Source organism: Centroberyx affinis, unplaced genomic scaffold, assembly GCF_046629955.1.
Source record: "Centroberyx affinis isolate AG114_WGS23_722 - 3 ecotype Tasmania unplaced genomic scaffold, CSIRO-AGI_Caff_v1 ptg003508l_1, whole genome shotgun sequence".
NCBI lineage: Eukaryota > Metazoa > Chordata > Actinopteri > Beryciformes > Berycidae > Centroberyx > Centroberyx affinis.
The window spans coordinates 32,265-167,326 of record NW_027281457.1 but is presented as its reverse complement, the minus strand read 5'-3'; the positions used below and the strand labels follow the sequence as shown (position 1 = coordinate 167,326).

At 41.5% G+C, this 135,062-nt stretch overlaps 2 protein-coding genes and 1 long non-coding RNA gene across 3 annotated transcripts; 2 read left to right on the top strand and 1 right to left on the bottom strand.

Annotated features, from left to right (window-relative positions):
- Positions 1–16,235: 16,235 nt before the first annotated feature.
- Positions 16,236–18,111, bottom strand: LOC139661309 (uncharacterized). The gene is made up of 3 exons (XR_011696587.1): positions 18,000–18,111; positions 17,095–17,188; positions 16,236–16,296 (listed from the first exon to the last, which is right to left on the bottom strand). It is a non-coding gene; the product is annotated as an uncharacterized lncRNA (long non-coding RNA).
- A 5,411-nt stretch (positions 18,112–23,522) lies between these two features.
- LOC139661314 (rho guanine nucleotide exchange factor TIAM1-like) lies at positions 23,523–89,213 on the top strand. Its single transcript, XM_071539749.1, has 30 exons — positions 23,523–23,692; positions 41,512–41,617; positions 43,308–43,987; positions 45,575–45,861; positions 47,359–47,631; positions 47,747–47,969; positions 49,351–49,523; positions 50,906–51,130; positions 53,044–53,229; positions 56,252–56,398; positions 56,812–56,886; positions 60,948–61,118; positions 62,691–62,795; positions 63,843–63,924; positions 64,253–64,339; positions 66,438–66,650; positions 68,286–68,419; positions 78,950–79,174; positions 79,596–79,664; positions 79,781–79,906; positions 80,520–80,628; positions 81,481–81,660; positions 81,878–81,996; positions 82,176–82,284; positions 83,598–83,656; positions 84,054–84,158; positions 85,439–85,524; positions 85,730–85,902; positions 86,088–86,227; positions 86,285–89,213. Exons 3-30 carry the CDS (start codon positions 43,315–43,317, stop codon positions 86,777–86,779), a joined length of 5,049 nt encoding a protein of 1,682 aa, XP_071395850.1. The 5' UTR covers positions 23,523–23,692; positions 41,512–41,617; positions 43,308–43,314; the 3' UTR covers positions 86,780–89,213.
- Positions 89,214–105,386: 16,173 nt separating this feature from the next.
- Positions 105,387–133,218, top strand: grik1a (glutamate receptor, ionotropic, kainate 1a). Its single transcript, XM_071539746.1, is given in 18 exon segments — positions 105,387–105,396; positions 105,927–106,094; positions 107,575–107,832; positions 109,574–109,755; positions 110,951–111,004; positions 111,229–111,399; positions 111,946–112,089; positions 114,799–114,906; positions 115,202–115,246; positions 118,153–118,269; positions 118,644–118,847; positions 119,860–120,083; positions 120,928–121,046; positions 123,005–123,027; positions 123,030–123,230; positions 125,406–125,631; positions 127,224–127,474; positions 133,051–133,218. Coding segments are annotated over 18 exon segments (2,673 nt in total).
- Positions 133,219–135,062: the final 1,844 nt, after the last annotated feature.

Below are 135,062 nucleotides of genomic sequence, written 5' to 3'. Positions count from 1 at the left end.
TCAAGTTTATTACAACTAAGTGGGGTAATTCTGTTAACCTGTTTCCATATGGAGCAATATAATTAAAAGACAAAAGGAGAAAATATGGCCTACAAAAATAATTATACGATGCAAAGTTACTGATGGTACTAGTGTAAAGGGCTTTTCAATTTCAGATTTTGATGCTCAGTGTATGGTTTCTTCACTGATCTTTGGCTGGATCCTGTTCTTCAAGCACACCGTACAGCTCTCTCAAACTTATTGTTAATGCACATATTGCAAAACACACACCAGGAAGAAGGAGGTAACACTGCTGAGAGACATCAGAGCCTTGTCAACATCAAGGTTTCATCAGCCTGAGGAAATTATTTAATTGTTGGATTTTGCTCAGTGACATGCTGCACAAATTTTATTAGATCTTCAAACACTTAGATATTCAAATCAGACATTCAACAAAAATCAGCTTCCCAATAAACCAGATATAGCATTTTATAATGGAGCCTGATCATTTTTGATCACAGTAATTGGTGCTCTGTGTCATGGAATAGCCATTGAAATTCAAAAATATAGAACCTTGCATATTGATTAATATCAATGTGGATAATTTGCTGGAATGAGTCACATTTTGAAATGCTGCTGAGCTGCAGGGCCCCCAGGAGGATCGGTGTTCATATATATATGGATGGTGTGTTAAACTGTATCTTCCTCTAGAGGGCATTGCAACTCTTTATAACTCAAACTGTAACAATTGCGTGGCTCTGATGGTCTGTATGGATGGATCTAATCAGATTTTTGTCATTCACCTTCACATATCAAAACAGAAATGCTCTCCAGGTTTTTAAACCATTTTGCTATTTTTAACACTGTAGGTGTATCACAGTGCAAGCCTGTGGCAGGGGATACAGTGTCCTCAAGTTAATGCTGTTAACATGATTTCCTTGTGGAAAGCGTGCAGCAGGATGTGGATCTGGAAGTGTTGGACATATAAATCTTATGATACTACATTTGTAGGGAATTATTTCCTTTTAAATATTCATTACAACTGAGCATACATAAAAACATGAAATTTCATGAATACTGAAAAATAAATAGCGTTTTATGATTGGAAAATTTTGGATTGAAATTGGAATCATGGTCTCTGCTCTTCATCCATGATATTAGACTAAACAGCTGTGGCCTGCACTGGCCAACACAAACACACACACACACTTACTGATACACACTCAAATACACACCCTTGCACACAGATGGCCAGCGCATGGCTGCTGAAATTACATGCTCCAAAAGCCCTCTCCTTTTCATGGGAATGGCGGATGCTCCCATGTCTAGTGACTTGGCACTCCCCGCTCTTCTCCAGGGGAAATGAGAGATTGGAGGCTCTTCAATGGAGACAGAGCCTCAGGGAGCGATGCAGAGGAGAGAGTGTGTGCAGTCGCAATGCATAGATGAAATGTTGAGCATTGAAGATGTGCACTGGAATAATTATAATGGCAAGATACATGGGAATCTGTTAATAAAAGTGCAAGCACAATATCTGTTCTTGTGTTTTATATTTGATACCCTATGGGTAAGTTTTGCATGAAGTCATCACAGTGGTTAGCTATTACCAGTAAACTTTGAAGGCTTTGAATGCAGTCAGGCAGCAGAATGTCAACGTTGATTTAAAAAAAAATTATAGCAAAACTGATTTGCTGTTTTGGTCTTATTTGGAGAATTCATATCTGTAGATGCTCTTTGAAAAAATCAGGTAAGATCAACCTCAATTGAAGAAAAAGGAGTGGCTCTACTTTGTAAAAGGTTATACTGTCCACTGTAAAATAGAGAAATTCAAAAGACACAGCCATTAAAACAAGATCTAAAAGCCTTTATTAGGACATGAAAGATTGATGACTGATGGCCCTGATGAATCATAGTGGTCATAATGCATTGGTTTTAATCTTGCCATATCTTAATAAAGGCTTTTGGATATTTAAGTATAACCTTTTTACAAGGTAGAGCCACTCCTTTTTCTTCAACTGAAGCAGCAGAATATGTCGGCCTTTATGCATGGAAGTTGGTGCATATGTTGCAGGCCAGGGAGTCATAAGCAGCCCAAAAGTGAGTATTGGAGTTGAAGTAGCTGTATTAGTGTGGACAGACGCAGCCAGTGGAGCGTAAAGACAGACTGACTGTAAAAGCTGGTATAAATAGTCTGGGAGTGGAGGTGATGAATAATAGAGATTACCAATGGTGCTGCCATAGAGGAGAGACCAACAAAACTGCTTCTACTGATTGGGAGCCAGTAGAAGCTTAGAATAGAATAGAATGATCATCAGCTCTCCATTTTTTGACATTACAGGAAAAAAAAGACTGTAAAGGTACACAGTGATAGATGGTAAACACGGTTTTAAACTAGCAACACTAGTTTGGCTTTAACTAGTTATTTATATGAACTAGGTTTTGTGCAATTTATCAGTTTGCTGATATATCGGATCAATATTGTCCTTTTATTAAAAATCAGCCAGTCAGTGTCATTAACCTCAGATATGATGGATATGATGCAGTTTGATTGATTACATATTTATCAGAATTTGTCAATACTATCTTAACCTGAACTGATTTTAATTCTGGCAGAAATACTGAAGAATAAATGGAATATTTTGGAATTTTTAGTCATGTAAATGGTCAAATTTAAAGATTTACGAATATCGACAAAAACATTGGTATAAGTATTGTAGATCTTCAAAATCGGTCAAACCCACACAAAACAAATAAGCTATGATATGATGCCTTGGAGCATACATGATCAGCTGATGTCCAAGCTTTCGGTGAAAGGCAATGCTCAAGGCGTATTCTTCCTGTAGCAGCCGTTGCTTTGAGATTTACACTGCACAATTGCTGTGTGTGTAAGGTAAACGTGTGTTCCTCCCAAAAGTGCTGGTGAACCAGTCCTACAGGGTTCAGTCCTTTTGTTACTGACACAAAGTCACATTGCGTGTGTGTGCGGATGCGTGTGCATGTGTATGTTAGAAAGAAAGGGAATAAGAGACCTGCTATTAACAGAAATCCAACACACACACACACACACACACATAATGGGAGGTAGAACAGTTCTCTGGTATTGCAGTGATAGATGACTCAGCGGTGGAGGTTCTTGTTTTCGACCAAGTTACATAAGTGGGGAAGAGTGCACTTTATTGCCATAGTGTATGAATGTGTGTGTGTGTGTGTGTGTGTGTGTGCATGTGTGTGTCAGTGTGTGTAGGCGTACGTTCGTCTGTGGACACTCATGGACGTTGTGTTTGTCTATATGCTCCCAGCTTTGCGCTCCACAACACTGCTGACAAGAACCAGTGTGGTCACATTTCTGCAGGTGGCTTCCTACCGTTTTACCCCCAAGGGGCTGCAGAAGAAGACGTGTAGCCCAGCCTCAGCTGATCATTCTGGACAGGCTTTTACTTGTCTGACAGCTGCATGATATACGCACCACACACCCACCCATCTTGTATCTATATAGGTGATTTATTTTGAGATGTAAAAATTTCTCTTTCCCGGGGATCAAACATTGGGGGAAAAAAAAATGGAAAACACGTTTAGGTAGCTGTTGAACAGATGTGATCGGGGGAATGTGACTGTCACTTCACAGCTGGAATTAGATTGCAGTCATAACAGTGGTTGGCCCAGGAAGATTGTATGGGCATAGGATGTTTGTTTGATTCAGGGTACGACTGTCATTTTGTTGGGGATTGGGCAGCTTACAGTATATGTCAGTAACTGCATGCACACACACACACACACATTTCTAAATGAATACAGATTCTACACTCTAGACTGAATGCTCCTATTGAGGTGTTGGTTCTTATTCCCCCTGCCACCCTTCTCTATTCTCTGGGGTGAAAGTTCACCTTCCGCTGCACCGTCCACCACTGACATTGTGGGGATATTTTAGAGACTAGGAGCCATAGGTCAGGGGTGAGATGCCATAAATGGTGCCCGTCCTGTGAGACATGCGTGGTTGGTAGACACACTAATTACAAGGCCCCTGTGACCTAACCTCTGACCCCTCAGCGCCGAGTCATGTGATCTTGTGAGCGGAGCCCCCGGATATCCAGTTCCCCTTAAAATTGACTGCTAGTTTCTCTTTTTCTTCTGTTCATTTCCTCTCTCATGTTTATGCCACTGAATTCACCCTCTCCCACTGAGCACTAGATGTTATTTCAACATCGTGTCTATGCTTTAGCTCTCATATTTATTTTATTTTATTTATTCAGATCCCCATTAGCTGTTACAAATTGTAACAGCTACTCCTGCTGCGGTCCACAGATAAAAACGCCACACAATACATGGTACAAACACATTACACAAATAAAAACACAACCTGCGACAATAGTACAAAAAACAATACAGACACAATACAAGGTCTGTAATCAACAATCAACACCCACTCCCATCATATTGCATAACCCAGTTTTAGACCAAGCATTAAATAATTGATTACATATTTAAACAATGCATAAACAGCTGTAAATATATCAAAAATGTGCACCAGAGAAGTCCAGAGAAGTCCATTATGTGCAAGATAATTTGTAATTTACCCCAGAAGATGTAGTCTAAGATGTAGTCTACTAAACCTTCCCTTTCGACCCTATGTAGCCTCATTTTAGCCTAGATGTCTATAACCATTTAGACATCTTTTAAATGGCTAATCGATGTAAATCAATCAATTTGTTCAGAATTCAAAACACTCTCCCTTCTATTTGCTCTGAACAGTTACGTGTAGCTATAGGATGGGGCTACACTGTGTGCAGAAATAACCCCAGAGGGACTCACAGGCCTATTTAACCCATTACAATTTCCCTCATATCCGTTGTCAAACAGCAGTCTGGGGGTCTGACCTTTGAACTCAGCGAAACTGCCAAACCTGCACGACCCATAACTCTCCCACTTTTACACACCAACGCACTTATGTGTTTTTTTTTCTGGGTTGAATGGCTGTGGGATTTACCCAAGCTGTTGTGTAGATTTCTGAATGAAGGAAGGCAGAGAGACAGAGATGAGTGGATATTTGGAAATCGAGTCTCTTGCCCAGACGCTGACCTTGTGCAGCATTCCAGAGACGTAGCACAAGCTGCTATGTCTAATTTCTGAATGGTCACCGGGAGACATATCGCATATGGTGATCACAAGTGAGTGAAGGCATAGCATGGAACTGCCTCATCACCCCTCTGTGTTTTGAATTGCCCCCCCCTCCTCCCTTCCCTCTACTCTCCAGAGTGTGTTCATGCAGATTTTGCCCTGCAGACAGATATGTAAATTCATTCCCCATTCAAATGTTATCAAAGCAAATATTTAGCAGGGAGTTGCAGAAAGAGGAAGTAGTGTGAAAGATAGCGAGATATATCTATGGAGAGAGAGAGAGATGGAGAGTGTGATGTCCGGTGACTGTTTGCATGTTTTATTTATTCCCTCCCCTTTTCCCCAGAATCTGACCTCTTGCCAGTTCGTCCGTGTATATACGAATTTGCTCATAAGTGACCTGCCTGGTAAAATGAGAGAGAGAGAGGGAGAGACAGAGAGAGAGAGAGAGAGAGGAGAGAGGAGAGAGAGAGAGAGAGAGAGAGAGAGAGAGAGAAAGAGAGCGAGAGAGCCTGTTAAGCTTACAAAACAGAATCACAAATGGTTCATAAATCGGGATACGCAACATTTTATTTTCAAGCAAAAACACCAAAACATCAAAGATTCAAGCCAGAGAAAAAGGAGAGAGAGAGAGAGAGAGAGAGAGAGAGAAGAGAGAGAACTGGTTTTGCCAAACAACTCAAATGCAAGGAAGGAAAGAGGTGTGTCACAGTCCAGAGATATTGTTCATTCTATAGTGGGTGTGTTTGCATAATATTTTTGCGTGCAAGGTCAATTTCTTGTATAGCCACACCATGCAATCTCACGCATTTGTGATGTTTTTTTTTTCGAGAGCCGATTGTGTGTGTGTGTCTGAGTGTGCGTGTGTGTGTGTGTGTGTGTGTGTATGTTTTGTGTGTTTTCCATTAAGACTCTCTCTTGTGTGTGCGAGATGTGCCGTTCAGGTGCGAAGTGTTCTGCGGTTCCCAGCAGACTGAATGATACCGCCAAACACTCTCTCCTGTCGGGGAGGGAGAGGGAAGACTGGGGAAGGGAGGAGGAGAGAAGGGAGGAGTGGAAGAGGAGAGAGGGTCACTTTTATCTCGGAGACAATGGAAATTCTACAGTGTCCATGGCCAGACTAGAAAGAATGTTATTACTGCCTGCCCTTCTCCTTCTCTCTCTCTCTCTCTCTCTCTCTCTCTCTCACTCCTTACATCACTCTTTCACTCACTGCTCTGATTTTTCTTCTGCTCTCCTTTTCTTTCCTTTCTTTCCCTGCCTGCCTCTGTCTCGGCTCTGACCCCCACGCTGTTTGATGAGATGAAGGAGGAAATTACTGGACTAATATGCGCATATTTTGCATTCTTTTGAATTGGCCAACCCGAATTATACAATTCACCCCACATTTTGCTTAATTATTCATCCACTTGTGAGAAGAGATTCGGGAAGTAAAGTGTGTTCAGGGATTCTATCTGAAAGAAGAAGGCACAGCTTGATGTGGTCAAACATAGTTAAAAACTGGCATTTATTCAGAAAAAAGGCAAGTTTTCTTGCTCCTCTGCCACCTGTATTTCCTTTCCTTCCCCATACCCCAAAATTGGTCATTAGGCCGACATTTTAGTTTTACTTTTTACTCTTCTGTTTTATGACATTTTTTTACTCTGTTGGTGAATTTATCTTGTTTTGTAAAGCACTTTGTAACCTTGTTTTGAAAAGTGCTATATAAATAAAGTTTATTATCTATCCGTGTAAGAACAAACCATAAATACACATCTTAAACATGGAGTCTGTCTGTACAGATGTTGTATACTGTGTCTATGTTTCCTCCCAAGCCTCTCCTTTGTTCTCCAGCTGATGTTCACCAGTAATCCAGGACTTCGTATTCACAGTTGGTGCTACCTGTGTATGTGTGTGTGAGTGCGTGTGCATGGGCGTGAGCGTGCTCTTGCTGGTGTTTAAAGTTATTATAATAATTACTTGTGGCGCCCCAAGTCTTGTTAGTCCTGGACAGCAATTAGCCTGTTTTAATTAGACCAGTGTTGCCCTGAAGAGGCGAGACAACAGCACCTTCAGGTACAGAGAGAAGGTTGGATAGATGGTGATGAAATGATAGTGAGGCATTGAGCTGTGTGTGTATTTGTGTGTGAGTGTGTGTGTTTTCTTCTATTTATATGTGTCTATGTTAGCAAATATCCTCACAAGGAGAGAAAGATGAGGAAAATCCTCCAAGTGAGGACATTTTCCCAGTCCTCACGTCTTTAAAGAGCTAGTTTAGAGTTAGATCTTGGGTTTAGGATTAGGATTAGCATCAGGTTATTACTTGGGTTTAGGGATAAGGTTAGAATTAGGTTTAGTTAGGGTAAAGCTTAGGCATGTGGTGGAGAGGGTTAAGGTTAGGGATAGGGTTAGGAAAATAATGTAGTCAACGAAGGTCCTCAGTAGTATGGTAATGTGTGTGTATATGTGCGTTGAAGATTGGATAGACAATAATGAAATGAAAGTGAAGCACTGAGCTGTGTGCATGTGTGTGTGTGCACACATGTGTGTTTGTGTTTGTGTTTGTGTGTGTTTTTATCCAGTCTTGAACCATATTGTACCTGCTCTGATGTTGTATTGACACTCATTAGCAGGATCAATAGCTGCTCATCGACTGTGACCGTAAAACAGTTTCACGCTTGGTCTGTGGTTTAGATCTTCACTCATTTGAACAGTTAAAGAAAAAGGTCATCAGGTGGGCAGTTCCTCAACCATTCAGAAAACACACACACACACACACACACACACGCACACACACACACACACACACACACACACGAACACACAGTCTCAAGCCCCTTATCTTCCACTTCCACAGACATACTTCTCCTAACCTTCATGCACCAAAACCCTCACAGTGGATTTCACACACTAAACAACCACATCTACAGATGTCACACAGGCAGCAGCTCCACAGGGAATCTCCTCTCAGCAGCGTTATGTAAAGGGGAGCGCATGTTCAGTTTGTGTTTAGTGAGATGGAGGAAAACTGTCTTCTGCTTGACCTAACCCACCTAAAGATCGCCGTCACTTAAGAGATTCTTCCCACATGACTGAGACAGTACGTGTATGAGAGAGCTATATGTGTGTGTGTGTGGTGTGTGTGTGTGTGTGTGTATGTGTGTGCATGTGGGAATGAAGACATAGATTCTCTATTTATGATGGTAAATAATTCAGACATGTGTCAGGCATTCATTCTCCATGTAAAATTCCTAACTGAAAATCAATTCACTAATTCAGTATCAAATGGGCTTTGAAATGCCAAAGTAATTATTGACAAAGCAAATTTGACACACAAACAATTCTTGTGATATACCTCACCAAAACCTATAACCAATCATACTATTGACAACACATAATGAGACAACAAAAAAACACTCAGTCAATTAACTGACAAATGAATGAATCTAAGAGAATACTAATAAACCAATATCATGTATTTTTCTTTGTTTTTAGGGAAGATTTACAGAGTGGCTGAATTTTATAAAAAAATGTATTTCAAGATGAGATATCCACCTACTCTTACAAAATGGACAACTATAACTTTTCAAAGGATAATAGGTAACTCAAGTCATTGGTTGACAGAATAACACTTTGATGTATGTATGTACCTATATGCAACTATGTGTTCATTAAAATAAAAAAATTGGTGATAGAAAAGCTCTAACTTGGTAATAGCAGCTACTGCTCAGAGAAAGTGAAGCTGTCTTGACCTCACCTCTGTACAGCCAAGTCTGCCGGATCATATATGGATCAAATAGTCTAATTTATGTTGGGATTCTATTATGTCTTGTCTTGTTTAGCTATAATTTGATTTGGCCAGATTAACTGTGGGTTGTCCTGAGGCTTTGTGGGATTCACTGAACTAGCAGCATCTCTCTCTCTACAGCATCTTCTCTCTGCAGTCGCTCTCTTTCCCCTGCTGTCTGTCTCTGTCTCTCTGTTTGTATATGTGCGTCTAATTGTTTGTGTGCCAGCGAACACAGCAGAATCCTCACCAAAGCGGTGATGTGTTTGCAGGGTCAGACGAGTTCACGGACAAATCTGCTGCAGACGCAGGAGACTAGCAGCCACTGCGTCATGTAATCTCAGACTGGGACGGGACAGCCCCGGGTTTTGCTGATGTGCATAGAAAGCCTCAGAGTCGGAGTGGTCAGATGGGGACACCTGACACCCCACAGCATAATGTCTTCCCCTGCTGCAGTCTGAGGGGTTTTACCACGCAGTGTGTGTGTGTGTGTGTGTGTGTGTGTCTGTGTATGTGTCTGGAATGCATCTATGCATTTGATTTGTCTGCAGCATGACACAATGCTCAAGGATCAGAATTACATGTGTGTGTGTGTGTGTGTGTGTGTGTGTGTGCATGTGCGTGTGTGAAATTGTGCATTTTCTAGATTTAGTCCACAGACATATTGTCTTTTGTGATCGACAATGCATGAGGACTTCACTAAAATTAATGTTTCTCCTGCACAAAATATCAGTTTATGCAACTTCTGTTTTATTTATTTTGTAATTTTTTCAGTAGTTTTCAGTTGCTCAGTAATGTCAACTGATTTGTTTGTTATTTCTCAGTATACATCTGCTTAGGTCTCTGTAAGAAGAAATGGTTTGTGTGTTTGTACGTGTGGATGTGTGTGCGTATGTTAGTGTGACTGTGTGTGTATTTGTCTCTCTGTGTGTATCCCTCTCAGTGGGTGGTAACTGTTAGACTCTTCCATTTGGTGGGATTACTCCTCCAGCCCGCCATCTTTCAGAGGAACACTGTGAGTAACTGCAAGTTTGGAAATGTAAAATTCCATCTGCATTCAGAGTAGTTACACTCTCGGAAAACAAGGTGCAGACTTGTACCTTTGGTCACTGGGGCTGCTTGTTTTCTGACAGTGTTTGAGATATTAAGCTTTTAGTTTGTCACATCCAGTAACCTATTGCAAAGTTAATATACCCAATATAAATATAATAGCAGAAGTATAAATTACCCTTTACTCAAAACTCAACATCCGTCCTGTGGCTGTGTTGCATTCTGTTCTATTGAGGCCACTGTTGGTGGAGAAATTGGTCTCTCTGCCTCTTCTACGATGGATTTGTCCCTGTGTGGTTGTTGAGCATCGGTGCAAAATGGTGGCTCTAGAAAGAAGCCCTTGCGAATCAGAAAAAATACACCACCAAACAACAAAATGGTCCAAGTTTAAGCGATTAAACATGAAACCTGCTTGCCATAGGGAGAGACTTGATTAGCCCAGAGGTGATCCTGTCTCAAACCAAAGAATATTGGTCTCTTCCCTCGCAATCCCACTGAACAAAAATAAGTGACCATTGGTTACTTTGTCAGAATCAAGAGTGTGTTTTTGAATCACCAAAACTCAAACTGTGAGATCTCCTTAGTTGGAGAACAGATCACCCGCATAGTTCTTGATACCATGAGTGACACATGCCACCAACATTGAAAGAAATTGTAGTTATTAATGTGTTCAGAGTGACTTTAGGTCAGTGTGGGAGTTTAGTTAAATTCACTGTTCTGAAAACCACCCTTCATTTATTGAATGTTGCACTGTATAATATAGCCTACCTTCTGATGCCTTTATCCCTCCTTCCCTCTCTCCCTCTCTCACATCTCCCTCTCCCCTCCATTTACACCCCCCCCCCCCTCCTTTTTCCACACTCAACCTCTTAACCTCATCTCCCGTTTTCTCCTCCCTCCCTCCCTCTTCCTCCCTCTCTGCTGGTTCTGTCAACTTTCAGCTGAAGTGGCAAAAACTGAGTAGATACAGCAGTGGTTATGTTAAAAGCTGTGATGTTGTAGTACCATCCATATGGAAAGCCACTGTTTGCTGAGTACTTTAAATATTACAAGTGATTAAATCCTCTAAACTGATACTATTATGTAAGCAAAGGGTACTTATGTAATAGTATCGGTTTAGAGGATTTAATCACTAGTAATATTCTCTCTCTCAAGAAAGATAACAAATAACTTCAATAGTATTTAACAATGAAGTTTTCTTTCATGGCAACAATCATTTTGTCGCAGTAGGTGTCACATTTTTCAGTCACCATTCATATCTGCTGTGTTGTGGATGGTGAAGAATTTCAATTTAATTCAACACAACTTTATCCCACATGTGGCAGTTTAAAAATGTGGCAACATGTAAGGAAGAGTTAAACTAGCTGAGACTATATTAAATCTTCTCAGAATCAATGAGATTGCTTGTGTTGTTTACTGTTTTTTTATTTACAGTATATTGACCATTCATGTTATAACATCTGTAACGTCTGGCCTATCTTTTACTGCATGTCTATACAGTGGGAACCCGAGAGCTACTGAATGGGGTTGGATGACATGAATTTGAGAAGTGTGTGTGTGTGTCACAGACAGTGAGTGATGTCATGAGACAAGCACAACTGGAGGACAAGAGATAGTCTGATTCTGTCTCTGCTGCTTGACCTGGAAACTACCCAGATACACAGATTTCTCAAATGAGTCAGGAGCCCATGAGAATGAGTGTGTATGAGTATGTGTGAGTGTGTTTGTGTGTGTGTGAGTGAGTGAGTGAGTGAGTGAGTGTGTTCAACTATTGTTCAATCGCTGTTTCAACCATCATATTTAATCAGGTTGTGTTGAATTGTGTTGCTGTATTTTAAATCAGTCTAAATCAACTCATGCTTATTTCAGTGAAGCTAACATTCTATTGTTTTACTATGGCACATGCTGATGTGTCAGATCAACCCATTTTATTGCATTTGAGAGCGATGTGCTCAGTGCTGTTATAGCTCGGTGGTTACTTTATATCTTAACAGTTTAGCCAAAATCATCACTGAGATAGACCACTGACTGTGCAACACTCATTTTAGACTTATTTTATTGAGCTAATTCCTCTTTATGATGTGAGGAACAGGAAAATACAATGTGTGTGCATAATTCACCAGTCCAAACATGGTGAAAAGACATTTATTTTGATGAAATACAGGAGATTAATGGGAGAAATAAAATAGAGGAACAGAGGAAGAGGGCATTGAAATGGAAGAAACATGGGGAAAATGGGAGTGCTGGCAGGTATGACTTGCTGGTGTAATTTGAATAGAAAGTGAACCAGGCAAAAGTGGATTTCAACATTTGCTTTTTACTGTGAATGGAAAGAGGGGAATGATTGTGAAACTGTCATATTATGTGGAGGGAATCTGTTTGTATTTGTGGCTGTGCACGCCAGAAAACTCGACTTTCCTTATTGGTACAACAGAACAAAGACTTTCTTCTTGATTTCTTACATGCACAAGAGTGTTTGTTGTCTGCGGAGGTTATTTGTGATACCAAGGCTCAAGGCCAGCGGTCTCTCCAGGATGGCATGTCAGCTAACATTTGCATCGTCCATGAGTCTCTGATGAGCAGTGAAATCTTTTGATGTGTGTAGCAGTGGGGATGTATGTGTCTGATGCGTCTGGAGCATGCTGTAATAACCCAAGAGCGGAATGGTGTGTGTGTGTGTGTGTGTGTGTGTGTCCAGAGAAGCAGGGTTACTGGGCCGTGTGAGTAATGGTAATGAGATGGGTTGTGTGTGCTCATGAGTTTGTGACAAGGTCAGGAGGTTATGTGGTAGTGTGCCGCCGTCTGAGCACAGCTACAACGCTATCTGTCTTTGATTCTTCCTCCCTCACATCCTCTATCCTACACACACACAGACACACACACACACACACACACTGGCATCATTCCATCGCTCCCATTCCTTGTTCTTTCATTTCTTCACATCTGAGAGGCACAGAGAGAGAAAGATGGTAATCCAGCATGAAGACAAAAGAGACATAAACACTGTTCCCACCCCTCCCATGTGCTTGTATCTACAATCATCATCCTTAAATGCAGCACCCTAATTAACGCTGCTCCCCTGTTTACATTGATGGGGGATTACGATCGATGGATACGATATGACAAATTTATTCTGTAGTTCTTGAGGGTAACTTCATGTATGGAGGACAGATTCATCTTTATATCTGTGATGTTGATTGTGCTTGATGAACACAACTTTTTTAATTATTAGGTTATAGAAGGGGTAAACGATAAATGTGTATGAGAGAAAGAAAGAAACAGAACAAGTCTATGCGAATATTCCTCTCATTAGTCTGTGGTACCTGACTTTTGGTCTTCAGTCTGGTTTTGAGATCATGTTTCTGTTGTCTTGGACCACAATTTAAGTGATTACGCCTGTGTATAGTGTGTAGTGGTCTTCAAACTTCTATGCATTGATTATTCAAAATCCTCTGCATGTTTAAGGGTTTAGTCCAGAGCTCCTGCAGACAGATCTCTACTGATCCATCAGAAACCCCTTAAGCTTTTTTTTTTTTTTTACATTGGGAAAGACATGTCCACTGTTTATAGCTTGTCTTCGTCCTGGTTTTGAATAGGACTCGATTCGCTCTGGCCTCGGCCTTGACTTGGTCTCGACCCCCTTTGGACCTGGTCTTGACTTGAACTTGACTGGACCTGGTTTTGGAATTGACTTCTGCTGCTTCTCCCAGCAGAAGCCAGAAACCGAGGTTTACTTGAGTTGTGCTGAAGTGTCTTAATGTGCGCTTGAATGTGTATCTGTAGTGTTTGTCTGTGTGGTGTGTGATGGTGAGAGGCCAACCTCAATACTCTCTTATCATTGGCTGAACACTGTTTCTTCTCTGTGTTTGTGTGCTTGTTTGTGTGTGTACTGAGTGCCTTATTAATATGGATTGGGCTAGCTGTGTGAGCTCTGTCCATCAGATTGAGTGTAATACAGCCCATTCATTTACTCAGGGAATGAAGGATTTACCTACTGATTCAGATATTCACACCACAGCTGAACATTGATGCCTCCATGTTTGTATGTGTATGTTTGTCCTGAACTGATCATACGAACTGTTTCCAGAATGTAAAATGGTGCAAAGTCATGCCTTTTATATTAAAGTGGTAAAATCTTTGTTTTTGTTTTGTTGATTTTGGTCACATCTTTGGTGCGGTCATGTGGTGTAAAATAGTGTAACCAGTATTGTGACATCTTTTTTCCTTGGATTTTCTGTTGATAAAGTTTATGTTTCTGTAGGTTTCCGATGGTTAGAACAGCAGATGTAAAAGCTTTCATGAACTGTATACAGGTTGATTCACTATTGTATTGTATCAAATGTGATAGAGAGACGCAAAACAGGCGTTAATTTATATGAAAATGTCAGATTATTACTTGAATTATTACAAATTAATGACAAAAAATCAATAATTAATCACTTTGCAATACTTTGTCACAGGCATTATGAGAGACTGGTAGAGTTGCTAGCGAGTTAGCTGTAGCCTATACGTATCGATGTCACGTTCTCTCTGTAACTCTAATAACGAGACTCATTTACATCTCTGCTGTGGCCTGCTGATCTCACTCCTCTGTGACAATGCTTAATCTGTGGTGGTCAGTGGGGAAAACTCAGAAGCCGGTGTATTTACGATGTAAATGATCAACTCCCGTTTTGTCTTTCCATGAAGCACAAGTGGCTGAAGGTCATGTTGCTCTGTAAGAACGTATTAAACCACATGAATGTGGTAATGCTTTCAGATTAGCAATGTAACAGTGACCAAAATAAACACTACAATGTAAAGTGTCTCTATATTCCTGTTGTAGCTGCTATAACCGCAGGTAATGAGCTAACCTCTCCCACATGAATATTCATTAGGCTGATAGCTTTGGGCCAATGTTGCGCTGCTGTGTGCTGTGTGACCTTGCAGTCTAAGGACAAGAATCTACTAGCCCATTAGCAAATGTTATCATTAACTTGACTGTTAACTTCAGTTTCAATGTGTGTGTTAACAGTCAGTGTGTATTTTGAGTGTGTGTGTGTGTGTGTGTGTGTGTGTGTGTGTGTGTGTGTGTGAGAGAGAGAGTGTGTTAGTGATGGTTTTGGTGGCTGGATTCCATGTTTACTTTACCCCATTTGATAAAAAAGCAGTTAAATAAGAATGTCAAATCCTGTGTGTTTGCGTAAGTAGTGTGTGTGTGTGTGTGTGTGTGTGTGTGTGTGTAGGAGTCGTGTGTGTATGCAGGGCTGTAGTCATGACCAAATTTGTTGAGCCCAAGTCAATTCCAAGACCAGATCCAAAGGGTGATGGAATGTAAAAATAATGATAAAGGAATTTCTTAAAGATGAACAGAAATGTAAATCTAACTGCAAAGGAGTACCGTACTAATCCCTTCAACATCCCACTAATCACTGCATACACTCTAAAAAGTAATGCCTTTCTTTAACTTATAAAAAGTGAGGTAAGTGGTTGCATTGGACTTTTTGAGTTGAGTCAACTTCAAGGCTTTTTTAAGTAGAATGAACACTGTAACATTACTTAACATGAACCCAGTAAAATCAGGTTGAGTTAACTAATACTACTGATATTACTTAGTTAGATAAACTTAATTTTCTTGGTAAAGGTAACTCACTTGCACATGATATTGAACTTAATTAAAATGAGTACAGGTTACTTGTAGATAAAATGTAAAATAGTAAAATTAACCTAATCACACATGTGAATGAACTCCATTAAATTGAGTCCAGGCTACAACCTCTGGTGAATAAATTATGCTACATTCATTTCTCTAAAGGTTTTGTTGTTATAATTTCTATATCCCAAGCACTACGTTTTGATTAACTTTACATAAATAGACTTTCCTGTCAATAACAATTTCAAATTAAGAAGAACAAGATGGAAAGACAGATTTAAGATTATAACATTTATTTAACTCTTCACAACCCACTGTTTCAAAGGTTTCACTTCTAACAGTGCCATAGATTGCAAAACAGGCCATAACTGCTGAATTGCGCACACAATACTGTTGAATATCTACCTCATGAGGTAATGACAATGATGGTACAGAACACAGTTAAGTCCATTTTCATTTAAGGCACATTAGAATGAACACAAAAGGAAAATGCCAAATGAAATTCTATTACATGAGTAACTTGCCAAAAGACAATTTTTTTTCAACACATGTAACACGCCAGTTTTGGTAGATACTTAAGTTCCAGGGCATAGGTAAGTCCAAAGAGAAGGCAGCATGCTTTTGACAGGTTGGTCAGACCTCTGACCACTGGATGACCTTCTTTGATGATGCCAATGGCATCAGGCTGATGGCACGCGTAAATTTTCATCGGGCAACTGCTGAGCTCGGCGTGCTCCTCGGTTTCATCACGACTCTATTGGTGGAGACAAAGAAGAATAAAGAGTTTGGTCAGAGAAACAGGTAATGAGATAAACAGATCAGACAGGTAATAAGATAGATCAGACACAAAGTCAAAATTGTACCATTGTTGCTAAAGGTGACGGATACTTCATTGCAGTTATACTAGTTGACAGCATATGTCAAAATCAATCTCATATAGCACTTACTGTCAGTGTAATGTTAACAACACCAAATTGCAGTTATGTTCTTGGATCACTGGATATTAAGTTTATTTAGCTTAAATTCCTTTGCTTTCAAGTCTGAGTCACCAAAATTGAAGACCACATTACCAGTGTCCCAGTCACCTGTAAGCTACACATCCAAGTCAGTTTTCAAGTTGGTTTCCAGTGCTCCAATCTGGAATTCCAAGCCATGGACCTAAGTACTATAGCATTGGCAAACAGCATCTGTAAGTATGCCTGCTGTCTTGGCCAATCTTACTTTGCCATGACAATGGCATGGAGTGTGGGTATTGTACTATCGTGATCTGGCATAAGTGTTGTCTTTTCCTGGTTTTAAAGGCTGCATTACAGTAAAGGGATGCAATTTTCTGTTCTTTGCCTCTACCTGCTTGGTCATCACATTACTAATGACTGTTCATCACTAATCTACAGTGTGTAAATATCTTTTGAGAGCAATGATAATCATCCCTATAATATCATCACAATATCAACACATTAAGACATTCACTTAAAAATACTGATCAAAAACAGGTGACCAGTTAGACTGTTGATCAGACAGATAGATACATAGCTTTAAGCCTAACACATACATGGTGGTCTCTGATGAGTTCTTCTTTCTCTCCCCCACTCGACCAGGCATCTCAGGAGCACTTCTCTCCTTTTCTCCACAGAGGCAGATGGATCCTATCAAAAAGTAAAACCTGTTCAAAATTCACTGCCTGATGACACCAGCACAAACTATACACCCTCTGTATTTCAACTATTCATTCAATTGCAGTATAATAGACCAAGCATTCTTTAAAGCTGTGGTTCTCAACTCGTCGTGCTACCACAGGCATGTGGAGAGGAAAAAAAAAAACTTACTTTGTCCATATTTGGATTAGATTTTTGAGAAAAAAAACAACTAGGCTACTGCCTGCCCAAAACCCACAACACTCGATATCAGACAGTCAGCTACAGCTAGCTTACAATAAGTTGACATTAGCTAGCGTTAGCATTAGCGTCTTTTGTCTAGGGGTTTTATCTAACCGTTTATGGTTCTAATTTCGTGTACGGCCACACACCAAGTTTCCTGTTTGGAGGCAAAACAAGGGAAGCGAGATGGCAGACATAATGAACAGCACAAGTGCATAAAATTCACTCTGACTGAAACGTGATAGCTAACTTAGCTAATAAGGCATACTTTAGCTAGCATGTCTGTATTGAAACTTAAATCGGCTTGGCTTAGCCTACATTAAATTTTACAGGCTTCGCTTCAGGTTTCTGTTTTCCCCAAGTGTAACGTTAGGTTGCGGTAAATACGGTGACAGAACCGTGGTCGACAGGATCACGTTAGTTAGCACCGGGCAGCTAACTTAGCTTGCCATGTGTGCAGGGCAGCTACGTTAGCTACAGATTTGCTTAGCTAACGTTAGCTGCCGAACGGGACCTCTCAAGTCATCGGTTTAGCGCGACTTTACATCACCAATCATTCAGCTAAAATTGCTCAACTTACCGCTTTATCCAGGATCCATAAAATTCTGCAGCGGCGAACAGAGTGAGTAGGCTGTAGTGCCAAGCAAGCTGCTGATACCTTCCCGGGTAAAGTGACCTGTCCCGCCCAGACCAGACAGACACGTTGCAGCACAAAGCATCAGGGGAAAAGTGATAATGTCAACTTTTTTTTATTACGTTACATGAACACAGCAACCACATCGACATAACTACTCTAATAAATTGTGTATGTCAACTCACTTTTATAACATTTAATGTAGCCTACACAACAATCACATAGACATAACTACTCAAATAAATTGTGTATATCAACTCACTTTTATAACATTTCATGTACACAACAATCACATAGACATAACTACTCAAATAAATTGTGTATATCAACTCACTTTTATAACATTTAATGTACACAACAATCACATAGACATAACTACTCAAATAAATTGTGTATATCAACTCACTTTTATAACATTTCATGTACACAACAATCACATAGACATAACTACTCAAATAAATTGTGTATATCAACTCACTTTTATAACATTTCATGTACACAACAATCACATAGACATAACTACTCAAATAAATTGTGTATGTCAACTCACTTTTATAACATTTCATGTACACAACAATCACATAGACATAACTACTCAAATAAATTGTGATAGTTTTATTTAAAATATATTGTTGTATATATACTGACACATTTTAAGTAAAGGGAAAGTATATTGATACTTTTTAGGATAAAACAAATAAAATAAACTAGATCACAACTATTTAAAGTATATTAAACCTACATGATGGATGTAGCACTTATTACAGTGTAGGAATTTACTAATCACTGCTTAGAAGGACCATTACATACATTTGTAGTGCTGGGGAGAAGTTACCGTTTTTTTTTTACATATATAGATAGGAGTGACAAAGTCAATTCAACATCTAATAGTGGCTGAGACCAAGACAACTGACCAAGAGTCAAAATAGGCAGGAGACTGAGACAAGTCGCTGTTCATCCCCCTGGCTTGGTTATTTCCTGTTTCAGTTGGCTCTCAGCAGGACGCGACCTTCTGCATCCAGCTACATTGTTAGAGAACACAGAGAAGGATGGAGAGACTGAGACAAGGCCAAGACGTCATAAAAGTCAAGACCAAGGTTGGACTCAAGTACTAGAAAACTAGCCCTGTGTGTGTGTGTGTGTGTAGTCGTGTGTTTCTGTCTGTGTGCATGAGAATGGGCGGGTGTGGTGGAGGAGGTTGGGCTGCATGTGTGGTTTGCCGCACTCGATGAGGAGTCAACTAATTGAGGGAGCCGCGTCTGAACTGCTCATGTCAAACCCGAGCTGCCCATCACGCCGTTACACCTGATGGGTGTCACCGTGTCTTTGTGTTGACGTGAAGGAATGCAGACTAACACCTGCTGCCCGCTTGTTATCCGGTTTGACAGATTCTCATTCTCAGGATACCCGTCCAATTTAGGTGTTTTATCTGTCTGTCTGGTGTGTGTCTGTGTGTGTTTGTGCACATGTTTTGTATGAATACCAGTGAGCATGTATACGTATATGCATATGTGTGTGTGTGTGTGTATGTAGAGGTGTCCCATGCTAATGGAAAATGTAATAGCGCCAGACAGGGATTTGCTGATATGACCTTAAGCAGTGAAAGTAGCAACCGGCAGCTAATGCGAGGCCTAAGAAAGGTAGCAGGCCAGAAGGCTCGTACTATTGTGGCCCAGCAGTAGATGCATTATTCATCAGCTCTACTCGCTTGGCTGGTGATAATGATTTTATCAAATCTGGCAAGGTGGGTGGGTGGGTGTGTGGGGGAAATGGGCATTCTGACGGTGTATGTGCGCTATCTTTTTGTCCTTTCGCCAAATACAGTATGTTCATGAATTTCAATATGATGTGTTTAGCGACAGAGATGGCAGGAGGCAGGAAATGGAAAATCATCCCATAAAACCAATCTGAATAGAAACACGGTCTCATCCCTCTAGCTCTTCTCTGATAACGCCACCCCCCTCCCCCTTTCCCCCCTCACCCCCTCCCCAGCCTCACCCGCCACACACACAACGCGTTGACGTTTGATAAGGATCGAAAGCTGGAGGTCTATTGTCCCGAAAGGCCAGCTCAGGTGCACAGGAAGACAGGAACCCACACAGCCTGCACCTACATGCTGCCAGTTTGCCGAGTCATTCAACAGAAATGTGGTTGAGAATGTGGTTCGATATTAATTTACTCCTCGCTATGATGACTGGCAAATGCACAGCTGACGACAAACATTGAGCAAAACAGCAAGTGTTCACATTACAAAGACAGCAGGCGACATGACAAGCGCAGACAGACCAAAACAAGCAAAACAAACCAAAAAAATAAAAACCCCAGACATCCTGATCTTTCTCCAAGCGACCTCTCTGCTTACATAACATCCTCCACCTGCTATTGTTATTATTCTGTCGTCTGTATTCTGCGTGTGTCAACATGCTGTGTCAGCCATTGCTCTGAGTTGCCGTTAACTACTAACCAGCTCCTCTCCGCTCCCCGGGTAATTGCATTTCAGCCCGGTGACAGCATGTTCGGGTAGGAGTGTGGGAACATGTGTCTAAATCGCTGTTCATCCCCCTGGCTTGGTGATTTCCTGTTTCAGTTGGCTCTCAGCTGGATGCGACCTTCTGCATCCAGCTAGACTGTTAGATAACACAGAGGAGGATGGAGAGACAGTCGGACAGACGAGGAGACGGAGAGGAAGGAGATACTGGGAAGGGAATGAGGACTGATGACTAGACAGGTGCTGAAAGACACACACACACACACACACACACACATATATATACTGTACATGCACAAACACAAACACACATTACACAAAAGAATTATGATCGGCAAGAAGCACTACAGCAGTATTGTCTGTGTTAGGTGTTGAAATGTCATCTTGTGCCTAGGGGTACAAAGCTGTGAGTGTGTGTGCGTGTGTGTGTGTGCGTGTGCGTGTGTGTGTGTGCGCGTGCACGTACGACAGCGTCTTTGTGCGTGTGTGTCTCTCCTCTTTCTCCCCTGTGGAGGCTCTGTCAGGTCCTTTGTTGGGTGGATCTGTTACCTTCCCTGCCCTTTGTCCTGACATGTTTCCCTCTATAAATGTTAAATACTCGCAAACACCGGCTATTTCTGGAGCTTCTCTTCTCGGTGCAGAGGCCGCAGACAGTGGGAATCATCAGTTTGTTATGTAACCCTCCGCCTTTTGTCTCACAGATTTTCCTCCTCTGGTTCTCGATCCAAGCGCTTTTGTTGATGATTTGCCAAGTCCCGAGAAACCTGAGAGTTGTTTTGTCATTTAGGATGCAGAACATTGTGGAATCAGGGGCTAAAGTTAACAGCTGAAGTTAAATAAGTCATTAATTATTGGAGTGTAAATCAAGATATTTTAGTTTTACTGATATGCATATATTGTACAGTACTGTTTAAAAAACCCTACACACCTCCTTATCTAGACTCTGAAAAACCTCCTCCATAGTTTGTTATTACCACTCTTCAAGTGTGGAGAGTGAGCTATATAAAGCTGGATGTATATGCATATAGATGACTAGATATAGATATACAGTACTGTGCAAAAGTCTTAGGCACCTAAGAGTTTTTATATAAATAGTGTCTTAGATGTTTATTCATTTTTTTTCTGCATTAGTGTGTCAGTAGACTGCTCTTTATAGTAAATTTTTTGATATTTAGAAACTTTTCATTTAATTATTTTTGAAAACATCTTCGCTTTACTTTTTTTCTTTTACATGTGCCTAAGACTTTTGCACAGTACTGTATAATATACAGTATATAGATATAGATATATAGATTTCTTGGTTGCCAAAAGCACACTGAGCTGCCACCAGCCGAAAACAATAAAAACTCTCTCATTGCTGGTGTTTTCACTCAACAAACCAGTGAGTGAAAAGTCCCAAATAACAAAGGGGGCAATAGTTCCCAGTAACTGACTGCAATGTTTTTTTTCCAGACATAGTGCTCTTTTTATTGTTTGTCACCTTTTTGACACATTTCACCCTCATGTCGTTGTCGAAGTCTTGCAGCAAAGACTTTGACAAAGTCAAACTGTGTCAAGCTATCATATTGTCTGATGTCCTCCCCGCGTTTTTGACAGTTTTCACATGATTTTTCACTTGAAATTCTTCCCCTGGACAGGCACCCGATACCCAGAGACACCTCACTGGTGGCATCAGCATACAAATCATCTACCTGCTCCTTAGTGAGTAGGTAGACACAGAACCAAACAAAGAAAACTTTCCCAACATGATGCTATCTTTTGGAAAACATATTGAGTGCTATGAAACACTACACAAATTGGTTTAGTTAATAAAAAGCACACACGTCTGTTGGAGAGGCTTACATCAAGGGCAAACTTTATGATCAAACTCACAAACTCTTATCTCCAGGCATATACTTGGGACCAAATAGAGACAGAAATAGCAAAAACTGCTCTTTGGGACTTCATACATTTCATTTGAAGTTTTTGTTGCAGCAAACATGGTTGGGTTTTAAGATAATAAAGGAAAGATGGGAAGGAAAAAAGAGGAAATAAAGCAGCATAACATGCAGCTTTGAACCCATTTGCATGAGCAGTAGGCTACATGTTAGTTTCCAGGAAGAGAGAACTAATCTGCTTGAACATCACTGCACCTTTCTAGTCAAATTACGTCTTTATTCTGGTCTGTTAAGCCTAGCCTGTTACATATTTGAAGATGGCAAATCACTATTAATAATACATTTCAAGTTTTTTTTATTGATTACTTTAAAACAAACCTAGTGCTGTGATATTGCCTTTTAGATACACCATAAAACTCCTAATAGATTTTCCACCAAAACCAGCAAAATTCAAGTGTGTTCAATGTTTCAGAGAACTTGAATGGAGTTTTCTAAATCATACCTTGTGAATCATCAAACTGCCAGCATGAGTTAAGAGTTTGGTTTGACTGCCCACTCACTTCTCACAGTGTGCTTTTTGTCCGACTCTTTTATTATTTTTTTGGGGCATAATGCTCATATTCATCTCTATGTATAGTTTATATGTAGGTGTGTGTGTTTGTGTTCTTATATGCATGTGGGTTTATTTAAGCATGTGCCCCTCTGTGTATCTGTGTGTTTTTGTTTTTGTTTTTGTTTTTGTTTTTGTGTAGAAGTTAAGGCCAGAGAGCCAGCAATTAAAAAGGAGACAGGGACATCTAAGGGCTTAGAGGCACAGACCCAGCACACATGCTGGCAGTCAATTGGCAAGCCAGGGGAGGTGAAATTGGAGAGAGAGAGAGAGAGAGAGACAGAGGGAGAGAGAGAGAGAGAGAGAGAGAGGGAGAGAGAGGCAAAGGGAGAGCCGAGATGAGAGGGGAAAGAGGGAGGAGGGCAGAGTGAGTGCATGTGGGAGAGAAGGGGAGAAACAGAGAAAAGGGGGCGGGCTCAAACGCACACACAGACACACACCCTCTCCTCAGTCTTCAGTCTGGTCTAGGCATGCGAGAGGCAGCATGTGTGAGTATGTGTGTGTGTGTGTATATGCAGTCTAATGCTGCGCTGGAGTCTGGGAGCCGTCTCACTGATGCAAGGATTCCCCTCTGCTTTCTGAACGGATGCCTGCTGACTGTTTTCTGAACCAAAGGGAATTAACTGTTATTCACTCAGGCAACACATTGGGAACACAAGAGAAGGTAAAGAGATAATGTCTGTTTTGGGAGCTTTGTGAGTGACAGAGAGAGAGAGACAGAGAGGGACAGAGAGAGAGAGAGAGAGAGAGAGAGGATTGCTTGGGTGTGAAAGACACCTGGCTTCATGTTGTGTGTGTTAAAATGATTTGTTGGCCAGTTGGATGAATGTTTCTGCATGTGTGAGAGGGGGAGAGAAAGACAGAGGTGTTTGAAGTTAGTTAACATAAGGAGTCTCTATTTGTGCAGCTGGCCTCTTCAAGGGGACACGCTTTTTGTCTCACATGGTGTGTGTGTGTGTATATATACTGTATATGTGTGTAATATCTGTGTATACCTATGTCTTTGTAAGGCGGTGCGCTTTCTCACACATTGTGTCTTTGTGTGTGAGTGTGACTTCTCATCTGCTAGTATATTACTGTTTGGCGGCTGCTTTCTCTCTCTCTCTCTCTGTCTCTCTCTCTCAGACACACACACACACACACACACACACACACACTAACAGACACATATAGGGATATTGTAAAAAAAAAAAAACAGCCTTGCCGCACATTCTGTTCAAATAGCCATGCAGCGGCTTTGCATAGGCCAGTGACCGTGTTGGTGAAAAGAGTTTATGAATCATTAATGTTCTCACTGGGACATTGCCTAGTTTCCGACTCTAGGCAATTTGGCGATAACAAAATACCGTAGCAGCCCTCCGGACTGGCGGCACCTGACATTTCCCTCCATAGAGCAAACTGCACAGCTCAAAGAGCAAACACAGAAATACATACCGGTGCAGTGTGTACGTTTGATTGTGTGCTTCCACATGAGAAGAAGTGATTGAGAAAGAGATGAGATAAAGTAAGATTACTTTCCAGATCAGAGCCAGAGCTCAAGTGCTACTCAATTATGTATTGTCTAAAGCTTGTTAGAGAACTGTGGCAATCTTAACGGATGATGAAACCCGGGGGTCAGCCTTGTCCACATTTCTGTTCATGCTGTCAGAGGTGCACAATAGGAAATGAGGCAAGAACGGAACGATGAGACACTGAATGACTTGGATCTGAGAAAGACATTACAGTGTGTGTGTGCTGTGTGGAAACGTGGACAGAGAGGGAGAGAGAGAGAGAGAGAGAGAGAGAAGAGAAGAGAAGAGAAGAGAAATAGAGATAGAGATAAAGAGCTGAATATCAAAAGAGGGACTTGGAAGAGGAGAATAGTTGACAAAGAGGGTGACTTAAGAGCAACAGAAAGTCTTGAGGGAACAGCAGTTAGAGGCAGCATGGTACTGAGGACTTGGCAGAGAATGACAGTAGCTAACATGAAGAAGTAAGTCTTAAAGCAATAGAGAGAGAGAGAGAGAGAGAGAGAGAGAGAGAGAGAGAGAGAGAGAGAGAGATGCAGAAAAACACCAATGCTGAAAGAGTGCACTTTTGAGTCCTACTGTATGCTTCATTTACAGCTCATATCACTCAAGTATGTGTATTGTGTGTGTGTGTGTGTGTGTGTGTGTGTGTGTGTGTGTGTGTGTGTGGGTGTGTCTGTGTGTGTGTGTGTGTGTAGGTGTGTGGGTGTGGGTGTGTGTGTGTGTGTGGGTGTGTCGAAGCAGTAGGTCTCAGCTGTGCAGGTTGAGGGTCATCTTCAGGCATCCAGACAGCCAGAGAATTATGCGGGATCAAAGGGCGCAGGGGGTTTTTCTCCTCCTTGCTCCTCACTCACTTCTTCTCAAGCAAAGTAAAAAAAAAAAAGTCTTGAAAATAAAAGGTTCTTGATAGAAAGTAAAATACAGATAGAATAAAATTAGAGTAAAAAGAGCATGTTTTTAAACAGCTAAGACTAACATTGACACAAAGATATTCCCAGTACCAAAAATAGTAACATGTTTAACGGCCTGTCTCAGACTTAAATTGAATGATAGAACGCTACAAGATTTCTTTCAGAATATTTACTCTCAGATCCTTCACACAATCTGGACAAGATCTAAACATAACTGTACTGCCATTATAATGACTCATAAAAAAAAAAAAATTGACTCTGTAACACACACTACGTGGCAACTCGTAAAAAGTACTTAGCCTTATCGCTGAGCTTCAAAGTGCTACTCATTCTATTATTTACCTTTACTTTTAGTCTTTGTTTTGGTTTTGAGCAGAATTATAAAGTTGCTCTGTCTCTCTCTCTCTCTCTCTCTCTCTCTCTCTCTCTCTCGTTATCTCTCTCTGCTACAATCCTCTGCTTCAGTTGACTGGTGCCATGAGGAAGTTGAATATTGGCAGGGTGTTTTGAGGAAGTGATCCGTGAACGGATTTATAGTGGCAGATAAGAACTGGTGTGTGTGTGTGCGTGTGTGAGAGAGAGAGAGCGCGTGTTTGTATGTGTGTGTGTGTGTGTGCTTGTGTGTTTGTGTGCACACCTTTTTGAATACTGACAAAGAGTTCGCGAAAGCATGGGGCTATGAAAAGGGAGGAAGAACATTTATGTCTCTTACACATGGCTCATCTAGGTTTATGTGTGTGTGTGTGTGTGTGTGTGTGTGTGCGTGTGTGTGTGTGTGTCCATGTGTGTGTGTGTGTGTGTTCACAGTACAAATATGTGTGTATGCAAGCAGACAGGCGTGAGTTCTATCTGTGTACATTAGGTAAGCTAATATAGTGAGTGAGCGTGAGTGGGGGGATGGAGCTCAGTTAAGTGTGCCCTGCGGGATAAGAGTGTGTGTGTGTATGTGTGTGTGTGTACTGACCCAGATTGATACACTGCTCTCATGCTAAGTCAGCTCACCTATAGGATAGTAGCCCCATCCTCCTTTACACACATCCAATCTTCTGCAGGCACACACACACACACACACACACACACACACACACACACACACACACACACACACACACACAAACACACACTCAGAGAATATACATAGTCTGCAACCCCACTATAATCTATACTAAAAATACCACATCACCAAGTCATACTTATCCCTTTGATCTGTTCATGTTATATAAAGATCTCCAAGCAGCAAACAATACGCTGTAAAAACTGAGTCTATAATAATGATAATAATAATAATGATGATATAGCAGCATAAAACCAGAGCTGACTGCACACACTCTTCACATCTATATCCAACACAGTCCTGCGTTTCTTATGACCTTGTGGCAGAGCAAAACAAATGCCCTCTCCTTATGATTAGAGCAATACTACATAAGATGCAGTTTGATGTGCCTGTAGTGGGCACGATAAAGGGATGATGCAATTAACATGAAAGGGATGATAACGCTCTCTCTCTCTCGCTCTCTGTCTCTGTTTCTCTCTCCATCTCCATCTCCTTCTTTGTCCGTGTGGTATAGTTATTTTCTTCCTCTCCCATTTCCTAACCATTGCCTCGCTAATAATGCTCATCCTTCTTTCTCAGCGGTCCACTTATTTCTCCTCTTAAGCAAATATGGGGCTTATGAAGCTCCCCAGTGCCCACCTCCCCACATGCAATCAAGCTGTTTAAATGTTTGTGTTTGACTGTGTGCCTGTGGGTTCTCTCTCTGTGTGTGTACTCTCTCTCTCTCTCTTGCTCTCTCTCTCTCTCTCTCTCTCTCTGTCTGTCACTGTGTCTCTCTGTCTCTTCCTTTCCTTCTCTGTCTCTTGTTATTTGCAGCCTAGTAGCGGGCAGATATTACGGAAGGCTGTTTTGGGAAAACAAAGACAAAGCTGAGAGTTCGGGTGGGGGAGACACTGAATTGTGTGTCTTCTTCTTTGGTTTTGCTGCGGTGTCTAATTAAAGCGCGTATGTCATGGATGCATATCATATTAAGGGGAATCCCCGCGCAATATACCATAGGAGAAGGCTTGAGAGAGTATATAGGTGTTTTGTGTGTGTGTGTGTGTGTGTGTGAATTTATGAGTGTGTGTATCCTTGACCCGCAGCTCGCCACACGTCCCTTTGAAAGCAAAAGCCTTCTGTGAATTTGTGCAAGGTGACAGAGGGTGAATGTTTACGTCACACAGGCTCGCTTGCGTATGTCCATTTCTGCTGTCTTTAGCAATGTCACCTGTCTGGTTAAGCAGGACTGCGGAGCCGGGGAGTGTGATACACCGGGGCGAGGAATATTGTTTGGCAGACTCCTCAACATCAACCCCCCGATGAGATGAAGAAGAAGAACAAGAAGGAGAGGGGCATGCCTCTAATTTGAGGAGGGGTAGAGACGGGGGAGGGGTGTCTCAGAGCTGACATGAGTGAGTGCATGTGCCCTCATTCATTTCCTCTCTTTTGTCTGTTCTGTGTCTGCTGATGAAGTGGGAGTTTCTTCCCCTCCCTTCCTCTCTGTCTCTCTCTCCGTCTCTCTCTCCCTCCTTCTGTCTCTTGCTCCTTCCACCCCTCTTTCCTTCCTCTCTCGGTGTGACAGTACCGCCGTCCCTGTCATGTCTGCCCATTATCTCTGATCAGTGTTGCGTTCCAGCCCACACATCGGCTCTGGCTGCCAACTGATGTGTGTGTGTGCGTGTGTGTATGTGTGAGTGTGTGTGTGTGCTTGTTGATGTAGATTAGAGCTTCAGATGTTTATATCTGGCCTCAATACTGGAAGATAGGAGAAGAGGAGGCAAAAGGAGAGAAGGGGGAATATGTATGATTTTGTTTACTGTGAGATTAAAGAAGAAAGAGTGTGGTAACAAGCTGATGTGTGTCATTCAGAAGAAGTACAATTTGAAGAGGTGGAGGAGAGAAGCTGAGTGAATATGAGAAGTGTGGAGAGGAAGTGCGTTTTGAGATGAGAGACGTTTTCGAAAATGTTACCTGAGCGGGAAGAGTGAGAGGGGAGAGTGAGAGAGTGCAAGTGCAGTCGAGTGCTTGTGTGAAGTGCTGAGTGGGGATTTAAGGGAGGAATTACTGCGGGAGTGCAAAGTGTGTCTTCAAAGATTGTGTTTATGCCTTGTTTGCACTGGGGAGATTTGGCCTTCCTGGGATCTCTCGTTTTTTGATGTCTGTTTGGAAATCTTCACAACCCCTGCTTTGAGGTTTTTTTTTTTTTTTTTGGAGTGTGCTGGTCTGTCCAAGTTTATGTCCACGTGACTGTGTAATTAAAGCAGGAAAAACAAGCCATTGTGTCTCCTCTCCTCTCCTCTCCTCTCCTCTCCTCTTTCCCCTCTTTCACTCCATCTATTCCTTTTTCTCCGTTACATAAAGAGAGCGCTTCGACCTGGCCAACCACTCAGCGCTCATCAGATAGGCTCACTTCACGTTCCTGATTGCTGACCTGGAAGTGATGCAATGCGATCATACAAGGAGGTCTCAAAAGGCTGTGTGTGTGTGTGTATTTGTGTGTGTGCATGTGCAAACACATATGCCTGCGAATATGTCTGAGCGTGTGTGTGTGTGTGTGTGTGTGCGTGTGTGTGACAAATGCAAGGATAAAGGCCTATGGGCTGAGCTGCATGGATTTTTTTGTTCTCTGGATTGAGTTTCTTTGGGGATAAAAACCCCACGGTGAGTGCTGTATAAGGTTTCTATTGGACTGTGTGTTTTTCTTATTGTCCTGTGGTGCGTTAGCTTTTAGCCACGTGAATGTGTACGTGTGTGTGTGTGTGTGTGTGTGTGTGTTTGTGTGTGTGTGTGTGGTCAGATTGCCTTTGTCCTCTCCCCTCAGGCCTGCACTCAGATGTCAGTGAGTCGTGTGGAGCTTATACAGGTCACTAATGCACCGAGAGGGGAGCTCTATTCACCCGTCCCTCTTACAGCCCAAACAATAACCCCAGCCCGAGTCAACTAGTCAGCACAACAGCTCAACTCCCAGGAAATGGACCCATTGACCTAGATCCAACCCCATCCACTGAAAAGACAACATATTATTGACATCCTTGGCTCAGTGATGGCGTTGTTTTCGTCACTGAGCAAAGACTTCTTTTAAAACAGTAGGAGTCAGTTCAGTCAGTGTGGGCTGAAGCCTTATAGTAGGTAATATGCTAGGACTCCATTTGATGCAGAACAGTTTACCCATCTTTTAAGGCTGATATCAATTTTTATGGTGTAAATTCATAGTATCTGTCAAAGAAATGTATGCTTTACTGAAATTATAATTGATTTTTGTTTAAATTGGTGGTTGTTTGCCTTATGATGACGATAGTTTACCCATCTTTTAATTTACCACTACCTCATAGGATGTTGCTTATTCTGATATAATTTTCTATTCTTTAGTTATACAGCATCTATATATGTTATTAGTATGGTGGAGACGAAAAGCAGAGGCATTATAATATACTGTATATTCATTATAATGTTCAAACATCTATTCACTGCATGAAGAATACAGAAGTGGTTTGCTCTTGTATTTTGTATCACACTGATGAAACATTTTGGGCGTAGGTCCACTTTCACTCTTAGGATGAGTGAACCCGCTGCACTTCTCTATGGGCATGCATGCTTGTATGTGTGTGTGTGTGTGTAGTGTGGTTAAAAAACAGAAGTAGGTAGTAGGAGGGAGGACTTCCTACTGTAATGACCATTTCAAATCATGTGGACAGCATAGTTACTAATGTATTGCAGTTTCATGTGTTTACTTCCTTGCACATTCTTGGTAAAACAGTGGACTTCTTTAAATCTAATAATGTCAAGAGTCAGCGATGCAAATTCACCCATCCTGACCTGCACTCTTGCTCTTTGCCCTGGACTGTACATCTGTAGATCTTCAGAACTGCAGACATCTGTAAATCTGTAAGTCTGTCCAATCGCTATCATAGTTAGATTTGTTTTAGCCAGTTGAAGCCTATTTTTTGCATTATGATGGCACTCTATCTATTATTTATTTTTAAATTGTACTGTATTTTTATTTATATCCTTTATTACTTTTTTATTCATGTCCTTTAGTACTTTTTACTCATTGTTCACCAACCTACCCCTCTTTTCTTTGCTGACACAATTTCCCCTCTGGGATCAATAAAGTTAATCTTATCTTATGTTAACTTATCCCCATAGCGTATCACAGGATTGTGTATACTGCAGCACTATACTGTATTGTCTCAGCGGGCTGTGTCCCCAGGTCTCATGTAGACCTGCTATCTCAGAGAGGCCGAGACAAACCGCAGTGAGCTGCTGTTTGTCTGTCACATTCCTGCTGCATCCATTCCTGACCCCCGTCCCTCACCGTGCTGCATTGTCTCTTGTCTTTTCTTCAAGGGGGCACTTTGTTTGCAAGCACTGCTGTTGACTCAGGTGCAGGGATGTAAGATAACTTCCCCTTCTACCTCCCCCTCACCCCCCCGCCCTCATCTTCCACTTCTCCTATGCCCCTTTTTCTGCCACTGACTTCTGCCTTCTGCTTCTTACCCTTGTCAGTTTTATACAGCCATGATGTGTTTTTCCCTGTCTCTCTCCTACTCTTTCTCCCTCTTAAGCTTTCATTTCCTTTCCTTCCCCCTCTCCATTTTTCCTTCCCCCTTCACCTGTCCCTGTCCGGTCATGTCAGAGCCTATCTCGTGCTTCCTGATAACGATTAGGGAAATCTACAGGTAATTATAGGCAGCTTTGGCAGAACCTCTGTAGTTTTTGTTTTTCATTAAAATACTTCCCACGTATGCATGCATCTCCAACAGTTTGACATCCTTTGTGTTTAATCAACAATGGCTTTTTCTGGAACAAAAAAAAGAGTGAATTACTAAAGATTTATTTTGCTCTACTCCAAAAACATAGTATGAACCACCAGAAATTTCTTTTAACTTGATGTCTATTTAAATTTTGCTGTCAAAATAAAAACAAACAAACCTTTCTCCTTCTGATTTCTGTCTGTAAACCCATCCATCCGTCAACATAACGATCCCTCATGCTAACACACACACACACACACACACATACAAGCACCATAACCTCTTCTATAACCCAAGTCCCTTCTCTCTGCAGAAGGTCTTTGTCCAGTCGTATCATTACTGACAGCCAACCAGGTCTGTTCACATCTCTGTTTCTTTGAACTGACACCGCATCCATCTCCATCAGCCCCTCAGGACCTATCAACACCACTCCACCTCTCTACCTCTCATCTCGCCTTCCACCTCAGCAACACATCATTCATCTATCTACCTGTGGCCAAACACTCGATTCCACCGCCTCCTCTCACCTCCTCCCCGCTCTTACAGCCTCTCATCCCTCTTTCAACAACATCATCTTTTTTTTTTTTGTAGGCTCTCCGCCGCTCTTGTCCCATCCCCCCCTATTTCAACCTCCAACCTCAATCAGTCTACCTTTGCCTAAACCACTCTTATCCCTCTCTCTCAGCCACTCATCCACCCTGTTATTTCACCGTCCCTTCAGCCTGAGCAGAGCGGAATAGGAAGCATTACCCGCCAATTTGGCTCCATTCACACCTGTCTACATTTCTGTGTCTGTGTGTGTCCATGCGTGTCTGTATCTGTGTCTGTGTTGATGCTGTGGTTTAACTGATATGGACTTTTGAAGGTGACACTTGGTGCCAATATTCAATATTTTTTTTTAAATCTGACCATTTCTATGCCCCCAAAAATGTAAAGTATTTGTTGTTTCCCAGAGAATTTTATTCTTGGCGGGATAGAAAATCATCAACACTAAAAGTCAAGTTAAATTAACTTTATTTGCATAGCACTGAATCACAGCTGCAGTCTTACAGGGCTTCCCAACTCCCACATTATGAAACAATAAATGAAAAAAACAGCCCCCTGACCTGAGACCCTCAATAAGAACAAGGAAAAACTCCCACGAAAACCTCAATTTGAAAAAAAAAGGAAAGAACCTTGGGGAGAAACCAATACTAATGAAATTATTTTAGTGTTAGTAGCTTTTTACAGCAGGGTGTCCCACCCACCAAGACTTAATTTACAAAAAAACCCCCCAAAAAACCATCATTGAACTCTCAAACCAAAAAAATAAAATGCAAAGAAAATACAACTTCATTGCAGAATTTAGAGACTGATTTTATGTAGCTGTGGTCAGGGAGGAACCACATTCACATCGGCTGTGGACGACACTGACTGCACGGTATCCGATATTTAACATAAGCCCAACATTGGCAAACTGATATGTCGATCTAACTAGTCCATTCACGTGTGTGTGTGCATGTGTGTGTGTCTGTCTTTCTGCTTGTTGTTACATGGCCCACGTGCCATTTCAATAGCATGAGGCCAAATACAATGCCACGTCCGTCCACATAGTACGCTCTCTCTTTCTTTTTGCAGCGTTTTTATCTTCCTCGTACACTCCCACCCCCGCGCCCCAGGCTGTTTATTGTCCTGCAGGGTTTCTACGGTTACCAGCTGAATCTGGAACACAGTCAACCTCTCGTCCCACTCCTCCTGGATAATTAAACAACACTTGTTTTACTGCCTCTCACATATCTGGATCAGCAAATCACCACATGAATATTCAGTTGATTGGGCGACGATTGTCTGTGCAATCACTATTTCATCAGGAACCTAATGTCATGAGTGAACAGTGACTGGGGAATGGGAAGGGGGAGAGGATGTATTAACATTTAACAAAAAGCAAAGATAGTTCGCCATTTGTCATTGATGAGGCTGTATGGTTCTACCAACAAGGGGATTTCAAGTAGCGCAGACCTACAACAGCAGTCCTGATAGGATTTAATTTAGACTGACATGCCTTGATCTCCTCCTCCCTCAGAGAACAAGTAGGGGAATGGAGCACTCTGATCATTCAGTATGAAAGACTTACATTAAAATATACATCTTGAAACAGGCGGAGAGCTTTATCATACTGGGAGGTTTAAATTTGTGGGGCTTCCTGGGTTAGAAATTATGCAGGGACTCTGATCGCTGACATGGCACTCAGAACCTAGAGTGGAGTGTCAGAAGCTACACACACTCATTGACTCACTTTGGCTTCTCACTCAATGGAGGACTCGTGGTGGAAGGATTTTCTTTAAAATATGGTAATCCCTGACTGCGTTCCGTGCTGCAGAGACAGTCAGCTGAAATCTGAGTTAAGGAGCATACAGTGTAAGCCCCTGGAAACGGCAGAGGAGTGTATTTAATGAGGTTAGTGACACTTGAAGAGTGGAGTGTAGTAAATTGGCTGACGCTGGGTTCCAGTGCCCTATATCTTTTTGACTTGATCCTCAGATGCCACACAGAGACACTGACCCAAAATCTAAAGCTTGCTACTCACATTTTTTATGTGTGTCATTTTGCAGATGATACACTGTACTACATAACTCTCTATATATATCTATCTCTATATTTGGGGGGGACAGGGCTTTACCCTGTATGATTCTCATCCATCTGTGGATGGTGAGGTTTTTGACCAAGAGGAGAATCGATGATTCTCGTCTGCCTTAGGCAGTGAGATCTGATGTAAATATCAGATCAAGAGTAGAATCAGGAAGAAAATTAAAGAAAAACATATGGGTTCACTCACAATGTGCATCTAAAAGTGGGAGTATTTGTTGTGTTCTTTTATCTTTCTATTTTACTTGATTTGATTATTTTAATGCAATGCTTTTTGCTTGTTCTTGTATATGAATTTTATCTTTTTATCTGTCTTTTATCTGCCTTTTATTGATGTAAAGCACTTTGAGCTGCATGTTGTGTATGAAAGGTGCTATACAAATAAAGGTTATTGTTATTATTTTATTTCCCCTTTCGTGAGTTTAGAATTATAAGGTTCTATCTGCCTTCAGGATAGTTCTGAGATATTTTGAGCGTCAAATTTTTCAGCATCCATTGAGTTAAATGGAGATGTGTCCTTTTGTTTTAGAAATTACAGACTCAAAAATAATTATTTAAAAAAAAATAACACCACACATATGTCAACAGGCACTAATAGAATAGGTTCATGAGACTAACTCAGTTTTGACAAAAAGGTCAGATAGAACCTTATAATACCAAGATCACGCTTTTCTCTCACTTTTAAGCTCTCCTAGTCTATCTTGCTTTCTTGACCTCTGTCTATTCCCTGGCACATATTGTTTGACGGGAATTAGCAGTGTTATTGGTTTGCATCCACTATCCGCATGGCCCCAAATCTTATATCTGTTGTCTCTACCTCTCTATTTATGAACATGATGAATATTGGAGCCATAGTAAATTAATAACTTTCATCTGTCTCTATTTGTTCCTTCCACTCGACTTCTGTCTGTCATTCTCATGCTTGTCCTACTCTGTGGCCTCAAAATAAAAGCAGTCTTCAGGAATAAATTATAATTTGTCTTTCACCAGTTAATGTTTGATTTAAGTAGCAGCCGAGCCTCATGCTCTGCAGGCACGCTGTTTGTGTGTGTGTGTGTGTGTGTAAGCTGGGAGAGAGAGGGGGGAGGCGGCGCGTGTCTTGTCAGATCCCAACAGGATGAATAGGAAGCTAATCTCCCTCTTCCAGGGAATTCTGCCACTGATGTCTCAGACATTGCCGTCTCGGAGGGACTGTGGGAGTGCAGTGGAGTGTGCACTCCCATCTCCACAATGGGATGTTTTCAGAGCATATCCAAGCATTATCACTCAGGATTGGATAGATACCTCCTCAAATTTTAACAAAGCACACAGACCTGTGCAACATAAAGGTGTGCACAGACACACACACACACACACACACACACACACACACACACACACACACACACACACACACCCACACATGCACATGTCCCCGATCCTTATTTGTTGGGACTATTGAGCCTTCCTGCACCTATTCCTGATTCCCATGTTATTCACACTGTGTCTGTTATCTTCCATGGCAGGTTTGCCTCAATGTAAACAACAACAAGGAAGCCCAACACTGATAACACCTTCACCTTGTGTGTGTACAGGCATGCTTGTCTCTGTGTGTGTCTGTGTGTGTCTGTGTGTGTCTGTGTGTGCCTGCATGTGTGTATGCAAAATCAAGGGCACAGAGAAGCACTGAATGTCTTCTCCTAGATTCCCGTGGTATTTTATTTTGACTTCTAAGGAATGATGGTTTCCCCATCCAGAAATTCCTTAGTTTACCCCCCAGAGAGACCCTTAACCTCACCCCTTCACTCCCTGCCTTGGGGGGGGGGGGGGGGGGATGGAGGAATGTGGAAGGTGCGGGAAAAGGCCCGGGGGCAGGGTGGGTCCGGCGATTGGTTCATTGATTCATGTTTTGAGGCTTGGGGTGGGGGGTCTTGGTTAGAGGGTGCAGAGAGAGGTCAGAGAGCTCAGTCAATCTGAGAGGTTCTCTGCTTACAGCGGTGTCTAGACTGGTCACTGTTGTCACTACCTCAGCCATCTGTTCTAGGTACAAAATATTTTCTTTTGATATTTCAATTCAATTCAATTCAATTCAATTCAATTCAATTCAATTCAATTCAATTCAATTCAACTCAATAAAACACAAGATCAGACGTACTGTACATTTGTCTTTTTAATAGTTCCTAGTACATTAGCAATAAAGACAAACAACCATCTGATTAGTTACTTCTAGTTAGTCAGTTAGTTACTAATAACTACAAGTCCTTTTTTCTTAACTACTAACAAAGGAATTGAAGCAATTGAATTGAAGTGGCACCTATTCCTACAAAGTGATTGATAACAGTATTAAAACAAATTTCAAAGATCAGTAGGTAACTTAAAAGTCCTTGGTTGACAAAATGCTAACACGTTTTATGGATGGGATACAGTGTATGTTTATGAATTGAATGTGGAATAGGTAATGACCCCCCCCCCCCTAAAATGTAGTGAAATGATAGTGTTTAGGAATAGAATTTCAAACGTTAAAATCCCACAATTGTTGCCTGCAGCCATTTTCATTTCTATGTTCTTATACATAGTGGGTTGGACTGGGTACAGCCTAAAATACAAGACTCTACTCCAAAAATGGGGTTCCACATTGAAACATGTTTTAAAATATATTTATATGTTGTCCTTCAGGGAAAAGGTGATGGACCTGTACAGGTGGTTTTGTATGCTTTTGTAATTTGCAGTCGGTGTCTCATTCCAACAGGCACAGCATGTGGTCTAGACAATGACAGGATTGAAAAACAATCAGACAGTTTTTGTTGGCTTCGTTTACAATGCTGTACAGTACATCTCCGTCATGTGTGGTTTGGATCCAGAGACCCGGGCCGTGTGTCATGTAGGGTGGAGCTGGGAGACAGGTGCAGAGATGAAAAGATTGGCGGGGGAAGAAGGGTGTGTGCCTTCTCTGTGCCTGTTCTGACAGGCCTTTGGTATTTATCCAAGGTGTGTGTGTGTATGTATATGCATGTGTGTGTGTGTATGTGTCAGAAAACCTGCTCAGTTTTCTCATGGGATTTGACGTACTCAGGTGTGTGTGACTGGAAGCATGTCTACCTTTGTGTCATTGTGCTTTACTGGTAGTGTATGCTGTGCAAACTGCCTGCTTGTGTGTGTGTGTGTGTGCGTGTGTGTTTGTGTTCATGTGTTGGGTGATAGACTTGAGAGCCTATAGGTGCTGAGCATCTCTCTAATGCAACAACAGCAACATGGCAGTGTGAGAGAGTTTGACAGTTCCAGTACATTGCTCTTTCTGACAGTACAGTTAAGTGGCACATCCAGTCCCACTACGTTGCATAGCTCAGTCTCTCTCTCTCTCTGTCTCTCTCTTTCTGTGTGATTGTGTGTGTGTGTGTGTTAGGCTATGTGTGTGTGCGCACATCCATTATACTCAGCCAGGAGAGCTTTTTGCTCCGTGTTAGGAAAGCAGTGTGGCTGCACATGCTTTTAAGAAGGTGTTTGTGATAGATTTTGTGTTGAATAAATTAAAAAAAATCTGCTGTAAGCTTAAAAATGAATTGAAGGGACTTGTTGAATTTTTAGAATTGGAAATTGAAGATTTTTTTTAAATTAATACATATAACCAGTCTGGATTTCAGCTTTATCAACATTGTTCTTTGTCCCTCTCAGTGTGTGTGTGTGTGTGTGTGTGTGTGTGTGTGTGAGTGTGTGTGTGAGGCAGTGCATGTCTGCATGGTAATGATGCTTTGGCTGCAGTTACGCGAGTCATTGTGTTAATATACTCTCTACAATGTGTTAATATACTCTGAGAGGGAGCGAGAAAGAGAGCGAATAATTATGTTTCCTCTTTTGTCTCGGCTCCCTCAATTAAGCCCAAAGAGAGGCAGCCAGAGCACATGTCTACTTATCCACTTAAAGCTCTGCAACAATAGGACTCCCCACTCTCTCTATCTCTCTCTCTCTCCCCCTCTCTCTCTCTATCTCGCTCTCTCTCTTCATTCTTTTCCTCTTAGGTTCTCTTACTTTTCCATATCAAACTTCTATTCATAGCAGGACTGCACAATCTGTTTTTCTCCTTTCCCTTCTTCTCTCTTCTCTCTCTCTCCCCTGTCTGCCCCCTCCCCTCCTCCTCCTCCTCCTCCTCCTCCTCCTCCTACTCCTCCTCCTCATGTTTGTCGCCTCCAGCCTTGCCTCACCTCTCGGCTCTACGTGGGTTTTGCAGAGCAGAGCGCTCTCTCTCCCCCTCTCTCCTCGTTACCCCTCTCCTTCTCCCATGCCTTGCTTTAGGGCACGGGGAGAGGAAAAACGAAGAGACTAAACATTTTCGACTGTACGTTGCCAGAGGAAAGGCAATGGTTTGATTTCCCCAGTGTTGTGTCAGAGAGGCTTGTTTTGTTTGTGCGAGTTTGGCCTATGTGTTGTTTCACCTCTGCTGTACTGAACCGGGTCAGACGGACTTATAGATGAACTATGGCTTGGAAATGGCACAGTTAATGTAACCAAGAGTTCTCTTTTATGTGTGAGCATGTGACTTCTGAATAATCTTTGTATTTTATTTGCAGTGGAATTTACTAAACCAACCAAATGTTGTATTTTTAGAACACAGCATGCTTGACAGTGTGTATTTTGACAATAAACCTTTTTTTTCCTGTGGGTACGTACATATTGCTTCAATCTACACACCACCTGATCATCCATGCAGGGCCACAGAGGCACCACAACCTGAAACGGCTTTGTAATATCTGATTCCTATGTCTATTTGTAGTCCTCTAATAGTGATACTGTCTGAGTGTCAAACAGATTGCGCTAAATGTCCCGTACTGGGAGCTGTGAGGATGGAAATAAAGCACGCTTTGGAGACATTGGTGGTGATAGAGGCTAAAAACAATGCATTCAGCGTGAAAGGGGCTGGGAAGTGTGAGAGAATTATTACACATTACACACACATACTGTATATTAAATCCTTTAACAAACCAGAATATAGGGACAATATGCAAAAAACAACAACGTTTAATTGGCTTTTTATAATGTGTAGTGTGCCTCAAGTGTGTGTTGCTGCTGCGAGAACTCAATTTTCCTAATCTATCTATCTATCTATCTATCTATCTATCTATCTATCTATCTATCTATCTATCTATCTATGTATCTATGAAAATAGAAGACTTGGGAGTTTTACAACACTCTATATACATGTATGTTAGAGTTTCATAATAGCTCAAATTGATTTTGGCACTGACACCTATTTTTGCACTTGTGAAAAATCAAGCAAAAAAATGATTAAATAAATTGTCAATGCATGACATTATGTGTGTGTGTGTGTGTGTGTGTGTGTGTACATGTGTGTTTGGGGGAGACCAAAAGCATGTGGGTTGGGAAAGCTCTCCATCAGGCGGGATGGAGGAGGGATGAGAAGTAAAGGGTGGAGTGAGAGGCAGAGAAGAAGAGGAGGAGAGGTATCAGGGTCGAGTCCAGCTTATGTAACCGCTTCCCACAGCTGGGGCGCAATGTGCTGCAGTGGAGAAGTTTCCACACACACACACACACACACACACACACACACACACACAATGCAGAGCATCTGCTGAAAAAATACCATCCAAAAATGTCACTTTCTTTATCGTCAGCAGTTTCTCTTAGCTGTAACTCTCCTTTATGTGGAGTCAGCTTGTTACTCTAACATGGTTGATTGGGTACATTTCAACCCCAAGGAATAAACAAATTGGGAGTGAGATCTGATTTGTGTTTAGAAAAAAACAGCAAGTATAGTCAAAATTAAGGTTTAGGAAAGTCCATGTCAAACTTAGTTACAAATCTTGCAAGCTAGCTAGCTATAGCTAGGCTAGGCAACGCTAGGTAGGATAAATCAGCAGCTGTGTAAATGAATCCTTGATGCTTCTTTTGCATTACGAAGCAATGAAAGCAGTAGATGATGTTGTGTATGCTAGCAATTGTTCAGATATTTCTTTCTCTAAAGTTGAATAAGATTTCATGTTGGCTCTTACTTGGATAGCGAGTCTTATATTTGGAAAGCTATAGCCTACCTAGTTAAAACTACTCACCAGATATGAACTGCAGAGCAGACCCTGTACTGATTGTTGTCTGCTTTGACGATGGATTGAGGCTATCCATAGTTGTCTTCTTTTTTCTGATGATTGTTTTATGTTTTTTTTTCTCCTTGATTTATGGAAATCTACAAAATGATTTCTTCTCCACTGTTCCCTGCTGTATTGGAACAGCTAACCACATAAAAAAACTTGACCATGGTGTTTGCAGTGTTGACAGCAGCCAGTCAGACTTGCGCTGGAACATTTCAGGTTAAGGTTCAGATTCAGGTTCATGTTCATGTTCATGTTCATGTTCATGTTCAGGTTCAGGTTCAGGTCTTTATTGTCCCACAAGGGGAAATTAATTTTGCAGCAAGTCACAATAAAAACAATGAGAACACAATGCCACGTAGTACAGTACAAATACAAACAATCATACAATAAAGAATCCTAGCAAAATAAAGTGCTTAAATGTGCAAAAATGCAGAAGTAGAAAGCATATTTATTGCACGTGGGATAAAGGATATAGAATATATATCTAGAATATCTAGAATATTATATATGTATTATACATATATATATATAATTACATGTTGTTTCTGCAACACCTCTATTGGCTGACTGAGAAGGATCTCTCAAGTAGCGGACTCGATGTGATTGTGGTAATCCACCAATGAGCAGGTATTTGGTTTTGCATACTTTGGTTTGCAGCATCACGCCCATGGTCTCAACACAAATACCTGACCTGTTCTGCATACCATATGAATAACGATCGTGTAGTTCGTCAAGTTGTGAACTTTCAATATGCAACACATGTGCGGACACATGCAAACCTACGTAGAAGCAAGCATGTTTGCACTTGCATGGCTCCATACATAGCACATTATGGAAATGACAGTCTACTCTAAGCAGCTCAGGGCTGGTATTAGAGAAAATTAGGTCATGTTGGCAAGGATCATTTAATTGAGTCTTAAGCAGAAAATCATACTCCATAGCTGCTTTCATCTTCTGTCATCTTACAATGTGCGTGTGTGTGTGTGTGTGTGTGTGTGTGTGCATGTGCATGCAATGTGTGTGTATGTGTGTGTGTCTTTGTTTGTAGGGAGACGATGGGGTGTTTTCCCAAAAATGTTTTGTGCACATGCCTATACATGCCTGTTTGGTTTTGGGTTTGCAGTGTGTTTTAGGGTGCAGTTCAAAGCCATTGTGGTTGTTTGTGAGTTTTATCCCTCAGGCTCAGACAATACCTCTGCACTTTGCTTTTGATGATTCTATGAGTTTGTATATGTGTGCATATGTGTGTGTGTGTTTGTTGATGTTTATCTGCTGTCCTTACTTGCCTCTCTGCATTAGCATAACTCCAGGCATACTGTTCTTTCTTCCCCTTCATACTGTATACTGTCTCTCCTCCTATAGGCTCCATCTCAAGTGTACTTCACACTGTCTCTTTCAAGTTTACTTCACCCACTTTATGTAACACTCTATATCCTCTGCAGTGTTTTGAAAAGCACCTTCCTCTTCCCCTCTTCCTGCTCTTTCTCAGTCTGTGTTTGATACTTGATGTCACTTTGAAGCAGTGAGAGCTCCTGTGAAAGCCTCCTCTCTCTTCCTGTTTCCATCAAGGGCGGTGCAACACTTCAGTAGCAGTCTGTGCGGAGGACCATGCGGTCGGTGAAAGATGACACCGCACTAGCGTGGGGATGCCGGTGATGCAGCTGCTCAGTCACAGGTATTGAACGATCTTATACCTTCATACACTCTTTTCTCTCTCAGTGCTGCAAAAATCTCCACCTTATAAGTGATTTCATCTTGTATTGAGTTGTAAAATCCTGCCAATCGGCTGGAATATTGTTTCAATGCACTTCAGCTAGTTTCAAGATTTTTTTCAAAAGCGTGTGGGAATATCTTGAAGTAAGGCTTGCCAGTTTCAATATATTGCCAATTCTTTCTAGAAAATTCTTGACACAAGCCGAATCATATTGAAACAAGTGATTGAAGCAAAGTCCGATTCTTTCATTTATTTTCACTAAAAAATATACATTTTCACACTCAATACAAGATTAAATTACCTGTTAAAATAGAGGTTTTTCACAGTGTGTCTGTCAGTCTCTCTCTCTGTTTTCTTCATTCCCTCTCTCTCCGTCATCCTTCCCTCTCCAGTCTGAGCCCACACTGTGAACCTGAGGACCAGCATGGTGTGGGTTTGATGATGTGTGACTCACAGAGGCCCAGTGATCTGACAGTAGCTGACTCAGCAGCTCCATGCGCTTATATAACAGAGATCAGGAGGTGAACAGAATGCTTAGATAACTTTACGAACGACAGAATTCAGCGCAAACGGATTGAAATGCATGCTGAGGGAATGTAACTTTAAGAAAGAGTTCACCCTAAGGATTTTAACATCACCTGGGAGAACAAGTCAGGTAGAGCGGCACTAGGGGTGGGCGCTAGTCTACATCCTTTCTGTCAACCATTTGTCATCATCACATATATGGCCGATCCCCAATATATTGATCCATCATATGTGATGACTTGATTTGAAACGTAGCTTTTAAATGTGCAAGGAAGGGGTATTTTTACATTTTCAATTATACCACAACGCCTCACAGTCAAGACAAACTGATACAGAAGTATCAGGTTATGATACATTCCCAATAGGTTTTGTCCCATTTGAGCAAGATACTCAAATGGGACAAAACCAGCACATACTGAAGAAGCCTCTCTGAAATTTTGACTGTGTTTAGGCTGTGTTCAGGTAAATTACCAAAGATTAAGGTAATTTAAATTGGCAAAATATATTGGCAAGGGAATTTGCACCCATTGATCGCCGATACCTGATCCCCAATCCCCAATGTATCCGCCCAATTGCCCAACCCTAAAAGGCACTCAAACAGATCATGGATACCTTTGACCTAGAAGTTAAAGGGCCGACAAAGGTTACTTGCTCATCCAGGGCACAGATTGACCTGGTTTTGAGCAATAAACTTGAGAGAGTAAACAACCTCTTCAACATGGTTACCTGTCTGTCTGATCATCATTTGACTCTCATGGCCAGAAATCTCTGTAAGAACCGGTTTAACCCATCCTGTGATAGAAATCCTTGTTAGTTTAGAATGATTTTGACAATGCAATTAGGAAGCTCCACTGGAATGACTTGCTGTCTGGTAAAGATGTGGAAGCAGAGAGCCATGTGTTTCTATCAACTATTCAAAACACAATCAATAGCTTCCTTAAGAAAACCCAAACCTAATCATGTCATAAGCGCACTCTCCCCTGGTTAAATGGTGTTTGGAAATTAATGAAACAGATTGAGATTGTGCCCTAAAAACATGTCTTAAACCCAAGCTAATGAATGACAGATGTCAGTATACTGCACTAAGAAATAGGAGTTTTTCAACAATCTCTTCCTTCATCTGCAGTTGAATCATGGGAAACGTGGAGAGTCAGAATGGAGACAGTGGTTTCTACGGCGATGTGACGGGACACCTCTCCCGTAAGCACACGTCCCGCTCACTCCGTCTGTCCAACAAGCAGCCGATCACCCGCCGTTCCCGCCACTCCTCTTCGGTCAAACAGGAACACAGAAACTCAGAAGCCTCGACTCGCTCTTCCAGCACCCCTAGTATCCCACAATCCTTAGCAGAGAACGGGCTGGAACCGTTCAACCCGACAGATGCGTTCGGAGAGTTCGGCATCAACCCCCACTGGACACAACGCGTCGCCATGACAATGAGGCCAGAGTCTTATCAGCACGATGACGACCCCTTGGCCACGCCCACTCCGGAGACCTCCGAGGCGGACACTGTGGCTCAGGATGGAGGGGAGGACTCCATGGGGGAAGGGGAGGGAGAGGGGGAGGGAGAGGGGGACGTGGTCGGAGAGGTGAGGTACCTCCAGCGAATGACAGAGGGACCGAGGGAAGGGGGAAGTTTTAAAAAGAAGAGGTCCAAGTCGGCGGACATGTGGAGAGAAGACAGTCTGGAGTTCTCTCTGTCCGACCTGAGCCAGGAGCACCTGACCAGCACCGAGGAGATAATAGACGGAGGAGAAGAAGAGGAGGAGGAGCAGTTCACACGGCCCAGAGGCAGTGCAGGTGAGGGTGGTAAACATACACACACATACACACACACACGTAAACACACACATAGGGCTGCCCCGTGCCAGTATGCCAGCCTATGTAAATGCTGCCCATTACTAGTGGTATTTATTGCCAATAACCTGGATTTATAATGACACTGATGGAATTAATGTATGTATGCTTTTGTTTACACATTTTATAGTCATATAATACCCATGTGTCTCTGTGTGTGTGTGTGTGTGTGTGTGTCCATCCTATTCTGCATGCATTAATAAACATTGGGCTGGTGTCCTGAGAGCTTCAGTCAGATCAATTTGAAGGATTACTAAGGATTACTATTTTCAATGCTGATGAAAGGTCAGATGGTATTATTGATGTCCAATATAACATAAAATGATTTTCAATTATAGTAATGGAATTCGGTCTGGAAAACTAACAAAATGCATAACAGTTTTTTACAGTGGTACAAAATTCACTCGGCCTATCCAAAAACTAGCCTATTACTAGCGGTGTCAGTAGAGGAATGAGCAACTTTTTCTTTTTCTAAATTATGGCCTAAATGAGACGGAAAATATCGACTTTCATGCTACAGCAAAAGCTCTGTCTAGCTGTAAACAAGCTATAGATTTTGCATCCATTTTAACCAATGATTTTGTGTCGGAATTAATATGGCAAATATTGCAATTGTAGTTTCTGAAGTTGAACATCGGCCTAATTGATCTCGTAGCTCGTGCATCAATTCAAAAGATGATCATGAATGCTTCTCACCTTATTCTATTCATAATGTCATTCATCCTGGGCTTCCAGCAAAGGAGTGGTGACTGATAGTGGGAAAATGTGTGTGTGTGTGTGTGTCCATGGAGGGAGTGTTAGGTTGATTTGACCCGCTTGATGAGAGGGAGAGGGGTGCGCAAAAATCACAGTCACTTATCAACTAGAGAAATATGCCCTGAATAGGCCTACTGATTGAAGATTTCCTGGCCTCCATCAGTCCCTGTAGCTGCTGTTAGCTAAACGGACTCTGCTGCAGCTCCTGGAGTCTGTGAGTTCAGAGGGACAGCGGGCGGCAGCAGGTGACTGCCGACGTCTGCTGCCAACGGTCTGAGTGCTGCCCCAGGTGGGCGCCAAGCTCTGCCTAATGGACTGGCCTGCTGGGCACACACACACACACACACACACAGGTGCACACACACAGGCGCACACACACAGGGTTGGGTAGTAACAGAATACTAATAATACGGAATAGTAACTGTATTCTGTTGCATTACTCAAAGAAAATAATGTATTCTGGTTACAGATACTCGTGAAAAAATGTATTCTAAAAAAAAATGTATTCTAAAATAATGTATTCTGGTTATAGATACTCGTGAAAAATTAGATCACTTCTGGGAATACTTCTTCATAAGCAATATATAATATTAGATATATAAATGGTATATCTTGTTTTACATTTGTATCTACCTTGATTTTATTTATTCATTTGTATTTTTCACTTTTTGACATTTTTTCATGCTATAAAGCTTTAAACACACACAGACACACACAGACACACACACACACACACACGCACACACATTGCTCTACATTAACCACCTGTGTATGTTGCAGGCTCTGCTGAAAGGGCATCGTCTCTGGACCATCTGTGCAGCCAGCAGAGTCCCGTCCTGAGGGGGCAGAGGAACCGCTACGCTAAGAGCCGAAGAGAAGGACAGGGGGTCGGAGATGGGGAGGGGGAGGAGGGGCTGATGTCTCCTGCCGAGGAGGACGGCGGCGGGTACGGGGCGTTCACGCTCCCCTGCCGGCGCTCCCACTGCCTGTCCGAAGGCTTGGCGGGGCTCGGCATCCCGGCCGCACCGCGTCCCGCCTTCCAGGGACGACGCGCACAAACCACTCAGGTAATGTGAAAAAGTATAAAAAGTCTATTCTAGGCTGCACTAAGCCTCCAAACCTCCAAGCTTTCTTCCATTTTACTTCCCCCACTCTCTCTGAAGGGCATCCCCATAGCCCCTAAACTGATGGAGAACTTTGTTTACCAGTGGAGTCCAGGAAGTTCAGAGGGTTCACTGACATGACAGAGGACACCAGTCACTGCAGCAATTAACATTTTGTTGACAACCAGAGCCACTTCCTGTGTGTGTTAATACTGTACGGTTGTGTGTGTGTGTGTGTGTGTGTGTGTGTGTGTGTGTGTGTGTGCATGTGTGTGTGTGTGTTTGCATGTATATTTATGTAGTGATGAAGGGAATTACAAGGAGTCAGAGAGAGAAAGACCCTATGGGGCTATTTGTCCAATGCTGGCCTGGTTTCTCCATACACCCTCCAGAAATTAAAGCATTCTCACTCATTCTCCATTCAGTCCCCCCACACACACTGTCCAGACACACACACACACACACACATGCACACACACACACATGCACACACACACACACACACGCACACACACACACTCACACTTCACATTCACTTCACTTCACATAAGCATTTATCACAAGCTTTTATACAGAAAAGTAGGTCTACGGTAAGGCTAGAATGGCAAAGTATAAAAAATTCAAATTCATGTACCACCAACATCACAAGAAGCCAATTAATAAGAGGTTCAAGGGACAAAAGAGTGTCAAGACAGTATAATAAGGGAAAAAAACATTCATTTGTGAACTGTAATACTCGTGTACAGTGTCACTAACAAAAAAGTTTCCCAATAATGAAGACGTGCTTGGGACAGAAATAGAGAACCAATAGCTTTTTTTCAGCTCATTCCCAGAACCCCCAGCACCCGTGGAGAGCGGAGCATCCTAAGTGCTTATTATAAATTCATCTAGCCGGGCTGAGAGGGTAGACAAGCCGGATATAAATAGACAGACAACACAGGGAAACAAAGAGAAGCAGAACAGAGGGGAGCCGCAGTTTGGTGGAAGAAAAGTGTGAAAGCACAGAGAGCCTCTCACTTGAAGTGCAAACCTTTGTTTCAGCAGAAATGACATGCATGCAAACACTCACACGCACACACAGACACACACACACAGACACACACACACACACACACACACACACACACACACACACACACACACATATAAACCCAGTAACCCCTAGTGTTGCCTAGGCTGTCAGGATGATTTCTGCAATTGGAGAGAAGTGACCTTGTAGCTTCTGCACTACTTAGACTGGCAGATTGGTCATCCATGCAGGTTACCACAGATTGTTGATTCTCTCTGTAGTATCTCTAGTGTGTTTTTATGTGTTAATGTGTGTGTATGTGTTTTGGCTATCCAGTGTATCAAATCCACCAAATCTGCCACACATGCCACTTTGTTTGCTGTATTTACATTAGAAATCCAAGTCATAATGTGCATTTCTATGTCTTTCTACCATCTTGTTCTGTTTTACAGGACATCTCGGGCGTTCTGGGCGAGGGAAGTGAGTATGGTGACAGTGGCATCGATGGCGTCGCCACGGAGATAGACGGGGAGGCAGAGTTGGGGTCGCGGCGCTGTAAAGCCATGTCGGCCTCCTTCTCGGTGTACTCCGCCGCCGAGAGCAGCGTCTTCAATGGGAGCGACAGCGGGAGCAGCAGCGGAGGAGGAGGAGAAGGAAGAGGCGGCGAGGGAGGGAGGGGAGGAGTGTACGAGAACTTCCGAAAGGAGCTGGACAATCAAGCCTGGGTTAGTTAGTTTGTGTGTGTGTGTGTGTGTGTGTGCATGTGTTAAAATAGAGGATAGATCCACTGTGTCACTCATCCCTCCATTTTTCCATTACTCTCTCTTTCAGACGCATCAGGGGCGGGACTTCACAGAGGAGGCGGGGTCTGCTGTGAGTGACGAGCAGAGCAGCGGGACTCTAAGCACAGCTTATCCATCGGACACTCTGATTGGCTGTGCCCAAGGCACGGTCAGGAAGGCGGGAGCTCTGGCTGTGAAGAACTTCTTGGTTCATAAGAAGAACAAGAAAGTGGAGCCTGCCACGAGGCGCAAGTGGAAACACTACTGGGTCTCTCTGAAAGGTGCTTCATAGACTCCCATACTGAGACACAGTGCAAAACCCCATGGCCTATCATGTGACTCACTCTAGGCAGTGAGGATCAATCAGCAATATTATCTATGTGGTCTACTGTTAAGATGCTTAAATTGTAGATGTTAACATGGGTTAACATAAATTTGCCAGGAGGTATGTCACTTGCACAATTAACTGTGTATAATGCGTTTGCAATTTTTTATTTTTACAATTCATAATCATAGAATTTGACCATGTGTGAACTTTTATTTTCTTTGCCCACTAATGATAAAGAGGCAAATCCGTGAAGTTGCTTTAGTAGTCAAAAACATATAATTTTTTTGGTTATGAACTACATGAGGTAAAAAAGCCACAGATACTCTGCAACCTTTGCCTTAGAGCTGTTGCTGCTCCTCAAAGTAATACAACACATGAATTTAATCACTGCAACAATCATCACAAAATCCAGTACAATGAGTGCATGAAGGCCAAGGGTGCTGCAGCATCTCCATAGCATCTACAACAGTAACACTGTACAAGTCTCTCCTTTTTTACCAAACTAATTGAGACCAATACTCATTATTATTGTGATCATAATAGGCAAAATAATCAAGAAGGTCATTCAAGCCATAATCATGCAGCCTCTTCAGATGCAACATCCTTCACACCTGTTCAGTCTGACTGTCTGTTCTGCTAGACTCTGTAATCACATCAGTCTCAACACGGTCTGTGCCCTTGATTCTCCCCTCTGCTGTCCCCTCTCACCCTCTTCTGTTTGGCCTTAAGTTTCCTCTCGTCTGCCTCATCACAATTTAATTTTACGGCAGCGTCCGTGTCTAATCCGATCTCATCCAGTTCAAATGCATAAGATACGGCATCTGCAGCGGCATTCCTGCCTGCCTCCTCTCCTCATACGCCAAAAAATATATAAACAGATTCCTCCAGACCTTGTTTTGTCTGTTAGGGCTGATTGTAATCGATGTAGGCCCACCAGTTTTTTCACCTCTTGCTTAAGTGCTAATGTCAGACTAAATCAGTCATTAGTGTGTGAAAATGACACTTTTTTAATTTAGATTTCCTGCATTTTTAGTCGTAGTTAGTATCACATCGTAGATTCTGTATATAATTGCAAAGGATCGCTGAAAGCACTTGTTTTTGTGCAATTGATCTCAGAGAAAATGTGTTCTTACTTTAATAATATATTTAACCTTTACTTAACCAGGAAGTTCAATTAAGAACAAATTACCACTTAGAGCAATGGACTGAGGCCTCTTGAGTGCCAGGGGGTTAAATAAAAAATAGTACATTTAGTACATCATCAGTGGTAAAATTATTTAATTTCCATGTCTTTCTGTCTCTCTTCCTCTTCCTCTTCATCCTGACTCCTCCAGGCTGCACTCTCTTCCTGTATGAGACAGATGGTCGGTCGGGGATCGACCACAACAGCGTTCCAAAACATGCATTGTGGGTGGAGAACAGCATCGTCCAGGCTGTACCTGAACATCCCAAGAAAGACTTTGTCTTCTGCCTCAGCAACTCAGTGGGAGACGCTTTCCTCTTCCAGGTGAGAGAGACTGACAGTTAAAACGTCTTTACTGAGTCACTGCAGTTTCATGTGACGCAACAGAGCAACTTTCTTAGAAACAAGGGGGAGGGAAAATACTGTATGACAACCAACAACACCAATATACAGTATTGGCTGAAGCAACCGTAACATCACTTCACAAATGCAAGAGAGAGAGAGAGAGAGAGAGAGAGAGAGAGAGAGAGAGAGAGAGAGAGAGAGAGAGAGGACTGAAATGAGACCAAAATAAGAGGAGACCCAATTTCCCCACGGGGATCACAGAAATTTCATCTCATCTTATCTTGTAAGTAGAAACACAGACACGCACACACGCACGCACACACACACACACACACACACACACACACACACACACACACACACACACACACACACACACACACACACACACACACACACACTCACACTCACACACACACACACACATGCACATTCTACACATTATATACACACATTCATGCAGACACAAAGCAAGTACCTCCTAGCTCTTGGCTTGTGTTTCAGAAAGGGACGGTTTGTGTGTGTGTGTGTGTGTGTGTGTGTGTGTGTGTGCGCACGCGTGTGTGTGTTTGAGTACATGACATTCACCCATGTGTGGGAGATAAGCCAGTCTTGTGTCCGGGTGTTTATTTTGTGTCTGACATGTTTAAAGGCCACACTGTCACACTGTGACAGTGATCCACCACAGTGACCATTGTACAATATTAAAATGTGTCTATTTATATGCATGGCAGCTGTCTGCAGTGACATTCAATCAATGAAAGGGAAGATAAGTGGTAAAATGATGATGAGATTATACTGACCACCCTCTCACAGAGGCTTATGATAGGACTCACACATCATTTGTTAGCTGTCAATTTTCTTCATTTCTTTTGTTTGCTATTGTTTCCCTTGCAATGGTTAGGATTTTTTTTCCCCCATCTGACCTTATTGCAATCCAGTATTTTATTTTTGTATGGCTTTTTTTATCTCAACGACTGCTTATGCTGAACAGACCAGGGCAATGACAACATGACTGTGCAGAATTACTTGTGCAGAATGAATGATATCTGAGCCACAAATCTTTCTAGCAATTGCATTGGGTCGGTAGAATGTAAACAACTTGACTTTTAAATGTCATTTTAAAGTGCAAATAATCAAATTTCGATGTAGGGCTTGTGAAACTGTGATGGGCAAGCTGTCTCATATGTGATTACTACAGCAGAATAAAATGGAGCTCTTAATTTCGCGCTTAATTTCTCTGCCCCACGATACTTATTGTCACATTTTTGTACTGCGATATATTGAATTTCGATATATTGACACACATCCAATGCAAATCTCCACAAGTGTCACAGATTACCCCTTCTCTCTCCTGCCAGACGTCGGGCCAGACCGAACTGGAGAACTGGATCACGGCGATCCACTCGGCCTGCGCCGCCGCTCTGGCCCGGCAGCACCACAGGGACGACACGGTGCGCCTGCTCCGCACGGAGATCCGCAAGCTGGAGCAGAAAATCGACATGGACGAGAAGATGAAGAAGATGGGAGACATGCAGCTGTCCACCGTCACCGACACCAAGAAGAGGAAGACGATCCTGGAGCAGGTATGGAGGGAGCTGAGGGACGTCTCGGGCTGAAGTATATTGAAAGTAAACAAAAAAAGAATACAGTAATAACAGGATAAAAACACAGAAAAGTCAAGTCTTCTTTCCATTGTGGTTCACTTGAACACAGACAGAGGCACATGAGAAAGACACAGCAACAGAAACTCATTATTCACATTATTAAAAATTACTGGCATGTACATGTGATGCAGATATGAACCTGTTTTGCGTTCTCATGTGCTGCACACACTGCTGAGTTTTAGTTCAGTTGAGTGAAAACACCTACGGGTTTTTTCCAATGCACACAAGATGCACATCTTTGGACCTTTGAACTCGCTGAAGCTCTCACACATTGAGATTGAAATCTCCACACTAAATCATCTTAACTGCGTGGCGTCATCCAGACAAAAGGTTCTTTGGGAATACTTGTGTGCACACAGATGTTTTCAAATATCCTGACTGTCACTCATTTATACACACGTGCAAGCGCAGCATTATGTAGTATATTCATAACACATGTTGAAACACGCGATGCATATATTAGCAGGCAGGTTAAACTCAAATCTCTTGCTAATGCTTCTGTATTTAATAGCTGTTTTGAAATCAGTGACAGCTGGGTTGTTAAAGCGGTGCTCGGTTTAATTGCTATTTACAAAGTTCTTATTCGATGATGGATCAGGTTTGTTCGGTTTCTATGGAATATATCACATCATACCCTCCTTCTATTCTTACTTCATGCAGGTCTGGAGTTGTTGCTGAACGTGAACATGGCATTGTATGTAAACTGTGCAGACAAAGATTTAGAATGTGTATGTGGGTTTGTGAGCAAGGCTTTGTGTGTGTGTGTGTGTGTGTGTGTGTGTGTGTGTGTGTGTGGCATTTGGTTGGTGGTTGACCAAAGAAACCAGTATTAGAGAAAAAGTGCACCAGAAGTTCATGTTAATCTCCACCATGCAAACAAATTCCCACGTGTAATGTGGGTTCCATGATAATAGTTTGAGATTATTTTTGAGAAAACACTGCTTTTTCTTGCTGTTGCTGCTGTAAGTCAAGAACTAAAATTGTTGGATCAAAAGTGTGAGAACAACCTACCTGTACAGGGAAAAATATTAATGAAATTGATTTTTTTTTACTGTGTCTGTAGTATTTATGCAGTATTTAACACTTTTTAACCCTAAACAAAAACAAAACAAAACAAAATCATTGACTTTTATCTCTGAATATTGAATGGGTATCATATCACTTTTTTGGTCAATTCTATCAATGTTCGACTTGTTTTATGATCGGTATCTGAGACCAGTCAATAAATCACAATACAATACAGAATAACTGATTATTGGTGCAAGGTTTTCTTAGTATAACTGAATCATGTCATGAGTCCTGGACCCTTGCAAAAAGGTGCTGGAACAAAAAGGTGACGAATTGTGTTAGGGCAGGATCCAGTGCAAATTAAGTCCAGTTTGTGTCTGAGCATGTGTGTGTGTGTGTGTGTGTGTGTGTGTGTGTGTGTGTGTGTGTGTGTCAGTCACCACCCACTCCCCACCCCTTGTTATACTGTACATAACAGCGGGTCAGTGACTGATGGGGGCTGTGCTGGTGAGTAATGCCTCTCCACAGGAGCCTCAGCACTCCCACATCTCACTCTCCCTGCTAAAACCAAATAACCATCTGAACACAGAATGAACATTTCTGTATTATTCGTCTTATGTGTTTGTTTCTTCAGCCTTTTTTTTGCATTCATCACTCCCCCTCCATCCTTGCAGCTTTCATCAGGAGCCAAATCTGTAGCCGGCGGTTCCATATCGTCATGGATCTAATCAGCCAAGTTTGCTTATGTTGCATAATGACAAACTCATCCCTCATGCTCTCTCTGTCTCTCTGTGTGTCTTCTCGATGTTTTTGGTCCCTGTCAGATCTTCCTGTGGGAGCAGAACCTGGAGCAGTTCCACATGGATCTGTTCCGCTGTCGGTGCTACCTGGCCAGCCTGCAGGGCGGCGAGCCCCCCAACCCCAAACGCCTGCTGGGCTTTGCCTCGCGCCCCACCAAGCTGGCCATGGGACGACTGGGCATCTTCTCTGTCTCTTCCTTCCATGCACTGGTATGAGGAACGCATGCACCCACGCATCCACGCACCCACGCACCCACTCACCCACTCACCCACTCACCCACACACACACACACACACACACGTTTGTAATGCCACAGTATACTTGATATTCATTCCCTATCCTCTAACCCTAACCGTAACGCTCTCCACTACATGCCTTAACTTGCAATGCACTTTTCTAATATACTGTACATATATTAAAAAAACAAGTCATATCCAACAAGACGCAGCATACGAGACCAGCAAAGATACATACACATATGAAAAAAATCATTAAATAAAGAAAAATCCTCATTCTAAACTTAATCCTAAACCCAAATCCTAACCCTAAACTAACCACAACTTTAACCCTTACCCTAAACTAAACCTAATCTTAATTCTAACCTCACTTATTTAAACCAGCCCTTCAAATAAGTGAGTATCGGGAAAAATGTCCTCACTTTGGGCAATTTTCCACATCTTTCTATCCTTGTGAGGACATTTGGACACAACCAGAGTCACACACACACACACACACACACACACACACACACACACACACACACACACACACACACACACCGTTTTCACCTTACAACATTCAGGTCATTCTCTTCCCTCACCGTCTGTCAATACCTGAGAGGAAGCCACTATGAAAACAAAGCCTTCTGCCAGTCCATTCTCCACTGCTGGTGCTGAGTGTTTTAGCCCCTGGCTAAGAGCCTTGTCATTAGCTCAGCGCTCAGCACCGTGCGCTTGTTGTCACCTTGAGCCCTGAAAGAATGTACAGAATGAAATGGCAAAATGTGTGGAATGATCTACATGCTGCCAGCGTTGCGTTTGCATGCACCACCAGTGTGTAGGCTGCACACTATGCCAAGCACCATCTGGGAAGCAGGGAACAGAGAGGAGAGAAGAAGGTGGAAAAAATATCTCTACAGACATACAGGCAGGCTTGCAGACATACAGAGTATGATGCACACACACACATACACACACATATACACACACAGACAATATAAACAGAGCTTGATAGTTTTTTTTCTGTGATTGGTGGATCAATACTAGGTCTGTTAGTAAGCTGCCATCCCCGAGGCACTTTCCCACAAACAGGCTTAACAGTCTCTGCTCTCTTACTCCCGCTTTTGCCCGACTGTCACCCCCCCCTCCCCTTTCTTTTTCTGCCTACACCCTCTCTTCCTTTGTGTCTCTCTCTTTCTCTCTCCCTTTCTCCTCCTCTGCCTTATTTTCTTTCCTATACCTTCTCTCTTTTCCCCCCTTCCCCCCTTCTGCTTCATTCCATCTCTATTGCTTTCTCCCATCTTCACTCCCTCTGTGTTCACAATCACATTACCTTTTTTTCCCCCCCAGATTCTGGATTTTATTGTTATATCAGTCAAATGTTGCTAGGAATTATCCCAGCTCCAAATTGTAAATCCGACTCGCATTGTTTTTGAGGACAGAGTCGACCTGTATTTTTGAAATGCTAAAATAATAGACTTTGGGTAAAAAATCATTAAAACCAAAAACACTAGCATTAGACTGAACCATTTCATATAGTCTACTATGGCAAAAGTTAACTATCATCCCTCTCTTACATTTGTGTCTCACACAAACCCTCAAGTGATTTTTTTCACAAAAGGAACATCTCTAAATTTCCTTTCTAGCTCATTTCTAGTCATGAGGATTTTTATTATTATTATCCACAGCCTAAGGATGATTTGTAATAAAAAAATGTTTAAAAGGCCTTTTGCATGCAGCTTACATAAGCAGAGTCTTGAGGACAGTTTGACCTATCATGTGTGAAGTGTGTGACTCATGAGCAATGACTGGTGAGGGAGACTAGTTAACACACACCCACACAAGCACGTGCGTGTGTGTGTGTGTGTGTGTGTGTGTGTGTGTGCGCATACATACGTACACAGTAAAAGTGTGTATCCATATACCATATAGTGAGCCAGTGCTGCTCATATCCCAGTACTCTAATGTGAATTAACCCAGAAATGCCAAGAATGGTTTCTGTTTGCAAGTTCAGGTCACCGGAGGAGATGAATGGTTGAAAGTGTTAGAGTATATGCCATCAGTATGTATTGGAAAGCTGAAAAATGTGTGTGTGTGTGTTAGTATGTGTGTGCGTGTGACTATGCATGTGTGTGCATTTATATGCATGTAAGCAGTGAGCCATAAAACAAACACAGACAGCCATTTCAACTCACATCAGAAAGTGCACAGTATATATATGTATATATAGTCTCAGTGTTTTTTTTAGCCCATTCAACCCAATAGTGACCCAACAAATTAATTAGAATAAATAATAATAATAACAAGATTAGTCATAAATAATAGTAAATAAGAGTTTCCCTATGGGGGCTAATTAAATATCACTTTATCACACATTAACTGATCAATAATGATGAAAAGCTGTTGAACATATGGTCTCCCACTTGAACAAATAAAGTTATTATTAAATGATAATGAGAATACACAGATATGGCAAGAGTCGGTTCACCACTGAATTGCTGTCAATGGACCAACTACCTCAAGCATAACATTATGAAATTATTCAGAAACTATTTGAATTGATAAGTATTTGAAGACATAAATAAAAAAAAAGCTGGTATGTTATATGTCGTACCTCACACTTATCCCCAATCTTTTATTCACTAATTCCTCTGATTAATAGATATTGAGAGTTACATGCACAATGCCATATTGGAATATGAACCCTGCTTTGTTAATACAGTATCAAGTCATTGATGTAAAATAAGTATAGTTCATTAAGGGATGCTGATGAAAGAATTTTTAAATGGTTGAATTTTATATACAAGGGTGTGACAAGGGTTTATAGTATGTGTAATCAAAATGAAGTATTACTGTTGAATATCTATGGAGTGAAAAGGTCAAGGGAGGAGGGGTAAAATAGAGGCAATCAACTTCTCTGAAACTCACAACATTTTGGATAAGCTGGCATAAAATTCTAGGATCCCGCACCTTTTTCAGTTAGACTTTTCTTTTTCCCTGATCATCCTGGCAGGTGGCGGCCCGGACAGAAAGCAGCATCAGGAGGCGGAACCAGGCCATGCCTCGCACCTCCAGTAAACGTCGCAGTCGTTTCTCCTCCCTGTGGGGGCTGGACACCACCTCCAAGAGGAAGACCAAGGGGCATCCCTCCATCAACCAGGTTCATATACAGTCACACATCCTTGATTGCCTTCACAGTTTTAAGTATTTGAAGTGCAATGAATCATGGTAAAACTGGCTGCCACTGATGCTTTTGAAGATGATGATATAGTTACCTCCGCCAACAAAGTGTCTGTTTGTTTGTAAGCAAGATATCGCAAAAAGTAATGAACAGACTTGGATGAAATTGGCTGGACAGACAGACCAAACTACTTCCAAGTCAGCTGCTAAACAATACGTGCTATTTCACATACGGAAGACAAATGCTAAACAAATACAAACCATTTTGGAGGCTGAAGCTTTGCAAGTTGGAGAATTGTTCAATACCGAATGCCTTGTAGTTGTTTATGCAATAACTACATAATAAATAAAGGTGATATATTGGCCAATGTTTTGTGCTCTGTGTGTTTGCAGGTGTTTGTTGATGGGATGGAGCCAGTGAGAAAGCCCTTGGAGCGCATGTTTGAGGACTCCGCCAGTGAGAAATCTGTAAGAGCTTAGCCAACTTTAGCAGCCAGAAATTACCAAAACACATGATGTGATGTAAATATCCCTTGTGAATGAATGCGGGGTGGGAAATTTTGCTTGGAAGCTAGAGGAAAGGCTTGAGTGTAGGTGAACAACTCCTATCACAGATGTTTTGCTGAATTATGTCCATGACACTTTCAAGATGGCTTTTGAGATTTCTTTCTTTCTTTCTTTGATGAATTGAAAACCACATATGCATGCAAAGAAAACATGTTCAGGATAATGCAAAAAAGGCCTGGATTGGTTTCCATTTCCATTGTGGTCTTTGTTGTTCCTGCAGCCTAAGCAAGGTGATGACAGGCGTCAAGTGCAAGTCAGCATACAAGTAATTTAAAAAAAGACCCCATCAAATATATTTATACTCCCTAAAGGCTAAAAAGTAAGTTCCTGCGCTGCAGAGCCACCTCACTCCTCCCTTTCTTAGTTTGGCATCCTCTAAAGAGAATCAGAATTCATGTTGCTCTGGGCCAATATTTTGTGATTGTTTTCTTTTCCCACAAGCCTCCATAAAAATCGCATCTGGTGGGCATCTGATGCACCTTTATACTTGTATAATTGGTGGCGGACTTCATTAGACCCTAAGGCCAACAAGACATATCACTGCATTTTCCACCTCTTTTCACTTAACTGAGATCCTCTTGGTGCGCTGGCTGTTCAGCTGGTAGGATATCTGGTGGAAGCACAAAATCCCTGTGCCTCTCTGTATCAGCGTGTGTCTTTGAGGTCATTTTCAAGCCCCTGCTTTGATGTTTTCAGACATCCACTTTTCTCCTCGGTGAAGAGCGATTTGAGAAATGTACAGACTTCCTTATAGAACTTCAAACGCTGTCCTACAGATTCTCTTCTTTCTTTAATGCTATCAGATGATTCTTAAGTTTATTTGTGGTAGATACCTTCTTTCTCATCTTCTCAAGCCGTCCGTTGCATTTTGAGCTGCTCCTCCCCCTGCATCAGTCAACACATTCTTCGCTTTACAGGACTTTGCAGGACTTATTTGGTTCTAGTACTGCCTTCTCTTTTTTCCTTACTCCAGGCCATTCTTCATCATAGTCAAAGATAATGCCATTAGTCTCATTCCCAATTGTCTTTTTAGTCTGTCTAGTACCATTTTCAAATCAATGTCGACAGATTCCCATTTCTTTCTTTTCCATTGCCCCAGGCTATTCCAACCCTATCAACATCATAGGCTATCAACTGGAGTGATATTTCTGCCTGCTAATCCCACTGAGACAAATTTGATCTGTTCTGAGCATTAGCTATCTGATGTTTCAACAAATTATGCATACATTTGATACCAAAGGACCTGGCAGTTCCACAGCATCTGTGTCCAGCATTAGTGTATGACTACCATTTATAATAGAGATGATTGGAAATATGTAATGCTCACCTCTTATTGAATAACATTTTAGAAAACTAAATTATTCACGACACTTAACTCTTTAGGGTGTATAGTGCTGAAACAATTAGCCGATTAAGCGATTAGTCGATCAACTGAATATTAATCGATTCTAATTTTGATAATTGATTAATTGTTGAAGTCATTTATCAGTAAAAATACCAAACATTTGCTGGTTACAGCTTCACAAATGCCAAGATTTGCTGCTTTTCTCCATTTCATATCAATATAAAATTAATACTTTGGGTTTTTTTGGCTGCTGGTCAGACTGGTCAGACTAAGGTCAGACTAACTTGTGATGCGCATATGCCGGTACTTTTGACATTTTAGTTAAACTAGCTGGACTGCAAATGCAGCCTCTGGGGAACATTGTCTGTTCGGAACTGAAACATTTAAATTTCAACAGGATTAATTACTTGTCCTTACCTACAGTGACAGCAGTGGAATCCAATGGTAATATGCAAGTCTTTGCACTGCACTCCTCTCTGAGTGTTGAGCAGTTTGACACATCTCCAATTAAAAAGTGTTATAAATCCTGTAACTAACACAGGTGAGTTTGGAGCCAATTGTGGAATTTTAAGTTTCACTATAGCTTTCACAACATGAGACTCTGTCTGATTGAGCTACTGGTCTGTTCATCGCTAAATGACGAACATGACGTGATGCGCACATTAGACACATACAGACCGATTTAGATCAATTTCTATACATTGACCAACTTTTGATTTTTTGTGCTGATATTGTGGCGGTGCACCATAGAGGAGCCTAGTATGTATGGGAAAGTTGCGTATGCACGTGTCAACAATGGGGAGTCAGTCATTCAGTTAGGGACAAATATTATTACTGGTCAGCAAATATAATTGATAGATTAATTGATAGTTAGTTGCAGTTCTGAGGGTCTGTGTAAATTTAAGACTGATAAAATGAAACATTATAGCTGCACAATGAATCATGAATATAAAGGCAAGCAAAAATGGCCAGCTGCCCGTCCATATTTCATGAACACTGGTGCAAGGCAGTAGAGAGGGAAGGCAGAGTGTCAGCCCTCTGTCTGAACTCTGCAGATAGAAGCAGACTCTGCAGCTCTGAACCGCTCTGACTGTGGAGGCCCCAGCAGCACCACAGGAGATTGATTTCCGTCCACCCACACACGTCTTCAGCTGGCAGAGCATGGGATCACAGTACAGAAACGCAATAAGGAGCAACACGCTTCAATTGGTAGGAAGATAGGGCTTGAAGTGCTGCATCAGAAGGCATAAAGACTCAAAACACCCTCTGAGTAGCAAAGTCTGGTAATTCTCTCAATGAACTTTGCCACGCAGGATTAATTCCTGCAAAACTGATGGACTTTTTCCAGCTTTGTGATTCTGTGTTTGCTTTGGAGACTCTCACTTGACGGCGAAAGAGGGAGACAGGGAGAGATGGAGCGAAAAAGACACGGCTTTAGTTTACCAAGCCGCCCAGGATGCTTCCACCCCCAGCAGAGGCATCCTGGATGGGCCAGGAGGGGTGCCAGATGGTGCCGAGGAGGGCTGGGGAGTTCAGGGAGTTGGGGGAGGTACTAGTTATGGGCCCCCCGGTCTGCTGTCTGTCTGTGAGAATGTGTGTGTGTGTGTTTCTCTATCTGTGTGTCTGTTTTGTTTGTGCATGTGAAAATGTGCATTTGCATGTAGTTTGCCTTCTCTCTGTCCCTCTCTCTCTCTCTCTCTCTCACACACACACACACACACACACACACACACACACACACACACACACACCAGCCAAGTCTAAGTTCATTTAAACAGGGACCACCGGGCCAGATTGTTAATTGTCAGCAGATTGTATGGCGTGAATGAAAGATGGGGGGCAGGGAGATGATGGAGTGATGTAGGGATGGAGGGATGGGGCAACAGAAGGAGCGGCAGTGATGAATGGGGGGGAAGGGGAGGTAGAGGAATGAAAGAATAAAGCGGGGGCGTCTGGATGCTGTTACCTGATAGGAGAAGATAAGGTATCAGTGACAGACAGTCCGGGGTCGAACAGAAGAGACGAGCGAGACAGAATGAGAGGAGGAGAGGCTGACATGGCTGCCAGATTGTCGGAGGTCAGAGTGACAGGCTTAAAGGTTACAGACCGTGGTTTGCACACATAGTTATGCATACACACACACATATATGCAGACACAAGCACACACACAGGGAGACAATTGTATCAAGAGGCTCTCGACACACATTAATTCAATTTTGTAATCAGATCGCCTGCTGCTTTGAGGCCATTGTTAGAGTCTACGGTATCAGTCTAATCAATCAAAACAAATCTGATTTCTTTTGAGAGCAAGAAGATAAATATTGATGAATTAGGATGATCATTGCGTGATTTGTTCAAATTCAGCAGTTACAATGGTGGGGAATGGGTTTTCTCTAGGCTTTCCCCCATTTGTATTTTTAGTGGTATCCTCCCTCCTCCGTTAATACCACCCAAACTAGAATTGAGAATGATATCTATTATTATAATATATATACTATTATCATAATATATAATTAGGATATATTTAATTTACTATCTGGTGCTTTCTGTTTTCACTGAGCATAAAAGCTACTGAAAGAGCTGAATGAATGTGTGTGTGGGTGACCTGTATTTTCAGAGTAAGAGGGAGGGCTCGGTGAAAAGCCTTCCCCAGCACAATGTGGACAGTGACATCTGGGTTCCTGATTACCTGACTCCCTCCTGGGTGTGTCTACCGAGCGACCAGCCCGTCCTGGCCATCATACAGCCTGCAGAGACAGCACTGGATGTCCTAAACACTGTCTGCAAGGTACACTACACTACTGAACTACTCACAACCTACGAGTACATCTTTGTACAAATGTGTGTGCCATACCATGCCTCGCACCCGAGTGAGAAAATGTGATGTAATTGTGTGTAGATGTGTGTGATATAATTACAGACAAAAACACTATGTACTTGTTCCACGAGTTGGTGTGAAAGGTGAGAGACAGTTTGCCCAACCCTTTTCTCTTTCCTTAGCACGCAGCAGCATTGTGCGTTAACGCAGCCACACACACACACAGAGACATAAACGTTACAGCAAAAACAGTCAAACAGACAATCCATTTTTAACAGACCGGTCAAACACATATTCAATCTTGAGGAACAGCTACGCTCATAAAATTGCACACATAACACTGCTGAGGAGTTTAGGAGAGTTTAGAATACCAGAAGTGGTTACACAAGCTCATTAAATCTTACCGTTTTACAGCGTGTTGACAGCAGAGACAGAAAAATATGTAAAAGTCAAGATTTTTAAATTCATCACAGGCAAACAAAATATAACAAAAATACAACATGGATGATTAGAAATACATTTGCTGTTGGATAGATTTGGATTACCATTGATCTAAGTATACTTGATTTGGATGGGGATCTAAGAGGGTTTGTACTGTTAGTAAAGCATTTGTCTGCTTCTCTGTGTGTATCTGGAGGAGAATACCTGGGATGTTTAACCTAAGACTACATAATGATTACGCAAGACTGTCTCCGGTGTTTATTATCTCCTCTAGTTTGACACTCCGTGCATCTGTGCCCTCGGATTCACAGTGCCACAGCACCCATATCTGTCTCCATGATTCTTTCATTTTCTTTCCTCGTTATATACACTGCACATTACTGCCTGCTCTCCCTCGTCAATATTCTTTCCACTTCATCTCTCTTTCTCTCTCTCTCTCTCTCTCTCTTTCTCTGGTCTCTCTCTTCCTCCCTCCCTAATTGGTCACAGTCAGAGACACACTAGAATAATGATGCCTAATGATATGTATATGTTCCGTTCAAGGGTCTATTGAGACACATGTACAAAGCTGATCCGTGTGTGTGTGTGTGTGTGTGTGTGTGTGTGTGTGTGTGTGTGTGCACATGTGACAAACATGTCACAAGGAACTGGAGCGCCTAATCCACGGTCCCTGCATATGCGCTTCATACATGTAGATACATGTAGATTACATACATGACTGGATACATGTACGTTCATGTCTTTTTGTCAGGGAGATCTCTATAGAGTGTACCGTTGGTAAAGGAATAGTATTATAGTAGATTGAAAACAATATTATGCATGTGTTACATTAGAATACAAGCTTTGGTCACATAACAGGTGGTTAGAGTTTCATGGCAGCTGTTAAAATCAATGAATTCCACTGACTGGCATATTGTTCCACTCAAAAAAACATGAGCACATCTGTAAAATTATGCGGTTGTTATGTCTATCTTATTTTGGAAAGAAAAACAACAAATGCATTGTTTACTCATTGTCAAATTTAGCAGTCTCCTCTATTTTAACATGTCTTTTTCTTCATCCTCTCTCTCTCTCTCTCTCTCTCTCTCTCATTGTCTGCAGGCTCACAAGATCGACCCATCCAACCACTACCTGCGTCTGAAGATGTGTGTTGAGGACCAAATGCTCCTCTATGTTCCCAAGCCTGAAGAGGACATCTCTGATCTGGTGAGGGAACACACAGTGGGTGCAAAACTGCAAAGACCACCTTTATAATCTGTTATAATCTGTAGACTGCTGTAATGGAGTGAAAATCCCAATTTTGGAATCTTGGTGGAAACACAGTATAGCCACATGATGAACCATGAAACTACTATAATTCATGACATATCAAGTACTTAAAGATGTTGAGTACAGTTATTTAATTGTTTGAGTCATCTTATGCTTTTAGCCTTTTAGCGGTCTCTGTTGTATTGTAGGCACTATTGGTGCAGCAGTGCAGCATTTGTCTTGGGGTCTTGACCTGTTTATTAATTAATCTTTGGCAGATATGAATGCAAGCTTGTGCATGTTTTATGACTTGGTTGGAGATTTGATTTGCAATGCATATGAAATTCCCAGGATGCAAAAGAAGCACTACAACATATGTTATAAATTATGCAAAGTAGCATTCCGAGTGTATGATGTGCACTGCGAACTATATCCATTTGTGTGTGTGTGTCTTATTATTCATATAAACAATAATGCTTTCATTTAAAAAGACCTCACGTCCACATCATTCAGCCGCTGTAACCCCAAAACCCAATTCTCTCTGCGACAGTGCTTTGTAGGTGGCACACTGAACTCTGTCTCACAGCACAATCATTGTATTACTCGCCCTTTTCCTCAACTCCTGTTTTATCTTTTCACTTTGATCAGTGACTCATTTCACTGTCTTTCATTCCCTCAGTCTATAATATCACGTTATTATTTCTCCACTATACACTGTGGACTTCTGTTCCTGTCTGTTGCTTCATACACACAGCTGTGTCTGTGCTCTCTCACACACGGTGAGGTCAAAACCTTGTCTAAAGACCCACGCACACTTCACAGAGCTGACCTGGATTCTGACCCCACAACCTTCACGCTCAATTGCTCCGTTAAGGAGCCTGAATAATACATGAATCCGTCCATCCTTTGTTAAGAGCCGTGAGACGACCTCGACCTTCACCATACGCCAACACCGCTGCCCTTACACGTTTTAACCAATTAAATCTCATATTCTTGTGTTCGCAGCTCTACAAAGAGATTGAGATTTGCCCCAAAACAACCAAGGTGATCCGGTTTGACAAAGCTGAGTCCTGCACCATCGGATATGGTACGCTGGTCTCTGAATAGCCCTATTTAGACCAGATAGACTCAGTTACTCTTAAATACTGTATCAAATTGATTTAGTAATGGACTTTATTGAGTCATGCCTAGTTAATGACAATAGGGGAATGACCCAGTGTGACTGCATTTTGTATTAATTGGGTCTATTAGTTAAGTAGTTATGCTGTCATCTCTTCTTCTCGATTGGCAGTAAATATTCAGATACTTCAGAAAGGACTTGAAGGACAAGATCAGTTGAAACAAATCCTTAATCCACCTTTTGTTTTCTCTCTCTCTCTCTCTCTCTCTCTCTCTCTCCCGTTCTCTCTCTATAGGTTTTTCTGTGGCAGTAGTAGATGAGGAGGGAACACAGCAGCTCCACATTACTGAAGTGAAACCAGGTGGACTGGCCTCAGCCAAAGGTACATATTTCTGTCCTGACCTACCTGACATTACTGCTCAACAAACAACACACACACACACCTGAGCTGAGAAACACCTGACCTGACATCACTCTGTAAAGCCTGTTTGCGTGATTGCAGTTCAGCATAGTTAACCTAACTTAGCTAAAAAAAAAAAAAAAATGCCGCAATTTCTTTTGTTTGGAAGAAGAGTCTGCCTGCTGGCTTATGACATAGCAGAGATGAAAAAAAATAGCATTCCTTTGTCTGCGTCTGACTGCTGTTTGCACAACAGGGTCTGGAGATCTCCCCCCTTCACTGGTCCCTATCCAGAGAGAGCCAGAGAGACGTAATAGGGTTGAGAAACACGCGGCGGTTCTTTGGATACAACCTTAATGTATAGAAAATGACATGCCCCACTGTTCTGCCCCTAGTCACACCAAGGTTACTCAAGTGTGAGATTACGTCCTCCAGTGCATTAGCATTCTAAATGTTGCTAGCTTAGCAGACTGTCAGTAGCCAGAGGATACGACTGTACTGACTTTCTACCTCTATTGGAGGAGTAGAGATAGAAAGAGCTTGTGGCAGCCAGACAACACAAGGCGTCCATTTGGAATATTATACTGTATTTCGCTGAATCACAGAATTAGGTATGTCAGACGCGAGGTTAGTGAGTCTGTGTGTCTGCATGAGTCTGTGTGTGTGTGTGTGTGTGTGTGTGTGTGTGTGTGCCTGTGCATGCATTTACATCACGATTATGAAGAGAGAGAATGAATGGGGGAGTGAAAGAGATTGTGCTGTAATTTCTGCAGGGTGTATGGAGAAACCAGGCCAGCACTGGACAAGGAGCCCCGAAGGGTCTCTCTCTCTCTCTCTCTCTCTCTCTCTCTCTCTCTCTCTCTCTCTCTCTCTCTCTTTCACTGTAATTCCCTTTCCCCCTTCCCCCTACACAAGCACACACATGCACACACACACACACACACACACACACACACATTTACACACAGTGGAATGGCCAGAGGGGTTATCTCTCTCTGTCCAATAAAGACTCTACGCTACAGCTGACATTTCACATCCCAGACAACTAGGTCATAACTTAAGGCTAAATGTGTGTCATGGTGTGTGTGTGTTTAAGTGTGTGTGCCTATGTGTGTGTGCATGCCTGTATATGTAGCTGTGTGTGTGTGTGTGTGTGTGTAGTACAGTATTCAATGCTTTATAGAAGACATATCACAGCTTCAGAATGTCTGTTATTTCCATTAGAGGGTATAAAATTAGATTGAAGTCTGAACCAAGGATAAAAAGCAATCCTTTGTGTGTGTGTGTGTGTGTGTGTGTGTGTGTGTGTGTGTGTGTGTGTCTGTGCATGTGTGTGTGTCTGTGTTAACAGTACCAAAGCCCTTTGTCTTGTTTCTGTACTGAGGGCAGATGAGAGAGCTGTCAGATCTCCAAAACAGCTGTCACAACCAATCACTTTTATTGGATGACGCTGGCCGCTAATTGGTTGGCTGATTGAGTGCTAATTCTCAATTAGGAGAGCAGGGTACAGGTGGTGAAGGGGAGGGGAGTAGGAGCGTCAAACTGAAGCTCTGTTCCAGTATAATCCATGGATTCTGTTTTGTATGGAGTAGTATGGACATATGGTGATGGGACAAGAAAAGACAAGCATTGCACCCACCTTCTTCAACCTATCCAGTCTTGTTAGATCAGTATTTGCCTCCAGCAAACGAAGATGGAAGGATGCATTTTTAATGTATAGGAACAGATTAGAGCCCATCCCTGTCTGATGAGCCACAGTGTAGCTGTTGAAATGTTTGTGTAAATCATTTGTAGATATTTTTAGACACATTAGCCCTTCTGATTTGATGGCCCATAGGAAAGCTAATGTGCTGGATGGTGTTTTGCAGTTTGGAGATCACCTGACACATAAAGGTCTCTCTTACTGTAGTATGTCAGTCTTGTCTGTGTTTCTTTTTTTCCAAGTGAAGTGCAGTTTCTCACAGCAGTCTTACCAAAAACTGAAATCACATTAAGTCTTTGTAGGCTGACATGTAAGGAACCACCAGAACCAGCTGAAGTGCAGATTCATCTCCTTGTTTCTCCATTCATTCTCTTCTAGGTTTGAGAGCGGGGGATGAGATCCTGTTGCTGAATGGTAAACCTGCGTCTGCCCTCCAAATGGACGATATGAGGGCTGCGTTTGTTAACCAAGCGTTGACCTTGAGCATCAGCACCCTGCCCCAGCTGGACCCTCGGCTGCTCTGCTCCCTTCCCCCCCGGCGCTCCGACGGGGAACAGGACCCTGCCACCGACATCTTCTCCCAAAGCCAAGGTGAGGCTTCCTAGGAATGTGGTTTTTCACATGGATTACAGCATGATACATTAACAAATTCATGGATACATCATGGGTCATGTCATGGGACCAGTTGTTTTTTATTTTCTGTTTTTTAAACAATGATTGATGAAAATGTGTTATCATGGTTTCAATGAAAAGATGTGTACAAACAGCGCCCCCTAGTGACATATTTAGTGGCAATTTTTTTTTTTAATCACTTGCAGTCACTTGGTTAAGTTTAGGTAAGGACAAAAACTGTAGTTAAAGTTAAGATTAAGGTCATAGAGTGTAATGTAACTGGTGAGGGTTTGGTGAGGGAAAGGCAACAGCAACCATTTACTTACTTAGATAACTTGGGTCATGAGTGGAAAATAAATTTGGTTTTGGTGCATTTGAGATCTTGGTCCAGTTTTGACATGGAGCCTGAACTAATTTAGCAGCTTTTGATGTCATGGGAATCAGACTATCCAACCACACCCCAAGTAGCTTCATGGTGTTATGTAACAGATTTTCCAACTGGATTTTTTTGTGGCAGACTTATGAAACCAGAATGGGCTGCTTTCTTCATGATTTTCTGCAGCCTAAAATCAGACTCAATGGGGTTTACCCATACTTGCTTATTATATCTCCTCTACCTTGCCAGCAATACATTTGTTGTTTGCTGTGGTGTTTGATAGGTGGAATGTTTCAATAAAAAAACATTTTATCTTTAAATCACAAGATCAGAAATTGCTCAGTGCTCAGTTTTTGTGTTTTCCCTTTTAGTTTTTATTCATGTTTTTATGTCTTGTAGTGTAAATACACCCTCTGAAACCCGAACTCTGTGCAGAGGGGAAAGGGAGAATGCAGATGAGCGATGTATCTTTTTAAGCAGGGGTGAATAGGGCGATCTACTAATTATGCATGGATGCTGTCTGATAGCCAACCTGCCGGCAGCCGGCAGCTTTCCTCTGACCTGCTCTCTCTCCATGCAAGGGCACCATTTGTATTCGTTATAAATTGGGGCTTGCAGCGCACAGGCTGACAAGCTGGCATTGTTTATACAGGGACTCAGAAGAGTATGAATATTAATGTGGATCCTTTAACAGTGTGGAGCTGTCATCGTGTAGGATGCCATACGCAAAGGGTCAGACAGGGAGTTTAAACTGATCCAGCAACCAGATGGGAGTCTTATTGATGATATCATGGTTTAGGAGCGGCTAGGTGTACACAGGGTTACATATTCAAAACACGTGTGCTATAAAGGATCAAAGTCTTAATTCTGTCCAGACCAGTGAACTCCTAAATGTCGGTCTGCATGGTGAATGAATGTGTGTGTATGCATTTGCACTGAATGTACAAAATATTAGGGACACTTAACTCTTTTCATGAAGTACACTGATGAGGTGAATCCAGGTAAAAGCCATTATCCCTTATTGATTTCCCTTATTAAATCTATACCAATCACAAAGGAGGAGATATAGATAAAGAAAAGCAGATGAGTTGGAGAAAGATTTTTAACCTTTGAGACAATTGATGTGGATTGCGCAAATGGTGCTGCAACTCCATATCAGGAAGATGTCTCTTAACATTTAGTGCATTCAGTGTATATACACATGGGCTCCTCAGTAAGTTCTCTGTTTCCGTCTGTAGAGGACATCCTGGACGAGGTGTCGGGGTTGACAGTGGAGAGTCTGGATGAGACTTTGGAGGAGGGATCTCGACTGGCCCCGCTGAGCCCCGGAGATCATCTGGAAGACAAGACCTGCGCTGACGCTGGACAGAAGGTAAGGAGGCCAAGGCACAAAGACAGGCACAGGTGAAAACATGCAGACATGCGTACACAGGCACATCTTTGATATTTATACACTCACACAAAAAGTAGAAGATTAACAATCTAGATCTGCAAAGGATGAAATACCATGCACACCACGTCAGATGTATTGTTGTAGAGAAAAGACAAAGACAGATGGCATTGGTATCAGTTTCTCAGTCTATGACCTGTGGCTCGGTGCTGATGTTTGAAGCGGCTGATTGGTTGCATTGTTGTGTTGCCATCTTTCAGCCTGCTGTCAAGCTGCTCTGGCTTCAGGGGCAGCGGACTCTGTTTCTCACTGTTTCTGATCTCAGTTCTGTCAGAAGAAAAAGGATAATATTATGGATATCAGTGACCAACGCTCCAGCACACTCCAGACGTGTGTGTTTGTATTTATGCGTGTGTGTGTGTGATAGAGAGATGCTGGAATTTCAGCCGTATGAGAATAAATGTGTTTGTGATTATGAAAAAAAAAAGCTCCGGCAGGTCTGTGTATCATCTTCCAAAGATTATCTCACCCAGGTCAGGTGTGTGTGTGTGTGTGGGGAAAGTGATAGCCAGTGAAAAGTTGGGAGATGTTCAGAGGCTTTTTCTCGTGTGATACTTGTGACCTTTTTAAACAAAGGTCATTTGATTTGCTGCCTTGGGACGGGAAGATCTGAGGCAAGTGCTCAGACACGTGCACACACACACACACACACACACACACACACACACACACTCATAACAACTTACATTCATGTGCATACAACTGCCTTGAAATTGTTCAAGCAACTACAGAAGGTGAGTCGCTGCAATGCGTCCTCAGTGTGGGATGGATTGGTGCTCTTTGGAAGTGGGTGTCAATTCAGTTGGAAAGAAAAAAATTGGGAATAATCCACAGAATGTTGTTTTCTGTGGATTTTTCCCAATTTTTGCTCTTCCCTACTGCCTTGAAATTGTTTTGTAACATTTTAGTAAGTTATCAAGTCTTAAATGTGATAATATTTAGTTAATTCAATGTTGAGTATAGTCTGTCTAAATCTATAACATAGATAGATGAACACTATAACCCAAATCATAATCTGATATGGCTAAATTTACCTACAGTACTGACAATATATTACATGACAGTGTGCACCAGTGTGTTCGATAGCTGTTGTGTGAACCTGTCCATCACACTCAGTCCTAGATAAGCACCTGAACAGATGTGTTTGTGTACAGTATGTGAGTGTGTGTGTGTGTGTGTGTGTGTGTGCTCACGCGCACAGAGATAGAGATAGACAGGTGTTTGTGTGAGTGAAAGTGCGAGGGAGCAGCATCACTATCTAATTAAGATTATGTCTGGTCTGATCAGGGTCGGCACAGTGATTGCTGGGACTCGCCGTGTGCCAGCCGGTCTCCCTTGGATACGGTTGTCACTTCCATTACCATGGCAATGCCTGATAACCAGTAACCACCGGAAACCATTTTTTTTTTACCTCTGTGTCGATAGCCCAGACATGAACAAAAGACAAGGGAAGGGACGGGGCTCTGTTCTCGCTGGATGTGTGTCAGTGAGCTTTAGTCTAGAGGGAAAACTAATGAGTGAGGTCAATGCTGGCTCTAGTCTAGACTCAGCTCTGTTGGGACAGTTCTGGTTCTGTGGCTCCAATGTGCCATTACTGGTTGGAGGGAAAAGATGAGAGAAATAACGACAGGATTCCCTGATACGGTTGGTAGGGCACCTAGATGGGGGAGATAGGGCTGTTCCAGTGCGGTTTAGTCTCTCTTCAGTACACTAAAGGGGGAAAAAAAAGTTATTCAGCGATTCTCTGACAGCTAAATGCTTCTATATATAAAACCATAACTATTGAACCCATAAAAAAACTACTTGAACCTCTACATGGTTCCTAACTGATATTTAAAGAACAATTACTAGTTCAAGCACTTGGCTCTTCATTAGTTCTTCCACAGTGTGATGAAGAGAAACACAAAATACTACATGCAGTCTGCTCTTAAATTAAATTTTAAATTAAATTGTGCATAATTTGATCAAATTCATCTTTTTGCACTCTCTGTGGAGTTGTGCCTTTATTTTGCATATACTTGAGTTATATTTCAGTTAACTGCTAATGTCGGAGTAGCTTTATGTCTGTGTATACAATAGAGACTCAGTAGAGACTCAGATTTTGTTATCTTCATTCAGCACAAAATGGATACCATATGTTGGGGGCGGAGGAAATACTGTATCACCCAACAGTCTGAGGTATGACACCTGTAGGGCCCACATGTCAAATAATGTGTAGTAATATTGCCCACTCTCCTTCTTCATCTTCATCTCACCTTTCCTTTCAGTCTATCGCCCTCTGTCACAGTCTCACATGTGCTGTCATCTGCATCCTCTATACTTCATCTGTCTTAGTCTGCCCTCCTTTTTTCTCTACTTGTCATCCGTCTATCCTTCTCTCTCCATTTCCCTTTGCCTCACAAGTTTACCCCCCATAATTCAGCGCTACAAGGTTATGTGTCTGTGTCCTGCCTCAGACAGGACAGCTCAGTGCCTTTCTCTCTCTATTTGTCCTTCCCCATCCTCTTATCTCCTCCATCCTCCATCCTGTGCCTTCTTGTGTTCTTTCTCTCCTCATCTTCGTCCCTCCCCATCTGCTCCTCTCACCCATCTTTCTCCCCCACCCTTCCCCTAATTTTCCTGTCCTTCCAGTTCTCCTCTCACTTCCTGTCCTCTTTCACCCCTCTCTCCTCTACCCTCCTCCCTCCCCAACTCCTCCACACCCCCCCCCTCCACCCCCCTACCCCCTGCTGTTATTATCATAAACATGAGGCCGCTGTTGGCTCTGGAACAACTCCCCCCCCCTCAGCCCTCCGCCCGGCTCTGAGCCCTGACCTGAGCCTTAAGCACTTGGACGTTTCCTGTGTCAACAAAGACGGTCCAAACTTGCCACAAAATCCTTGAGAGCTGCCGAAACCATGGCACCTCTCTTTCTCTCTTCTCCAAAATTTGGTTGCCCTTTTGTTTGTCGTGGATCACGCTTTTGTCTCCCTCTCTCCCCTCCTTTTCTCTTGATTCTTTGCCCTCTCCCAACCAGTCCGACAGGCTTCGAGAAGTGCTGAGGATTGTGTCTTACCTCATTTCACCCAGTGCCCCCGGTCACACTGTGGCAAGGCTGAGAGAAGAAGGAGAGAAGTGGGACAATTTTAATTATCCCCACATTCTAATTACTTCATTCTCCACAGTGATCCACATCGTTTAGTGGAGATAAATGAGTGTCTGGCTAGCCGGAGGAAACAGAGAGGTTCATTATTATAGACAAAGGATAGAGCCACCTCCTTAATATGATAAACCAACCACAGGGAAAAAAAAGGTGATTGCTTGGGATAACAGCGATAATAGAGATGACAGTGATTTGCCAGTGTTCTCCGAGATATAGTCAGTCTCACTGACGAGGGCTGGTTATAATTTACAGAGGTCTTTCACTTCTGCTTTGGGGCATGTGAAATGAGAAGTGCATTATTTTGGGGAGGAGGGGGTGATTTCTACTGTTTTTATCAGAGAGTTTGCTTTGATGGACGCTGAAAGTTGTATCTGTAGGCAAATAACTACATGCATGCATTACATAGAGCCTCTGTATATGCAATCACTGACTATTATGCTTGAGGATGATTCACTCGAGTACTGTACATCCCTATAGCCTTACAAATGAACTGTCTAAGGCCTCTTGTTTTCATTTCTCATCCTTCTTTCCCCATCCTCAGTTCCTATCAGCCCTTGCAGCTTTATCCTAGCTATTTTATTTCCCCTTACCTGTCCTCTGTCATTTCTCAGTCTTCCACTGGAGGGAGCACTGCGCTGATTCATGAAGACTGACAAAACAACAACAACAATGTTCCTAGTACTGAATATACAACTAGGAGCAGAATTGGTTCAAAATTAACCAAGTATGATTGAAACTATTGAATGGAATTACTCAATATTCAACAATTTATAGGTTTTATTCCTTGATATGTTGATCTAACGATATATACATTAAAATAATTGCATAAGATTGAATATTCTGTTCTGTTCCATTATATTAATGCTGGGTACTAACATTACATTGTGTGCCACCTTGAAAGCCTCACACCTTCCAGAGTTGAGGGGAGAAGCATGCAGATCTTGCTACAGTGAGAAAGTCAGTTGCGAAATTCTAAATGCTCATGCATAGATTTATAAAGATTCATGTCATGACATGTAATCATCCACTCACTTAATCATACAGATTAAATGATTAAAGTCTCTCTCGCTCTCTCCCTCCCTCTGTCATAGCTCATATCCCATCATTCCTTGTAGGGATTTATGGATTTGCATGTTTCCCTGATTTCAGATGAAACGTGAACTTTAAGAGTCTTACGCTCTCTCTCTCGCTCTGTGTGTGTGTGTTCATAGACATATATTGATATGTACATGCCTGTCCTCTCTGGTGTGTCTCTGAAGCATGTGCTCAAAGTTTCTATTGGCACTATATACATTCACATACTATATAGAGTGACATTGCTCCAGCTGGATGACATCAGTCCAGTTTTTTTCCTGTCAAATACCAAGTGTGTGTAATTATCTGTGGGTATGTGCATGCCAAGTGTGTGGATATGTGTAATCTCTGTTTATCCTGGCTCACACATTGCATGGTTTTAGCGGGCGGGTGTGAGAGCAGGTTTGTTCTTGCCTCACTGCTCCTCCCTCCCCCCTCTTCTTCCTGCTCTTCCTCTCTGCTGTAATGGGTGGGACTGAAATAGGCACTGTGTGTATTGGGACTAACTGGAGAAAAGGTATGGCTACCTGGAGTCTCCTCTCTATTCACTTGTTGCCTGTCTTTGTTTACTCATCTTTTGCTAAGCTGTTTGGTTTCATGTGTTAGGGAACAGAGCTCCAAGTTCTGTCTATTGGTGTGTGTGTGTGTGTGTGTGTGTGTGTGTGTGTGTGTGTGTGTGTGTGTGTGTGTGTGTGTGTGTGTGTGTGTGCACATGTTGCTGCTGGGTTTGGGATTAACAAGAAGACTGAGATGGTGCTTTGATCAGACTTGATGTGTAATGTTAAAACCAGTCGTGTTTGTGAGTATCATGCTTGGAGGCTACATTGCCAAGTTTTGACTTGATCATTTTGTTCGTAAGACTTGGGATTGCAAGTAAGATTTTAATCACAGAGAGTTAGAAAAGTACCAGCAATCGATATCCATACTTGGGGGAACAAAATCCTCACATTCTTTTCACATTTTCTTATCTCCGTTCTCAGATCTGCAAATCAGTTGAAAATCAAGGCATGGCCGCTAGTATTGCATAAGTCTTGTTCTTCAGGAATGACAAGCCTGCAGCAGGTATGATAATAGCACTAACCATACAATGATGCCACAGGAAAGTTATGTCAGAGCTTCTGAGAAAGAGACATGGTATTTGAATTGATCCTTTGAGCTCCAGTCAGACCGACATGGATCAGGTAGTATTTGCCAATAATTCTTTAGGATTTATCTGACTAATAAAAGGATGGTGTTTACTGCATTAGGGCAATTCAGATAGTGTCGGGTACGTTGTTAATTCATTGTGGAAAAGTGTATTAAATTGATTTTCACATTCGTTCCTCGGATTATCTAATCTTTCTGGCACTGATTATATTGTGCTATGTGGCAAATCTGACACATCTGATGCTCAGAGCAGTTTAAGAGAAACGCCAAGACTTATTTGCAAATATAAGAGAGAGTGAGCTCAAATACATAATCTTTACTTTTTTTCTTTTTTTAAGGCTGCTGTACTTTTCCAGTGTGATGGCATGAGTCTTTCTGGGCTGTGATGAGAGAGGAAGAGTGTGGGGGGGGGGAGAGAGAGAAAGAGAGAGAGACTGGCATGCCAGATGTCTGTTGTCTCTCCCTGTTTGACTCTATGGCTCTCACCACCCACTACTTCTTCACCTCTCACTCTATCCCCTTCATTCTCTCTCCCTCCCATCTCTTCCCCTCTTTTTCTCCATCTCCTGTGAGGATGTGATGTTTGTTCTTATTATTTAGTGTTTTCTTGTGCTGTTTGCTGGGCTGCTGCTTCTGCTTCTTGGAGAGTGAGAGAGAGGCAAAACAGACAGAGAGAGAGAGACAGCAAGAGACGGAAGATAGACAGCAACAGAGTGAGGGGGAAACGGAGAGATGACAGAGGAGGATGCAGAGGCAATCAGGGCATTGAGAGACAGACTGATTGGATAGACGCTGTAGGAGTGAGGTGACAAGGTTGCTGGTGATGACAGGGCTGTTGTTTATTGCAATCTGTTCTATTCAATCTGTTCAATGTCCTATTTTTTCAGCTGTGATGGTGTTTCCTTTAACGGCATTCAGTAGTCTTCCGCAGAGCAGTGTGAGTGCTGGATAGTAGGCATTTAATTTTACAGTTTTGATCAAGTCGGCTAGAGTAGTTAAGCATCCATCCATCTTGGGGGAAGATAGAAAACCTGCCTTGTCTCTGGCTTGAAAGACTGACTGACGCAGAGGAATGGAAGCTACCTGGACAGGACCCGACTTCTTCCTGAACTCTGTTTGACCTGCGAGACCTGAGCCAGCATGTCAGCCTTTAGGAGGAGCAGGAACTCCAAACACTCGTCCGAATCCATCTATGATATGTTACAGCTGGTGAGCATTACACTCTGGTGTGTGTGTGTGTGTGTGTGTGTGTGTGTGTGTGTGATGTGATCGCTTGTGGTGTCAATATGGTCCTGTCCTGTAGGGCTCAATATGTTCATCATGGTACCAACAAGGTTAGGGGTTCGATTCCCACTGGGCCACCCATTCTAAAGATGTATACAAGATTTGTGTCTGCCTATGCATTGTGATTGGACGAGAGGTGTTCTATGTTCTGTGCTTATATAAAAAAAAAAAAACCTTTTTAACTCGAAAAGTATCACTCTGCCTTGTTTACACTTGAATGGAATGAAGCAAACAAAGATCTTCAATGCGTAGCAATGCTGAACTGTGTTTTTTCTTGGCAGATGGTAAAAATACATTTATGATATTAAAACCCCAAACCTTTATCTTCTATCTGTTTCATGCTTGATACTACTGTAAAAATGTTGTATAAAAGCAATAAAATTCTTGAGGTCCTGCTACACTGTGTTTATTGGCACCAGTGCCAAACATGGCACTCCCTCATACCTTATTACTTAAATATACACTCACAGTACAGCAAGACACTTTGGATAAGTGCCCAACAAATGGCATATCGTCAATTAGGGCTCTACAGTTAATTATATAAAATCGTATATTGCATTTTTAGTTTTCAATTATTGATTGTAGAAGTAGAATAGTTCCAATAAGGAAACATTTCATTTTGAATGCCCAAAATGGTCGAAACAGTTTTGTTCTTTAAATCATCAAATCAAATGATAATGATATGTGTCAAAATAATCAGAATTATTATTTTTTACCATATTTGTGTCACCCTTTTATCAACACAATAGCCAATTGAAGATTTGTGCATTGTCACTCTTGACTCATTAATCACTGCCGGTGCAGTCTATCTGTCTCCATCCCCGTCCTGCTGCCATCTCTCTGTCTCTGCCACTGCTCCATCTGTCACTTGGCTGTCACTAATTCCTCTGGCTGTCAAGGGTGAAACCCCATTAGGAGGGGCAGGACCGTCAATGTCATTGCTCTGTTTCATGTGTATACGGACATACATGTGTTATCCCTGCATCATTTTCTCTCTCTTTTCGTCTTTTTCTTTCTCTCTGTCTCATTCTTGCTCTTTCTCGTCATTTTTGTAAATGGATTTGAGGATGCAACCTTCCTTTCCCGATTACATATTGCTTACATAAGTCAATATGGCAACATATTTTTCTCTTTGCCTGTTTTGTGTCTTTGTCTTGTGTCTCTTTTGAGTGAGACCAAGTAGGGGAGTTTGATTACATTAAAATGTGTGTGCAATGCAAGTTAGAACATGATTTCTGCTGGTCTGTCAGTGTAAGTGGTGCTGACGTTGCAGTCTAAAACATTTACCAAGGATGAGCTCTATGATCTGTTGAGTTTATTTCTTGTTGTTGTTTTTACATCGCGCACTTCTGGTGTATTTGTTGTGGGTAGATGCCCTTCAATGTTATGAAAGTAGTTTTCTTCAAGTGGCTGTAGAGGCTTGTTTTGACTTGAAGGAATGAGATTCAATATCAAATCTGGCATGTCTGTCAAATCCTGTGTGTGTGTGTGTGTGCGTGTCCAGCAGTGTGGTAGAACTGGTTTGAATACCACAATGGAAAATAGTGTGCGTCATGAGCTCCAGCCCACCAGGAGACAAGCCGTGGAATCGGCAAAGACAGCCCATGTCCCGAGTTGACCAGCCGTCCTTAAATCAATCAGTAGAACGGCACCAGCAGACGCAGTGTGTTATGAGGGATGACAACAAATAAACACTTTCACCATGCACACACAGATGAGGGCTTTGTATCTTTGTATGTCATGTATGTACATATTGCTGCAAAAATATTTCTGAAATGGCGCTGAAATGACAATGATGGATGCAGGATTGAACTGGATGCATTAATCACATCAAACTGAGTCAACCAATTTGATTGCTCATGCATTGTGTTCCGTCTACTATACAGAGATACACAGTTTGGCAAAACAGACAGTAGTTCCACTATAGTGAGTGACACTATTGTCCTGAGTTTTGCTGCTTTGTGGTGGTTTTAGTGTGTGTGTGTGTGTGTGTGTGTGTGTGTGTGTGTGTGTGTACTGCAATAGAGTCCAAAATCTCCCACACCTGGTAATTCTTCTTCCTTGTTAAGTGATTTTTCTCTTCATTTCTAAAAGCTTTACTTTATGAATGGTTGTTAGGGTTAAAATTATTGTGTGTTAAGGTTAGGATTGGGGTTAGTTTTAGGTTAAATTTTGAATATAATTTCATTGCAATTAGTAATGTGCTGCAATGTGTGTGGGCTGAGCTCATTCATTTTCTACAGATTAGACTGTCATCTAATCTATTAGACGGTGAAAGGATGTTAATGTTCCTCTCTCCCTCTCTCTCACTCCCTCTCTCTCTCTGTCTCTCAACAGACTTCTCAGCCTTTGCAACAGCCTGTCTGGTCTTGGCACGCAAACAATTTCAACAGTAGACAAATCCACTAATATTTGAGATGAACCCCTAGTTAGTGGTAATTTTGATCAGGCTTGAGTTTAGGTGGTTGTACTGACAAACATTGAAAAGATCAATATTTGTGTTTTGCGTATTGTCATGTCATCATGGTGCGTTTCAGATTTGTCTTAACACATCCACACCCATGGTATTCTCTCTCTGCCTCCCTCCCTCCCTCCCTCCCTCCTACACGCTTGTGTTCATATTCAAGGCCTTAGGACTGTGAAAGAAAGAACTAGATGTGGACAGAACCTCATGATCCTGTCTATTTCTGTTCTTGTGTGGGTTTCTTTGTGTAATTCCTAACCTTGCTAACATGCTTCTACACTCCTGTTGTACATTAGTTCCTAACAAGACTGACTGTACACATGGTACCAGGTACAAGTTGTTGTTGAAAGTCAGTGAGCCTCACTCTGCAAAACTTGGGACTCTCATGATCTCCACTGCCGCTGGATAAGGATTTTATGACATTCAAGTGAAACGGTAGCAGCAATGTTGGATAATATCTGCTGGTAGAGCCAGAGGCAGGTAGAGAGGGATAGTCCTGTTTTGAAGGTAGCCACCCATTATTGGAACACTAGACCTGCTACCTTAGGACTTGGCTTGGCAGGACTTGGCTTGGCAGGTCTGTTCATGTTTGGCATTTTTTATACCAGGGCTTTGGGTGTGGCATTGTTTAGGCAGGTTTTTCAAGAATGTATTTGTAGGTTTGGTTTTGTATCTGTGCTGCACATTTATTATTTGCTGCAGTTTTTGACAAAAGCACATAGATGCACTTTTGTGTGTGTGCATCTGTCTTTCAAACGGTGAGGAGATTTCCACGATGTTTTGTAACTGAGTTTTCCATCTGTGGATGGTTATAGTGTATATCAGGTAATTGCACTTGGATGAGCATAGGAGGAGGGGCTTTTCAAGTTCAAGAGCCCTTTGAAGGCTACATTGAACACATCTGATTTTTTTGAATGAACCTCTGTTAAGAGAAAATATTTCTCTTTCCTCAAGGCTCTCAAAAACAATGCACCATTCTCAGCACACTGGTGAACCTAGTCTGGGACGACAGCTACTTTTCAACACAACATGTTACAGATGCGTGAATAGCAGCACTTCTTGACCTACATGGTGTGTTGAAAAGTAACACAACAAAAGATGTCATTCTAAATTCCTAAATGTCTTAAAAATGTGTAGAAATATTTACTTATAAGTATAAGTTTATCCTTCTATTATGTTTTCCCTCTCCTTTCTTCTGCAAAAAATATATAGCAAGGATATGAACCAATGATATATGGTATACTGTATGTAACTGGAAAATTAATTCTGATTTCTTGAAATAAAAGTATAAAACAAATGTGTAGAAAATGACAAGATGTCTTTGTTTTGTCTGTCTGTCCAGAGCACGGAGCAGGTCACCGCCTTCTGCCGCAGTCTCCATGACATGAATCCCCTGGAGTGCCCTATGTCATCCTCCTCTTCCTCGTCTTCGTCCTCCCTCTCTCCCAGCCCCGTGTCAGCCATACCGCCCACAGCAGGCTCTGCCACCCAGAGACAGCTCTCCCACGCAGATAAACTCCGCAAGGTCATCAGTGAGCTGGTGGAGACAGAGAAGACCTATGTCAAAGTCAGTACCAACTCTGTGGAGAGTGTGTGTGTCAATCTACACACGTCATTATCCAGTCAGTCACCCAATGATTTCTGTATTCTTTCACTGACAAAAGACACTCGCAGGATCTCATGTTCATGACCATTTGGGCAAAGCTGCACTCAGTTATTGTGATTGTGAGTGTGACAATCAGCCTGATAGGCATGCACTACATTGACATGTTTTCGGCGTTTTTGTTTGTGTCATGGAGGATTTGGTTCACACCTGTGACATCTGATTTGACACCCTTCACGTTCTGTTATTTAAATTCAGCCACGATGACACCACATTAACAACCTCACCACAAACAGAGACCTACAAATGCTCTGTTTCGTACCTGTGTGAACATCTGATCTCACACTGATCTCATTCATATCTCAAATGCTTACGTGTCTTTCAGGACCTGAGCTGCCTAATAGAGCGCTACTTGACGCCCTTGCAGAAGGAGAGCTTCCTTACACAGGATGAGGTACTTTCTTCTTGATCTTTACCACCCAAGATGTTGTAGGTATACTTAAATATAACTCTTAACTGTACTCTTAAGGTGAAAGCATTGTCAGAATGACTCTTCTGTGTGTGTTGTAGCTGGACGTTTTGTTTGGTAACCTTGGGGAGATGGTGGAGTTCCAGGTGGAGTTTCTGCAGACCCTAGAAGATGGAATCAGACTGGTGCCAGATCTGGACAAACTGGAGAGGGTGGAGCAGTTTAAGGTGAGGGAAGATTGTCTTGCTAATTTTTCAATCCTCCACCTCCCCCAGTACACACAATGACATCCCAGTGTCTCTTGCAGAATTTTTTTTTTTTTTTTTTTAAAGATGTGGGGGTTGGAAGTAATTTTGATTCTGAGACCCAGGTTCACTCCTGGGCCCAATTCTGGATCAGTTCCAGTAGGTGCTGCAGTTTAAGAATCACTCTTATTTGTATGTCTCCATCATGATATATGAACATGATATATGTTGCAATTGTATGGATACGTGTGTTTACCCAAATTTGTCTTGGCCAGACTCAGCAAGAAGTACAGGTCATTTTATTTAAATTTTGTCTAGTTGTTGGGGTCACTGCAGCTAAATGAATGTAAAGGAAACACTGCATTCTCATTGAATTTTAAAAGGAGGGGCCAAACACAACTGAGCTATTTGCTTATTCTGCAATGTGTCACTCAGAAAAGTGATTTTCTTGCACAACAAACAGCTTCCCATTTAGATCATAATACATGTGGTGATTGAAGGTACCTGGACTGGAATCTCCCTGGAGAGGCTTGATGAATAATGGATATTTACATTGTGATACCATAACATGATCCTCTGTCACGTGTCTCCACAGAAAGTGCTGTTCTCCCTGGGTGGTTCGTTCCTATACTATGCCGATCGCTTCAAGATATACAGCGCCTTCTGCGCCAGCCACACCAAGGTCCCCAAGGTCCTGGCTAAAGGTGAAGACATGCACACACATTCTTAACTGGTGTTGATCACACAGCGCTCACTTGCTCCTCTGATAGTCATAGTATACTTGATAAGCATGAGCGCAGTATGTCAAAGATGACCTGAAGGTGGTTAAGACCTTTTTTTTTTATGCTCTCTACCATCCATGACATTGCCGTAAATCTGCACTGAGTGGTTGTTGTAAGGCTAGTGATAGCTGAAGGGCTACTGTAATAGTATAAGAGGAGGCTTGGCTCAGTGAAGAAGATGACAGAACCACAAGCCAGAGGGGAGAGCGCATCAAAAGCCAAACTACAAGCTTATCATTGTTTCAGTCTGCTCATGTGAGCTGCAGCAGAGGGGCAGCTGCAGTATCAGCACTCTAAACTCTAAAGACACAACAGTTAGTTCTTTGAGACTAACTCACTGTGCAATTGATCATACTGTACAGAAGCATTTGAAAGTGCAATGTGGAGTCTGATTTGTCTTAAAAAGAAATAAATGCACACAACAAGTTTCACAAATGCCATTCAATTTGAATAAATGTTTAACTTAACCATATTTAACTTGCTATCCATTTTCGTGCTGCCTGCTTAGTGGACAGTTTTTCATCCTAAAATATTAGAAGCACTCCATGAAGTACAATAGATTACCTTTCATATGCAGTTGTCTTTCATTATATCAGCTCATGTGTTTGTATTTCCTGTGATGGACTGGCAACTTATCCAGGGTGTTTCCCTGCCTTCCACTAGGTGTGTACTGGGATTGGCTCCCATCCCCCGTGACCCTGAAAAGGAATAAGTGGATAGAGTTAACTAAATGAATGATTGATTGAATGAACGCTCGTATTTCTGCTCCTCCAGCTAAGACGGACCCAGACTTCAAGGCTTTCCTGGCGGAGAGAAACCCCAGACAGCAGCACTCATCCACCCTGGAGTCGTACCTGATCAAACCCATCCAGAGGGTCTTGAAGTACCCACTGCTGCTGAAGGAGCTCTACTCTCTCACTGACCCCGACAGTGAGGAACACTACCACCTGGACGGTAAATCTCTGTGCCTGTCTGACTGGACTGGCTATCTTTTCTTATTCATGTGTACTTTTTGGTGTAACGCTTATATACGGTGTAATACACAGTGTATGTGATGGAGATTAAAGTCATTTCTGCTCCTCCAGCTAAGATGGCACACTCATTAATTAGTCTCTAACATATTATGGTATGTATAGTATGAGTTTACCATGATCCCTCTTTGTCCACTCAGTTGCGATGAAGGCCATGAACAAGGTGGCGAGCCACATCAACGAGATGCAAAAGCTTCATGAGGAGTATGGAGCTGTTTTCGACCAGCTCATCAACGAACAGACTGCAGATAAAAAGGAGGTATAAATCACAGTGGCCATGATGTTTGATATGATGGCAGTAGTCGTATATAATAGAAATATTCAGAGCATGAATGCCTTTTAGTAAAGATAATCTATTGTGAGTCCAATGAGTACCCCTAGATATCTTTTAAAATATTGTTTGATCTGTTTAGCACATTAACTCCCTGTGTGTCCCAGGTGGCTGACCTCTCGATGGGGGATCTGCTGCTGCATGCTACTGTGGTGTGGATCAACCCTCCATCCTCTCTGATCAAGAGCAAAAAGGACCCAGATTTGGCTGCTTTCGGTAAGCCTTAGCTTTAAAGGCCCAATCCATATTGGATTACATGCAGTATGACGCCCTATGTTGAATCTCTACCGCACTGCCACTGCTTTTAGTAATTTATTGGATCGAAGATTTTCGATTCTAAAGGTTGTCGTCTCAGCAATTTACACAAAGGCTGGCAGTATGTGACAACTGAACATGAATTTTGCATGCATTTTTGATTCTGTAAAAGGTGTTTACATTTTTTATACGGTTTTATACACAGGACACACAATTTTGAGTTATGGTGGGTTAAAAAGCTCCAAAGGCTTATTTTTTCAGCTGCAAGTCAAACCCTTGGATCTATATGAATATATATATATATATATAAAAAAATGTAGATAGTAAAATTCCAGACTGTATCTTTATTGACAGGCTTGGTCATAAAATTACATAACTTTGAAAATCCTGTCATTCTGCAGGATTTGACATGACAGATGAACTGGAAAGAGCTCATCTTCGTATATTAAATACTAGAGAAATAATGTAGGTTGTTCTGTGGTAGATGGGCAAACTCAAATATTTTTAGGTTGTAGATGCTCTGTGCACAGCGGGACTTTTCCCAGGTGCTGTTTGGAGCAGGAATAACTACCCACACAGCAACAAAACAATTCTGCTTGAGCTGAATTGAATACTTGAATGTCTTCTGCTCGAGAGAAACATTAAATATGACCGTAATGGAATAAGTCTGAAGACTTTCAGTGTGTGGCAGCATAATTTCATTGTCTGTCATGGCACTTTATCCCAGATCCCATTAGATAGTCTGCTGTCGGGTGATATCTCGGGTGGAACAGAAATAGACTTGGTAAAATGCCCAATACATGGGCATATTGCATGAGGGACCTATCCATTATCATTTTTTACTTTTCATGTGAAGTGCAGCATTTCATATTCACATTAATGGGATCACACTCTTCCCTCAAAAGTGATCCAGACCCACAAGCGGCACCTGCCTTAAAATGCGACTTGACTTGGGACACTGTGAATGAATAAATATTACATCCATAAGGGCTTTCCCTTGCAAGGCGATAGTAAGCGAAAGTCATTGCTTTGTATTTGCCATTTCGTGACTCTGGTCCATTTTCATCTCTCGTGCTGCTTATGTGTGTCAATAGTTTCAGGCATTTTTTTCTCTTAAATGCTGTATCTGAAAGACTCCATTGACACGATGCCGCAAGCTCTCGCTGTAGTAAATTGTGCAGCAGGATGTCTTTTATATATGTGGTGAATGAGTGCAGCTCATCCTAATGGTTTCTCTCATTCTCCTTCTTCATCTCTCCCTTGCCCTCTTTTAGTGTTCAAAACAGCAGTTGTCTTTGTGTACAAAGACTGCTCCAAGCAGAGGAAAAAAATCGTAAGTGCTATTTTTCCTGTTTTCTGTTGATTAATTCCAGTCTGAGGCACACTGTGTAGGAGGATGTCTGTTGACCGGTTGGGGGGCCCAGGGCCTTCCTCCGCAGTGCTTTTCAAAGTGGCTTTTTATTTTTGGAGGCACATTGAGGCCACAAAGAAATTAAGGTCAGCGTCTTCCATCATGGAGACTGTAGGCAGAGTTTGTGAAAGAGAGCAGTAATAGGCTGTAGACTAGATTTAAGACACTATACTGCACCCCACTACAGTACAGTAGATGGTTCTGTCTTTGAAACCACCCAACCAATCACTCTTCTGTTACTGCACTCTTGCACCCTCTGCTGTCATGTTGATGTATTGCAGTGCTTATGTTTGATATCCAATCAATATCTCTATTCCAGGGTGGATCTCATCGTGCGTCTGTAAACGATGACAAGGATCCCTTCCGTTTCCGTCACATGATCTCAACTGACTCTCTCCAAGTCCGTGCCCTTGCAAGTATGTCTATTTAACTACAGTAGCTTGCAGCATAAATATTTTTCTATTCTCGTGTTGCCATTCCTCCAAAGTCTCCTGAAGCACTTTACCCACTGGTGAACTTGACATTCAGAATGAGGTTCCTCAGGGGGTGCAAGCTCAGTGATTGGTCAATCTCACAGCCAATCATACAGTCTTTGGCCAGTTTTGTAATGGGTAAGGTGTTGGCTTGCTATTTCAACAACAACCTGAATTTAGCTAAAAGTACAGAACAAACAAGTAAGACAGGTGATGAGGTGTTTAATGTAGGCCTGACACCTCACCGATAAGTGACACCCCTCTTCAGCTGGCTCATGTTTCCCCAGCTTTTCAAAATGGAGTGAGATTAAGGCTAGAACCTAATATAATTGGAATAGATGAGCTGTGTTACCTACCTCATTCCATAGCCAAACAATTTCATTTTCATTACATTTCTTGACTTTTGCTATCTGCTCATTAGTCTGCTATCTGTATTGGACAAGAATTGGCTTGTTCAGACGGAGCTCTTTGATGAAGCCCGTGGAGACTGTTTAATCTCTCTTGCCAGGGGAGCACAGACCGCAAAATTGATATTGTCAGTCAGCCAAATGCTTGTATAATGGAGATGGAAGTCTATTCACTATGGGGAAAAATGAGCATGGGTTTTGGATTTTTTTTTCATTTTCTACAGTTTGTGTTAAATACATGCATAGATGAGCTCATACTCTGAGAATATCTTTGTTGGTCGTTTGAATTCAGAAGCTGGAAGCTGCACTGAAAGTCTGTGTGGTTACCTAAAGTTAATCTCGCAATATTATGAGAGAGACACTTTGTCCCAGGACTTTAGGATCAGTATTCTGGTGGTGCCCGTACACAATTTTTGCTCCTGCCCCAAGAAATTGTTTGTACATCACTTCAGGCCAAATCTTACATTATAAGAAATGGAATGAATAAATCCAGCATTTTTTATTTCAAGGTCATTCAAAGATTATTGGCCTGTGAGAGGGTTTGTAACCCAAACCCAAACCTCTGAATGTCCTCTCCCACCAAAAATAAATGATAATCTTTGTAAACAAAACAGATAAATACTCATTAGTAGATCTGCACACAATCTTCTTCACATCCCTTTCCTAGACGAACTTTAAATCAACCCTCTGGCAGTTTGGCTCAAGTGTGATCATTAATCTGCCTAATGGTCAGTTGTTAAAGGGAAAGGAATTGATGACTGAAATTAAGTGAATCCTTTTATAAATGTAGGTCACATCTCTCTCTCTCCCCCACTTTCTCAGACTCTGAAGGTACAGCAGTGTGTGAGATAGTTCACACAAGGTCTGAGTCTGAGGGAAGACCAGAGAGAACCTTCCAGTTGTGCTGCAGGTATGTTTTTTCCAAATCCTACACACACAAGTTCAATTCCCACTGGCCACCTATATTCAAAATGTATGCACTCATGGTACTGTAACATGCTTTGGATAAAAACCTCTAAATGGCTTATATTATGATTAAATGGTGTATAGTACTGCATGTGTGGCATAATGCGATTGTGTTCTTACGAGAGTGTGTGCGTTTGTCCCATTTGCAGCTCTCCGGAGAGTAAGAAGGACTTCCTGAAAGCAGTCCACTCCATCCTGAGGGAAAAGCAGCGTCGCCAGCTTCTTAAAACAGAATCTCTGCCACCCAACCAGCAGTATGTCCCCTTCGGGGGCAAACGCCTGTGTGCCCTCAAAGGGGCGCGGCCCGCCATGAACAGAGCGGGTGAGAAAGCTTAAGACCATCCATATGCTGTTGGGGATCAAAGAACAAGGGACATTTATTATGCCAATAATTCCGCACACTTACTACATCTATAAGAAAGTTTCTACATGACTTTATTTACATAAGATATGGCTTTAATTGTGTGTTGTAATCCTATTTCCACCAACTTTGCCCTGTCTGTTTAGCATCGGCTCCGTCTCGGACACTGGGCCGCAGGAAGCTTGTGAGGAACCGCTTCACCATCGACACCGACCTGGTTTTCCACGGCAACAACAACAGCAGCAGCGACTCCGACCCCTCCCACCATCACCCTCCCTACCCTTCCGCTGACTCGCCACTGTCCCAGCATGCCCTGCTCCAAACCCACAAACCTCAAGGAGAGGACACGGACCGCTGGGTGGAGGAGCAGTTCGACCTGGGTTGCTACGACGACCAGAGCGTTGAGGCGGGGCAGGTAAAGGAGACGGACATTTTGAGCGACGACGACGAGTACTGCGAGTCTGTCCGAGCCTCATCGGCAGAACCCGCCAGCCTGGAGGGGAAAATGGAAGGACTCGATCTGCGGGACGGAGAGACGAGGAGCCACAACCTGAACGGAGGGGTCGAGACAGAGACGGGAAGTGTGCACAGTGCGCTACAAGAGGAGGAAGGTGATCAAATGAACCGTGCGAGTGATTCGGACTCGGCCGCCTCTCCTGGGCAGGAGGACTCCCTCCAGTCCCCCGGTGTCCCCCTGCTGTCCCGCTGCACAGCCCCCCCTCTGAAGCTCACTCCCTTGAAGCAGTGTGCAGTGGAGGGGGCCGCCGACAAGGACCACGACGTAATCTGGGTGCGGCGGGACGACTACGCCAACGGGTGCAACAGCGACGTCTTCTGAAGGGGAGCGATGGCAGACGAGGTAACGAGAGGATGGATTCTCCCACTCCGCACAGACACTGGGAGTGGGAGGAAGGAAGTGGGAGAGAGATAGGATACAAGCTTTAAAAAGGAGAATTTGGAGGAAAAGACATTATATAGACATGTATAGAAGGAATTAAAACTCAAAACAATCCTCCCTGTGTCTCGACTCAGCCTTCTCCTTCCCACTTCACCTGCATCTCCCATGTTCTGACAATCCCGAGGCACTGAGGCACCAGTGAGGGAGAAAAAAACCCCATCTTATCCTGCTCTATCTGGGGTTTCTGTTGGGGCTGCAGTTCCTCGTCCCGAGCTGCTTAAACTGAACCAGAAGGAAGAGCGAGTCCTCACTGTTTTGGACGTACACCCAGGCATAATGCACACCTGTGGGATCGTATGTGAACGTATGAATAAGACCTCCACTGCATGTACACGCGAGTAGATGAGCAAGTGTGTATACACAAGTGCATCCAGTACACAGAAGCACAGACACAGAGACTCCAGGCAGCTATTGTACCATACACACATTACTGAAGAGACGTGATCACTGAACTATGACCTTCTGGACAAAAAAATGTCTATTTTTCAACGCAGGATTGTGGGTGTTATTTTTCTCTGACTCAGAAACTGTGTTTGTACTTTAACACTCAAGGGCTGTGTGTTACTGAATTTCTCTTCAGGGGTTTTTGGCTTATGACTGCTGTGTAAAATATAGTGAAATGCAACTAGCTTTATTGTGCTTTTATTGTTTTTAACTTAATATCAGCCGCACACTGGTGTATAGTCAGGAGTACAATAGAGTGCCGTTAACCTCTTGTATATTATAAAAATGCATTGTTTTGAAGCTCGCTCATGTCTCCCAGCATATCCACTTAAATGTTTTGGACAATAGATATTCTTTATTTCATTATTACCTTATTTGAACTTTCTGTTTACACCACATTCAACTGCCCAGTATTACAAACCGCCCCTTGACCATCCATCAAGGGAACATCAGCATGTGTTTGGTGCCAGAAGCAGGCTTATACCACAGGAGAGCCATTAGCCTACTTGCACACTTCACATTAATATTGTCAACATTTTGTTTCTTAATCTTGGTCATGATCTTTCATTCATGTTCTTTTGGTAACTCATAGATCTTATCAAGAGCTTTAATTTAATATACAGGACCCATTTTTGCCCGAAAGGCCACTTGTGCTCTTCTGGCTCCAAGTCCTTGATTAATTATGTAATAATACCCATACCAATCCTGTTTTACTTGAACTTTCTTTGTTTTTTTGAAAGGAGGCATTCAGCAGAGACAGATTGGAGACCGTACTGTAACTCCGAGCAGATGAGCAGCCATACAGTTGACTTGTCATCCTCTGACCGATTTTTGGTATCTGCTTCTGCTCTCTCCGCTCCTTTCTGCTTGTCCTGCCAAACAGCACCATAATCACAAAGGAGTTGACTGAGGCAGACAGGCCTTAAATACAAGACAGACATCTTGAAATAGGACAAATTTACATAAGAAGATCAAGTGTACACTCCCAATTTTCTTTCCACTTCACCCTCTCTCTCTCTCCCCCTGCATTTCTTCCCTTATCCACTAGGCTGTGCTGTTTCACAACATCTCATCACAACAACACAGTGGTTGCTCAGTTCAACACAGACATGCGCACCTTAATGGATGTATTGAATCTGCACTTATTACCCAACTGTGAGAGAAAACCTGTGAGCTACTCTGGTCACTGGGACCCAGGGTTTAAGAAGACTGGGGGGGAAATACACTTTGGATGTTCTTGATGTTACTGTCTTCTTCTTCTTCTTATGCTGATTTATTAGATTTAGCTTACAGGGTGATGAGGAACTAGTTTTAACCCAGTAAGGACCTGTTGTCCTTGAGACTGTGAGGTACAATCACCTGTCTATACTATAGAGGCAAAGAGCCCCTCTGACTTTCCCCTTTGTACTTTTAAAACTGTGTTCGTACATACAACTGTGGAGTATTACCATTTTTATGTTATCAGGAAAATAAATTTTCTAAATTTAATTTTCTTTGAAAGTGGTAATTATTCATCGCTTTAACAGCATAACTTTGAAGTTGAAAAAGCATGGAATTGGGAGTTACAACCTTGTGTATATGACTTGAATTGGTGAGTTTTTATATTTTCTGGTAACAATCCAGCAGGTGGCACTAAAGAATAATTTTTAATTTAGTGTAATTATCTCAGCCTGAGTTATAGGATCTTCTCAGAAGTTGTGGTAGATCACATTCGTAGGTGGTCAAATGAAAGGCAAAGTAGGTTAGTTAATCAACTACAGACAAAGTTGTAGATCTAATTTCCAATCTGAAAACTGCATTCCATGGCAATGGCTTTAGGGCTAAGTGTGAGTGGAAATAAAAGGGGAGAAAAAAACATTCTGAATTTTGATGGGTCACTTTACTCTTGTGATGATGAACAAGTCTTATTCTGAGGGCAATTAAGAGACCCAGACGATTTTAAAATTTTAAATAAAAAATTAAAAGGAATGATAGCCCCCCAGTTAATTGAACATATGGCATGGAATAAAATACCAAATGGAGTCGGGGTTTAACGAGCACTTTTTTTTTTAACTAGGTCATCTTGAAAGTATAATTTATATCTGAAATGTCAAAGGCAAGACTACAGCTGCAATGAATGGGAGGCAGACTTTGATGACTGTGATGATGTTACCCATACTGAAGAAAACACATTCCACAGATACTTCAGAGTATGTTCAGTGATGTGTTTAGTTGTACATATGGATGGCATTTTTTCCAAAATATCTTTTAAGTAGTCTAAATATATTTTGGACTTGCAAATATATTGGTACACTGCATAAGAAGAAAACTAATTTCCAGTGTCCAAAATATAATTTTTGCATGTTTTGAAGCATAGCTAAACATCTAAATGGGTGTGAAATGTATTGTTGCCATATGAGTAGACCTAGAAGGCTTATTCTGTGAGTTAATTAAGGTTGTCTTTAACTATTTGTCAGTGTAGGAGCTCGGTGGAATTACAGATCAGAGGGTCTATGGTTATAGCTTTGAGAGAGAGAGATCACGAATATTATGATAGAAACACAAGTAAATTCTGAGGTAAGGCGGATCTTGCTTTTAGACATCAATCTGGTGCACCAAATTTTAAGTAGGGTAAACAGCACCGGAGGGTAGAATTTGTTGGCTGAAATCTCTTTGCGTCTTTCGGGTCTCACTTTGAATCAAGCATGTTCCACAGAGCAACAGCCTGAAACAGGTTTTCAACCCAGTGGAAAATAATCAGACATGATAGACGTGCCCTTACGAAAAAGGAGCAAGTAATCCTTTAATTAATTTCAGAAGGATACAGGTCTATAAATGCCACAGCAAATATATCCCAAATGTCAAATAAATAAATCCCAGTATAATTAAAGGAATAATAGTGATAGGAGATAAAATAAACAAAAGAAAAACAATAAGGTACGATCAGGTCACTATAAACGGCACACAATAAATCCATCTAGGGATATTATAAGGATATTACAGTGAGTGATTTTGTTTTCGTGCGCAGTTGGCGCATCAGGTGGCGCTATGTATTCACAGCCCAGATTGGAATCTAAAATTGATGAGCCCCTATTCAAGAAGGCCGGGACCGCAGGGAGCGTTCCCGGCCGTCCGGCCAGATAAAGACCTTTCTCTGCTGCAGCGGGAGATAATCTGGCATCTGCACTGTAACCTGAAGATTATTCTCCTCTCATCAGGACCGGTGCAGGGAACCGCTGCCAATCCATCTGCTCTTTAATCCAAGTCGGAGTCAGCCAAACTGGCCAGAGATCGCCAGAATTAGACCGGATGTGAGGTGAATTTGCCTTCAAAATAAAAGCGTAAAATAATAATTACAAATGTATTCAGGTGTGTAACATTTTAGATTTTTCTCATTTAGGCTACTACAAATCCCTCTTTAAAAATATTATATTTCCAAGTAGAAAACCTACACCGTCTCTACATGGAAACTGTATAAACTTGGTGAAATAATGTTGAATAGACCGTCCTATCGTCGCTTAATCTACTAACTGGAAGTTATTTTTTCTGATATGATATCACAGGCCTATTACTCAAAAACGCAAGATGTTTGTCAAAAACGGTTTAATTTTGAAAAACTTTACCGGAAGTCGTTTTATTTTTAATCTGGTTGGCTTGACGCTGATCTCGCGCTCCTATTCCCCTCTGCTCCTGCCTTGGATGCGCACCGAGGTCTAGTGAGTAAAAAGTGGACGTGTTCAATTTAGTCTGCTATTTTTCCACAGACTGTTTTTTTTTGTTCACAAGATGTTACCGAATGATTGAGGGTGCAGGGAAGTTGGTTTCATGTGACCGGTGGTGATGATATTTCGTGTTTTTTATGCGATGGAGTAACGCGGAGTGGAAAGGACCGTGTTGGGAATAACTTGGGTTGCGTTACGCGCTACTTGCTATAGGGATGGCGCGCTGGTCACTTCACTGCGTGGATAGAGGCTGTTTCTCTCTGTTATAATGTACCAAGCGCCGTAAAAAAAAAATTCATGGTGAGTTCGACTAGAGCACTATGGAGAAAAGAAAGAGACTTTTCACCTGTCTTCTCTTCACGGCGCAGCTCTGTCTGAGCTCACCACAAGTCCTCAGAATCGGTAAGCGCAACAGCTGTTTACGCGCAGTAGCCTCCTGTTGGCTCTCTGCGTGTCTGACTGGACTGGACTGGGTCAAATCCTATTATGTACAGCTATAAATTGTTCCATCTTCAGTCATACAAAAGAGAAACTGTATGTCTTGTGGTGCGTAACAGTGCTTAACTAGAACCAAACGGATAATCACTATAATAGCCTGTTCCTATAATGTTTTATATGAACATGTGGTGTGTCTGTAGTAGCTACTCAATATAGTGACCTTATCGTGCTTTATGTTATTTTGTTATTATCTCATATGGCATCAAATATGGTGTCAATATAATAGTCCTATAATAGGGACGGGTTAGGGTTAAGAAAAACATAGACTCCACATAGCCTAACTATAGACTAAGTCGACTTAGTCTATGTTTTGGTAAGTGGAGTCCACGTTTTTTTTTCTGGGATTATGATCGTTATTTATCGTTAGGAAGACCTGGCTATCAATCCAGAAGAAAATATTTCCCGCAACAAAAGACAAAATATACTTTGTCAGCCTCACTTCCCGCTGCTTACTCCTATGATTTACTTCAGGAGACATAGACGTTAGTTGGGTATGACCAAGGTATTGGCACTCACTATGCATTTGCCTAAGTGAGCTCCAAATTTGATCTTGTAGTTATCAGTGTGATGGAAAGCAAAGATCAAGCAAAAATCGTTAGAAATAATTTATTTTGAAGTTAAAAAGATCTCAGAGGGGGGCATCCGGGATCGATGTCCCAAGCTGATATTTATGTCTAATAATTTATACCACTAACAAAATAAAAATATCTTGCCAGTCATTGCTCCATTTGACCTCAGAAAATCTGTCGGTATACAGGCAAAGTTTTTGTGGCAAATGACAGTATTTGATCAGGGTCATAGGCTTCAGTGAAGTGTTTGGAGGTAGAAGACTTGATTCAAATCGACTCGAATCAAGATCATCTCATCAATCAGTCGTCATATTTTGTCTTTTTCAAATGAACTGAATGCCATAGCCGACTGAAATAGAGATGCACCTGTAATAGCCTGGTACGTGCGTGCATATAGGCTACACACACACACACACACACACACACACACACACACACACACACACACACACACACACACACACACACACACACACACACACACACACACACACGTGAAAGTAATAGATTATTGATTCCCATGTGTTCCTCTCGCCACCAGAGACCCCTGTTGGAGCATTCCCATTCAAAACCACGTCCCCCCGCAGCACATCTTCACTGACACTGAGTACGCTGACAGCCTCTCCATCACTGAGATGGATGTAATGGAGGCAGAGGGGAGGGCGATGTAATCATCCACAGTCCTGCTGTCATATAGACGCCGTATAGTGAAGTTGAGAGAAAGTGAGAGGTTCACCTCTCCGTGATTAGGCAGGGAGGCTGGTGACCGCTGCGTGGTGTGTTCATTATCTGACTGGCGCGGTTTCAGGCCGTATATCAAGCCGGAGTGGAGGAAGTAATAGTGGCTCTAATTTACTGAATAATTCGAACTTGTGTCACTGGCATGGTGACATTTGTCGTTAACGTGGGGAGATACAGTAGGTGAACGACGAGGTTGTCTTTTGCCTGATCTTGGATCGCAAAAGTTCCTGTGGCTGCTCCAAAAAATGTTGTGCACATGCTCCAGAGTATGTTTAGAGACATGTTTGATACTCTGTATTTTGGACAATGGAAATAGCCTACATTTTTCTTCCCACGTGTAGTAGTATGTAGTAGCTTACATCCAAGTAATTAAAAGCAGTGGCGTAATTGTGTCTAAAACATTGGGGGGGGGGGGGGGGGGGGACTGAAGGTTGGGGGGCTGGGCCTCCCCCAGAAAATTGTACTAATTAGAGGTCCAAGCACATAGTGCTGGAACCCTATTTCCCTATTGCATTGTCCGCCATTTTGAATTATCTAAGAAACACTTTTTTCGCAACTCCTCCTAGGCCGTTTATCCAATTCACATGAAACTTGGTGTGGAGAATCTTGGGACCGTCCTCTTTCAAAGTTGTATAAAGGTTATTGATAGGTCAAATGGTTTGGCTTTTATCGACCAATAAACTTTTAATGAAACACGTCATAACACTAAATTGGCCATAACTCATTAACCATTCATCTAATCAAGCCAAAATTTGAAAAACATGTTGAGAAGTGTTGCGTGAACACCCACAAAAGCATTTTGAGCTCTACCACTAGTGGGCACTACAAATGCAAAAAGTTAATATCTCATAATTGACTGCATAGAGTTTTGTGAACATTTTTACACATGTTCTAGGATGATGTCCAAGTCGATCCATGAAATTTGGTCATTATTGATGAAAGTGGGTGTGGCTTATTGCATAATAAACAAATCTTCATTGGTATTAAAGTCACACCTTCAAAAATTCATAAAAAATCAGCTGTATGTCCTAGAGAGCTGAAATTTTCAGAACATGTTGGCTGAAGTGAGATAAATCTTTTGTACACTGGTACCTACCCCCGATTCTGATGTTGTCCCCCTCTGTTTATAGCAAAAAGTGATTGTGATCCCATAGTGTTGTCCTCCTAAACCATACGTTACAGGAAAAAAACAACATGATTTTTGAAATCGCCATACCTTAGTAAACAGCCCAATTAAAAATTAAAAATTATAATGATATCTTGAAAACTGAGTGCACAGCAGATGGAAATGTGCAGCTGCAAATAGTTTGATAAATTGACAATGTGTTATGTTCAAGATAGTTTGATCAATCTTCATCAAACTAAATACAAATGATGTCTGGACTGTCAAGATGATGTCTGTAAAGCCATGTGTAAATTGATAATGTGGCGTGCTAGTACAGTTGTAATATTCTTTCTGAGGCTTTCAATATGGGTTGGAGTAGCACCTGTGACCTATCACTTGTCCCTTTGTTTTGTTTCCCCACTGTGAGACACACCAAAGTGGAAGTTGGCAGAGTGGTAAAGCTGAGGTCTTTGGACCACAAGGTTGTTTGTGAGTTCAAATCCCTGATGAACTGTGACCATTTTGAAGTTTCATGAAAAGTATATCAACACTAAATCACACAGTGCAGAAAACTCAAAGCAGGTGTTTGACATCATCTGTCAATGGCAAAATACCTGAATGTCATCACTGATTGGGGTGTGGCCAGACCTTTCAACCCATAGAGAGCAGTGCAGCAGCAGTTTTCTGGCCCATGTGACTTACTGTAATTTTATTTGTTAATGGAGAGCACTACAATGTTTTATAAAGTGATTAGCACTGTCAATCATAGGCTGCAGTATCACAATACTTTGTACCTTTAATTATTTCTCCTCAGTAACCCTGTAATGGGAGTTTAGCTCAGTAGGTAAAATGTCTGCCTCTTGTGTGGAAAGTTGTGGGTTCAAATCCAGGCTTGTCCTTTTTGAAGTCAATAGTTGTCAAGAACAAGCAGTATGTGTTCTAATAGGCAGTCAGGCCATTGTGTGGTTGCAATGAAGTGATGTACTTTACAGAAGTCACGGGCCAACACAAAAGTTGGTGCTAAGCTGTAATTAACAGAGTGTGTGCCTGATCTTCACATCCTGTCAGCTTTTGTGTGTCTGCAGAGTAGGGGTTTCTAGCACAACTTCACCTACTTCCAAGGTGCATGGAGAAAGGAAAAAAGGTCTAAAAAGGTCAAAACTCCAGCAACACTTGTAGTATATAGAACAACTTTATTGTTAGACCAACACGTTTCAGCTTGTGGCCTTCATCAGGGTCCAGCTTTTGTGTGTCTTTCTACCTTCTGTTTTGTCTGTTTCAAATTGTGCTTGGACCCTGCAATTGCTGCTTGCGGCTATATTTTTAAATGCATTTCCTGCAGTTCTACAGACTTTGGCATCACTGTTGAGCTTTCTTGAATACAGTAAAAGATAGACTAAATCACCTTCACCAAAAAAGGAAAATGCTAAGTGACAAACTATTGCTATATATAGGCCTAAGTTTTGACCACAATTAAAACAGTTGTTTTAATACCATCTCTATTAGTTATATAGTTTTTTCTTTTACAGTGTAATGTGTCTACTTGGAAAAAAGATCAACACAACCAACTATCCTACATGAAACGTGCATGACTGAACACATATTACATTCTCTTGTTTAAAGACCACTAGCATTGTATTGTGGACCTGTGATGCTCCATTAACTTACATTTTCACATCTACCAAGTCACATGAGAGCAAGCTAATGTAAAGCACATTACAATATAATCCAGAAGATAATTAATGTGAATTTAAGACTGATACAATTCAAATTATTCAACAGAGTTTATTGTTCCAAGTCCAAGTCTCAAGTCACTTGAGACAAGTCTCAAGTCAAGTCACAAGCCTTTCACGTCTGTGAATGCTGTCCATGCCCATTACAATGACATGGGACCAGTTCTTGGGTTTTTAAAGTTTTCCATTCAAAGCTTTTTTTATTTTATTCTTTTTCTTTGCCGCAGACCTGGCTAGAACATTAGACAGTGGATAACACCATGATAGCAATGATCCCATCTCCTACAGAGATGGAGTGAGCGGATTATTTTTCCAGCTACCGTCCCTTGCAGTTTGAGGGCTTTTATTTTACAACTTTAATTTTGCTGGTTAATTTGATGGCCACTCACTGGGTTCAGAGGTATCAAACACAAGGCAGAGTCCAGTTTGGGATGAGGTTGGCATATGATTGGCATGCTTGGTGATTGATGACATAATGTGGTTTTGAGAGCGAAGGTCCTGTATCGCAAACAAACTGAATGAATGATGACGTGGCGTATGAATTTGGCCGAGCGGCAGCATCGGCCGTATAGGATTTAGCAGACAATGATCTGACCGTATTTCCTATTGCAAATGAATGGAATGACTCAACTCACATTGGCAAGAACGCAAAAAGACAATCAATTGTTAAACTGAAGATCCAGATTCAATCGGGCCTGTCAGACGCGACGACCTCTTCCTCCATTCACAGTGATGTGTTACGCGCGCCCCACGCATCCAAGCTGCTTAAGGATTGGGCAATTGGGAAGGTCAATCAGAAAGGGAGGAGAGAGTGTGACGGCCATGGAAAAAAGAGACTTAAAGGGAATTCTTCACACAAATATTGCAATTATTTCCTATCAGACATTGTTGGACAAAATGAACTACTTGGACAACTTAACTCTATTCATATACATTCATTATTTTTTATTTATTTTCTGAACTCAGCCACACAATTTCTCTAATTTCTCTGAGTCGTTTGCCGCTTTCATCTCGGTGCAGCTGGACCGGCTGGAGGCTTGGTGGCATGTTTATGCATGTTTATGGCATGGGGGATGGGGGGGACACGTCCCCCCATTCCCCATGCCCCCCACCAATTCTGCCTATGCTTAAAAGGAAATAATTCCATCTAGCCTAAATGTAAAAATACATTTTTGGACTTTTCTCTAACCCTGAAAACATATCGGTCACACTTTATTTGGATAGTCCAATGTTGATGGTCAGCTTCCTATCAATTGACTATAATGTGTCACTAAAAAGTCTACTGAGTCTCAAGTGATAGCCTACTCATAATTGTGTGAAAAGTAGTTTATAGATATTCACTGTCTGGGCTAGGGTTAATCTTAGGGTTAGGATTTAAGAGATGGAGTCAAGTTAGGGTTGGATTTAGGTTTAAAAATGGTTTAGGGTTACATGGTCTGTGGAGATACAACAAATAGGCAATTGATACTTTGTTGAACATCTACTCTTTGTCACCTGATAGTTGAGTATCAACATTGGACTATACAAAGAAAGTGTTAACACATATCTTAAAACATAGGCTACTTAGAGATAGGCTATTTGTGAAATATATATCTGTTTTTAGTATGGACAGTATTTGTTAATTTTATCTAGTGCAATCCACACTTGCACATACAGAGGTTTTCTGAGGTAGAGTTTAGCTCTGGGTCAGCTCATTAATATTCAGGACCATTCGAGAGCAATAATTTCAGCTTTGATGGTCCAGCTCACGCTCTGGACAACAGAGGTGCAGAAATTGGCAGAACTCTAAAGATTTACATGCATAGACACCATGTGTATGTGTGTGTGTCTGTGTGTGTGTGTGTGTGTGTGTCAGAGAGAGAGAGAGAGAGAGAGAGAGAGAGAGAGAGAGAGAGAGAGAGAGAGAACTAAAAACTGCAATCTTTGGTTCCAGGTGTCACTTTCTCAGAAACTGCTCAGGAGTTGCTTCAGTTTAGTTGGAGATGTGACCTACATTCATAATAGGGTACCTACTTAATTTTATTCATTAGTTCCCTTCTCTCTAACAACTGGCCATTAGGAAAATGAATGAATCTCTCTTGAGCCAAATTGCCAGAGTTTTGGAAAGTTGGCTTCACTTCTGTAGTAGATATATGTACACAGATATGCTGTGGAATTGGCTGCCTCAGTAGCATGATCATCTATCACGCTGGCAGAAACCCAGGACTTTTGGGCTCGAGAATGGAGAGAGACTCATCCGGAGTGGCAGCAGCAGTCTGTCATGAACTGGCATGAATTACATTGGTGTCTGTTAACCTGGATTATATGGTACCATGAGGCTCCTGTTGTGAGGTGTAGATTGAGTTAAGGAGGGTGAATGGAACCGAGGTGAGGAAATTGTTTTTTAACCCACTCCTATCCTTCGTCTAATTTAAAACAGCACTTTTCAATTCACTGGTACTTCTGTTTATCCTGTTTATGAGCACAAAACGTATGGATTTGAGACCTAAAGGGAAGTCGCAGTCGCAGAAGTGGCATCTGTAACATATAGAGCATTTTTGGATTAAACACCAATGTCAATAATAGCAAACTACAATTAACAATATGCAATACCTCCCAAATACTGTTTAGCGGTAATGCGAAAGATAATAGTAACTTTAACAATAACTTTATTTATATAGCACTTAGATAGACGATAACAAGACAAGACGATACAGTGGCAATAAAACAACAGTAAATAGAAGCAATGAGAACTGTAAGAGCAGTAAAAGGAGAAACAAGTAAAAGAAGAAACCAGTGGTAATAAAACAACAGTAAATAAAAGTAATGAGAACTGTAAAAACAGTAAAAGAGATAGAGGTAGTCCATGTTCTTGGAAAGTAAGCCAGAGTAACTGTGCCAAAATGCTACAATTAAGGCTATTTGACCCCAATATCTTCAGTATCTTCAATACTCAATATACTGTATAAGCATCATTATGGTGTCTGGACCAAAATAAAGCATTAAATCACATACATATGTACTGCGATTTTGTATATAATTGTTTGTCTTTTCATATCTATATACCTGTACGACACCGAAAGTATACTACTGCACACAGAAACACTCCAGCTCCATATGCCATTACTTTCAGATATTTAGAGCATAGTTTGGCCCTTTAGGCACCTAGCAGTAGTTTCAAGCAGTTATTTCTCCTTCTCTCTCTCTGTCTCTCTCTTTCTCTCTCTCCCCTCTGTCTCTTTGCCCTTGATTGCATTCTTGCCCTGATTGCCAGATTGGATGGTTAACTTGATTTGTTGTCGAAAACAAAAGTAGTACTGTATGTTTTCTCAACCAGAACAACAGAGTGCAGGGAAACCTGCGTCATTCACTTTGACACCCAAGACCCTTTTACTCTCCCACATGCATTACCTCCTGCCTGTAGCTACATGCACTCTCTCCAAAGTACATGACAATCCCTGTTTTTGTCTCAGAGAGAGAGAGAGAGGGAGAGAGAGAGAGGGAGAGAGAGAGAGAGAGAGAGAGAGAGAGAGAGAGACAGAGAGAGACCAATGACATTCTTACATCCAGTATTTTCTATCACTGTCAAAAGGAAGTCTCCTAATCGTCCATCTTGGTGATCTTTCAGACCTTTAACTGAGATTTGGCTCTCCCCACATCTATGTTTTTTCCTATCTCCGTTACTGAGTGGCACTTTAATGCATAACCGTGTTCCCCCCAGTAATGTAGTGGTAAATAAAAAGTGGGTAAACTACGACTTGCAGTTGTGAATCATCATAAAGCAAACAACCACCAATATGAACAAAATTTGTGATACTTTAAGAAAAGGATTCATATATTCATCTTAATTCCCCTTAATTCCTCTTTTTCCCGTGGTTCTCCTCCATGTGCCATTGAGGTCCAAGATTCTGCAGGTTTCCATTCCAGCCAGTTTAACCAATTGGTTCCTCCTCTCTAGTTGAAGGTGTTCAAATCACTGAAATCAGCTGGTGTTGTGATTGTTGGAATGAAAGCCTGCAGACTCTTGGGCCACGATGGCACTTTGCTAAGAACCACTGGTTTAAAAGACCATACCCTCATGTACCTTACACCAGTTTACCTACTATGTTGTTTACTATGAATCTATGTCATAAAGATTTATGTCAGCCTAAAAAAGTCAGTTCAGGTGGGTTTGCCCTCCTCTACATCCCTGACCCTCTTCCTCTGCCTTGTTTCTCCCGTCTTGTATATTCTCTGCATCTTACCCTAATTTGTCTCATCCCAAATTTATTCATTGATCAAGCAGTCCTTTTCTGTCAGATTTATGTAAATATGTAATATTCTAGTGGTTTTATTGCTGATAAAGCAACCTGAGATGACATCATCATATTGTAATTTAGCATACCATACCCCCCTCTTAACATAAGTCTTGTAGCCAGGTTGTGACTGGACATGATATATTTGCATTTAATTTGAACCTGGATTTAAAAACTTTTCTCCAGTATCTGCATTGTAACAGCTGGTCCTTTGAGCAAGCTAGCTGATATGTATGCATGTCGTTGTCTGCAAGTCAAAATGATATTTTATTTTAAACTGTGACACCCTGGGTTTGGATCATTTCATCCCCGTCCCATCCTTCTTCGTCTCTTTTCACTGTGAACTGAAAATGGCATAAAATATTCTTAAACAGCAGAAAAATCCTACACAGGCATGATATATTGCTAAGGTTGTTGCCACATGTGGATTGGAAAAAAAACCCTTAGATTTCATATTGTACTTGTCTTCAGTTTGGCCATAATGAGTCGTCAATGTCCTTCTGAAGTGTTTTGTGTTTGGAGTGATTGGATCACTACCCATCACTTCAATGTGTCTTGGGTGCACTTGTATTTTAGGCAGATTGGCTCTACCAGCATACAATGTGGACACCTTAAACGCATATTAAAAGGGGTTTAAGGGGGCCTATGGGTCCTCTGAAACTTCTAACATCCATTTATGCTGTCTCGTAGGGCAGATGGACCTGTTTTCCCGAGGTGAATTATTCTTCATTATTTGTGAATTGAATGGGTGCTTTTAGTGCTGCTAGGTACATTAATTCATTTGGCAAGGAGAAACCGCTGTGCTCAATGAATATGCCATTTTTAAAACTGTAGCTGCCATAACCCAGAGTAGAGTTCAAGCCACAGAACAAGAGGAGCTGATGCATGGCTAATGTAAAACATGATTATTGGTAATTAAATAGAGAAGTGAGGGATGGATGGCATGAGATTCCACACACACACGCACGCACACACACACACAGACACACACACACACACATACACACACACACGCACATGCACACGTGTGCATGCAAACAAACACACCCTTCTTTATCTCCCTGGTGGCTTGTTGAAGAGATTGATCAGGTCTGCATGACAGGTTGGCACAAAGCTCAGATCTATTCTTCCTCTGTTTTTTTTTTTCTTTCATTTTTTTCCCTCCCACCCCAGCAGGGAGATAAATCTCTCGTCCTTCCATTGCACCTCTTTATCCTTCCCCTTTGAAAAGACAAATCTCTCCATTCTGTCCTGTCTACATATCCACAATTTTATCACACCCCTGTCTCCCAATTACAACTTTGTACCTGGTAATTTCAGTAATAGCAGAAGAAACTGCATTTTTATATGGTCGATGGCATAATGGTTCTTGCTTCTTGCAATTACTAATTGGCAGCCATCGCAATTTCAGGGATTTGTGTGTATTTTATTTGTGTTTGTGAATGTGTGTGTCTGTCTGTGTGTGTACAATAAGGTGCGTGTGCACGTGTATGCATGAGAATCCATGGTGCTTGTAAACATATTAATATTCCTCTGAAAGACGTGATACACTTAAGCATCTGCGCATAGAAAACTAATCAAAGCTTTGAATTCTTCCTTTAGCTGCAAAGATAAATCATCCTGTGTAATCTTTTGGGAGTGAGACTTATCGGCCATTGATCATGCTTGTCAACCTAATGCAGTCAGACATTGATTCAGGTGGGAGACTCACATTTTGTTCAGAATGACGTTCAGGCTGACTGAACCCTGCTCATCTGGACACGCCACATGGACACTGACAGAAGATACTTAGGCTATATTGTAGATCAGTGGTTCTCAATGTGGGGTCCGGGAACCACCAGGGGTCCTCTAGGTGGTCCCAGGGGTCCCCAGCAAATTGATCAGTTGTGAAACTTCACCATTATTTCATTTACAAGAAGTTAACACAATTAGAGAATGCAGAGGAATGACTATTTTGATCATAGTTTCACTGTTATCTCTCTACCTACAATACAGATAGTCATGGAAATCTGGACAAAATCGTATCTAACAATAAAAATATTCTCAGTTTTGGGTCCAAGAGACAAAATCTCATCAAATGGGGGTCAGTGGCTCTAATGTGGACTATATTTATGGTCCTTGATATGAAAAAGGTTGAGAATCACTGCTGTAGATGTTCTTGGCACATCAAATATTGATGTGCCTGACTGTGAGGTCCTGTTATGTCATGTCCCACACCTAGTGTGTCAATAATCATATCGTGTAACTGTCTTGTAATGTGTCAGTGCCAATTAACCAGGTCAAATTCATTGTGCACCTGTTGTGCTGGTGGGTAAGTAAGTCTGATTTGGATGCTTTTGGCTCGAATACCTCAACTGAGGGTTTTGTACACGACAATAGGAACGCTGGTCTCAGCAGAACCACTGTATTCGCTGCCTGTGGAATCAAGCAACTAGAAATTGCTTCAAACAGAGCAGATGATAGGCACCCTGAAACCTTTAAAGTCCCCATGAAATGAACTCGCTACCCACACTAGTAGACGTAAATATACATTTCTAACCAATAAAACCATCAGATTTTTGAACAATCCCACTCCTCCTTGCCACTCCCATCAAATAAATTTCCCTTTCTCTCCCTGACTCATATTCCATTGGTTTAGACTTTTGAATGATCCCTCATTATGTCCTGCCGCAAGATCCTGTTTCAACAGGTAATGCATCAAATCCAGGAAGTAAAGATGCATGGGTTCTTTGACAGTGTCACTCCAGGATCCGACCTCTGGAGGACTAGAATGCTAAATGACTCCAATGCTGCACAACTGCTGTGGCGCTCTTGAACAAGCCAAGCAATCACCACAAGCTTCCACAGCTCCTGCTGCAATGCTATTGCTGTGCCAACACAAACTTCAGAATGGGTGTAAAACTGTATGCGTATAAAAACAAGTGAGGACAATGAGAGATAAGTCATTGTAAAACTTATTTTTCAGTCTGTTCCACTCATTTCACAGTGACTCATCTGTGGCAGAGGAGACAGCAGACATTTACTAGACTGAACAAATAGTTTGTGGCTTAAAATTAGATTCAGCGGGAGCACACACCTGCTGAATCAGCCGGGGCGAAAAAACGGATCTAATCTGTGCCGAGGAAACTATTCTGAAAATGTAACGACAAGATTGACGATCAAGATTTGGCCGATTAACGTTTTTTTTCTCCTCTCTGGTTGACTGATTTGACTGACTACAGTCTTTCAAAAGGCTTGTTTGAGAGTCTATGAGCGGCTCTTAAAGCCCTTTATTTTCTGCCCTTTCAGACACTGCTGGAGCAATTATGCTACTTCCACTTCATCTTCCCTTTGAGTCCACACCTCACATCTCCTTCACCCAGGCTACTGGATGTTGATGAGGAGTCAATTTCAGAAGTCTGTCTAGACAGCATTGTTCCTTCAAAGCCTGCTGACAGTTGGTCCAGGCGGTGAGTTGGTGTGTGGCTTTGGGTCCCTGTACTCCAACAGTGAGAACACACTCTGTGAAAGAGCCACTACCTTTGAATTCTTATGACTTTTTTCCCCTTTGAGCAAGAAGTGTTTAGAATTTACTTTATGTCTCTGAGAAAGATAGTGATTGTTCATCTTAGAGCGCTTAAAATTCATCTTCGTTTGTGTGCTCCTGTGGGAATTCCAAATTTATTCACTGCTCGTAGAATATTAAATTTGGAGGTTTTGAAACCGCAAGTATTAGCTTTTATTGCGGATATTACATATTTATGGCTGTGTTTATGATGGGTAGATTTAGCCTGCATTAAAAGAACCATCTGAAATGACCCTCATTAAGTCAGGCTGCAGAGAACATTTGGAGAGTGTTCAGAGGTAATTGTAGGTTGTTCTGCCTATTGTGGTGCTGTGCACAACAAACATGTTGTGCCAAGACCTTATCTGACTGTTTAAAAGTAAAGTCTGAGAGGTCTGGGTAGTAAACACTATGTACTGTAGAACTACTGTTTTTGCCTATCCATTTCTGGGTCTTATGGATGGGAGGAGGACCACATTTTATCCATTCTTATGTATTCTGCCTGGAGGCAGTCACATAATTGTAAAGAAATTACATTCACAAAATTAATTCAATTGAATTGAACAATATAGCCAGTCATTATCCCATGAGCTGATCACCAATACTGATTGTGTTAATATGTTAATTCTTGACCAGAACACCAAGGTTTCGTCTTTGTTTGTAATTTCCTGTCTCTAACGAAATAATGGAGTTATTTGGTGCAGAGAGTGCATGTGTAATGGGATGAGTATAGGCATGGACATGTTTGTGTGAGTGTGCCCTACTTTGAACCTGCCTGGGTCTAACAGCCATTTGTTGATTCAAATCAGAACTCCAATAACAGAGGGACATAATTACCAATTCCACAAAGTAAAGCATTTTACATAAACCATTATTCATTCAATTATTCACAAGATTGCAACCATGTTCTTTTCATTTCTGGTGCCCATCCTGCTTTTATTATTCATGTATTTTACTCTATTTTCATTAATTTCTAATGATTTGCTCCTTTTACGTATTTTTCCCATTTAGTGTTATCTATTTAAACATCACTCCTTTACGCCCCCCCCCCACCCCCCCCCTCAGAAACTGTCATTATTTAACTCCTTCATTTATCTGTCTGCTGGTCAGCATAAATTGTCCATAGCTCAATAGTTAGAGCACTAATCCTAAGGGTGAGGAGCAAAATTCCTAATGAGGCTGCCTGTACTCAAAGATAAGATGCTCTGGAAGCATCAACCAAATGTATATCTGTATCTGCACAAAATAGCATAAAGTCAACGTCCAGTGAAAACCTTGTATCTCCGAAATGCCAACTTTTCAGGAACTGCTTTCAGATTAACCACCATGCATTTTTGAGTTCATCCAATGGGTTTTGAAAGGGTTTCCTAAGACCAAGGGTGGTAGAATTTTCTCATCCCATAGATCAGTGGTTCTTAACCTTTTTCATATCAAGGACCCTAATTTTGTCAACATTAGGGCCACGGACCCCCATTTGATGAGATTTTGCTTCTCAGACCCAAATCTGACAATATTTTTATTGTCAGATATGATTTTGTCCAGAATTCCATGACTATCTGTATTGTAGGTAGAGAGATAACACTGAAATAATGACCAAAATAGTAATTCTTCCACATTCTCTAATTGTGTCTTATAAATGAATTAATGGTGAAGTTTAGTTTGTCATTTTGCTGGGGACTAGGGGTGGGACAAAATATCGATACTGGAATATATCGTCATACTTCCTCTCGCGATACGTTATCGATACACTGGCACCAAATATCAATATTTTTATTAAAACATGTAGGCGCTCTAAACGGATTCCCCCGCATTAAGCCTGTTACCATTTTGACTTACCAGAGTCACTACTTAATGACTCCTCGCGGTGGCACTTATCAAATGAATGAGGGTAAAGTGAACGGAAGTTAACTAACTTGCGGTGAAGAAGACGAATAACTCACAGAGGGGAAAATGGCGGACAGCGGGGGAAAGCAAATCAGAGAGGCACCACAGTTCCTGCTTTTTGCCTTTTTAGGGGTATTTTTTCTTCTTCAGTTACACAGATATCATGATGTATCGTAGATTAATTGTCTTGCAATATATCGAGTATCGCAGAATCGCTGTATCGTGATACCACCGTTATCGTGGGCAACATATCGTGATAGTATCGTATCGTGAGTTACTCTGTGATTCCCACCCCTACTGGGGACCCTCTGGAACCCCTTCAAGGACCCCTGGTGGTCCCCAGACCCCACTTTGAGAACCACTGCCATAGATAACCATGTAATCCTTCAACTGATGCTAAAACATGAAAATCACCAAGATTGGATTGAAGAGGTTTTAACGGTACAATGCCGATATATTATGTTACATCTATTATCAAACTGCTCACCTGACTTCAATTTGGTCTTTCCCCTTCCCCTCCTTCTCCATGTGCAGGTGGTATTTTTGAGACGCGCGAGAGTGAGCTAGTGAGTATGGATGAGTTAGCTTTCAAGTTTGCTGTAACTAATATAAACCGCAACAGGACGCTGATGCCCAACACCACCCTCACTTACGACATTCAGAGGATCAACCTCTTTGATGGCTTCGAGGCTTCCAGGAGAGGTAGGAAATTATTATTACAGAGAATATGAATGAGCCTCACCTTAAATGCAGAGTACACAATGATACAATGTTGAGCACAAAAGGCGCATTATCCTGTGACTTGAGTTGCTCTTCTGTTTGATACGACATTAACATACAGTGATCACTGCATCAAAGTGTATTGTACGTGTCAGTATTACTCATGCTTGTATTTGATGTTCTCTTTGTTGTGCTAAGTCAGCTGTTCGAATTTCCATTAGGCTAATGGAAATTTGTCATTGGCATCAAACAGCTGAATGAAAAATGAAAGGCACACACCAAATTTTTGGGAGATTGGCCCGTTGGTCAACTTACCTTCTAAGTGATAAGAACACCAAAATGATATACTAAATATTATGTGTCCCTGGAAGATTATTTGCTCCCATACTTGATGCTAACACTTTAGCATGGACTATACTGAGTCATAGGCGACTAGCATTATCTCAAAAATGACAAAATGAGAACTTGTAGCAGCTCTAAAGCTAAATTGTAAGTAATCTTAAAGAGTAACTAAACCCCAAACCCAAATCTGTGTAAAGCCTGACATCTAATGGTAAAAGCATGTTACTGAAATTCATATTCTATAGAGCACAACACATGGTGACATCACATGGCACCAAAGATCAGCCAATAGCAGATGGCGATTTCAGTAGCCTGCTTTTTCCCACTGCACAGCCGAGGGCATCACGAGGCAAATTCAGGTCAGGCAGGCAGTCAGTCAGTCAGCTAACGCTTAGATGATGCGCTTCATCAGATGGCCTCTAGAGTGCGTTTTTGACTGTGAGATTCAGTGTTTCCCATATGGAGGCACAAAATCAAAAGTTGCTCAATGTAAAGAAATGGATCTAAATGGATCTCTAATGCGCCTGATGTGTGCATCATGTCATGTCTGTAATTTGGAGTTGTACAGACAGCAGACCAGCAGCACTGAACTCAATCCACAGTCTCCCACAGTGTGAAAACAAAAGTGAAACGTAACATTCCACAGTTAGTAATGGGGATTTGCAGACAGTAACTCGTCTTCGCTGCCATACAGACTTTAACAGCATGGTCCTTTAACTTTGCGGTAAGTAATGTTAGTGGAATTAGGTAATTTAACCGTGTTGCAGTGCGTCAGTGCATAGAATTGAACACGCGCCGTGGGTCTGTACAGGATCTGTGCTTATTACCATTAGATATAAGGCTTTACACATATTTGGATTTAGGGTTTAGTTACTCTTTATATATGTGGCCAAATCTTGCAGTTTTCTGTGGGAGATTAGTAAAATCTATACAAAATGTGATAAAACATGTATTGTGTTTTGAACTACCAGGGAATACTTTCCCTGTTTTCATAGGAAGTGAACGTGTTTTGCAATGGGAGATTGGGTACAGTTACAGTCACAAACCCATCTGTTCAACTCCAGCAAAACTGTAATGGACAAATATAACCTTCCTTGAATTTTGTGTTGTTCTCCACCAGTGTGTGACCAGCTCGCTCTGGGGGTCGTCGCCGTGTTCGGCCCGTCTCACAGCTCGTCGGTCAGTGCGGTCCAGTCTATCTGTAACGCTCTAGAGGTCCCGCACATCCAGACCCGCTGGAAACACCCCTCAGTGGACAACAAGGACACCTTCTTCATCAACCTGTACCCCGAGTACACCGCCATCGCCAGGGCCATACTGGACGTCGTCACCTTCTTCAAATGGAAGAAGCTGACTGTGGTCTATGAGGACAGCACTGGTAGGTTTGTTATGTCTGTCAGTTTGACTTCCATCAAACATCAGGGGGATTTACAAGGAGTGAGCGGTTCAGTGGTCTGTTGATGAAGACGTTCACTGTTGTGTGGATTAAACCTGTGACTTTCTGATTTCAGGACGGTCTCTCTAACCACTAGAGATTAGCCGTGTGCATACGTTGTGTGTATAGATTTGTGTGTGTGTGTGTGTGTGTGTGTGTGTGTGTGTGTGTGTGTACAGAGAGATAGAGAGTGAGAGAAAGAGATAGTAAATACATTGCACATGGGATTGTCTGAGTGAGTTTGTGCATGTGTGAGAAAGAGAGAGAATGATCTTGCTGCAAAACAACAGAGAAAAAATACCTAAAAACTCCTTAACAAAAACAACCTACTCTCATAACCCCATGTGGGTCCACCTACCTACCTGCCCACACACACACACACACACACACACACACACACACACACACACACACACACACACACACACGCAACAGCAACAACAAAAACAACAGAATGAACAGCACCAACACGACACACAAGAACACATCAGACTGAAATACAAGCAATCAAACTCCAATCAGTATGTACTGCATTTGCCGGCCCTCAGACATTGTTAAATGCGGCCATGTTATGTTTTGGAGAAAAATATCCATAATCCACCCTCTCTTATTAGTCTATACGCCTATTGTCTGATTCCATTTGTAACTGTCAAAGCTGATTCCCAGAGATACTTTCAGATCCCTAGCTCAGTCTATCACACTGTAATTGGGACACAGTGGCAAGTAAACCCACATTTTTTACCCACCTTTTTATTTGCAGAATAGTTCACTCACCTTTTTAGGTAGATATAAATCTTCATAGGTAACTCCGCTGTATACATTAAAGTAAGTAGTACCAAACTGATGTTTTATGAGGATAAGGGAAACAAAAAAACATAAATCAATGCTTTTCTGAAAATCTTTTTTTTTTTGTTTATGTTAGTGGTTGAAGATCACTGACTGATGATCATAGTTTACCCACCTTTTTATTTACCACTACATCATTAGACACCAACGATGACCTGCGAGAAAGTTCAAGTGAGAAAATATGAGAGGGAATAGGTCAAAAGTTCTGGCTTGTGTTTTCCTGTCTATACTATATATCTGTATATCCATATGCCATGTTTTCACTTACTGGCAAAATGCCATCCCACTGACTGCCACATTCACACTCTTCATGCTGGCTGGTGAACCCAATCTGTGATAGGGCAGGAGAGCCACATCTTTAACAGCATCCAGCCTCCCTGCCCTCTGACTGCACAGTGTGGAAAGCCAAACAGCAACACTGATGGCCTGAGATCTAGCAGCGTCCTGTATGGAGTCTCTGTCCCTGACCCAGAGAAGATGAGACACCAGTGCTCAAATGTCATGGTTTATAGGTTTTTGGTTTTTTTTTTTACATTTTATTTTCTATTGGAAATTTGTTTTCCTGAAATGTCATGCACACATACACATGTACAATCGCACACAATTATGCATACAGATGCACAGGATGGAGTAGTGCTGTGTGTGTGACAGACAGACAGACAGACAGACAGACAGACAGACAGACAGACAGACAGACAGACAGATAGATAGATAGATAGATAGATAGATAGAATCATCCATGCACACAGTAGTCAGCAAGCATCTGCCCTGCCTGTGAAAGTGAAAGGAGCGTGTCCCATATGGGGATCAATGAAATGTCACATTTGCCATTGTCCAGGTCTGATGCGGATGCAGGAGTTGATCAAGGCTCCAGCGAAGTTCAACCTGAAGATCAAGATCCGCCAGCTGACACCGGGGAACCAGGATGCCCGGCCGCTGCTCAAGGAGCTGAAGAAAGACAAGGAGTTTTTTGTCATCTTTGACTGCTCCTACCGCATGGCTGCTGAGCTCCTTAAGCAGGTCTGAACAGGGAAATGTCTCAGTGTCCCTTCCTTTGTTTGTTCCTTTGCTCCTCACATTTTTAAAAACGCATCTGTATGTCTTTTGAGAGAAAACACATTTGATGTTAGTTTTCAACAAGTGTCATAGATGTCTTGAAAGAAGACAACTATATTATATATATAGTGCTGAAAGGTAAAATAAGATGTGCAAGACATATAGATGCGTTAAAAATGATATTCCTTATAATTTGCAGAAACTCATATGAAACCTTATTAGCCTTGTGTTCCAAGCCCTCCACTAAAATTTGAGTAATAGCCATTACAGACTCTGATGGGGAAAGCGGTTGAAGTAACCCTTCCCTTGACTTTAAAGTGAAATACCGATGTTTTTCACTTTTCTCATAATTATCCACAGGTTGCTATGAGTGGGCAAAAATAAAGGACATGCTGACAAACTTTTGTATTATTGCCCTCAGGTGCATTGATTACAACATGCCTGATGGATTGGACAGATTAATTCAACTTCTAAATAATTCTATTTTAATTATCCACTGCATCATTTGAACAGCATCCCTTTCAGTACTCCTTCCCCTCACTTCACAAATTAATTTGTACAAATACACTTCAATTCCTTTACATTTCTCTATTGACTATCAAGTAAACACTGGTATTCACATTTCCTATAATCTTTTTCTCCACTTGTGATTTATTGTATTTGTGGTTGTAAAAAAGAGGCAATAAGAAGGATATAACTTTATTAAGCCTTTTAGTTCAGCCACAGTTAAGCTCATACATTCATCTGAAATGCCTACTGTACTGTAAGTTAGATGAAGCATAAGAGTTTGCTTTCATAATAAAAAAATATTTTGCTGAGATCCAGCCCCATGAATTGCTATTTTTTTTTTTTTTGTTCTTATTCATGTGTAATGACACCTATGGTTTTGAATTTCATACAAATGAAAATAATTGCAAATGAAAATGAAATATTCTTGGGGGCGAATGCAGGCAACAAACTAGTATTCATCTCTTTTCAGATGTTTTTATATTAAAATGTATAATACACCATGCACAAAATCTAAAAGACCACCCAAATCACTTCATCAATGGAGGTGTGACTTTGTAGCAGTGGCACTGCAGAAATCTTAAAATGAATAATATGGCCTGGCAGTATTTGTTTTGATTATTCTTTTTTCTTTCTCCTTTTCCTTTTGTAGCTTTCATCAATGGGGATGATGACAGAGTACTACCATTTCTTTTTCACGACCTTGGTGAGTTCCAAGATACAACCAAAGTTTACTTTGTTGGAAATAGCAGACACAGTGAACAACTGAGAGGCCATAAACTCCATAAAACTGAGTAGAAATTCTCTCTCTCTCTCTCCCTCTCCCTCTCTGTCTCTCTCTCTCTCTCTCTCTCTGTCTCTCTCTCTCTCCATTGTCCATCCCCTCCTCATCACATTCACCTATCCCACCCGCCCATCATCTCCTCCCAGGATTTATTTGCGCTGGACTTGGAGCCGTACCGCTACAGCGGGGTGAACATGACGGGCTTCAGACTGCTGAACATAGACGACCCGTGGGTGACCTCCACTATGGACAAGTGGGCCATGGAGAGACTGCAGGGTCCCAAACAAGAAAGTGGCCTGATGGATGGAGTCATGACTGTAAGTCCCCTACTGTTACTGTAGATCATGATGCACTAACGATGCACGCTCACCCATCTGCTCTGTTAATCTAATAGCGTTGATAACCAATATGCACATTTGCCCACCATGCATGTATGCTCTTGCACTGAACAGATATAACCATCTGTTAACCTGTAAATCTTTCAAGTCACATGGACACATGTTTTTCACATGTGAACACTTTTCTCACGTTGTATTCTGACGTTTTCACATGTTCACATATGAAAACCAACATGTGTCCAAAAAGCACACATGCATTGAATTCACATGTGGATTTTCACATGTGACTTTTTTTGTAAGGGATAGGAGCTTTTGTATTAGCATTTTGAATTATGAATGAATTATATTTGTCGTATTGTCATCTATATCCTATTGTTTGCTGCTGCAATGACCCAATTTCCCCACAGGAACCATTATAGTTATATCTTATCTTATCACATTTCTTATCAGGACATGTTATCACAGATGGCATATGCTGAAAATTTAAAAAAACACAACACCTTGCTCTCACTGCCTCCTCTACAGACGGACGCAGCCTTGATGTATGACGCGGTGTTCATGGTTGCTGTCGCGTCCCAGCGGGCCACTCAGATGACCGTCAGCTCTCTGCAGTGTCACCGCCACAAACCCTGGCGCTTTGGACCGCGCTTCATGAACCTTTTCAAAGAGGTCAGTGTTAGATAAGGGCTCGGACTTTAGAGACCAAAATCCCTGTTACATCACCAGTACTCGTCACTGTCGGGTGAAACCCTTGCATGTCCAAAATATCAACTTTTCAGGTATTAAGAAAAACAGCCTCGTTTTTAGTTTGAGCACCATGCATTTTTTACTTTTGTGGGTTTTGAAAGGGTTTCATAAGCATGAGTTGTAGAATTTCCTCAACCCATAGCGGAGAGTGTAATCCCTCAATTGAAGTTAAAGCATGAAAATCACCAGAATTTGGAGCTACAGGATTTTCACATGACAACGGCGATACATTACTTTATATGTCCCACCTGACCGTCAGTTTACCTCTTTCCTCGTGCCTGCAAATCTACAACATACGAATATACCATATTTATGCATTTATAAGCTGAAAGCATGTGGCCCCAGCCTGACTGGATGACTGGATGCCTACAGACAGAAATGAGGCCTTTGATGCATGAGTGTTTTGATCTCTTAAGTCTTAAATCCAGCTGAGAACCGTTCCCCGCCACGGAGAGGGAACATCATCATTCAATCCCCTTGCCCATATTTCCCTCTTCATCGGCTTCCCCCTCCCCCGCCCCCCTCTGCTTTCTTTGTCTCTCACACTCTCTCTCTCTCTCCTCTTCAGCTTTTCCTTTTTGTTTGCCACTGCCCATCCTTTGAAGCATCTCTCCTCCTGTGGTATTCATCACTTGATAAGTGCCTTTTTGATTGCCTGGGAGAGAGCAAGAGGCAATAATATGTCTAACACAGCACTCAATTAAAAAACATTTCTGACAAGAGACAGTGCAGAAAATGGGACACAGCTTTGATTTCAATGGCTGAAATTAATTCCTGTGCACTATAACCTGAATGTTTCCTCTCTCCTCTGGCTATTATAGTACACAATATCTCTCTCTTTCCCTTGACAGAGGGAACTGAGTTTCCATTTAGAGAGCGAGGAGTTGCCTTATTTATCCAGTGTACCCTAAACCCCTTAAAAAAAAAAATCTTTGAGCATTCTTAATGCTACCTTTTGTTTTGGGATGTGTTTTTACAGCAGATGATAATACAGATATGCACAAACACATATAAGAGAGCCACATCCTGCATTTTAAATGTCAGCACATTCAAAATTTCAGAAAGGTATTCATTTTATAACGGCAAGCTTTCATCACTGGGTGTCTGCCGCCTACTCATCTCAGATGCACTCCATGTCTTTTTGGGGCTTTGTTACAGCCCATTTTGAAATGTATTTGTCATTCAATTTCATCATTTCATGGCTGCAAGAAAACTTTCTTTGGTAAGGACAGGAAGCGAGAAGCCTACAGGAGATGTCATGGAACATCCTTTCATGGGGAGTGCTGTGGTTCATAGTAACCACTCATCATCCTCCTACAGCTGTCCAGAATCGAGAGAGACAATAGCAAAAATACCTCCTTCAGTCTTTTTTTCACTTGGCAAGAGTCATAAAACTTCTTTGTGCTCTATCTATGACTATGTAGTAACTTCCCTTAAAACCTAAGCAAAAATTTTGCAAGTCTGGAGGTTTACTATAGTTCAGGTTCAAGACTCAATTGTCCCTAATGGGGAATTTGGCTTGTAGCAACACATGCAACACAATGCATACTCACCATGAACAAAATACACACACAAATCAAAATAAAATAGTAGAAGGAGATTGAATGACCAGGAAAACAGGGCCATATGGCTGCATGTGGCTTGGTGTGACATAGTAGTATTCAAGTTATAAGTGTATAATTCAGTTACATTTCTCTCTCATAGTCTTTCTTGACATTGGTGCCCATCAGCAAATTTGGGGAGTAAGTGTGTAGGTGTCATAGTTGCAGATATTTCAGACAGGCACCTGTCAAAACAGCAGCAGTAGTAGAAAAATAAGTTCTCGAGACAAAGAAAAAACTGAATGAAAAAAGTGTGAATTTAACAAAAAAAGATAAAAACTTATAATATTTTCAGTATGAAATAAGTGAAAAACTATACAAAAGTATCGCGATATAAAATATCAATATAAAACAAATAAGAGGAAAATAAGTATATGAAGATATTCACATTAACAGGTCTACAGTACATAGCCTATATATGCACAGAAAGTGTCTAGGTGTGTAGGTATGTGTTTGTAAAAAAACGTACAGTTTATTGAATACATACAGATGTAGATGTCTAGATGACGTGTGCACAACATGCAGATTTGGATATGTGCATTACTAGCCGTCCACCTTGTCACAAAAACACCAGATGGAGGTAGAAGAGTAGAAGAGTAACAAGAATGCGCAAGGGGCATGTGCATTGTTGTCTGTTCAAATTGAGTGTGTTTACATGCACATTAATATATCTGAATATCCCAAACATAAACAGCATATCATTGCACATGTAAACACAATCATTATCACCATCGTAATCAGAACATGTTTGTGGATGGAGGTAGCATATGTACAGGAAAAGTTCAAACCATCTCAGGTCCTTGGAGCAACCTTTTGACTCCTTCCAGTCGGCACCTGATGGAATCATTTGAGTTTTCAACCTGTCTGTCAACGCTGACTTTTCTCTCCCATCCCCCTCACTCCTGCTCCTGGGAGCCTGTTCCAAAGCTTCAATTAGGCTCCACAGATACAAGGAACGAAGACAGCATTTCACACTATCTCCCTTTCCCCTGCTCTCCCGACTCTCTCCCTCTGCATTTCTTCTCCTTAGGCGCAGTGGGATGGACTGACAGGGCACATTGTTCTTAATAAGACAGATGGCCTGAGGAGAGACTTTGATTTGGACATCATCAGCCTCAAAGAGGATGGCACCACCAGGGTGAGCACAGAGGCCTGGAACAGCCAATTACACCACTCTCATGCTGCTTCCATGCTGACTGATGCATTCTATTAGGCATGTGTGTGTGCGTGCGTGCATGTGCGTGTGTGTGTGTGTATGTGTGTGTGTGTGTGTGTGTGTGTGTGTGAGAGAGAGATTTTCTGCTATAATCCATAGATTTATTATTTTGTTTTAGATTTGTTCAATTACAAATCATAATAATGCTGTAACAACTGAATATTTTTCACTCTGTCCGTGCTTTATCTCTATATTACCCTCTTTGCATTCTCGAAAGGGTTTTGTGGAGGGCGGAAGTCGCCTTACTAAAAGGTGGATTAAGGTTTGTGCCCGTGCCCTATTTGGTCTAAGCCTTTGTAGTTTGCCCTCCCTTCTTCCTTCTGCCCTCACAAAGAAAGCACTCACTCTATATGCCATGCACCTCCCTGCTCCTTGCCTTGTCAACCTTGTTTCCCTTCGCTGGTTCTGTGTACAGCAATGCTGCGTCTTTGACATTTCTGTTTCCCCGTGTTTGGGTTCAAGGTATTGCTCTGACACTTGTCAAGACCATATCACCTCCAAACGAATGAGTCAAAAGAATCAAGGAACGGATGCTGTATTAATTCATGTCCTCAAACAGTTAGTTTAATATTAGAGGATGCTGAAGTTCTCCCTCTCTGTCTGTTTGAGTTTTCAGACAGACGGGTATGCAGGCAGGCAGCAGCTGTCTAGGCGTAGAAGCGGTGATTTATACTGTAATTTTAATTCCGTTCAATACGTTTAGCCCTCAAAAGCCTCCCCTCAGAGGAAATACTACTATATGGCAAGTGCATCACATAAAACGCTTGAGTTTATGGCTATGATAAATGAATTATCAGACTGTTGCAGCCATGTTAGTTCTTGGGCACTGGAGTGTTAAATACACTCTAAAGATGATGATGAGACTAAACAGAGAAAGTAGCTTGGGAAATAAAGAATCTGTACGAGTATTTTCTTTTCAAGTTGTTGACTTTCTGGAAATTACATTTCTTCCTCGCAACTTTCTTGGCCTGGCTTAGCATCTCTGCTGCACAGTGGTAACGGTTTTCCAGTCCGATTTGGTTCTGGGTGGAGATGAGCCTCAGGATTCGGAGATAACCTTTTACTCCCAGCATTTCAGAGAGAATTCCTGTCAGTTTTTATAGCACACTTTCTTGTTGGGAGCTGCTCTGGTGTGCGCGATAAATTTACAAGGCTATATAAATCCATGACTTGGTGGTTATAAAAGTTGATGACTCTGTCTGCCGTTTGGTTGTCCGAGGCTATATTTTAGCAAAGGTCCTGATTTCGTTGGCCTGGTCAGATCAGTTTATTATTCGAACAACTTCAAACTGACAAAGGGCTAATCTGGCAAAACCAGTTGATATTTCATAGAGGATGGTATATCCACAACTTTTTGTACTGTTTTACAGTATAAGTTGAGCTAGATCACATGAAACAGTATAATCTGAGTCCAAAATGACTTCCACACTTATTCCATATATACTCACTTTGTCCAGTTATCTTTGAGATTGAGTGCAATACGATTAATTAAATCCGAACTCGTTCACTCTGTTACTCATGTGCAGTGGCCGGAGATAGGACAGATTTATGGACTGTTGTACAGAGTGGACCTTTAAGATAGCACCATTCAGTGAAGATATGGAGTGCTTTTAGCAGGGTTATACGTAAGCACATTTTCTATCTGGCTGACTTTGGGTGAAGAGAATAAGATAGGGGCTAATAAGGAATGAATAACATGTTATCTTTTTGAATGGATAATCCCACATAGCCCATTTCTGACTAAATAAGTTCTGAAAATAAGACTATATGGTTCTGTAGTGCTCGATTTTGATAAGTGGTGCTGATGCGCTCACTACTATTCATCCTCTTATGTAGTGAATGAATTAATGGTTCATTGTATCTGATCAGAAATACCCTAATTCATTACTTTTTGTTACAAGACTTAATCGCTTGAGGAGGGAAGCTTGTCTCTATCACATGTAAATTCTATTAACCCTCAATCTGTTAATGCACTTAACTCTGTCTGTTGCATCACTTTCATGAGCCGCTGCTCTTAACCAATGAAGGGATTTGAAAGGGTCAAATCCAGCTGTCAGATGCCTGTTCTAATCTGATAACTGTCCGGATTATTCTTCCCCGTCAGATGAACTGGACACACTCATTCACAGTTACTGTACAGTAACAGTGCAGAGGACTAAACACTATCTCTCCCTCTATCCCCTCTGACCTCATCTGATCCCATCCTTCCTCATTCACACTTTTCCCTTTCGGTGTGGTTTCCTATTCTTTAATGTCATATTCATGTAAAAATATTCCCCAAAATGGAGTCCAAGGAACATAGTGTTAGGAGTTAATTGCTCATATCAATCATTTGTCCACTATTTCAAACGTTTCTGTTTTTCAGTATAGTAATTCAAAGCTGCTTTGCTTCCTGCTGTTAATATCTCTTTCAGGTTGAGACAGAATGAAATATTACACTAACAGATGTCCATGTCAATCTGACACAGTAATTAATCATAGAGAAAATGTTGTCTTCACATTTGTTTTTTGAAAAAGCAGCTTTGTAGTTTAGGCAGTACAGTAAGTTTGATAACGGAGAGTGAGTTCCCAGATAAATCTTTACACACAACAGGAATAATATCCGTTTGCCCTGGAATAGCTGTAAATTTGACACACATAATCAACAACTCAGTTTGGAGGAACTATTTCTTAATTTCCATATTCACTATAAATAAGATTTTTTGGCATCTTACCCAAAATCATAAGAGCTAAGCTGAGCACAGGGAAATGTTCTAGGACAGTGAAAGAAGAAGGTTGGAAATAAGCCAAATAGTCAAGAGTGCCAGGTCCTTTAACCTTTATACTGCTTTTTCATTTTGCTGTTCGTCGAATTAGAAAATATGATTACTGTGCATTGTAATGGAGCGATTTCTAGCTTCCTGGTAAGTCTTAGGAAGTTATTATTATTTAGCAGAAACCAGGCTCTGTATATTCAGTGTCAGAAGTAATCATAATACTCAATAAGCTCATCTCCTTCCCTTAACAGCAATCGCTGTCAATGATCATTAATGATACAAAGACACCCTTATTCAAAAGCCCTGTGAATAGTACATACCCATGCACTGCAGTGCATAGTCTATCTTCCATGGTGCTGGTAATAGCAGGAAACGTGGTTCAATGAATTTAAAGCCCTGTTTGCCTTTCCAGATTGCTGTGTGGAACGCTTACACGGGGCTGAACCTGACTGAGAAGTCCAACCGAGACAAGAATAACAATGTGACAGACTCTCTCGCTAACAGGACTCTTATTGTCACCACAATACTGGTGAGGAGGGAGGAAGAAGGTTAGACAGAGGACAACACAGGGGGAAGGAGGGGTGGACATATAGGATGTGAAAAGTGCAGATAGAGGGACAACAGGGGAGGAATAGAATAAGAAAGGTGGTGAAGAGGGAAATGGTGTGAGACGTGGGGGGCGATTAGAAGTGGAAAATGGTGTAACTGTGTTACAGGCCAATTAGCACAATAAATGGAATTTGTATTTTCACACTTATTAAGTACTCACACAGCTCCTACACAGAGAGGAAAGACAGCATAGAAGGAAGTGAGACAAAGAAAAGGAAACTGTCTTGAAATATTTAGAAAACATGCATGCTTTTTAAATACAGTATTGACCTAAGTTTTCTTTTCGCTATACAGGAAAACCCATATGTGATGTATAAGAAGTCAGACAAGGAGCTGGTTGGCAATGACCGTTTTGAGGGCTACTGTCTGGATCTATTGAAAGAGCTCTCCAACATCTTGGGCTTTACATACGAGGTCAAACTGGTGTCTGATGGAAAATACGGAGCCCAGAATGACAAGGGAGAGTGGAACGGGATGGTCCGGGAGCTGATCGACCATGTGAGTTGAACTATTGTTCAGAAGCAGCTGTTGTGAAGTTTATTTCAGGGTTGGAAAATATTTAATGACTTGAAATAGTATCCAACATTTTATATGTGCGCTTTAATGATAATAGTCAGGTAGTTTAAGTCGAAATTTCTTATGTTAGGATACTGTAGGTTTAGAAATACCTGTGTGTTTCTCCTGCATCTCCTCCAGCTTTAAAAGACACAAATTGCTCTCAAGGCTGTAGTACTTGAGTCCAGTTTTGGTCTTAAGTCCAGTATTGATGCCACTTTGCTGACATCTTTGACTTGTCTCCGTCTTGTACCTATTTTGACTCGGACTTGTCTTGGTCTCGGCCGCTATTAGATGTTGACTCGACTTATCCCTGCCTATCTAAAAACTTTCAAAGATGTGTTTCTCTCCACCTGGTCCATCTTTGTTTATTTTCTCCCAGCCACTACAAAAAATTAAAAGGATTACGCCTGTGTATAGTATGTAATGGTCCTTAAACTTCTTTATGCATTGATTAGTCATATTTTTCTGCTAGTTGGATGATGAAGGGTTTAGTACAGAACTCCTGCAGATAGATCTACATCTCTGCTGATTCTTAAGAAACTCCTTAAGCATTACATTTGGAAAGACATGAACACTGTTTATTGCCTATTGGTCTTGGGCTTGAATAGGACTCGATTTGCTCTGGACTCGATCTTGACTTGGTCTTGACCACCTTTGGACCTGGTCTTGACTTGAACTCAACTGGACCTGGCCTTAGAATTTAACTTTGACTTGACTACAGCTGTGATTGATATTCTACCATTGCAGTAAAACCATTGTATTGGCCTAGGTGAAAATGTAGCTTGAGCTATATTTAATGGCAAAAGTGGAAATGGGACAATTACTATAAGTAGTGAGCGGGCTGATCATTATGGGATATCAGGCAGAATTGAACACAGGCTGAAATCCTCATGAGTAACCCTCCTTAAATGCTCTCCATCTTACCTCCTCCCCCTCCTTCTGGCCGTTCCAGATAGCAGACCTGGCTGTGGCTCCGTTGACCATCACCTACGTCAGGGAGAAGGTCATTGACTTCTCCAAGCCCTTCATGACCTTGGGCATCAGCATCCTGTACCGCAAACCTAACGGCACCAACCCGGGGGTGTTCTCCTTCCTCAATCCCCTGTCCCCGGACATCTGGATGTACGTGCTGCTGGCCTGCACCGGAGTCAGCTGTGTGCTCTTTGTCATCGCCAGGTAAGAGGATAGGGTGGATTAACTGTGCTGTGTGCAAGAATGGGAGGATGTGTACGGCGAGATGGAAGGATGGAAGTATATGAGGGAAATGAGGGTGTACTGTAGGATATGAAGACAGTACAGTCCATAGGCTGTGTTGCTTGTCAGCTTTGCCATAGTGTATAGTTTGGAGGTAAAAAGGACAGGAGAGCAGTGAGATAGCAGCCAGCTCTAAGCATCACAAAACAAGAAGCCATGTGTGGTGTTTCAAATCCCCAATATACATGAGTGATATGTGGCAGGAATCACAAATAGACTGGAATAATTGACGTGTACGTACCTCAGCATTTCAAAGCAGAGCAAGTGTCACTCCTCTTGTTTTGCATAGCTGTTCTAAAATAACCAAAAAAATCATTTTTAGCTGCCTGTCGGCTGCCAGATTGGCTTTCATTGTGGTAGCTGTTTAGCAGCCTTGAGTATTTGTGAGCTGGCTCCATATTTCCCTCTCAGGTAGGGCCAGTGTGTAAAATCCCTGCCAGCTGGTTACACTTAGGAACTCCAGTAAGAGCCAGTAAGGAAAACAGATTGGTTGCGGAAATCAAAATGCAAATTGAGTTGTAGTTGCTGTCCAATCACACTGTATATATTGGTGAACTGAACAAGTGTAAATTGTACTGTAGAAATCTACTGGTGGTCCTCGTCGAAAGTGGCGTGTGTGACTGCTAAGCCCCCCTGCCTCAAGATTAGCCATGTAGAAAGAAGATTATAGAGTTTTTGCTTGATCACAACCGCATCTTTCATTCTGATATGCAAATTGCCCTTCCTTTCTTTTCTCTTTCCTCTCGTTTCTTTTACTGTCCTTCAGGTTTACTCCGTACGAGTGGTACAACCCGCATCCGTGCAACCCGTCTTCGACTCTAATAGAGAACAATTTCACTTTACTGAATAGTTTCTGGTTTGGCGTTGGAGCTCTCATGCAGCAAGGTATATAGGTCACAGTTAAAGGGTCACCCATCCCGCAGGCTGCAAAAGGCCACTGGGCCCGTCCTGTAGGGCTGCCTGGTAAACTCCCTGTATGGCAGTAAAGACTCTACTGATACTGTAAACCCTGGTCTGAGCCTTTCAACTCTAACCATCAATATTTGCCTCCCATTTGCCATAAATTCCCTTTACCTCCACGTATAATAAACCTTTAACACCCTGTGCCCTTATGTACTGTAGAGGAATTCCCAATTTACTTTTCACATTCATGAATTTTGAGTTAAAACATCCCATTCCTTCTATAACTTTGTCATTTTACCCTTTAACTATTAAATCCATCACCTCTCACTTAATCTTATTACACAAACAGGCTCTGGCAGGTTTTATGGTATATATAAGCTAGGTGTCTGAGTGTCATATATGTGTGTTTGCAGAGGTGGAAAATAACGAAGTCAATTTACTCAAGTACTGTACTTAAGTACAATTTTGAGATGCTGGCACTTTACTTGAGTATTTCCATTTTGTGAGACTTTATCTGATGGCTGTAGTTATTTGTTACTTTGCAGAATAAGGTTTTACATGCAACACTTATGATAAGCTCAGAAAATATGTTGCATTGTTAGAGTTTAAACTCCCCAACAGTATATGGAGTAGTTAGACCTACAACATTAAAATACTTCTTACAAGTTAATGCATCAATAATTTAACACTCTGAAAGGGACCGTTCTTCAGAATGAGTACTTTTACTTTTGCTACTTAAGTAAATTTTACTGCTAATACTTCTATACTTTTAATTAAGTAAACTTTTGAATGCAGAACCTTTACTTTTAATGAAGTATTTTCCCCATTATGGTATTGCTAGTTTTACTTCAGTAAAGGATTTGAGTACTTTTTCCACCACTGTGTTTTTGTATGGCAAGCGTGGTGTGTGCATGCATGCATGTGTGTGTGTGTGTGCGATTGTGCGTGTGTGTGTGTGTGTGTGTGCGTAACCTAGCTCTCTGGTGCCTGTGTATTGTGAGGAGTTTACAGTGGCCTTAGGCGTTCTGTGGGATGCCGTGTCTGACAGTAACCACTACCTTGGATACATGGCAGTTAGACCAACCCTCCAGATTCTGTCTTTAACACTAAAAGCACAGTTAAGCATTTGCCCCCTATAACTGGCAAATGTTTAAAAATGGGTATAAATGTTCCACAAACAAAAACCATGGTAACCCAAAATGTAAATGTGGTATGTATCCTTTCGTTATACTTTTCTCATTGCTTCTTCTCTCTGCCCAGAGAGGACAAGATAAAGGATGCTCACCATGTGTTTTTCAATTGTGTGTTTCCCCATTTACTGTGTTGTCTGTTTTCTGGTTTCTTTCTCAACTTTTGTGAGTTTTTGAAAAATCACACATAACTGTCATGTTTGGGTCTTTTATTTGTAATTGTTTTGGTTTGTTTCACTTTGTTTCTGTTTGTTGCTACACTTCTCCCATTTGTTCTCAACACCACCTTGTGTTTTAACAATGAGCAAAAATAAGTGCTGAGGGAGGAAAATAAACATATAAAGAGGTGCACAATTTATCATTGAGGCAGTGGTGTGAATCCAGCTATTAAGATAAACCCATTTGGACCAAGGTGCTTGACTCTGTTTTGGAGGAATATAGATGTTTTGTTTTTTGTTTTTTAATCAGAGGACCTACACATACACAAACGCACTGCACTTATTACCATTCTGGCTGTACCACTCTCACTTAGACCCACCTCCTGAGTTCAAGACCATCACCATCCACTATACAAATACAACTGGCATACCAATATAGAGTTGAAAGCCCACAGGAAACTTTAATTCCCGCATTGTCTCCATTTTTCCATCATCTCTCTGTCTCTGTCTCTCCTGCACCCTTATCCCCCTCCTTGATCTCTCTCTTTTTTTCTGTCAATTTAACCTTATGTCCCCATCACTATGTATCCAGGCTCGGAGCTGATGCCTAAGGCTCTAAGGCTCTGTCCACGCGTATAGTTGGGGGGATCTGGTGGTTCTTTACCTTAATCATCATCTCCTCCTACACGGCCAACTTGGCTGCCTTCCTCACTGTGGAACGAATGGACGCGCCCATCGACTCGGCTGATGACCTGGCCAAGCAGACCAGGATTGAATATGGGGCAGTGAGGGACGGATCCACCATGACGTTCTTCAAGGTAGATGACTTGCTGTATGTTGCTCCACATAGAAGTATCCCAGCAGGCATCTGGCTGACCGGCGTCATGGCCAGTTGACGTATGTACATAACTGTACATAGGTTAGCCTTTAAATTTGTCAAAGTCAAGCAAAACACAAAAAGTCACAGTCAAAATTGCAATGAATCCCTAAATCTTTTCAACTGATTTTGAATGGATGTGTTTTGTTTTTGGTATAAGTGAAAAGTTAGCCCTATAGCCCTATTTGCAGTCTGTTTAAATTACAGAATACTGATGTCAGAGACATTAAAATTCATATCAACTTATAGATCCAGTCCAATTATATTGTATGCATTGATGAATTGAATAAGCTTAAATTGTACTGCAGAAACCTAGTGGAAGCTCTCATCAAAGAGATGTGTGTATGATATATTAAACCAAATTGAAATATAGGAAAGAAGCCCTGAACCACTTTGTTTTTCAAGGGTATGTGTCTTGTTTTTGGTAAAACCAATAACATGCAAAATTAGTCAGCCCTGTGGCCCTGCATTTTAAGTCTGTTTAAACAAAGGAGGTAAAAAAAACAAAAACCCAGACTTTCGTTATAACACTGGTGTTGGCAAATATTTCAACTTCCCGGCCAGATGTCCAGTGGCTTTTGATATGTTTGCTGGGATTTTACTCTGCCCGCACTTTACAACAGATGTAAATCCTTAAGGTTCCGCTCCTAATTAAATTATCTCAAGTACACCCTGAAGTGTTTCTATAACAAGCTTGCCAGCACAAAAATGGTTCTTGTTTCAAATTAGTTAAAGACCTCTGGCGACTGCAGTAATAGTCAAGTAGGTGATCAAGCTACACTGTGTTTTTGTAATTAAACATGAGTATGCTGAGGTTTCTGAGCACCAGACCGACTCAATATCCACCGCTGGGACACAGCGGCCTCAACAGTGTGCGTACATCTGTGACGCATTTCAGTCGTTCGCTCCCCAATCCATTCATCTGTGCGGAACAGTGAATTGGCAAAACATAGTGTTTACCTTTGTTTTCTATCACTGTTGTCTTGCTTTCAGATGGAAGTCTGAATCAGTGCTGCCTCCACTTTAATAAAATCTTCTGGGTTTTCTTATCAAACCATTCCCACCGCCGTCCTGTAGCACTGCCAAACAGGCATCCTCACAATAAAGAGAAAACCCATAAAACACTGTGTAGTAGAGCGAGAGACAGACAGACAGACAGACAGAGATATTGCCATGCACTTAAAATAAAAAGGACACATATAGAGGAAGCGAGGGATGGGTATGTGGGATGAAAAGGGGGCTAGAGATATCAAAACTGTGCATTTGTGTTTGTGAATGTGTTTGTGTTAGATTCTGTTAGATAATGTAGGCAGTGACATAACCTTACACCAAAACCCCTGTGTTGCCTCATCAAACTACACCCCACCTCTATAATGTAGCTTTGTAAATCTGACAGCCTTACGATATACAGAAACACTATGTTTATAACAGAGACAGAGAGAGAGAGAGAGAGAGAGAGAGAGAGAGAGAGAGAAAGAGAGAGAAAGAGAAACAGACTGTCATCCACTTTGGTAAAAGTCGATGTAGAGGCGGGGAGAGATGGGTATGTGATAGGAAAGGGAGAAGATGCATATCGAGACTGTGTTTGTGTTTTTTGGGGTGTGCATTTTAAAGTTTGAAGCACGCGTTCACGTGTCAGATTGTGTTATATAATGTATCACTGTACCGCCGTCCTCAGGCAGCACCTTCACTTCCTTCCCCCACTACCACCCACTCTCCCTGCATCCTGGTGGCCCAGCAGGGGTGATCCATGCGGGGCTTTATCCTCGCAGATTGCAGCCTGTGATTACGGCTGCCTGGATGGGAAGAAACAGGCCGTGTTGATGGCTCGAACAAATTGAATCAGCTGGAGGAGATTTAGAACACAGCTGTCCCATTTTCTCTGACTGAGCGAGGAGAAACACACTCGCATACGCACACACACACACACACACACACACACACACGGAGATAGAGTCCCACTCATGGTACTTTCAAACTCTTATACGTTTAGGAACGTATTTGTGCATGTGTTATGTGGATATGTACATACTCACACATACATACACAGACACACAGAATGCAGATGCAGACAGACACTTCTTCCCAACTTTTGCCTGTTTTGCTCCCTGGCCAGAAATCAAAGATCTCCACCTATGAGAAGATGTGGGCGTTCATGAGCAGCAGGAAGAACACCGCTCTGGTCAAGAACAACAGGGAGGGCATCACCCGGGTCTTGACGACAGACTACGCCATGCTGATGGAGTCCACCAGCATCGAGTACATCAGCCAGAGAAACTGCAACCTCACGCAGATTGGAGGTCTCATCGACTCCAAGGGCTATGGGGTGGGAACGCCGATAGGTAAGTGGAGAGAGACGGAGAGCCCAGCACAGATCAAAAGGTATCTGCAAGTAATTCTCATCGTATTTTTTACTGTGCTTGGAGTACCAGATGGTTGGGGGTTTATTATATCGAATAGTTCCAGGAAAGTTGTCAATCACAGAAAAGTATGTTAAATTGACATTCAAACACTTTTTTCTGATTGTCTAAACTTTCTGTTCAGTTTGGTTAACTCCACACATTTGGCTGCTAACTAGGTTAAAACAAATAAAAAGCATGTACAAATAATATTCATGCCAGGTTGGATAAGAACAGTAAAATGTGCCCAATTCACCTAATCCCACTTGTTTTTCAACAGAATTTAACAAGCAGAAGGTATGAGCTTATTAGAGGATTTTTCTAACCACTATAGTGATAATTAATGTACTAACACAATAGTGAATGGCCATTATTTTAAAGATACAAGCTGTGATTTATTTGACCATTAAAATTTTGGGTTTGCATGTGCTCTTAAAGAGTTCACGTATGGTCTGGTATCCTCTTTATAATCCCTGAAACATTTAAATACACAGAAATGCTTCCATCACTCAGCTGGCAGAGCAGCTGAGTGATGGAAATCTCCCCATAATGTTCATGTAACGGTTCAGGCCAATTTGTTGGCTTGAGAACGTCAAACTGGAAGCAAGTCAACCTACTGGGCCATGTTTGCAGTCGATGCAGTTGGTGCAGTGCTTGTGAAAACAGCCTGTTTGTTTTCTCTTTTCCTTCTCTACATGGTTCTTTGTCTGTTACTTATCTTACTGTATTCTCCTCTAAAACTGTCTCACCACTGTCTGTAAAATTGAAATTGTCAGTTCAACTTAGCTTCATTTCTATAATTTACATGAGGCTCACACTGGCTATCAAGCCTCTATGACAGCTGTATGATGAATTTATATTGGAATTTTTACATCTTTATTTTCTCAAGATTCAGTCCTATGCTTAGTTTGTCATAACTACCTTAAGTTAGCTAAAGGTTGCAAGCTAGTCGGCTGCTACAACATTAGTTAACACTCCAAATACAAGCATAATGTTAATTCATATTGTACATGGCCTCATAGAAAGAAGGACTAAATGCAACAACAAAAGGCAATAGAGATGTTAAGAATATGAACTTTCCAAACCCTGGTAAAAGAATGCATAAGTGCAATGAAAAAGGTGAGTAAGCATTAATGCAAATTTTGAAAGGTGGGTAAATGACCTTTATGTAAGTATGGAGCCCTAGCTAACCTCTAAATACATTTTAAACTAGTGTTAATAAACATTACAAATGCAAATAGGCCTTTTACAGCCTTAAAATGCATGTATAATTTATGTTTTGCTGTCACGTACATTCTGTTCTTAGAGCAAAACCTCAAATTCCAGGGTGCAAAAATGGTTTCAATTCATTAAAACACGGTGGGGTGGCGGTGTCTCAGCAGGGCGTGCAATAGGTCATTTACTGATGGGGCCTTTAAGGCACAGTAATGGGCAATAAATGAAGAATGGCAAAAACAACAGTAAAGAATTAATGGCTCTGTCGCTAAATAATGGCTCTATATTCCCCTCCTGTTCTCTTCCTCCTTCCTCTCAAGGTTCTCCATACAGGGACAAAGTGACCATTGCCATCCTCCAGCTGCAGGAGGAAGGGAAGCTGCACATGATGAAGGAGAAGTGGTGGAGAGGGAACGGCTGTCCGGAGGAGGACAACAAGGAGGCCAACGCTCTTGGGGTGGAAAACATCGGCGGTATCTTCATCGTCCTGGCCGCCGGTCTGGTCCTCTCTGTGTTTGTGGCGATCGGCGAGTTCATCTACAAGGCCCGCAGGAACGCAGACATCGAGGAGGTGAGTGAGAGCGAGAAGCCGCTGTTCTTCTGCTGAGCGATGGATGATGGAGAGCGGCAACCATCGGATCCGAGGTTACACTCCAAAACGAGGAGGTTATGATGTTATTGAGATTTATGTTTGCTGGGGTTCAGTTGGGCAATGTTTGTAACGAGTCTTGTTGAAGAAAGAATAAGGTTGAATTTATTGTAGGGTATTTTAAATCACACCACTATTTCAAGACATTCAAATAATTATGCAAATTAATTTTCCTACAGTGTGATTTTACAGACTGAAGAGTTTGGTTTATTTTTGTTTCTTTCCAAGTCTTTTCTTTGCAGTGAGTTACTTCTCATTAATTTTTTCTTACTGCAGAGGGTCTGAGCAGATGGTTGTTAGATGTCCGTTGTTTACTTGATCAAAATCTTATTTGCATTTGCAGGTGTTGTCTTTGCAACACAATACTGGATCTGAAAATCTGCATACATGAGTACAGAATACATGTTCTCAGCCTCATTAGGGGCAGTCAACAGTGGGTTAAATTTAATAAAGGGATGGAGAGTTGGCAGCTCAAATTGACAGACATCTAATTCATTTACTCACTATTCTTTGTGTAACTCTTTATTTTTTTTCTTTTTCCAAAAACATTCCATGTGTTATTCATGAGGTGACACCAAACATATCATCATTATTGGATTATGCCTGCAACAGCATTGCTTCTGTTCCTCTGTGTTTTAATGACATCTGCTTTGTTTTTCTATCAGTCTATTTGTCAAGCGCAATTGTTATTTATATATGACAAGGATGACAAAAGTCTCATTTAGTTGAAGCATGGATATGAATAGTCACATCTTGTTTTGAGAACTTAGATTATTCATGTGCACACTGTTGTCAGAGGCAGTGTCATGAAAGAACAACAGTCCCATTCACAAGATTGAGCTTTGGTTTAATGTTGTTGTTTTTTTCTCTCATCATATTTTTATTTGTTAACTACGACGGCGTTTTAGGGCCTCTGTAAGAAAAACAAAAAATCTAAGATTTTGAGAAAAAAGTCATAATGTTTTTAGAAAAAAGTCATAATATTACAAGGGAGCCATAATTTCAAGAAAAAAGTTTTAATATTTTGAGAAAAAAGTTGAAATATGACGATAATAAAGTCAGAATATTATGAGAATAAAGTCAGAATATTGAAATATCATTGAAATATTCTACCGTTTTTTCCTCAAGATTATGACTTTCTTGTAATATTACAACTTTTTTCTTGAAATTCCGACTTTATTCTTGTTAGGGCTTTTCTCAAAACATTATGACTTTTTTCTGGAAATCTTAGATTTTTATTTTTTAAACATTTTTAAAATGCCGGTCGTAGTTAACAGAATGTGCATTTCAACTTTTTTTTTTGCTTACATGTCTGATTTGACCTATGTTGTGTTTTCCTCCATTGTTTTTTTTGTTCTGCTGCATGCTTGCGTCAGGCCTTTTGTTTCTTTTACGGGGTGCAGTCCCGTCAGTTCCAGCGGCGCGGCTCCACCTCCTCCTCTGGCACCTCCTTATCCACTGATCTGGAGAGCGGCAGGCTACTGGGGGACGACATAGAGTAGCCACGGCAACAAACATACAACACACACGCTCTATAGACGATAGGTTTGTAAGACAAGTCCATGACCTGTAACCAGGTCTCTTTCCCTCTGCCCCAACTGAAAATATCCCAGTACAGCTGATCCCAATTACCATCAACTTCTAACCTTTAATATCTGACCCTCGTTCCCACTCTGTTCCCACTCTGTTCCCACATCCTGTTATCGCCTGGTTGTCTTCGCCTGCGATGCCGATTATTTTCCTTGTACTACAGCAGACTAGATTAGCTGTCTTCAGACGTCCTCTAAGGTAAATGTTTAAAGCCTAGTTTACACTCAAATTTGATCCTCAAATTTATTCCTTTATTTCCTGAAGCCAGCGCTGAATTAATCTTCAGACAATGTTTAATAGGCTTACAATGTAGTTTTACGTTGTATTTCTTCTGATGGTTTCAGAATTTGAATTTAAATAGCAGGGGATTTCAGTCACAATGGCTCTTTGTTCTTTGGGACTGCAAGCCATAATCCATAATCAGAAAGCACCTTGGCATGTCTGCTTTAAGAGACCACCTCCTTTCATTCATTTACTTTATCTATATGGTAAGGTGCACTTTACTCGATGAAAGCCTGAAAAACTAGACTCTGCCATTAAGAGGGAAAACACTAGTACCAGGATGTTGGAGAAAAAATGGGAAAACTGTTTCAGACAATTAATCTGTTTGCTTTGTTTACAAATCATTACAATTTAGTTTTCAAAATTTAGTCAAGTTTATATAAACATGTGTAAAGCTGTGCACGGCTGACTGTTTTCTGGCTTACATTGGTTAAGGTGAGCTTTATGGCATAAGAAACATAAGTGAATGAAGGGATAAATGTCACAAGGTGTCAATTAGGCTTCAACCCGTGACAAATGGCATCGAAAATGGCATCAAATGGCAGATGCCATCAAAAGGGAAGATAAGGTCAGGTTTAAAATTGGGTTCAAAAAATGAATCATCTCATACCAGCCATGCAATATAGACATCAATCTGAGTGGTGAGATGCCTCATGCATAAGTAACAGGTCATCCATTTAGATTTTTTACTGTGGTTCTCTTACCTACAAAATACATCAGCTAATTTAAATGGCATGTTGTACTTGCTACTGAAATGACTTTCGGTCGGTTTGTATGGACAAAAGCAGATATTTGTGAAAAAAAACAACCCAAAAACTGCCGCATTAGCTTCATACTGCAGTGTGCAGCCTTGCTGGCTGAACTAGTCAATTTTTGTGTACACCAACCAACTTTTCCAAGTTTTTCATCATTGTGAGGCTAGACTTGCTGAGGTTGTTTGAGGATATCTGCACCTTTATGACTGTTCAGCGCAAGATATAGTACTAAAATGGCCTTTTAGATCCTCATATTCCCTCAGCAGCCTTTGTCGCTGTTTCACTGCAGCCATTGTTGTCGTTCTCTCAGAGTTATTTCCGGGTTCTTTAAGTTTCAATTACCTCTTTAATCTTCATGTGTCCCCACTGTGTGCTGTAAAAGCAAATACGAAACAGCAGTGAGGCTACACAAATTTGTATGTGGCACCATGTCCCGACTGTGTCTCTATTTCGGGCAAGTTCAACTTTGCTATTGGTAGTCTGTCACCTTAACAACAGTGACAGAATTCAGTTGTTTCTCTGATTTGCTGCACTTTCTGAAAGGCTAACAGTTAGCTTCCTTGAAATAACTGTTGAGTAGCCTACTCTTTTGAATACTTGATTCAGATTGGTTTGGAGGGGAGCATTTATTTTGTTCAATATGAATATGCAATATGAAAGCTTGGTACTTTGAAGGTAAGAAGGCCATTGTTATATAATGTAAAATTGGTGACCTATCCCTTTAATCTAGCAGCAAAACAAAATTGAAGTCTTAACTTGTGATGTCACACTATGGTGGATCTCATCCCTTGTTACTCTGTTAAATTGTCACTGGACACAAGATACATTTTACATGAGCAAAGCTTGTATATTTTACCCAGTAATCATGAACAAGGGGTTCATATATCTTATACCTTAATTTTAGTGCTGCCATTTGTGCATTTTTAGCCCTCACAGTGTGTAGCAGAACTGTGCCAGTTCCACTAAAACACTGGAAATTTTTTATATTTAAATATTACATTGAAATATTAGGGCAAGGCTCTCACTATCAAACATATCATATCATTATATGCTAAAATACTTTGCATTGTCTAATTTGTAAAAATGCCTTTTAGAAAATCAAATGACTGCACACAGTTAATAGAATATATTTTTGCATTGCCCCATGTTTTTTTAAATTGTGCTGTTCGGTAGACAGTAGTTAGAATAATTTTGAATAAATGAGATGCCATTGTAGCTGCTGTGGAACAGTTGCTCGGGTTAAGATGCCCCCTGATACAGATCCAAAATCAGTCCTGTTCCACACTGCTGGTTATTAGCATTTTATGAGAGTAATCTGATCTGTAACTGGTGACTACAGGCGAATTTAACAGAAATAATGATGGATGGGATCACAGAGGGATACAGACTCTCAGGATCTTCACTGCCCCCTTGGACTGAGCCTGTCCCTATATTTGATGTAGGACATAGTACAGAGGACCATGAACACACTCTGTTATAGCAAACACGGACCATTATAAAGAGGGGAATTGATACTATTGGCATAAAAGAGTGTAAGACTTCCACATACATACTAGGTGATCAATTTGATGTGTTATTACTAAATAAGATCAAAATCCAAAAGTGTTTTTTTGGATCTTAGACACTTTGGACTTCATGGGAACCATCTGGACTGTGTTGTTTCTGTGTCCAAAGGTGAGTATTCAAATAAAGTGGGGCGGCCAGGGGGCAAAAATAGCTGATTGTGTGACATTACAAGTTAAAACCAACAGTTCATACTTTTAATGTCAGTCCTGTAAGGTAAGTTGGGATGATTTATGTTCTTGTGATATTATCCTTATCCTTATCACATGCATAGCATGTGTTTTACCAAGTGAAATAATATCAGAAATGAATCAACGGTTGGGGAAGTCCCAGTTTTGCTCCTCATCTTTCTCAGTCTTTTAAATGTGAGTTAGCATCAGGTAAGTATTCTCTGCTCACAGTAAGTGTTAAAGGCGTTCCAGGGAAACCCTGTAGGAAGCCGTATTAGTTTCAAAGGCCTTAGGCAAAGCCTAAGGGTGAAAGAGGAGGACCTTCGATGGTCCTTAATTGCTAAGACCAACAGATGAAAAGACAATGATTTTGTGCCGCGAATGATAATTTGCAAAATAGATTTAGTGAGAATACCCTCCAGAAGAGAGTAAAATAAAAGGCAAATAAATGTGGTCGAAAATTAATGAGTTCAAAGCAATATATTATTCTGGAGAATCAAATAAGCCTCAGGCTCCTCATTTCAAATGCCCCTCTCTTTGATAATTTCAAATAATTACCATATTATGAATTCATAACTCTCTGCATAAGGACATTGCACAGCAGATATTGTCCTTCATCTCTTGTCTGTGTAATTGGATTTCACAGGATGAGACAAAGTTTACAACTCTTTTAGATAAACTCACAATTTCAGTGCATTTTATCATTCACGGTGTTTGTCCAGGCCTTTGTACTGACCTGCGGTCATTACCTGCCTGCTCACTCACATTCAGCAGAAGGGTAGAGCTCACTGGAGCCACTGTTAAGTTTCAGAGCTGGATCAAATGTCTTGGGTGTAGAACAGGATTTAGTTGTGAGATATTTTATAATACCGTATTGGAAGGCTGGAAGCATACCCCATTGATCATGTTGGTCCAGCTATGGAGTAGCAGTGATTCTTAATGTTAACACACTTCATTGAAAACACAGTGATTTAAATCTCACACGTCTCACCCAGGCCGAACTGTTCTCCATGGCTCTGCATTGTGTAATCAGCCATATATATGCAGAGCCATGAGGCTGATGCAGGTCACAGACTTCATGGAAATCAGTGTTAGCAGTGGCTAAGCCCAGGCCCATTGTTGTTGTTCTCTTTGGCAGTGTGTGTCTTTTAGCGCCGTCATGGAGGAGTTGGGTATCTCCCTGCAGTGTTACAAAAGCATCAGGAGGAGGTCGCGACCCCGCAGCAGAGCGGGATCGGCCTGCGTCTTCTGTCAACCCAAACGCGTTGCAAAGCGGGAGGGAGTGGGAGGGGACTCTAGCACTTGAGTCTTGGATTGAAAAACCGATGGAACATGGATCAAAGACTGCTATTTGAACGCTTGCCATTCCTCAGATGTGTTTGTGGGCCACTTTATGATATAAAGTTGTTGTTTCCTCATCTCCCCTGCCTGAATGTTTCTATATATGTGTATGGGTAATACATGAAGCATACGCATTACAGATGTAGTTTACAATGTTCTGGCCTTGTATCAACATCGATAATGAAATGTTAAATGTATAGGTTATGACTAAGAGAATGAAAGCTAGTTCAGATTTAACCATTGCTGTTCCCTCATGCTTGTCCCAGTGTGTTCCTGTTCTGAGCAGTTTTCAGAGTAGAATCTGCACACTTTGTAGATGCTCCCATGGTGTAAATTTATTACCACTTCACTGATTTTCAGAGTAAACATTTTTTTGCATTTTTTAAAAACTGTCGTCTTGCTGGTTTGTTGTTGCTGTTGGTTGGGGTGGCAGTGGTGTGTGTGTGTGTGTGTGTGTGTGTGTTTCTGTGTGTGCCTACTGGCTGCTACCACAGTAGCTTCAGAGGGGGATTGCTGAGCCAACCATGGCCAGTGAAGGGAGATAAGGACCCCTAAGGGTAGTCCTGCACACGCCTGCTGTTTCATACCCTCCAAGCCCCTACATCACAGACACCAAACCACACACGTTTGCACGCACGCACACACACAGAAACACACATATTATAGCAGCTTAGAGAAACACAAACGCTTGTGATCATGAACATTGTGGTTCTTTTAACTTGTGATAAAAGTTGAAATTCTCATGAGGTCCGAGACACAATTTCTCGATTTACTGCATGAGTACATTAACATATAGGAGAGTAAGTTATATTAGTTAGTTATATTTTTCAAGAAGTAATTTCCCCTGTTAGCAGTTGTCAGTACTGAAAGCCTAGGGGGGAATTTTGAATCCCAGTGGTGACAGTGGATCCCCAGTGAGCTCCAATGAATGTGCGTATGCAAAAAAAAAAAGTGAAAAGCTTCTACCAGACTAAACTCTCTATCACTTTAGGAGCTTCACAAGCTTGGTGTGTGTGGAATACAACTTATCTACCAGTAGCTTTTAGAAAATTATGCACACGTACACACTCGCCATACCTTAGGCTATACAAATCCCCTCCATTCAGTGATAATCGTCCTCGCTGTTGACATTCAAAAAGTCCATGTAAAGCCTGCAGTTTGAGTTTAGAAGAATTCAATGGGCTTGAATCATATTGTGATTTGCCAAAAAAAAAGAAAGACTCAGCACCTCTTGAAAAATAAGCGCTGAAAAATAATACTGAGAGAGACATAATGTTATGGATGGGATGTAAAAGAACTAGCAGAAAAATAGAGACTTTAGTCGATTTTTTGTGTCAGAAATACAACTCTTCCCTTCTTATAGGGAGCCTGCTGTAAGAATTCAAATTTCCCTTTATTTATATACATACAGTATATGATGAAAGATGTTTAATGAATACATTGTTGTAATTTGATTTTGTTTGAGTAAGTTACATTTGCATTTAACCACTCAGACAACGCAAACAGTAATGCATTTTCAAAAACCCATTTGGCTGATTGGCTCTCTTCGCTAAACAATTGCTAAATTCTTCCAATCAGGCCAGTTTGCATAAACACACAAACACACACACACACCTGCACACAGACACACACACACACACACACCACTGTGACTGTTCTGCCTGTGAGGACGAAGTCTTCACTTAACTACATTTATTTGCAAAAAAACATGAATGCCATTACACTTACCCTGAGCTCAAGTTTATTTGAAAAGAAAATCATGAAAACTGAATAATATGGGACCTATAAACTGTGGAATAGATCACAGAG

What these genes read in the sequence shown, in the direction of transcription:
- LOC139661314 (XM_071539749.1), top strand. Translation starts at nt 43,315, where the DNA reads ATGGGAAACGTGGAGAGTCAGAATGGAGACAGTGGTTTCTACGGCGAT. An exon ending in GCGCTGACGCTGGACAGAAG is followed by an intron (nt 68,420 to 78,949) that starts GTAAGGAGGCCA and finishes CTGTCTGTCCAG; the next exon opens with AGCACGGAGCAGGTCACCGC. An exon ending in GTGCCCTTGCAAGTATGTCT is followed by an intron (nt 84,159 to 85,438) that starts ATTTAACTACAG and finishes ACTTTCTCAGAC; the next exon opens with TCTGAAGGTACAGCAGTGTG.